The following is a 137,688-nucleotide window of genomic DNA, read 5'->3' as shown; positions in this document are numbered from 1 at the left end:
CCCTTTCTTCTGTAAAGCTCACTGTGCTGCTTAGCATACCATGGCAAGGTCGAGATGCCTTCCCTGGGGTGATAGGTGATGGGGCCGCTGTCTGGACCCGGCCTCGGTTCGAAGGACTCATTCCCCAGCTGCTAGGGGTACTCTGGTCAACAACCTCAGACCTTGGAGGTCACTGGCTCGGGTGCTCTGACTCGAGGTCATGATTTAGCTCGGAGCAGGGGTGTCTGATGACTAGTTGCTATGGTGATGTGGAAGCCCACCCTCCCCCGCCCCTGCATGGCTCCGAAGAGTATCATGATGTTCAGAACTCCCCTCGGGCTGCCTGGGACTCCCGCTGAGGTCTCAGCTCACCTCCTCTCTCCTACGGATCCTGCTTCCCTCCCTCTACAGGTGTGAAGCCCCAGAGCAAGTCCTCCCTAGCAGAGCACCCTGCAGGAGCTGCCTGCCCGCTAGGGCTGGAGAGGCCCGCTGTCGCTCCTGAACACTGCTGCGCCCCTTCAGTGCCTCTAGCCACACTGCCGGCTGCCGTCTTTTTAGGGGCCTTCACTGGGCTCCTTTCCACCTGGACCTCCCTTCTGTTCAGTCTGTTTGAGTCCTTGTACTCAGTTCTCATCCTTCCCGAGTTATTTTCATGTAACTCTTATTGATCCTGAATGCATTCTTGTTCATTTGTTTTCATTCGGCTGTCTGCCCACATTTAAATTCTGTGGTGTGTTCCTGGCCAGTAGAACATGCCTGGATCTAGCAGTGCTCAGCAAACACTTAATGAATGAATGGCACCAGCCGGGGTTGTGATGTGAGCGCCGGCGTGTGCAAAGGAGCAAGGACACTGGAGCTGGGTCCCAGGAGCGTGCGGGCCGAGGCGGGGCAGGCGGGGCCTCTGTGTACGTGTCCAGGCCTGGACTTCACTTGGTGGCAAGGACACAGAAAGCCTTTCCTAGCAGGAGACCTGCTCTGGGTTCAAGGCAGGTGTTCACGGGAAGACTGGGAGGTGGGAGAGGTCAGACCCGGAGTCTGCTCAGAGTTGCAAAGAGAAATCAATGGCCTGAACTAAGGAGAACAGTAGTAGCACCAGCGCCCAGGAGGGAGATTCTAGAAGATCTGAACTCACTGGGCTTGGGGTTTGGGAACAAAGGGGGGAGCCCATGGTGTCGCTTAGTTTCAGGCTTGGGAGCCTGGCCCTGAGATAGTGACTCTTGCCCTCTGCTTCCCTCTGCATGTCTGTGTGCAGAGGGCAAGGGCTCCTTAGAATACTGCACTGCAAGCTGGGTGTGGTGGCGCACGCTTGTGATCCTAGCATTCAGGACGCAGAGACTGGAGGATTTCAGTTCGTAGACGGCCTCGGCTACTTGGTGAGGCCCTTAGTGAGTAGCCTCAGTTCGGCTACTTAGCAAGGCCCTTAGTGAGTAGCCTCAGTTCGGCTACTTAGGCCCTTCACAACTCAGTGAGACTCTGTTTCAAAAATAAAAAGACTAAAAAACAGGGCTGGGGTGTAGCTCAGAGGTACAACACCCCTGGGTTCCATCCCCAGTACTCATAAATAAATAAATAAATAAATAAATAAATAAATATATTATTGCCTTGCAGCCCAGCCACTTCTGCATGGCAAACCCCCCACCCTGGCCATAAACAATCCCTAGTGTTATCTGGAAAACTGAAATCAAAATACTGAAGAGACATCTATGGTCACCTAGAACCTATATGTCCATCAACACACAGACAAGCAACGAAAATCTGGAGACATAGTTGTACAGTGGCGGTACTGTTGCTGTTTGTCTGTTTGTTTATTCATTCATTCGTTTCTTTGTGATTTGGAGAGTAAGCTCAAGGGCTACACCATCATCCTCTTTTGATCTTTTTGTTTTTGAAACAGGGTCTTACTAGGTTGCTAAATTGCTTAGGCTGGTCTCAAACCTGCGATCCTCCTGGCTCAGCTTCCCAAGTACTGGGATTACAGGCATGTGCCACCACGTCCTGCTTATATTCTTTTCTAAGGCTAACAATATCCTAGTTTTACAATGCGGGCAATGTGCATGGACCCTGACGGTGTAGTGCAAGTGACCTAGGCCAGTCAAGAAGGACGAATACTGCATGGTTACACTCACTACAGGTAACTCAAGTAGCCAAATCTGCAGGATGAAGGAGTAGCGTGGTGATTTGGTGGTTGCCAGGACCCACGGAGGGGTTGGGGGAGGACAGGGAGGTGCTAGAGAGAAGGCACAAGGTGGCCACTGGGCGTGGTGACGCAAGCCCGTCACCCTAGTACTCAGGAGGCTGGGGCAGGAGCACTGAAGGTTCATGGCCAACCTGAGTAACTTAATGGGACCTTGCTTCAAAATAAAAAGTAAAAAGGGCTGGGGGGGGATGTAACTCAGTGGTAAAGTGCCCTGGGTTTCATCCCCAGTAACACACACACACACACACACACACACACACACACACACACACACTTCTAGCTAAGCAAAACAAGAGGCCTGCTGTACAAGATCCTGCCTGTGGCCAACAGCACTGTACACGTAAAAGTCTTATGAAGGTAGACCTCATCTTTCTATCATGGGATTCAGTCTGCTTTTCCATCACTGCTCAAAACACCTGCCATGAAGGTTTATTTGGCTCATGGTTTCAGGGGTACAGCTCACAGTCAGCCTCCTCCAAGGCAGACATCATGGTGACACAGTGTGTGGCAGAGGACACAGCTCATCTCATGGCAGCCAGAAAGCAAAAGAGGGAGGAAGAGAGATTGATTGATTGATTAAGCGACCAGGGACATATATAGCCCAAGGTCACACGCTCAGTGGATTGCCTCCTCCACCCACTCCTACCTGTCCAAGCTACCGTCCAGTAAATCCGTTCAGTTATTAATCTTTCAGTGAGGTGGAAGGGGAAGTGGGCTGAGGTCCCCATCAGGCCTCTATAAGGACACCAGGTCCCACTCATGAGGGAGGGGCCCTCATCACCTAATCACCTCCCACAGGTCCTGCCTCTTGATACCGACACACGGGCCGCGTCTGGATTCTGGAGGGGACCTACTCGCACACAGTGGGGCGCTGGCTGGTCCTGCAGTGTGGGATGGAGCCCAGCAGTGCTCCAGCCTCGACCCACTGGATGCTCATGGCACCCCCCCCCCCTTGCCCTCATCACAATATAAACTGCCTCCAGATGCTGCCAGCATCCCCCGAGGGTGGCAGTGTCAACCCAGCTGAGAGGCACTGGCCCAGAGTGTCTGACAGAGCCAGGGGCCAGGCTGTGGAGGAGCTGGGGTTGGAGGTGGGGATGTCACGCAATCTCTGCACAGAGAAGCCCGTGAGCTTGGCAGAGGGAGGTAGATGGCTGAGACCTGCTAGATCTGGTCCCCTGTGGGCCAGCAGCAGGGGGCTGTAGGTTCTGGGTGTAGCTGTTTGGTACTCAGCTTTCTCCCCACTCAGGGAGGCCTGCAGGTGTACAGCCAGGAGTGCTGCACCCATCCTGCCAACTGCAACCATGAATTCACCTTTACATGCCTCAGGGCGCCATCTGAATGAGATCCACGCTCAGGAGGTCCTCATAGCATGGGTGTCACCCAGCTGTGTCCTACGGAGCCTCAGGGGTCCTCTGGGGCATTGCTAGGGACCATGTGAAGGGCAGTGGTTACAACAGACATGCCAAGACGTCTCCCACGCATCCATTCACAGGTGGTAAAAGAATGCACTTTAAAGATGGGCTGGACAGATGCATTAACAGACAAGATACAGGAAAGGTGCCTGGCATCCTTGAGGACATGCAATTAAAACAGTAATAGATACCACCGCACATCTATTGAAATGGTTCAAATTCAAAATATAACTCTAAATGTGGGCAAGGATGGGGAGCAGCTGGCGCTGGTGGGAAGGTCACATGGCACGGTCACTTTGGAAGACCGGTGGACATGCTGCATAAGGACCTGCCAGGGCCTGGCAATTTCACTCCCAGGAATCCAACCCCCACTGGAAACAGTCCAGAAGTGCCTCAGCTGTGCTTGGATAAAGAAGCAGGGCACCTCCACCCAGAGGACTGCTGCTCGGCAAGTTAATAGCTGACTTGAGAACGTGGATGACGCCAACAGTGTCATGCTAAACTAAAGCCAGACACCCAACACAGCATAACATACAGCTCTGTTTACGTGCCTTCTCTGGAATGTCATTTGGTATTCTTCCACACAGATGTTGATGGAAATGTGTTGTTACAGGAATTCCGAGATCTTCAAGTGGAGGGGGCACTTTCCTTGCAGGCTGCTGCTGCTTTCTTCTGCTGCCTGGGATGTGGATGCCACAGCTGGAGCTCTAGTTGCCATTTTGTTCCATGAGTTGACTTTGTCAAGAGAAGCAGTTTCACTCAGCACTCTCACTGCTGTGACCCCCCAGAAAACCTGATGGCACAATTTAGAGGAAGGAGATTTATTTGCTCATAGTTTCTGAGATTCGAGGGGTTCAGTCCGTGTTAGGCCAGGGCATGTCTGTGGAGCTCGGGGCATGGCACCAGGAGGAGAAAGGAGAAAGAGGAGAGAGGAAACAGAAGAGAGAGAGAAGAGAGGAGAGAGCCAGCTCAAGGGCTCTGTTCTTACATCATGGAACCTCATGCAAGAGAGCAAGCAGGGAAACTCCAGGATACACGTATAACCCAAGCACAGTGTCCCACCTCCTCCAGCCACAGCCGCCTGCCTCGGTTACCATCCAGTAAGTCCATCACGATGGCTTCATCCACTGACGAGATGAGAACCCTCCTGACTTCATCTTGTCACCTCCGAAGATCAGTACATGAGCTCTTTCAAGGGACACCCCATAGACACATACGGCAGGACAGAAAAACAGGAAGCAGGGGCAGAGATGGCTGCTGACTTCACAGAGCTGCCACACTGGCCCGGAAGCGCCAGCCTGTAGAGCTGTTGTGCTTAAGAATTAAGCCTCCCTGTGTTTAAGCTCGTCATATCTGTTGTAGTCACCTGAACAAACATAGCATATTCCATGGCTCATGATGGGATGAAGGCATTTTACTCCAAACAGGTTACTGGGGAAAAGTACCTGAGCATAGATTTGGTGCCCAGAACTCCCCCTCCTTTCCAGCCTTGCAGGTTCTGATGAGCTCAGATAACTGGAGCATCCAGATTAATGGCTCTACTTCCCCTAGTCTGTGATAAATAAAAAAGCCCCAAGTACCACCCCCCACACACACACTAGCACCTCTGAACCCCCAGCCAGGCAGGCAAGTGCTCTCAGCCCAGGCAGCCACAGACCTCCACGAGGAGGAAGGAGTTGCCAGCGGTGGATGCAGTGACCAGCTTTTTCCCTTTCTTTGTGTTTCTGGTTCTGGGCTTGATCTGGGACTCAGTCCACGTTAGCTTTTCCATGAGTTTTTCTATAAAACAAATGACTTTGGAAGTCAGTTGGAGCTTTGTGGGTTGGAAAAATAGGTGGGGTGGGAAAAGCAGAGGATTCGGGGAGACAAGACAGGGTGGAGGGGTCCAGGGCCTCTGTCCCACAGGCCCAGGGTGGGGCCAGGCAGGTTGAGGGACCCCAGAGTCACCCTAAAAAACCTGTTCCCTGCAGCCAGGGGGCATGGGCTTCGGGCAGATGTGGGGACCTGGCTGGCTACAACAGTACCCTTGGGCATGCACGAGGGCGAAGCCAGGGCGTGGGGGCATCACCGGAGTGCTTGGTTGGCTGATGTGTTTGTGTCTTAGCTGGTGGACTTCCTTCAAAATAGCAGTCTAACGGGCACTGTGGGGCTTGGCACCTGTAAGCCACTCTCCTATTTTCTGTCATAGGGATTAAGATTTGTTACATGGACTTAGGTGGGTTATCCAGGGGCTGAGCCACTTTAGCCAACAAAAGAGGTGCCATCCCAAGAGGAACCCCCAGGCCCAGCCTCTCCTCTGGGGGTCCCTGCCCTGGCTGAGGCTTAGCCCTAGTAGAGGGATGACCCCATCTCTGGCCACCCCAGAGCTCCTTTCAGAGCAGTCCATAACACCATAGCAGCCATGGCTTGGCCCCTGCGGGTCTATGGGGGAACTTGGAGTGGCTCTGATGGAGCCTGCCTTTGGCTCAAAGCAGGGAGGCCTATGGGGGCCCCTCACCCCAGGCCCTGCCTTGCTCCTGGGTTTTTTAGCCACTCTGGCTTTAAGCTGAAAACTCATCCTAAAACAGAGTTCCAAGTTGGATGTAGTGGCCCATGCCTTTAATCTTAGTACTTGGAAGGCTGAGACAGGAGGACCGCAGGTTCAAGGACAGCCTCAGCAAGTAGTGAGACTCTCACCAACCTAGTGAGACCCTGTTTCAAAATAAAAATAAAAAATAGGGCTGGAGGCGCAGCTTGGAGGTAGAATGCCCCTAGGTTCAATCCCTAGCTCCCCTACCCCTCACATACAAGAATTAAAAATAAAAAAAAGAGAGTTCCATGAATGGTTAGGTGCCCCTGGTTTGTAGGGATTAATTTTTTTATAATTTATGCATGGCTTATTATATGTTGCTGTGCATGCTCCAGAACAAGGATGGAGACCCAGAACCTCCTCTGCCCTGCAGAAGAGACTGCTCTGGCCGCAGTTCCAACTGTATCTTGTTGGCAGATCAGGGTCTCCTGTGCCCTCCCCACAAGCCTGCTTCAGGGCTGGGCCCACTGAGAAGGGCTCCAGGGAGGAGCTAGGGCCCAGCCACACAGTGTGCACAGGCCGAGCCCTGCGGGACAGCGACACAGGGTGTTGGAGCCAGATCCCTGCTGCCAGCTTATGAAGGCCACCCAGGCTGGCTGAAGGCACCTGTGCTTAGGCCTCTGGCCCTCCAGGTGCCCTGGTCCCGGCCTGCAGCCAGGATGCCTGGGCAGATGCTACAGCCTGCCATGAGTGAGCAGCAAGCCTCTCCTCTGCCTTCTTGTTTCTGGCAGGCTCCCTTGCGCCTCCTCTGCTGGGCTTGCTCTGAAAGGCTCCCTGCCTGGAGGCTGTGGCTGTGAACTCTGAACTGGGTCTTCACTGTAGCTTGGTGAGTCCCCGCAGGAGGCTCCCATGGCGACCTCAGCTTCTTCCTCTGCTTTCCCCTTCTGAAAATGCTCCCGTTTCCTGAGCTCGGGGAGGGGGACCTGCTTCTTTTCAGGGCTTCCCTTCCGCTTGTCTAGGTGAGGTTGCTGGTGCATTGCAATCCCCTCTGGTACAGCCGTTTCCTGCCCAGGGCCCTCCTGTCGCCGCCGCCTCCTCCAAGCTCCCTGCTCCCAAGGCTCTGGGGAATTCCACCCTGGATTTCTCCCTGCTGGTTTGTCTGTGGCACTAACTGCCCTCCGCATGGCTGTTCTCTGCTCAGTGAAATGCTCCAGTGTCCTCAGGACCTTTGCCAACGTCCCCTCCTTTCCCCAAAGCCCCAGGGGCCTCTGGTGGCCCAGGAGGATGAGCCAGTGCCACAAGAGTGCATGTGTGTGTGAGTGTGTGTGCGTGTCATGGTCTGTGATTTACACACAGCCAGGAGCATGAGCCAGTGTCACAAGAGTGCACGTGAGTGTGTGTGTGTGAGCGTGTCGGTCTCTGTGATTTATACAGTGAGTCACGTCTGCCTGTCAACACTTCATTCATTCTCTTGAGCCTAATTTTAGCCAATCATTGGGTAGGATTCCCCCCAGGATCCCAGTAAGGAGAGTAGGAGAAGTAGTAAATTGTTCTATTAGTGCTTTCATTGCTATGGCGAAAAACTCAGGCAAGAACAACTTAGAGGAGGAAGGCTTTATTTTGTTTTGGCTCAGCATATTGGAGGTTTGGTCCACGGTTGGTTGTCTCCACTGTCAGGGCAGCACGGTGTCGGGGAGGAGAGCTGTTTAACTCATGGCCGCCAGGAAGCAGAGAATCCAAGAGGAAGGGGCCAGGGACAGATCTAGTCCCCATGCCACACCCCTCCAGCTGTGCCCCACCCGCCTAGTTATCACCAGGTCGCCCACGCACACCCTTAGGCCTTGGTGAGTTTGTCCACTGGTGAAGTTGGAGCCCTGATGAATGGTCTCACCTCTGAAGGTCTCTGTGTTGCCAACACGCGAGCTTTCCTGGGAGACGTTCTGTGTCCAAACCATAGCAGGGTCTCAGTGGGCTTTGCTGTGGGCGAAGAACGCACAGCAAGAACTTGAGATTGCCACCACCCCTGGCAGCAGCCTCTTCTCACCCTTCGGACTCTAACCTCTGCTTTGGTTATGGCATCTCCTTCCCTGTCCCGCCTCTCATGGGGACCCTGGGAAGATGCTTTAAGGGCTATGGCGGATAGAGTAAGTCCCTACCCAAGATATCCACGACCGCATCTTCAGACCTGTGAATGGCGACTTTACGTGGCCAAAGGGACTTCGTGGGTGTGAAGGACTTCGAGATGGGCAGATGATCCTGATTATCTAAGTGGGCTCCGGTGCATACCTGTAATCCCAGTACTTGGGAGGTGGAGACAGAGGATCACGGGCCAGCTTCAGCACATTAGTGAGACTCTCAACAACTTAGTAAGACTCTGTTTCAAAATAAAAAAAGGACTGGGGGTGTAGTTTAGGGGCAGAATGCCTCTGGTTTCAATCCCCATACCCCCCAAATGCTGCTGCTGACCTTGAAGACAGAGCGGGTGGGCAGGGAGCCAAGGTTGCAGGCGGCCTATGGACCCTGGAAAAGGCCCAGAAACAATTCTTTCCTGGAGCCTCCAAGAGGAACCGGCCCTGCCCACTCGATTTTAGACATCTGGCCTCTGGAACTATCAGTTTAACATGCCAGTCGTTTCGGGCTGCTGTAAGAGAAAACCCTGGAGTGGGTGGCTTTTAAAGAACATACATTGATGTCTCATTGGTCTGGCACCTGGAAGCCCCAGGTCTAAAAGGGCCTGGCAGCCTCGGCGTCTGGTTCATAGACAGTGCCCTCTGGCCCTGTCCTCATGTGGCAAAGGGCAAGGTGGCTCCCTGGGTGTTTTTTTGTAAGGGCATTGATCCATCCTGAGGGCCACACCCATGTGATCTCATCCCCTTCCCAAGCCTACCTCCTAATACCACCACATTGAGAGCTATGTATCTGCATATGAACTGTGTGTGTGTGTGGGGGGGGTAACGAGTCCATGCTGTTTGAAGCCACCGGGTTTGTGGAAATTTGCACAGCAGTGGTGGGGAACTAGCACCTGGACTGTCCTTGGGAAGGGAGGACACAGGCATTTAACCGAGTGGGGATCCATGAGAACTCCTGAGTCCCCGGCTCTACTGACATTGCCTTCCCCTGGCCTCAACAGGCCAAGTCTATTTTTCCATAGCGGCTCTCTTTGTTGAAGTCTGTCCAGGGGATTTCCTCATTCTTGTGGAGGGTGTCTTGCCACACGCCTGGCCAGGTGACCTGGCCTTGTTGCCATGAGCTGTGCTTCGGTGGCTCAACCACGGATTCTGATGGGCTCTCAGCCTCTTGAGCTGGACCCTCCCACCACACCCCGAGTCTGTGAATTCCCCAAGCCTCCTTTCTGTACTCCTCTAGAATGTCAGAGTCCTGGGCTATGGTGGGGGGGCTCTGTGCCCCATCCCAGATTCGTGGGGACCCTGTATAGCTTTTCAAGCCATCTTCCCTATGCCTGGGGGCCACATGGAAGAGCCTGGAGGTCTGCCTGGCCCCCGAAGCTTCCTGGGTGTCCCTCAAGCCTCTTATTTGGGTTTTAGGGCCCCCTGATGCCCCCTGTGGCCCTGGCTCCTGAGAGAGCCCCTCCCTTGGGGCGTCAGTTGCTTGGAACAAGCTCATCAGCGGGATGAGGAGGCCGGCTGATTCCCTACCAAGGCCCGGCTTCACTGTCTGGGCTCTGAGTCACTGTCTTGGCAAAATCTCGCTGCTTGGCAGTGGGCGTCAGCAGGATCTGGGCTTTCTGTGCTGGTAGCCTGGTGCTCCAGCCGGGCCCAGGAGACGCCTGCCTCTGCATGGTCAAAGCTGGCATGTCCGAGGCCTTGGCTGCTACTTGGAGTTGCTTTGAGTTCCTTGCTTGTTCGAACACCTGGTCTGTAGGTGCTATCCTAAGCCCTGTGGAGCCACCTGGGTTCACCTCAGATCCCCTGGGCTCCTTCTGGTACCACTTCCCAGGGGTGCTTGACACCAGGGCCGGAGATTCTGTGTCATCCTGGCCTTTAGGGAGCCTACCATTTTGGGGGAGAACATGGCTGATTACCACATGCAAAATTACACATATGTCCAATCCTGCGGGACTGAGGAGGGTCGTGAGGGCGTTAGGGCCGGGCTGCGAGGGAGGCGCCTGGTGTTGCAGCAGCATGTGCAGTGTGGGGCTGGATGTGGACATGGGTGTGACTGGCAGGCAAAGCCAGGGAGTGGGGAGAGTGATGGAGAAGGATGAGAGAGGCCAAGTGCCCGGATGCGGGCTGGTGGAACCAGGGCCTGGGGCGGGGGGCTGCTGACAGGCTCCATCTCTGGCATGGGCAGCTGGATGATTGTGAGGTTCCCTAGGAGCCAGGCAGGAGGGGAGAAGAGAGCAGTGGGGTGGGGATCGTGTGCTCCTCCTGCAGCACACCCACGCTTGGGGGTGGTGGTGAGAACGGGGAGGAACACGGTGCAGAGAAGAGCCTTTCTAGGGAACCCAGATGTGACTGTTTGGCAGCATCCAGATCTTGTTATGCCCAAACACCAATGGAAGCCTTGCTGTGTGCAGGGGATGATCCCAAGTACTGACCACCTGTCGGAGCTGTCAGCACCCAGCTCCACCCGCTGGGCTCGCCTCCCCCCAGAAGCCCTTGTAGGCACCCCGGTGGGGTTCTGTCCCGCTCTCTGAGGACATCCCTTCCCACTGCTTGCAGGCAGCCCAGAGGCCTCGGGCGGAGTCCTGGGAGTGATGGGAGCCCATGTATAAGTGCCTCAGCCTTTCTCCCTCCTTGGGCCAGTTCTGGGGTGTGTCCTGCCAGCCCCCAAGGAGTTGGTCACAGGTCCCCACAGTGGGGACCCTCAGGTAAGGTGCTTCTCCCCTCACACCTCTGCTTCTTAGGATCATCCCAAATCAACCATTTCCACTCAGATCCTCATCTTAGGCCTTTCCAGAGAAGAAATGAAACAATGCTCTGATGAATTTTTTTATAAGTTTCTTTTATAAATGGGTCAGTTATGCCTGTTTAACTGAAAAATTGATAAGGACATATTCTATTTAACTGAATTAATTAACTTATTTTTGGTGCTAGGGATTGAACCCAGGGCCCTTCCACCTCTGAGCTACATACACCCCCAGCCCTATTATTTTTCACTTTGAAACAGGGTCTTGATAAGTTGCTGAGGGTCTTGCTAAATTGCTGAGCCTGACCTTGAACCTGCGACCCTCCTATCTCAGCCTCCCAAGTAGTGATAATACAGGTGTGCTCCCCCCTGCCCAGCTTGCATTGAGTTTTTAAAGTTTATTGGTGTGTTGTAACCATACATCTTAATGAAGAACAGGATGGTGGAGACATACATGCACACATCACTCATTTAGTCCTCACTCAGTCTCCAGCCCATTCCCTCCACCCCCTCTCATGTTTGGCTAGTGATTGACTTGGATATAGAATTATTATTATTATTTTTTGCAGTACTGGGAATGGAACCCGGGGGCATTCTGCCTTGGAGCTACACCCCCTGCCCTATTTTTTATTCTTTATTTTGAAACAGGGTCTCACTGAGTTGCAGAGAGCCTCACTAAGTAGCTGAGGCTGTCTGTGAACCGCAATCCTCCAGTCTCAGCCTCCCAAATGCTGGGATTACCAGTGTGCACCACCACGCCCAGTTAGAATTTTTTTAAATTTATTTTTATTGGTGTATTGTAATCATCACATTGGAATACAAGATTTGAGAGGATATACAAGCACACATCATCCAATTAGCCCTTATCCACTCCCCATCCCATTCCATGCTTGTTTGGTGATTAACTTTGATACATTTGTTTATGTACCTCCTGAGTTTTAAAAAGGCTCCATCCTCCCCTATCCCATACCCTCTGATTGGTCACCTTAATTGCTTCGCTATAGGGCCCTTCCTATACCTCGACCTCTTCCTGTTACCTCTTTTCTTCTAGTTATTGCTGATTAGGGGAAGCATCTGGTTTTTATTTTCTGTGATATTTCTCTGTGCATGCCGCGTTGCAAGTACCGATCCCATGCTTAACAGCCCCAGTAGTGGCCTGGCTACCCAGTGGACTTATCCAGACCTCGCTGGCTCAGGCAGCAGCCTTGCCTCATGGGAGGCCCCAATTCTGGTCTCGCTGGCCCCCACACTGGCCTAACCCCTCGGCTGTCTCTGATCCCGGCCTTGGTGTCCCCAGCACCTGCCTTGCCTCAAGGCAGGCTCCGTCCCAGCCTCGCTGACCCTGGCACCGGCCTAACCCATCGACAGACTCCTCTCCTGGCCTTGGAGACCCCAGCACCGGCCTTGCCTCATGGCAGGTTCCAATCCCGGCCTCGCTGGCTCTGGCACTGGCCTAACCCCTCGGCAGGCTCCAATCCCGGCTTCGGAGGCCTCAGTAGCAGCCTTGCCTCACGGAAGGCTCCGATATCAGCTGCTGGCCCCGGCACTGGCCTAACCCCTTGGCAGGCTCCGATCCCGGCCTCGGAGCCCCAGCACTGGCCTTGCCTCACGGCAGGCTCCGATCCTGGCCTCACTAGTCCCAGTACCGGCCTTACCCCTCGGCAGGCTCCGATCCCAGCCTCGGAGGCCCCAGCACCGACCTTGCCTCATGGCAGGCTCCGATCCTGGCCTCAGTGGCCCTGGCATCAGCCTAACCCCTCGGCAGGCTCCGATCCCGGCCTCGCTGGTCCCGGCAACGCCCTAACCCCTCGGCAGGCTCCGATCCCGGCCTCGGAGGCCCCAGCATTGGCCTAGCCTAAAGGCAGGCTCTGATACCGGCCTCGGAGGCCTCAGTAGCAGCCTTGCCTCACAGAAGGCTCCAATGTTGGACGCTGGCCCCGGCACCGGCCTAATCCCTTCAAGGCAGGCTCCGATGCTGACCACTGGCTCCAGCACCGGCCCACCCCTTGGAAGGCTCCGATCCCGGCCTTGCCTCACAGCAGGCTCCAATCCCAACCTTGCTGACCCCGGCACCAGCCTAATTCTTTGACAGACTCCAATCCCGCCACAGAGGCCCCAGCACTGGCCTTGCCTCATGGCAGGCTCTGGTGCCAGCTGCTGGCCCCGGCAACCGGCCTACCCCTCAGCAGGCTCCGATCCCGGCCACAGAGGCCCCAGCACCAGCCTTGCCTCATGGCAGGCTCTGCTCCCGGACTCGCTGGCCCCGGCAACCGGCCTACCCCTCAGCAGGCTCCGATCCCGGACACAGAGGCCCCAGCACCAGCCTTGCCTCATGGCAGGCTCTGCTCCCAGACTCGCTGGCCCCGGCACTGGCCTACCCTCTCAGCAGGCTCCGATCTTGGCCTCGGAGGCCTTAGTAGCAGCCGTGCCTCACGGTAGGCTCTGATCCCAGCCTCACTGGCCCCGGCACCAGCCTTACCCCTCGGCAGGCTCCAATCCAGGCCTTGGAGGCCTCAGTAGCAGCCTTGCTTCATGGCAGGCTCCGATCCCAGCCTCACTGGCCCCGGCACCAGCCTAACCCCTCGGCAGGTTCTGATCCTGGCCTCGGAGGCCTCAGTAGCGGCCTTGCCTCACGACAGGCTCCGGTGCCGGCCGCTGGCCCCGGCACGGCCTAACCCCTCGGTAGGCTCCGATCCCAGCCTCGGAGGCTCCAGCACCAGCCTTGCCTCATGGCAGGCTCCAGTCCCAGCTTTGCTGTGTCCGTCGCCGGCCTCACCCCTCGGCAGGCTCTAATCCGAGCACCCTCTTCGCCCAACCATTTGTCCCACGTTCTCGAGGGTGCATGGTGGTAGCATTCTGCCTCTGGGGTCATTCCTTCAAAGGTTCCAGGTGTAATGCATCAGATCTCTGCCTCCCCTGAGTACTGGCCACTGCCATTGCCACTGTCTCCACCATTTCAAATCTTTCCCAAGCTCTTTTTCCACTCTGAATGTTGTCCAGTGTTCCTAAGCATGCGCGACAGTAGCATTCGACATTTGGTATAATTTCTCCAAAAAATAAGGTTGGTAGATCATATTTCGGCCTCTCCTGGATACAAGTCTCCACCGCCATCGCGGAGACTGCTTCCAACACCGCCTTCCTCTTAGGTCTCCGCTAAACTCTCTCCTTACAGGTGAAGTCCAGGATTCTTAAGAATGTAGAGAAGAAGCAGTCGTCCTTCGCGGGGAATTTTTCCAAAAGTTCCAGATCATTTGGATAAGTTTTGTCTGCATCTCTAGTATCCTGACATCCGCCACAGCCTTCTTGACCCCTCTCCGATATTTTTCTTCTTTCTTTTTCTTTTCCTTTTTTTTTTTTTTTAAATAAGAGAAGACAGTATGTGTGGTTTGAGGAGGTTGTGGGATCAGGCACTCAGTAGCACTGCGACCTGGGCCCGGTTTCTCTGGGGGTCCAGCGTGCTCTGCACGACTCTGCCTGGGGCCCAGAGTCCTGCGACCTGGGCCCCGGCTCTTCCGGGGGTCCAGCGTGCCCCGCCTGACCCCTGCCCGGGGCCCAGGGCCTTGCAACAGGCCCTGGTTTCTCCAGGGGTCTGGTGTGCTTTGCGCGATCCCGCCCGGGGCCCAGGGTCCTGCAACCTGGCCCCGGCTCTTCCAGGGGTCCAGCGTGCCCCACCTGACCCCCGCCTGCGGCCCAGGACCTTGTGACCGGGCCCCGGTTTCTCCGGGGATCTGGCATGCTCCGCACGATTCCTCCCGGGGCTCAGAGTCCTGCGACCCGGCCCTGGCTCTTCTGGGGGCCTGGCATGCCCCGCCTGACCCCCGCCCGGGGCCCAGGGCCTTGCGACCGGGCCCCGGTTTCTCCGGGGGTCTGGCGTGCTCTGCGCGATCCTACCCGGGGCCCAGGGTCCTGCAACCCGGCCCTGGTTTTTAGAATTTTTTTTTAATGAGAAAATTTTATCCTAGGAGTAATGCTATGTTTCATTCAGTGCAGACAGTCCAATGCACTTATAGTGATCTTTGGATAATGGAACATTTGGAGGTAGCTTTTTTCAAGCATTTTAAAGCTCAGGTCTAAATTAACTTGCCCTTTGCCATCAACATACTGCTATTCCACTCTGAGCCTGAGTCGAGCTGGGGATAGGCCTGGTGGGCTCTGTGTTGGCTGGGGTGAACATCCCCAAGCATATCAGGTCATGCTTGCATCTGAGTTTGATCCTTAACACCCGCCAGGAAGCTCTTCAGTCACACCCAGCTAGTTTCCCTGCAGGTGAGATCTGAAAAGAACAGAAGCACATTGGAGTTGGGGAGCCGAAAGCAGATGCCTACAGATGTCCTGTGTTCTTGGTTCAAGGTCAGGCAGAGACTGCTCAGGTCAGCCTCCTTCCGGCGCTCCGGGCTTCTGACATAACTACAGCCCCGTGCAGAATCAGTCATAAATTGCCCAACAAGGTGTAATTAAGTCTAGTTGGGCAGTAACCATCACTGACTGAAGCAGGCTAGTCCAGCCAGCTCTGGTGAGTGACAGGTCATTCTATACCTATTCCTGGGAAGGAGGCAGGAGATTGGCACTAGCAGGCCCTGGCAGCCTGGGTGGGGTGGCAGGGGAGGTCAGGGAGAGGGCTCCAGGATCTAAAATGGCAGTGTCTCAGCCTCTCTCTATCTCTGTCATGAAGCCACTGTGCCATCCCCTGTCCCTCCAAGACAGACCCTCCCTCAGGGGCTCTGACCTTATGGGGCCCAAGGACTTGAAGCAGAGAGTAGCGATGACCCAGAGCTGACACTGGCCATCCAGTGTGGCTCGAGGGCTGGTGGTCTCTACCTGAGCTGGGGAGAGGAGGGACACCTCGCGTCAAGGGTTGCAATGTGGGGAAGTCGAGTCTGCTGGCTGCGGCCTTCATTACAGCAGCTAATATTGATGCTACTGATCAGTATTTCCAACAGTATTGACCACAGTAGAAGAAACTCAAAGCACCGTAGGTTTGGCAGAGTACTTTCACACCCTTGTTTACTTTGTTCCCGATGACTGGTGAGCCAGGTGTTCTTCTCTATCTAAGAAATAGGCTCAGGGAGTCATCTGTAGCCAACAGCTCATGAATGAAGAGGGCTTGGGCCTATTGAGGCTCATGGCCAGGCTCTGCATAGGGTTACAACAGGGGATCTTCTCTGGATGGTGGGGTGCTCAGCAGGGCAGACTGGCTGTACACCAGCCACCTGGAGGTCTTATCCAGTCCCTAAGGGCCAAGAGCATCATTGTCAGACTGACCAGGGGCCATGTGACCTTGGGCTCCACAGCTGTGACCCTAACAGCTTGAGAGAATCTCACATAACTCCTCCCTTTGGCAGGCCCTCTGGCTCTGCTGTGTGTCCTGTGACTGGTGTCTCTCCCCAGTGGCTCTGCATGTGGGCCCTGTCTGACTAAGGCTAATTTGGCCCACTGTCCTCCCCAGAGGACCCCTGGGAGGTGTGTGTGTCAGGGGAGGGAGGTTGTTGCTCGGCCAAAAACAAGGAGGAACAGGGTGCAGGTGTTATGGACCAGGTCTAGGATGTCCCCCAGAAGGCTCACGTGTTGAAGGCACGTCCCCAGTGCAATACTCTTCAGAGGTGAAAAGATTAAATCAGGGTTCTAATCTCACCAGTAGGTGTAGTGATTTGAATGGAGTTCCTAGGTGGTAACCTAGGCAGGTGGAAGTGACTGGAGGAGTTAGGTTGCTGGGGGGGGTGGCCTTGAGAATTCTGTCTGTCCCTTGTCATGTTCTGTCCTTCTTCCTGCCTTCTGGAGGCCAGAAGATGAGCTGCTGTTCTCTGCCACACGCTGTGCAGCCATGACGTTTGCCCCGGAGTTGGCTGACTGTGGTTCGCACCCCTGGAGCCACGAGCCTAAATAACCCTTCCCTCCTCTGTGTTGTTCCTGGCAGACATTTTGGTCACAGTGATGGAAAAGGAGACCAGGACAGAACTGTAAGCTTATTTGGAAGTAGAGAGGAGTTACCTCCCATGGCTGTTCCTGCGGCTCAGAGAGGCCCTTCCACGAGGGGAACAGAGACGTTAATTGCTATGGTTTGGATCTTGAATGTCACCCCAAAGGCGTTAAGGTCTTAGACCCCAGCTCGGGGCTATTGGGAGGTGGTGGAAAGTTTAGGGGGCGGTGCCTAGGAGGAGGTCTCAGGTCATGTGGGGCCCCTTCTATTTCCCTTTCTTCTCACCTGGCCATGAGGCAAACCGACCTCCTTTGCTACAGGCTCCAAGCCACAGTGTTCTGTGCTGTCACAGGCCCAGAAGCAACAGAGGCAAGTAACCATGGACTGAAACCTCCAAAACCATGAGTCAAAAATAAGCCTTTCTTTTTTTCTAAGTTGACTTATCTTGGGTGTGTTATTCTTTATAGCAGCAGAACACTGACTAACACACTGATTGATGGGTGAGCTGATGAAAAATACCAGGTAGAATTAGAGGGGCTTGCCTTCTATGCAGAACTTCATCTTGTGAGGTGATATCCCCCATCCCTGCCCCGGTTTCCTGAAGGATGGAGAGGAGACTCCAAGATCACCATCAGTGGGCCTGGCAGGTGACTTTGGGTAGCCGTGGGAGCCCTTTAACAAATATCCCACTGCAATCTCCCTGCCCACCTTTGCTTAAGTCCTGCTGCCCGCAAGCCTGAGGTGATGCTTAGCACAGCAGTCAAGGTACTTACATAGCACCTCTGCTCAGCCTCTGCCCACCAGCCCTGCAGAGAGGACACAGCCGGCTCAGGGTCTCGCACCTGCCAACACGGTGTCCTCATCTCTCACACGCATCCTTCTCTGTCTCTAAGTGCAGAGAAAAGAGGTGGGTTCTTTCAGTAGATTTGGGCCAAGATGGGGTGGGGGTCATGATCTTTAAAATTTGTTTTTAAAACACTAAGTCAGGATTTATTTTTAATTATTATTAATTATTATTATTATTATTATTTTTTTTTTTTTTTGGTGGTACTGGGGTTCCTGGAAGCCCTTCTACCTTAGGGCTACACTCCCAGACCTATTTTATATTTTTATTTGGAAACAGGGTCTCTTAATGGCAGCGCGGCTGGCTTCGAACCTGCGCGATCCTCCTGTCTCTGCCTCCCAAGCGCGGGGATTACAAGTGTGCGCCACCACGCCCGGCTAAGTCAGGATTTAGACACCAGCAACTGTTCATCTATGTTTATTTGACATACAGAGAATCTTGAATGGCAGTGTTTATTCAAAGCCCGTCTCTGGGAAACCAATATTTGGTTTCCTAGAGGCTGTGTTGGCATGGGAAGAATTCTGGGAAACCAAAATTGGGGTTAAGAGTCTCTATTCCCAAGAGCGGAGGAGCCTTTGGTTTTTTGCATCAGTCGGAGACATTTGACTTCCCTGGGCCACATCCAGCGGGGGCGGGGAGCAGGATGGTTTGCATTTGAAGGGAGGGAGGGATTGTCACATTTCATACCTGTGGGAGGGAGAGAGACCCACTGTGTATGTGTGGATTTGCAGGCTCGCTAAAGCAGATCGCGCTCTGAGGTTAGGCCTTGAGTTGGCTGTTTTGGCTAAACAGAATTCATTTGAAGATTCTGAAGTCATCGCCATGGGCGCCTGTTCCTGAGTGATGTGCCTGTCTTGGAGACGCAGGAGGAAATGCTTCTCCAGTTTGATTTAGGTTCTTACCACAGAGCCCAGACGAGACCAAGGCCAGGCATGAGGTCACGGGCTGGCTCCTCCAAGGGCAAGTTTATAACCAAGTAGGGGGACTCTTACATGCAGATTCACCACCCTGGCTGGATGACTGCACTTGGTCAGCTCCGTGCTGATACTGCAGAGCCTGCCAGCTACTGGACTGTCAGGGGCTGTGGTGTGGTGGAGCTGGGTCATTGCTTGGGGCTGGGGTAGGCAGGGATGCTGTGCTCCACTGCACTGTTTCCCGAGTGGGCTCAGGAAGGCAATCAGTTACTTTCTGCTTTTCAGAGTAACAGTGGGATCACTGGTCTGATTACTTGTCTGGTCATCTAGCCGACCTCTTCTGTGACAGGCATGCAAGTCTCCTGTCACAGGTCAGAGTCAGATGGAGTGGAAAGTACGAGGAGTTCGCATTAAGAATCTGTGGCTGCTGGGGTTGGGGGTGGTGGTGGTGCATGCTTGCAATCCCAGCATTTGGGAGGCTGACACAGGAGGATTGAGGTTCATGGCCAGTCTCAGCTACTTAGTGAGGCCCATTGCAACTCAGTGAGACCTTGTTTCAAAATAAAGAATAAGACCTAGGGATGGGGGTGTAGCTGGGAGGTAGAATGCCCCTGGGTTCCATCCCCAGTACTGCAGAGAGAGAGAGAGAGAGAGAGAGAGAGAGAGAGAGAGAGAGAGAGAGAGAGAATGAGAGAGGAGAGAGAGAGGGAGAGAGAGAGAGAGAAAACGAGAGGAGAGAGAGAGAGAGAGGAGAGAGAGAGAGAAAACAAGAGAGGAGAGAGAGAGAGAGAGAGAGAGAGAGAGAGAGAGAGAGAGAGAGAGAGAGAGAGAGATATGAATCTGTGGCTGACCTTTTAGTAATTGCTCCCTGGGCTTAGAGTCCTTGAGGACGATGTTTGCCTCTTCGTTTCCTTTTCTTTTCCCTTTCCCCCATAGCAATCAGGCCCTACATCACTTTTCCTCAGACATCAGTGGGCATAGGAACCATCTGGAGGTCTCCTAAGATTGTGACTTCTGACTTGTCAGCACAGCACAGCCCCTGGTGATGCTCATGTTGTGGTTCGTGTGGAAGATCCTGCACCAGCCTCCTCAGCTCCAGGAGGCCACTGGCTTGCTGACAGTGTGTGCTCTTCAGTATGATGCTGTGCGCTCATCTCTGCCATCATTACAGGTCAGCAGAGAGACGTGACCTCCAGCAGCCACATGAAAGTGCTTGCACCATAAGTTCATGTTTAGCTGGGCGTGGTGGTACACACCTATCATCCCAGTACTTGGGAGGCTGAGACTGGAGGATCTGAGGTAGAATGCCCTGGGTTCAATGCCAGGTAACACACACACACACACGCATACACACACGTTCATATGCCAAGTTACACATGCACACACACACATACACACACGTTCATGTTTGTCCAAAGCTAAGGAAAGAATGACTTACCCATTATCTATGAAGGTGTGTCTAGGAGGACGTCAAATCTGGGGAGAGGCATGAGCCTGGGAGAGGACTGAGACTCAGGGAGTGGGCTGCAGGGCTGCATACACAGCTGGAGGGTGTTGGGGTTCGACTCAAAAGGGAAGAGCCAAGACAGGGCTCAGCGGGGCATAGAGTTGGCAGAGGCCGTGCAGGTCCCTGTGTGTGGGCTGCTCATCTGTTGACTCTGCTTCCTGGAGACACAGGAGTCCCAGGTGAATTGCTGCTGCTGGACTCTTGGGTTTAGGATGGTGGCATCAATGTGGCAGGTCCTGAGCAGCCCTTCTGGAATGAGTGGGATGGTGAAATTTGAGGCCCGATCAGTGTGTGAGGTCCTGTGGTGCGAGGTGGGCCTGCGGCCTGGCCTTCTCCCTGGTGGCCCTGCTTACCAGCTGGGTAGCACAGGCCTCCTGATGGGGAGAAGGTGAGCAGAAGGTGCGGGGCTCACAGTCAGGGCATCTGGAGCAGAAACTGCAGGGCTTGGGGCCTGCCCTGGGGCAGCCGGCTGTGCAACCCAGGGGAAGAGACAGTGGTCTTGGAGACCCATTGCTCTGGGCCAGAGGTGAGGCAGGACATCATGGCAGAAGGAAGGGTGTGGTGGGCAAAGCACAACTCATGGTGCTTGGAAAGTACGTATGTATATGGAGAGAGAGAGAGAGCGAGAGTGTGAGAGAGAGAGAGAGGACGTGGCTGGGAAGCACATATATATATATATATGATATATATGATAAAGTGAAAGAGAAAGTGAAAGAGAAAGTGAAAGAGAAAGAGGTGTCTAGGAAGCACATATATATGATACACACACACACACACACACACACACACACACACACACAGAAAGAGAAGATGTGGCTTGGAAGCATATATATGAAAAAAGATAGAAAAAGAGAAAAAGTGACTGGGGGAAATCATATATATATATACATTATATATATATATATATACACACACACACACACACACATTATATATGGAGAGAGACAGAAGAGGCAGGAAAGAGAGAGAGAGAAGTAAAGAGAGAGGAGGAGGGAGAGAGAGAGAGAAATAATAATGCTGTCAGTTTGAGCCCATCGACGGGCGATTCTCCAGGAGACACTGGAGCCCTCGAGGTCCCATCCCTCCCCCAGAGGCACCTCAGCAACTTGCTGCCCTGGGGACCAGGCCTTTGGCACGTGAGCCTTTGGGGGACATTTTAGATTTAAACCACAGTGCCCCTAAATTCTTTGGTGTGTGTTTCTAGAACACCGCCACTGTCACACCTCACTAACATGGCCATGTCCTAGTCTCTGATCTGCCTGGATTCAAATCCAACACCCATTACAAGTCTTTAATTCTACCCAGAACCTTATCCTGGCTCAGGCATTGCATTTACTGTTCTTGATCATAATGATATCGAGGGGAAGGATTATTTTCACTTTCCTTAAGAAAGAAAAATATAAAACTAGAGCCAGTGCCATAAAAGTCACTTCTCTTTAAAGCTTTAGAATCCACAACTCCTCCCATTCATCACTGAAGAAATTAACAACAACAACAAAACAACCCCCCCAACCTACAACCCTCTTGACACAGCTGCCTCTGAGAGCAGGTGGCTGTGGCAACCTGTCTTCAGGTGTGCAGGCATAAGGTAACACCAGTGGACACGCTGGGCCTGAATCTGTCTGTGTTCCTGAGAAGGCTCAAACCTCGTTTAGAGGCTGCTTTTTTTAATTAAAAGGAAGATTTCTGGTGGGCGTGGTGGTGCATGCCTATAGTTCCAGCACTTGAAAGGCTGAGACAGGAGGATTGAAGGTTTTTGTGTGTGTTACTAGGGAGTGAAATCCAGGGGCTTTCTGTGAACCTCCGGGCTATACTCCCAGACCTGTTTTATACTTTATTTGGAAACAGGGTCTCACTAAGTTGCTGAGAGCCTCACTCGTAGCCGAGGTTGGCTTCGAACTACTGTGATCCTCCTGTCTCAGCCTCTTCCTGGTGTGGGGATTACAAGCGTGCGCCACCACGCCTGGCGTAGGATTGAAGTTTTGAGGGCAGTGTGTGGTAATTTAGTGAGATCGTGTTTCAAAATAAAAAATGAAATGGGCCAGGGCTGTACTGCAAAGGTAGAATACCATTGAGTTCATTCCCCAGTACTACACACACACTCACACGCGTGCGCACACACACACACACACACACACACATACACACACACACACACACATAAACACACACAGGTTTCAGGCCATGCTTTTTGATCAGAAATTTAATTAGAAAAAAATTCCCCCTAACTCTGATGGAATGAAAACTTGCTGGCTAACTTAAAGCTGCCAGTTAAAAGGTTTCCACTTGATCAGCCTGTCTTTCCATAACTGAATAATCATTCCTTGTCTGGTGTGATGTCAGTCACCCCCCTCAACGTTTTTTTGTGGCGTGGCTTTATCTCCCTGAGGGCCTGTGTGGCGCAGATAAGGCCAGCGAGAGACGATATGATCGCTCTTGGCCACGCTCTTGGGCTGTGGGCCAGGGCAGGGTCTGGACTGCAGTATCTTGACCCTGCTCTAGGGCTAAGCTCTCCCGCGTGCCTGGCATCAGCAGGTGAGCTGAGGACCGTGAACCAAGGAGAGTTATGTTTTTAGCCTTCCTTTCATCTAAAAACATTATTAAATGTTTATTATACCTTTTTCTTAACAGCAAAGTGTCCAGGATGCTTTAGGAATACGCAGGAGACATGCAAACATGAACTACACCTGGCTCTTAGGCTGTGCGTCACCGGCAAGGCCGAAGCCTGGTGTTGGACGCACAGGTGAAGGCGGTGGGCTCTGGGAGGGCCAGAGTGGACGTGTGGGAGCATGGTCCTGGCCTCCAGGTACTAACCCCCGTTCTTCTATTGCACCTTCTTCCTCCCTCTTTCTACCTTTATTGTCTTCTTTCTTCTTTCTTTCCCCTATTTCTTTATAGAAAGGGTATTGTAGTCCCAAGAGGATAAACTGGATCACCAAAGGCCATTTTATTTTTATAAAATTGAAAAAAAAGGAGAATTAAAATCATTTCACATCTTGTATCATTAGGTTTCCATTCTGGAAGGCTCCAGGGAGCGCACCTGGACCCCTCCCTTGACAGGGTGATGTGGAGGTTGCCATGGTTACAGCCTGCACAGGCCTGGAGTGGGAGGCAGGAGTGGCCAGCATCTCTGTGTCTGCACTTTCTGATGAGATGCTCACTGAGGGACCCAGTGAAGGAGAGGCGGAGAAAGCCTCTGTGCTGGGAAGATAGGGCAGGCTCTCAGAGGCCTGGGCTCTGGCTCCGGCTCCCCCCCTGCTTGCCCATCCAGCTCCCCCCTTATGTTCTCAGAATAGTCCGGGGACCTTGTGGACACATCCCTTGACACGTTTGTGCCAGCCCTGCATCCTGAGACGCCCTCTCCCAAGGGCAGGTCTCCTTTTCTGCATGGGCACAGTGCCTTTCTCATTGTTGCAGACAGTCCTCATAGACTCCTTCCTGTGTCTCCTGGCCACTGGCAGTCCTTGGCTCATAGCTGCGTCACCAGCTCTTTGCCTGCCTCTTGTCAGGATGCTCATTGGATGTAGGACCCACCCTGGTCCAGATGATCTCATCTCCATCCTTACCTTAATCCCCTCTGTGAAAGTCCTCTTTTTAAATAAGGTCACCGCATCCTGAGATTCGGGGTAGCCATAAATTTCAAAGGGACAGCTCAGATTAGGACTACTGGCCTTGACGGGCGTCTCTTCCTTCTCAGGTGTCTCCATTTGTCCTTTTTCTTCCCTCTTTCCTTCACCTGCAGAGGCAGATTCCCGTGTGGTTCCTCCTGAGGGAATTCAGCAGCCTTCCGCACGGGACACGGCTCTTTTTCCTTCTGGGATGGAAAGTGATCGCGTGGCTCCACCAGCAAGGGACCTTGCAGGCTGGGCTCTCCAGTCGGCCCCTCTCCTCTGACAGACTCTGTTTACACCAGCCCCAAGCCACAGAGCGCTCTGGGTAAGCCCTCACCCACTCGCTCTGCACATACCAGCACTGGGCCCTGAGCCCTCTTCTCCCCAGACAGGCCGCCCTGGACGTGGTTCACATACTTTGTGGCTTTTGGAAAGCGTAGGTTTTTCCTAACATCACCTCAAATGCATTTCTTTAGGAAAACCTCCTAACCTTTGGAAAAATGGAAAAGAAGTTGCTCATCTGGAAGGCAATGCCAAGTTTCAAGAACCTGTAACCAAATCCTTCCGTGTGATGTGGCCATCAGCTTGCTAGCCCCGTGGAGCGCAGCCCTTGTGTCTGGGCTACGTTTCCAGTGGAGATTTCTGAGACTTGTTATGTTGGTGGTGTCTGTTTAAAATCCCAGTCAGGATTTTCCCAGTGGGTCTTCTTACCCTCCAGGAGAAGCCCCTTGAGTAGTGCTAGCCCTGAACCCCCGTTCTCTCCATGCCTGAACACCCTGCCTGCCTGGAGGGCCTGAGCCAGCGGACAGAGCTGTGGGAGGAGCTGGCTCTTGAGTGACTCATCCTTCTTCATGGAGCAATGTCGAGTCCTTTCTTGGCCAGGGAGTTGTAAAGTGGTCAACTCTAGAGGGAACCGTCTCCCCTTAGGAATTATATAATAACACAGCATTCAGAGGTGTTTCCAAGGCCCAGGGCTCTATGGGGCATGAGTTTCTTAGCTGGGAATCACTTCCTATCACACTTGGATTCCCTGCTCAGAAAGTATGTGAAGGAAGCCGCTGAGAGACTTGGTTTCCCCACTCGTTACCCCCATGGGACCAGTGTGAGCCTTTAGCACCAGAAGAAAGCATCATCCTGATGGCTGCCTTCTCCTGGGCAGCCTGGCTGTGGCTTCGATGGACGTCTGCTCCCCAGGATAAGATGCACACCACAGAAGAGGAGGGGGAGCTGGCTGGGGACCCTCTTCTACGTGCTTACCCCTGGGGATCTATTGGGCCCTGTCCACAGGCTGAGCCCAGGCCATTCATTCAACAATCACTTACTGAGTGCCAGGGTGTGCGAGACCAGGCTGGGCACCAGGAGAGAGTGTCAGGTGGTGACTCCCCGTTCTGTGTTGCCATTGGCTGTCAAGGCCAGGAGACTTTTGCCCACATTGTTACCAAGGATGAAGAAGATGATTGGCAAGGTGAGAAGCACTGTCCTTGGGGTATGGGGAGCATTGTGTGTGGGGTGTGGGGAGCACTGTGGATGGCATGTGGGAACATAGGAAGCAGCAAGCAGCAGGAGGGGTCGGCTGAAACTGAGGCCAATTGAATCAGCGTTGGCTCCCTGTGGGTCTGGCTCTGACTTGATGGCCTGGGGTCTTTCCTGAGTGCAGCCCCCACTGTAGTTCCTAAACTTGGCCCTTGCCTCTAAGTGGCCGTGGATCTGGACAGCTCTGTGGCTCAGCTCTCCCTTTGTCTGTTTCTGGGATCTGCACAGTGTCGCCCCCAGCCCTGGATGTTTCTTACTGCTGAACCTTCCAGGTTCAGAAGTTCCTACCTTGGTTGTGGTGGTGCACACTTATAAACCCAGTATTTGGGAGGTGGAGACAGGAGGATCGCGGTTCGAGGACAGCCTCAGCAACTTGCCAAGGCCCTCAGCAACTTAGCAAGGCCTCTGCAACTTAGCGAGGCCTCTGCAACTCAGTGAGACCCTGTTTCCTTTCTAGGGAAGATATTCTTTCTTTTCTTTCCAAATTAGAAATAACATCAAATCTCAAATAAAATCGGATTTCATTTCTTTCCAAGTAAGAAATAAAATCAGATTGGGCATATAGCTCAGAGGTAGAATGCCTCTGGGTTTCACTCCCAGTCCAAAAAACTAAAAAAAGAAGTTTCTGCCCAGCCACCCCATGTCAGCGTCCCAAGGCCAGCCTCCTCACCTGGCCCTGCTCTCCTGTCTGCAGCGTCTGTGCGCTGTGGTCCAGTCTGCCGTCATGTCGCCTGCTTGCCCTAATCCCTGCCATACACTGCTCAGCCCCTTGGAAGCGCCCACCCAGCTCAGACTGCATCCCTGCCTGTGCCACTCATGGAGAAGATTCTTCAGCCCCTGCCCACTCCCCTCTGGGCCCAGTGTCTGTTCATCTTTAGCCCAGGCCCTCCCTGCCCCTGAGCCTCCCTGTAGATAACCAATGGCAAGGTGCCTGTGGCTGGCAGGTCCGTGCTTGGCTAGGGCCCACAGTCGGTATTGCACAGGACAGGAGGTCAGCACACAGGCCATCTGTGGTCGCCGGAGCACTTGATCATGTACTCAGGAAGGAGGAGCTGACTAGGGAGCACCATTTGCTCTAGGGTCTTTTTATTTTTTTTGCAGTACTGGAGATGAAACATACCCCCAGCCCTGTTTTGTAGTCCTTTTTTATTTTTGAAACAGGGTCTCACTGAGTTGCGAAGGGCCTCGCTAAGTAGCTGAGGCTGTCTGAGAACCGCGATCCTCTGGTCTCAGCCTCCCCAATGCTGGGATTATAAGCATGTGCCACCACACCTGGCCTTGTCCTAGGGTCTTTGAGCGAGCTGGCTTAGAGGGCCGGCTGTGTGTGAGCCTTACTGGCCCTTGTCTGTAGAGAAGGACCCAAACCACACCTTTCTAAAGACCACAGGAAAGTAAATGGTGATCTAGCTTAGACCTGTGCGCTCAGGGTCTGCAGGGCCTTGACCCCTCTGCACCCTGAGGGCTGGACCTTGCTCCACAGGCATGTCCACCTGCAGCTGAGGTCACCTGCTTGAGGAGGGGCTCCCCTTGCTCTGAAGCTGTTGTCCCAGGGGCAGAGGCCGGGGGGACCTCGGAGGGGCCGGAGGGGCGGCGGGTTGCTGCTCCTGCAGGCTTGCCCTGCTGTGGCGTTTCCTCCTCGCGGCTCTTTGCACCAGGCATTCCCCGGGCTTAACAGCCCTCATTATCTGACCTGAATTCCTCCCACTGAAATCCAAGTCGACCTGCTCTGACTTGGCCCTGAGTAACACGGGGGCCTCTGTCCCTGTCCCCCAGGAGGGCCGGCATCTTGGGCACAGATGCTGAATGAAGGTGACTGGCTCGCTTTGGCTGGCTCTCTTCCTTGATGCCCTTTGCAAGGGAGATGCAGCTTACAGGTGCCTCATTGCCTCAGGGGCCAGGCGGGGAGGGCTGATGTGGCCCCGAAGGATGCGGGGATGTGATTGGGGTGTATCTTAGGTCCTGGGCTCCAGCGCCCATCAGGTCCTGGGTGGACCAGACTTACAGCCCCAGAGCCTTTGCAGGCGGTCTCTTGGGACGGGCCCACTGCCCCGCTGTCTTCAGGTCCCGTATTTCCACATGGACCGTGTCGTGGCCTGTGACTTGTTAAGTTCTGCCCACTGCGGGTCTCCTCCCTTGGGTTCTCGTGTTCCTTTTCTGGGGTGCCCATAGCAAAGTGCCCATGCTGGGGACCTGACATCAGAAAGCTATCCTCTCACAGTTGTGGAGGCTGGAAGTCCAAGGTCAAGGTGTTGACAGTGCCGTGTTCCCTCTGCGGATGCTGGGGAGGGCCTCCTGCCTCTTCCAGCTTGTCTGATTGTGGGCAAGCCCTGCAGTTCTTGGGTTCTGCCGCCCACTCCAGTCACTTGCTCCATCGTTCTGTGGCCATCTTGCTTCTGTGTGCCCGTCTCCATGTGTCCCTCTTCTCACAGGATGCTGGTGATACTGGACGGAGGGCCTCTCTGCTCCCGTGTGACCTCATCTTAAACTCGATCACATCTACAAAGGCCTTTCCTTCAAAGAAGGCCACAGCCAGCTATGGAGGGCTGGTCACAGGCGTGCTGTGGGGCCACTGCTTAACCACAGAAGGCTTATTGAAGGCTCTGCAGGAACAGGTGAGACTGCCCTCGGGCGAGTCCCCAGCCCCAGCGGGGGCCCAGGAAGGTGTGCTCAGTGAGTGTGTGCAAGGAACAGGTCAAAGACAGACCGTTGACTCCACAGACAGGGTGGAAATAGAAAGAACCCATCATCCAAGAAAGTGCAACTCGTGCTGGCAACGTCTCTCCTTCCCCCTTTCCTCTGGCGCACGTGGTGCTTCTTGGAGGTGGATTTCCTGCATCATCCTGCCCCTGCTCTCACCCACCCCTCCCCAGCTCTCGCTTCCTGTTCTCTGCCTGTCCTCTGAGCTGTTTCAGAAGTTGAAACCTCCAGGGCTGGGCGAGACATGAGAAAAACCATGCTTTCTTCTCCAAGCGAGAGCCAGCCACAGATCGCAGGCTCTGCTCCTACATGGGTTCCCAGTGAGCCCTGTGGGGGCGGGCGAGGGGGCACCTTCTCCTGCCCTCTTTTCTCTCCACTTGTCTTAGGATTAAGCCCACTCTGGTATTTGGCGAGGCTGGCTCAGCTCTGACCCTGTGAGCTTTCTCCCGTACCCAAGAGGTTCTGAGTTCATCCCTACTGTCTCAGCAAACTGGCAGGACCGATGGCCCTCATCATCACTAAGGGCCTGTCAGCTCCTTGAATGATGGTTTTTCAGCATAAACTGCCTCTACTCACATGGTGGGGCATGCAGGGCTGTGTCTGTCTCTGGATTTCCCACAGTGCTGGGCTTCTGGTATTTTCCCTGCTAAGCCTATGGTGCTGCCCCAAGCCCTGGGCTCATCCATCCAACAGGGATAAAGACCTCAGAACAACTCGCCATCGATGTTACAAGAAACAGACTGTGAGAGAATTTTCAAATGAAAGTGGAGGAAGGTTTGCGAGGAAGGGAGGTGGATCAGGAATCCTGAGCGGCTGCTGGGACTAAGACAAGGAGGATAACGTGGCTGAGATAATGCGCTAATCACAACCCTGCCCTCGCCTGCCAGGGGAGGGGACTGATGCACTTTGAACCCATTACATCAGAGGGAGGGACTTCATAGAGCAGCTGGCTGAGAAAGAACAGGCTGGGCTGCCACGCTGCTTCAGAGCCCCATGATCCTGCCGCACCTGTCAGCCCACAGATGACACATGAGCTGAGCACGTCTCGTTGGTTACCCCAAATAACTGCACTGGAGCTGGGGGCCGAGGGGTGGGGAAGAGGCTGCTTGTGCCTCTGACCAATGGGCGCGTGTCCTGGGAAGCTGTAAGAGGACCACAAGCCAGGTTTAGACAACAGTCCTGGAGGCTGCAGGTCTGTAATCGAGGTGTCAGAAGGGCAGGTTCCCTCTGGAAGCTCAGGGGTCATTCCTGGCCTCCTCCAGCTCTGCTGTTCTATGGACTAGACCAATCTCTTGGTCTCCTTGGGGCCTTTCCCTCGGCATGTCTCAGATGCCTCTAATTTCTCTTTTGAGGACACCAGTCATGGGATTTAGGGTCCACCTAAACCTGGGATGATTTCACCCAAGATTCTTAGAGAGACCCTATTTCTAGATAAGTGTGTCTTTAGAGATGCCGGGGGCACCACTGTTCAGCACCTGGAATACCTTGGCCAAGGGCACCTCTCTTCCACTTCCCCATTGGAAAAATGCCCTGGGTTGGGCCTACGTGAGGGCTGTCAACCTTGTAAGTCCTTGGAGACCCCTCCCCAAGATCCTAGGCTGCTCTTCCTGGGGCCGGAGCCAGGCACTGGGCTATCCTAAAGAGCTCAGGAGTGCTGGACCTGCCTTGGTTTTCGTGGGGATTTCTGGCTTTGGTGGTGAAGGTCCTTCATGCTTAGACATGCCTCCATCCTGAGCAATCTGGGATGGTTGATCATCAGACCCCTACAGCAGGTAGATAGAAGCTTCCAAACTCAATACTTCCCCACCTCTGGGAATACCTATTTCTCAGACTCCAGGTTAGGGGCATGTCTAGTTTGTTTTTTGCTACTATAACAAAACGCAAGAGGCTGGGAACTTTATTTAAAAATATGTTTATTTAGCCCCCAGTTTGGAGGCTGAAAAGCCAAGATCAGGTGGTCCGGATGTATGGCTTCTGGGGAGGGCCTTCTGGCTGTGTCACCACATGGTGGATGGCACCCCCTGGGAGACCTCGCAGAGGGGTCACATGAAGAGACAGAAAGCGGGAGACTGGGGATGGGGCAGGCTCACTTTGATAAAAACCTCCTCTGACCCACTTCCTGGAGACCCACATCAATCCCTTGGGGAGCACAGTGCTCCCATGACTCAGTCGCCACCCACTGGGCCCCATCTCTTAAAAACCCAACACCTAGCTGGGTGTGGTGGTGCACACTTGTAATCCCAGCATTTGGGAGGCTGAGACAGGAGGATCACAGTTCGCTGGCAGCCTCAGCTACTTAGTGAGGCCCTTTGCAATTCAGTGAGACTGTTTAAAAAAATAAAAAATAATAAAAAATAGGGCTGGGAGTGTAGCTCAGAGGTAGAATGCCCCTGGTTTCCATCCCCAGTACTGCAACAAACAAACAAACAAACAAACAAACAACCCCCAAACCAAAAAACAAAACAAAACAACCCCAACACCTCTCAGCACTTCCACACTGGGCCCCCAGTTCCCAGCACACGGCTCTGGGTACTACAGCAGCACACAACAACCCCAGTGAGCAGTCCCCGACCTGGCTTGCCCAGAGTGGAGGCGTGCATGATCTGTGTCTCCATATAAGCCAGGCAGGAAGTCTTTGAGAAGCCGCCCAGTGCTTCTGAAACACCCTATGGGGAGTCCCTGGCCTGGCTCGCGGGCCCCTGGACCACTGCTCCCTAGGTTACCCTGTCCCTAGCACCCTGCCCCCTGCTGTCCAGGCCTCTGGACCCTCTGTGTCATGCACCAAGGATGTGGACTGCTCCCCCTGAGCATCTGGAGGCTGGGCCAAGGACAGCACTGCGGCCTGTCGTGTTGGGGACCGCTGGTGTCTGGCCTCCATTCCCTGGGGAGGGACCAGCAGCCCTGGCTGGGGAGGGCAAGAAAGGGAGGCAGGCTTTCTTGGGTGGCACAGAAGGAGAACCCTGCATGGGAAGGACGGTCACCCAAGAAGAGTTTCTGTGATCGCCTAGCAGAGGACCTGGAGGCTGTGCCCTCCTAGGTGGTGGGGCAGCTATGGGGCCCTGCCCTCCTCTGCTCTGGATGTCCCCATTCTTCCTCTGCCCCCCTTTCTCTGTGCCACCTCAAATGCTCTCCCTGCCCCAGGCCACTTTCTCCTGGGCCCCTCAGCCCTGCCCTTCCTTGCCCCTCCAGCTGAGAGAGCTACAAGAGCGGCCTTGTTCCCTGGGAGGATGGGACCTTGGCTGGCCAGGAGGGCTGGCTTGGCTCAGGCTGATGGACAAGACCTGGACATTTATTTATTTATTTATTCATTTATTTTTTATTTGTTTGCAGTACTAGGAATGGAACCCAGGGTCATTCTACCCCCGAGCTACACTCCCAGCCCTATTTTTTAGTCTTTTTATTTTTTGAAACAGAGTTTCACTGAGTTGCAAAGGGCCTTCCTAAGTAGCTGAGGCTGTCTACAAACAGTGCTCCTCTGGTCTCCGCCTCCCGAATGCTGGGATGACAAGCGTGTGCCACCACGCCCAGCTAGGACCTGGGTTTTGAGGTCACATTTCGTCCTCTTCCAAGGGTGAAAGGTGATGTGGTGGCCCCCTCCCCCTTTCTTCTTTTCTGAGGTGTGCGTGTGTGTGTGTGTGTGCGTGTGTGTGTGTGTGTGTGTACAGATAGGCACTCTCTTCTTCACGCATAGTCCCAGAATAGCTCACTGTGTTCCAAGCCAGCCAACTCTAACAAAACTTCTCAGACTTAGAGTTGGTTGGAAATTCTCTTTGTGGGGTGGGGCAGAGGGATGTACTCCTGGAATCCTGACTCTTGGGAGGCGGAGACCAGAGGATTGCAGGTTTAGGACACCTCAGCAATGGAGGGGGACCCTAAGCAACTTAGTGAGACCCGTTTCCAAAGTAAAAAAGAGTGAAAAAGGGCTGGGCATGCAGCTCAGTGGTAGAACACCTTGGGTTCAATCCCCATTCCAAAACAAACAAACAAACAAACAAACAAACAAACAAACAGTCTGTTTGTGGCTGTATCTATGAAAAGAACATTGCCCATTCTCCAATCCCAGGCCTTGGCTCAGCAATAACATTGAGTCTGTTGGAAAATCAGACCTGAATCATAGACGGTGCTCATGGTCCTTCTCCTGGCCTAGCCGAGGATGTCCGGCGAGGACAGGCAGGTGGCTGGGGGAGGGCGTGGCCACATGGCGTGGTTTCAACACCTGCTTTCTATTGTCCTTCTCAGTATATCTGCATTTCTCAATTCTGCTGGAACCATCTTGGGTTCAGAAAAGAACCATGGTGCAGAGCTCATCTTGACCTCCATTCCAGTAGCTCTCAGCATGTCATCTGAAAGCTTCCACAGACGCCCGGCTGTGGTTTGGCTGTGGTGTGCCTCCCAAGCTCATGATGGATCTGGTTCCTGGCGTGGCAGTGTAGAGGTGCTGCGCGCGCGGAGGGATCAGGGCCTCTCCTGCAGGACTGGGCTGATGCTCACCATGGTGAGCCAGTCTTTCCTCTTGTGGGGCTGGATTCCCGACAGAGAGACCAGGTTGTTAGGAAGCCAGGCAGCCCCTGGGGCTTTGCCTCTTCTGCATGCATGCATTTCCCAGTCCACTTTCCCGTGAAAACTGATGTGGCACGGGGCCCTCTCTTAAGCTGAGCAGGTACAGACACCATGCTTGTGGGCTCCTGACCTCCAGAACCATTGGCAGAAATAAACCCTTGTTCTTTATAAATCCTCCAAGCTCAGGTATTCTGTTATAGCAACAGAAAGCAGACTATGATACCCACAGGGCCTGAAATGGAAGACAGGTAGGTTCAGGGGGTGGTTAGTTTTATGTGTTGACCTGACTGGACTATGGAGTGTCTAGGTATCAGCCAAACACGAACCTGGGCTCCAGCTGCTGTCTAACCCTGCAGCTCTTGGGACCCTCTCAGCCTCCATAATTGCATGAACCAATTTCTTATGATAGATTTCTTGTGTTCTAAGTTCTCTGCTTCTCTGGAGAGTCCTGATGGATACGGGGCATATCTAGGAATCATGTATGGTGTTTATTGAGTCAGTTTGTTCCTGTTGTTGATTTCTAGAATCCTTGAGTGTTTGGCTGGGCAAATGCTCTTTTCTTCTCCTAAAAATAAGAGCCCAACTCAAGGTAGTTGTAGCTGAGTTTTGCAGTTTGCTTTTAACCATACCTCCCCATGTGCAGTGGGGCTCCTGCTTTGGAATTTCCAGGTGTTTGTGGATACAGAACCCGTGGTGCAGGTGAGGAATGGTGGGGCCATCCCCTGTGCTTTAGACACAACTTACTTGGAATTCTTGAAATAGAATGGGCTCCACAATGTCACACTATAAACTCTTTCTTGCAATTATTTACTTTACTTCAGGCTATATTGATCTTACTTTATTCTTTGATAGCCACACAATCATATCTATTGTTGTGTGCAGAAAGTCCTGAGGGTTCTAGGAGCACTGTGTGTCAACCTGTCCTGAGAAAGATGATCCGGTCATAAAATTATCCTGGAATCAGGACTCAGAAGCCCCGATGGCCAAGGGCTGCCCTGGCTCATACGGACATGTCAGGTCCTATCCAGAAGTTAGGGCACCCAGTTGTAGCCAGCATCCTCTACCCCAAGTCCTGGGACCTTTCTTTGCAGAAGTTTTTGTTTCAACACTTGCATTAGCACCTACACGAGTCCTTCTAATTCTTTATTATAACATTATTCATTAGAATCAATATCATTCTTGGTCCTTGTAATTATGCTCTTGGGAATAGATTCTAAAGCTTGTCTCTGGTGCTCAGAATCTCAGAGTTGGGAGAGGCCCTCGAAGACCACTGTCCAGTTCCATAGGCACGCTGTACCAAGCCCTCTTCAGATGCTGTGAGGACAGAGACAAATTGAAAACAGGAGTTCAATTCTCTCCTTTGAATAAAAGGGAAGTGCTTCTCTTTCCTCATTTCTCTTTGAGCAATTACTTTAGAAAACTTAACATTCACATTTTCTCCTCTCTTTGAAATATGTATATCCTTTTGAAGACTAGAGGGGCCCTTGGTTGGCTCTGTGATCTCAGAATGTCTCTGGAGGACCTGGAAACCATCCTCCTGACAGGCAAAGATCAAGGGAGTAGGACCTCCTAGCAATGCAGGAGGGTAGAGCATGAAAGATCTTATTCCTAAAGATAGAAGAGATGCATTTTTCCTCTGGATGAAATCAACTAAGTAACATGATGGTCACCTAGTTACCGGATACATCTAAGAGGACACAAGTGACATGTGGTGCTGTCACCCCGTCCCCGGGGGCTGGCTCTCCATTGTCATGCACATGCTGGTCAGCTGAGGGAAGGGTCAGCTTCCCCACCTCACAACTGCCCCTGATACACTTGGAACTCAGCTTTAAAACTTATTTAACAAAACCATTTTCTTTCTCATCTCCCTTTGTCGAGAGGTTTTCTGGTCTGGACACAGATTTTTCTTTATATTTCCCCAACAGCTCTGTTATGGTTTGGGCTCATGTATTCATGTTCAGAGGAGATACAGTTGGGTCACGAGGGGTCTGATCTCATCAGGGGAGGAATCAGTTATAATGGATTTACTGGGTGGCAACTTAGGCAGGTGGAGTGTGGCTGGAGGAGGAAGGCCACTGAGGTTGTGGCCTTGGGAGCATATGCTCATGGGCCCCCTTCTCTTGCTCTCTCTGCTTTAGGTCTCTGTGATGTAAGAGCAGAGCCCCTCCACTCATGTTCTCTGTCCCTGCTTCTCGCTGCCATGCCCCGCGCTCTGGCCTAAAGTGACTGCAACCTCTGAAATCTCCCGAACTGTGAGCAAATAGATCTTCTTTCCTCTAAATTGTGGTCATGAGATATTTAGGTTCACAGCAGTGAAAATGCCAACAGAAACACCTTCTAGGTAACTTAAAGACACATGGTACTTTGAGAAGCCTCTTTTTGTCCATGCTTTGATATGATTTTCACAGAACCAGGAGGCACTAAACCACTTCAAATTAGAAGACAAATGAGATGCCACCTCCATAGCTTCTTATTCAGGACACTGGGGCGCAGGGAAGGAGGTGCTATGGAATAGAGAGTTTGGGTTTCTGAGACTGGTCTTGAACCACGTGGTTATGTGCTGCTCCAAAACTTTTCACTAGTAATATAATAATGTGCTTACTTATGTGATGCTGCTCCAAAACCATAGATTAGACCGACAACTTCAGGTGCAGCCTTATCAGCTCATAAACCATAGACGAGGCGTAGGAAAGGGAACACTCAGGACCAGATTCAACCAGCAAGGAGGAGGGCAGGGGAGGGGAACGAGACAAAGGAGACAGAAAGAGGATTCAAGCCCCTGGACCTGTCACCTCTGGCAATCCTCTTTTTTGGGTCTCCTCCCTGCTGTGTGAGAGCTTTCCTATCTCTATTTATCTAGACTTAAAATTTTTATATACTCTTACACTTGCCATTCTGTTATTAGTAACCAGAGAAAAACGCCTCATTGTGGATGTACTAATTGCACACACATACACTCACAGATGTGCACATACACACACACTCACATGTACATATGGGTGCACGTGCACACACACACATCTCATTGTGCCTTATGAAAAGGAGATTGACTGAGAGCCCAAGCTAGGAACTGTTAACTTTAGGGTATTTCTTTAATTAAAAGAGAAGGCGTCTGGACAATTCCAAATTCCTGTGAAATCCTGGGCCGGCAAAATGTCTCTCCATTGAGTCCTCCCCTGGGGTCATGGTGAATGCTCTCTACAGTGGAGGCCAGGCAGACGGTGGGGTAGAGTGGGAGCAGCGTGGGCTCAGGGTGGAGAGGCCAGAGTTCACAGAGAGCTGTGCACCTTCCTAGACCTCAGCGTTTCTCCTGGGGAGTCGGCAAAGGACCTGTCATCATACCGCTGCCTCAGACTGCACACGGACAATTTGGAGTTTTAATTGTAGTATCATCACCGATTTTGCCTTCATATTTTATGTATGAAACATTCCTGTATTTTAGTAACAAATGTTATGAGATGGTAAATGCAGTATTATAAAATAGATTCATCTTGCACTTTAATTTTTATTTGTGTATGTATGTGTGTTACTGTGGATTGAACCCAGGAGTATTCTACCACTGAACTGCACCTTTTTATTTTTCATTTTGAAACAGGGTCTCATTAAGTTACCATAAAAGGGTCTTGAACCTGTGATCTGCCTGTCTCAGTCTCCCAAGTCCTGGGATTATAGGCCTGTGCCACAACACCCAGCTTATTTTGCATTTATAAATGTCTGGATTTACTAAAATTATAAGTAATCACTTTTTATTTATACTTTTAGTGCTAAACAAATTTATTTTCTGGCATATTTGTTTTTGTGTGGAACTAGGGATTGAACTCGGGAGGATTCTACCTCTGAGCTACACCCCAAGCTCTATTTTATTTTTTATTTTGTAACAGGGTCTCACTAAATTGCTGAAGGTCAAGCTCATTGCCAAGGCTGGCCTCAAGCTTGTAATCCTCCTGTCTCAGCCTCCCAAGTACTAAGAATACTTGAGCATTATATTATAGTTTTAAAATCTATTCTTAGGCTGGGCATGGTGGCGCACACTTGTAATCCCCGTGCTTGGGAGGCGGAGACAGGAGGATCACGCTGGTTCGAAGCCAGCTGCGCTGGCTTAAGAGACCCTGTTTCAAAAAAATATAAAATAGGTCTGGGAGTGTAGCCCGGAGGTAGAAGGGCTTCCAGGAACCCCAGTACCACCAAAAATATAAATAAATAAATAAAAATAAAATCTATTCTTAGCCAGACATCGTTGCATACGCTTGTAATTCCGGTACTTAGGAGGCTGAGAGAGGAGGGTCACAGGTTCAAGGATAGTTTCAGCAAGAAGTGAGACTTTCACCAACCTAATGAGACCCTGTTTCCAAATAAAATAGGGCTGGGAGTGTAGCTCAGAGGTAGAATGCCTCTGGATTCAATCCCCAGTGACACACACACACACACACACACACACACACACACACCGAAATAAAAATAAGCAAATACATATAAATTAAGTCTGTTTTCTCATCTTGGATGATAGAGCAGCTGGAGCTGATCCTCACAGAGCTTGGGCTCTCTCTCGAGGAGGGTCTTCCAGGAAAGCCCGCTGTGCGGGCCCCTTAGCCATGTGGTTTCCAGTCTCTGTTTTATGTACCTGCCAGACATCTGTCATTGGGTTGTTACCTGTGCGCACCCAGCAGTTAATCATCTAGGAGATTAGCCCCCAGAGAACACAAGTTGTAGCAACGTTGACATGGGCGTCAGGTAGAAGGTCCCTGGGAAAGAACACTTTTGTGTTTAGGACACGAGGGAATTATTATTCCACGTAGCCAGGCAGCCGAGTGGATCGCTATTATCACCTCAAAGTTGTCTCAGTGAAGCTAACGAGACCTTCTTCATCTAACAGTAATTGGCTTTCAGCTTTCAACACCAAGCAACGGAAGTCAAAGTACAGAGGCTTCGCGCACTGGAAAGGATTGGATATGAAATTGAAAAATCTATTTCGCACGTCACATGACAGGTACTGAAATAAAAAAGACCGTCTCTTCCACTCCTGCGGCCTCGCTAACATTTCCCCTGCCGCCCTTGTCTTGTCCAGGGCTATCTCCATGCTCATAGAACCTCACAGAGTTGGCATCTTTAGGCGATGGGAACTGTACACGTTTTTGTTTTGACTTCACATGGCTAAGTTTTTTCTTAATGCCGCGAAAACACCTTTCACCGACTGGGATCCTACATCCAGATGCTCTGTGATAACTCACGGTCTCACTTCCCTGGGGTTGTCCCGTGATATAAATTTCCACGTTGAATCCTGGTTAGTCGTGAGCCCCTCCGTGAATGAGGCTTCTGGCAATCCCCAGGAGGAGGGCGGCAGGCCCAGGCTGGGGACAACGTTTATGACTTTTGAACTGTATTGTTGAACCGTGTGAAGGGCGCTTTTCTGAATCTGATGTACCACTTTGATTTGACCCTGTTTTCTCTTGCCAGTTTGGAATGATAGGGTAAGAGAATACTTTGTATTTGATGGGGGGAGCCAGATCTGGATCTGAATTGCATTTTCTGCATAACAACGAGATGGGATTCAGTGATGCAGCTGAGGCCTTGGGTACTAACCTTTCCTAAAAGATGCCATCTGCTCCCAGCAAGAATAGGCTGTGCCACGCAGGTGCCCCGGGGGAAAGGGCCACAGCACTGAGCAGGCATAAGGGACTCCTCCCAGCGGGGCTCCCTCTGAAGCTGTCGCCACCCGCAGCAGCCGCTGGGACAGAGGGGCCCTTTCTCTGGGCCCACACAGCTCAGGCCCCTGCCTCTGCAGAGGACTCGGCTGCTGCTGCTGTGGAGGTCCGGATTCTGTGCTGCCACTGCCTCCTACGGATGATGCCCAGGCCCCTGGGGCTGGCCCTGCTGGCTTTGGCCAGTGCCATGGGCCTGACCTGGGCCAGCAGCTTCACAGGTGAGAGATATGAGCTCAGTTGGACAATTCTTGAGGAAGGGGCTCCCTGGGAGGGGGCTTATGATGATGGCACCTGCTGGACCCCACAGAGAAGCATGCCTCTGCTTTAAATGGGGTACCTGTTCCTGGCCAAAGCTATCCCATAGCCATATTCAACAGTGAGCTGCAAGAGGTGGGGGTGGGCACCATGTAGCTTCCCGAAAGAGGGCTCTGCCACCATCTAGAATAAAGGTCTGGGCCTCTTGAAGTCCTTGCCTATGGCTGAGGTCAGGGGGACCAGAGTGAGTGCTGAGGGCCCTCGTGTCCTGGGCTCCGTCCAGCACCCCTTGGGTTTCCGACTCTCCCCCAGATTTTAAAGAACTGAGATTGCAAGTCCTTTAAATAATTTCATCTTAAAGTCTGTATTATTCAGTATGGAATTTAAAGAGACCCGTTTCTAAAATGAACTTCACTTTAAAGACTCTTTTAAAGCTTTTTTCCCCCAGCAAAGTAGGATTATACTCTCTTCTCTTCTCTTCTCTTCTCTTCTCTTCTCTTCTCTTCTCTTCTCTTCTCTTCTCTTCTCTTCTCCTCTCCTCTCCTCTCCTCTCCTCTCCTCTCCTCTCTTCTTCTCCTTCTCCTCCTCCTCCTCCTCCTCTTCTTCTTCTTCTTCTTCCTTCTCTCTCTCTCTCTCTCTCTCTCTCTCTCTCTCTCTCTCTCTCTCTCTCTCTGTGTGTGTGTGTTTGAACTCGACATTTCCATTGGGAGGGGGATTGTGTGACCCATGCATCTCAGTGGCAGCAGGCGTGGGGACCTCAGGGGCTCATGGAGACCTTGGGAGGGGTTTGAGGCCCAGGGTGCAGGGAGGACCTGGGACAGGGCACAGTGGTCCTCGGGCTGTAGTCAGGTGGGGTTGTCAGCGTGTATCCATCGCTGCTGCCCGCGTGGACAGGGTTTGGCTCAGTCCTTCTAGAGCTGCAGGACACAGCGACCACTTTACAAAGAACACAGCTGGGCACCGAGAGGCGAGCCAGGGCCAGGGTGACTGTTGCCCACGGGGAGGTTCCTGTCAGCTCGGGGGGAGCAGGAGCAGAAGCCCATGGCACGGGCATTCGGGAAGCTGGAGTGTAGGGGGGCCGCACCCAGGACCCTGGCTCATGCGGGTGCAGAGCACGAAGCTTCCCTACCCAAAGAGCATAACCCGGGGTCTCGCCCCTATGATGGCTCCTGCAAGGACTTGTGGATGGCAGGATCTGCTAAGTGGTTTCTACCCTGTGCTTTGCCATGAAGCCAGACTTGGGGACCATGCGGCAGGCAAAGTAGGAGGTAAAAAAACAGAAGGAGACAAACATCTCCCTGGCTTCCCTGGAGACGGCAAGCGTGGGTGTGAGCACCAGGGTTCAGCTGGCACCTGTGATGATTGGCTGAGCCGGGTGGCTCTCTGGAGACCGGGCACTGTGGCCTTCAGTAATGTGGCTGGCATTCATCCGAGCTAAAGCTGAAAACTTCACTGCATTTTACCTCGCCCAACTCCTCCTCCTCCTCCTCCTCCTCCTCCTCCTCCTCCTCCTCCTCCTCCTCTTCTTCTTCTTCTTCTTCTTCTTCTTCTTCTTCTTCTTCTTTTTCTTCTTCTTTGAGGTACTAGGGTTCCTGGAAGCCCTTCTACCTCCAGGCTACACTCCCAGACCTATTTATACTTTTTATTTGGAAGCAGGGTCTCTTAAGCCAGCATGGCTGGCTTTGAACCTGCACGATCCTCCTGTCTCCGCCTCCCAAGTGCGGGGATTACGAGAGTGCACCACCATGCCCAGTGTACTTGCCCAGTTCTCGATGCAGGACGCCTTGGGCTTTGTCTTGGTGGCTGAGTGAGTGCCATGTTCGTTCTGCCATGTTCTGCAGGACCCTCTGAGTCACATCTAAGCTCTTGGCTGGCTACCCTGGCCCCAGACCCTGATTTCCCCTGCCTTCCCTACATCAAGGGCCTCCCTGCCTCTCCAAGAGCGTACTGTGCTGCCTGAAAAACAAAATCAGTGAACTCACAGTGGCGAGGCGACTGGGATGCCGCAGGCCCCAGGAGCTGGCTCCTTAGGACACTGTGGCTGACGAGGGGCTCGCTCTCAGCACTGGTACTCCTCCCAGAATGAGGCTGCAGCCCTCCTGCTAGCCTGCCACAGGGCTGGCTCTGCCCCGTCCCTTCCTGGGCCCTGTCATCTGCCCCATCCCTTCCTAGGCCCTGTCATTCAGGTCACTGTGAGGCCCACAGGGGACCTTTGCTGTTCTGGTGCAGGGGACAAGGACAGCCGCTGCCCTTAGGATTATTTCTGCTTTCATCTTTGAGTTCCTTCCCTGAAATCAACCCACCTGCTCATTGGAGGAGAGGGGCCTTGACACTGAGCCCAACCTGTGGGCTGTACGAGCTAGAAGGCATCGAGCTCTGGGCTGATTATCTCAAGGAGCAGGAATGTTTGCTAAGTAAGGTTGCTGAGAGGGCTCGCTCCATGATCCCTGTATGAGAGACCTAGGACCCTGCCCTAGCAAAGAAACGCTGACTGAGACTCAGACAACAGGCATCTCTTCTCAAACAGAAGACATTCGTTCTTTTGAGGCTGCGAGAGCAGGATGCCCAGGGCCCCAGCGTCTGGTGTCTTTTAGCAATCGCTGGCATTTCTTGGTCTATAGAAGCTTCACACCGCTCTCTGCCTTCGTCCTCACACGGTAGTCTTGTCTAGCTCCACATTGTCCTTTCCCACGGACACAGTCATTGTATTCGGGCCCACCCGAATGACCTCACTTTAACTTGAGCTCTGCAGAGATGGCCTCCAGCCAGGGCAACGTTCAGAGATATTGGAGGTGAGGACTTGGGCATATTTTGGAGGAACACAGTTTGACCCCTAGAAGTCTGTGATGTGAGGTGGCAGAGGGTCCCCGAGGGAGTGGGAGGGCCAAAGATCCAAGTGCAAGAGGAAGGCCAGCCACGCAGAGGCGAAGGGCTCACGGAGTCAGGGCCTCGGCTCGGAACTGAGTGGCCGTGCTGGCGGAGGGCGAGGGGCCCGGGCTCCAGGGGAGAGAGCCGGACGCTCCGCCTACAGCAGGGAGGCAGGGCCCCTCCTCCCGTGGCATCGGTGACAGCCAAAGTGACCTTTACCGTCGATGTACTTCTCACACGTGGTCTAAATATGTATCTTCCACTTTCTCCCCAAACAACTGCCATTTTCATCCACCTGTCCCAAAGCGGGCCTGCAGAATGAATTTGCTGAAGAAACTCGGCACATTGGTCTGCCACGTGGCAGCCCGAGGCTCACATCGGCACATTGGTCTGCCACGTGGCAGCCCGAGGCTCACATCGGCACATTGGTCTGCCATGTGGCAGCCCGAGGCTCACAGAGACAGATGTGAGGTCCATGGCCACAGAGTTAGTACCGTGGCGTGCAAAGCGGGGGACGAGCTCCTATTTTTCAACCCAATTCTGTGCCCTTTCTTTTAGAATTGTTATAAAGCACACATCAGGCCCAGCAAGGCGGGTCCCTCACTCTAGGAAGGAGGGTCTCTTAGCAGGCAGGTTGATGTTAGGCTTTTTCCCTTCGAGTTTACGTGATCACAATGACTTCTTCTGTGTACTTAGAAACACAGACCTGTGGCTGGGCCAGGGATGGGTGGGGGGCAGATTCCAAGAGTCCCCCGCCGGACGCTGAGATGTTCCGCTGGCTCTTGCAGAGGCTGGCCTTCCAGTAATTCACATTGACTTGAACCTGGTGTTTCCTTTGGTTACCCATCCCCCCACCCACCTTGCAGAAAAAGGCCTCTCCTTGTTGAGCTATCAGCTGTGCAGCTACCAAGTGACCCGAAGTGTCCAGAGGGTGGAGGTGGCCCAGACGTCCCATCTGACCCACACTCCCTGCGGCGGCTGGATCCCGTGGAGGCGGTGCCCCAAGACGGTGTACAGGACCCAGTACCTGGTGGTGGAGGTCCCCGAGTCCAGGAATGTGACCGACTGCTGCGAGGGCTATGAGCAGCTGGGCTTCTACTGCGTCCTGTGTGAGACTGGGGCGTGGGACGTGGGACGTGGGGTGTGGGGTGTGGGGCGGAGGGAGGGCGCTCTCCTTAGGAGTGAGCCCTGAATTTACTAGATCTTTCTAGAATATCTGTCTTCAACTGTAATCATTCATCAGGATCTTCTGAAGCAGGGATGAGTCAGGGATGAAGCAGGATAACTAGCCCTGGGTGATGCTGATGCGGCTGGCTGGGGCCCCACTTTGAGAACGTCTGTGGTCCTCCTCATGGACTGTACACCAGAGGGCCCTGGGCATGCGGCAGCCTGGCCCCACCCTCTGAGGTTGTGATGGGGTTGGTCTGAGGGGTAGCTTGGGTGACAGTGGTTTCCAGAAGCTCCTCCAGGGCTCTGGCTGCAGCTGCGTTTGGGAGTCAGCATTGCCATCTCTCAGGCCTGCCTTTCTCGTGAAGGGCGGAAGTGAAATGCGCCTTGCAGCTGGAATCTTAACGTGAACTGTGATGTGGAAAGGCGGCGGAGGGCCTGACCTCCTGCCCACCCTCGCTGCCCAGGCCCCAGTCCTGCCTCCCCAGTGCAGAGCCGGGCGGCCAGGCGGTCACCAAGGCGACCGGCGGGGCTGCCCAGAGCCTCGCCTTGGAGGAGGCTGCCGCACAAGACCAGTCCTGGGGAAGGGGCGTGTGTGCGAGGGAGTGTGCGTGGGTGCTGCCTGCTCATTCTGAGTCAATACCAGCCGAGCCGAGTACAGTCAGAAAGGCCTGCCTGCCACCTCACAGGGAGGGGAAGTGGGAAGGGATTCCAGTTAGATGTAGCTGAGCCGCCTGAGATGTGAGGGCTGCCACCCCAGAGCGCACCGGCTCTGGGTGCCCAGGGGGATCCTGTGGGACCCCTCCCTGTGGTCCAGGGCCAAAGCCCGCAGAACTAGGTCAGCACAACCCACGGAAGGCCCCCTCGGCTTGGCTTGCTGAGCCCCCAAGGATGCTCTCCCCTGGGCCCCTAGCGCTTGCTAGCATGGAGGGGATGCTGACGTGTTTTCTTTGCCGCCTTCAGAAGGCCAGGCACAGGGAGGGCTGGGCAGTTTAACAGGTGTATTGGTACCATCGCCAGGACCACTTCTGCCAGTAGAAACCAGATGGGCCAGCTGAGCTTGGTGCCTTTTTTTTGTGTGTGTGTGTGTGTGATACTGGGGTGGAATCCAGGGGCTTTCTACCTCTGGGCTACACTCCCAGACCTATTTTTTATATTTTATTTGGAAACAGGGTCTCACTAAGTTGCTGAGAGTCTCACTAAATAGCTGAGGCTGGCTTCGAACCTGTCTCAGTTTCCCAAGCAAGGGGGATTACAAGTGTGCACCACCATGCTCAGCGTCCTTGGTGCCTTTTGCCTCCCCATCGACTCCCTCTTGGGCACTGGCAAGGGCCCCTTTCTACCTTCCCCGTGACCAGGGCTGTGGGGGGCACTGTTAGGCCAAAGCCCACTGCTGTGGGGGTGGGCCCCTGGCACACGGGACATGTGGGCTTTGCAGTCAGAATCTGGCCACAGAAGGCTGGCACTGGCCTGCCCAATCGTGCTCCACGGTGACAGCCATATTCCTTCTACCTGACCCCTGGTAGAAGGAGTACCAGGGGGTCAGGACTAGGGAAGTCACCTGGTCGTGGCTAAGGAGGCTGGCCTGGGTCCTTCCTACCTCCAGGTCTGCAGTCAGCCATGCCTGCTCATGCCACCTCTAACACCTGCCCTGTGGCTTTGATCCCCAGGAGGATGGAGGATTCTCCCTGCAGAGGAGACTGGCAGCTGGTGACACCTGCCGTCTTCCCCACCCCTCTTCCCCTCCACAAGCCAGCCACCAGAAAGTGCCTCTCCTGGGACCTCAGCTCATTTTTAGGGTGCTGATACCTTTGATCAGGAGCTCAGCAGGGCAAGGAGAGGGCGAGAGTGTTCTAGTTGGAGTCTGGGGCGGGTTGAGGCCTGTTCTGGGGAGCTGTAGGCACAGTAGGGCAGGTGTAGGCAGGGTGGGGCTGGGTGAGGGAGAGCCGCCCTGTGGGGCAGGACAGTCATGGCACCCTGAGATCTTAGAAGGGCCACCTTAGCAGCAGGGGAGGTGGGGGCAGACAGCTTCTGGGAGAGAAAGAAGGACTAGGAGGAAAGGGGAGGAGATGCAGGGGCCGCCGCTGGGGTGGATTGTGAGCACTGTCTCTTCCTAGTTTGTGTTTAAAGCCAGGTGTTAGTAGCTGGAACTGGCCAGGGCTCAGGGTTCACACCAGGGACAGGAGCAGCACAGCCTTACCTATACCTTCTTGATCACACACCGGATGACCGACCGGATGACAGGTTGGCTGCTTGGAGCTGGAACTGAGGTAGTGGCACGCGATGCAGCTCTGATTTGTACAGAAGGAGGCAGGGCCAGAGCTGCTCCTGGCAGATGCCGGAGGGACAGGGAGAAGGCCAGAGGCCATTACTCTGATCTATGGCCAGGCCTCCGGGTTGCCTGCTGTCTGAGCCCCAGTGTCCTGTCCGCAGGCGGCGGCAACACACCAGGTCTCTTCCTTCTCCCCTCTCCTCTCCCACTCCACATGAAGTCATTCCCAGAGATTCTTCCAATCTGGGGAGCCTAGGGCTTAGAACTCAGTGATAAAGCATGTTATTCCACCTGAACTTTAAATACAATTACGAAAATGAACTCACAAGCCCCACAGACAATTCGAAAGTATACCAAATAATAAAGGGAAATTGCCCCACAGCCTGCCTCCCAAGAATGACCCCGCTAATGGGGTCATCTGCTAACATTTTATTCCAGTCTGTCCAGGGAAGACATGGGAGGATGAGAGGATGGCTGCCCCATCAGGACTTTTTGTAGCACGTTCTCAACACTTAGCAAATCTTCCCAGAACATCTCCCATATCCATGAATATTGTCCTGCTGCGTGATTTAACGGCCTCAGGATATCACCTCCTACGCAGGCATCAGGGCTTCGTACGCAATCTCTCGCCACTAAACATCTAGTTGTTTCTGATTTTTTTTACTATTATGAATGATGCTGTGTGTGATAAACGTCAGAAGGTAGCAGCACTGCTATGCATGCATTAAGTTACACAGCCAGGAAACACTCCAAAAAGTGCAACCCGGTGTCTCACTGCCAGTCTCCATGCTCGCACGGTCCACTCCACGGCTCAGCATCTTCGCAAACTCTCCCTCCTTTGGGAAGCCCAGGACGCCATTGGTCCTCTGGAACTTTCCGTCCCTCATGCTGATGACCAGGGATCTTCAGCGGGAACCTGCCGTGCTGACCAGCCCGAGATGTGGAGGCAGAAGGAGGCAGGAGGGGTGCATCCCACAGGCCACTGGATTCCTCGGCCCTGGGGAGCCTTGGACACAGTTACCCCAACAGAGCTCTGGGCGTTCATCTCACTGAACCATGACTAACTGGGTTGCCAGGTGCTGGGTGGTGCCTTGAGTTAGGGAAGGAGAGGGAGATTTTTGACCCCTACCACACAGGGATCATCGACTGCCCCTCAGTGTTAGTGGTGAGCTGCCAGCCCCGAGGGAGGGAGGGAGGAGGGGGTTCCCAGCAGTGTTAGAATCAAAATGAAGAACTTGGGCTCAAACCCTGCTGTCGTGCTTAGGTGGCTATTAATGGGGGGGTGGCCTGTGTTTTTCCTTTTATTTACATAAACTTGTTGATGGAGACAGTTTTAGATTTACAGAAAAGGGGCTAAGACAATGCAGATATTTTGCTGCACCGAGCTTCCTCTCATGGTGACATCCGACATCACTGGGGTGGTTTGTCCCAGTCACAGGACTGCTCACTGTCTGGGCAGCGCCGTCTTCCCCCACCTCACACAGTTCTCACACCTGCGGGGCCATGAGGCCTTGGTGCCACAGTGGGAGTTGAGCAGTATCCTTCCTGCCCCTCTGGCCTGTGGGGGTGGCCATTCTGCAAGCCCCAGAGTCATTCCAGCCAGCTGTTTCTTGGGGACTTGGCGATACTGGTATAGATTTTGGTGCCACAGAAATGAAGGGCCAGCTTAGAATAACCAGAAAAGGAGGGCATTCCTGAGCATGAGCTGTGAGTCTGACAGCGAGGCCAGGCCCCAGCTGCCCCTGAGCAGGTTCCCCATGCAGCAGGCGGCTCGGGCTTCCTCTCTACCTCAGCTACATGGCTGCCTCAGTGATGTGATTGGCCACCATTTTCTCTTCTGGCTGAAGAACATTCTGTGGAGACCTGAGAGGGCATCCTTGGGACAGTGGTCTCTCCAGGCTCCCTTGTCCGGGTCCTTGGCCACTCCTACACATGCTCTGTGCTTGGATAGCCTCCTCTGCTGTTGTGGAGGAGTCTCCAGAGCTTGGGGACCATCCAGCTGGCTGAGTTGCCTGGCACTTGAGGGGCCTGCCCCAGCTTCCCTGGGCCCAGACGCTGCCCCTCTCCAGGGCCACCTTCCCTGAGCCCCAGCCTGACCCTGCAGATCCCCAAGGCTCTGATTCCTCCTGACCTGTAGACTTTTCTCTACTGGAATCCCATCCCAAAGGCAGGACTTGGTCATTGGCCCAGGCATTGAGCACCTTGCCTGGCACATATAAGCACTCAATAAATATTGAGTAAATGAATGAGAAAATGAGTTATCAGGATGGGGACTCTGGAGGCTGAGAGGAAAAGAAGGCACCAGGAGCTTTGTGGAAGCTTCTCGGCAGCCAAAGATGGCTGAGCAATACCGGAGCCAAATCAACGACTGTCACACAGATCAGGGGCTGGTAGGCCTGGAGATAGCGCCTAGGCAACAGTTACCTGGTGACTCTGGGGCCGCAGGACGGATCCAGCTTCCTTCCTTCTTACCTTCCTTTCCGCCTTCTTCTTTTTATTTTTTATTATTTTATGCCAGTATGATTAATTGTCATATTTTCCCCTCAGCTCTGAATTGGTCCGAGGAATTTGCATCCAGACCTGGGGTCTGTCCGGCGGCGGGGCCAGAGCCACCCCCCTGGCAGTGCAGCTTGGACCCTGACTGCCCTGGATTTCAGAAATGCTGCCCCTGGGCAGGGGGCCGTCGCTGTGTGGCCCCAACACCCCTAGGTAGGGCGGCTGCAGGGTGTGTGTGGGGAGGTTCCGCAGAGCAGGTGCAGAGGGAGGGAGGGGCCTAGAGCAGCCAGATGGCAGGGCAGCCCGCAGCCGGCCAGGTCGGTCTTCCTCGGGCCTTGCTACTGGATCCTCTGGAGAGCTAACACCTCACTCATTGTCCTAGAGAGGGGACACTCCTTCTGGGCAGAGATCCAGGCCCTGGTGTTCCCAGGGAAGCCCTGGGAGCTGCTTAGAAGCTGTGTCCACCAAGGAAGGCCAGCCAGCTGCTCTGCCGACATCTCAGGGGACTGATGTCTTCGCAGCGTCCATGGCAGGCTCTGGCCAGCCTGGCACATGCCTGCAGGTCGGGGAAGCTTTCTCCTGACCCAGGCTGCACCCAGGAGCATGACTGGGCCAGTGTCCGGAGCTAGGAACATATAAAACTAATACGTGCATCATATATAGCATTGTAGCACATTTGATAATACCGTCATACCAGTACGGTGTGTGGCCATGAAGGAATCATGTGAGTAATATAAAAAATCATTAACAAGCCAGGCATGGTGGCGCACGCTTGTAATCCCAGCGCTTGGGAGGCTGAGACAGAAGGATCACACAGGTTCAAAGCCAGCCTCAGCTACTTAGTGAGGCTCTCAGCAATTTAGTGAGACCCTGTTTCCAAATAAAGTACAAAAAATAGGTCTGAGAGTATAGCCCAGAGGTAGAAAGCCTCTGGGTTCCACCCCCAGTAACATACACACACACACACACACACACACACACACACACACATCATTAACACACTGTGCATTAAATATACTTTCAAACTATACATTATAGTGTTTATATATTATATATATAATATTTGTGTTTTTATATAGCATATATTATAAACCATATCTCTGTGTGGTACTGGTGCTCGAACCCAGGGGCATTATACCTCTGAGCAATACCCCATCCCTATTTTAGTTTTATTTTGGAGTAGCATCTCACTAAGTTGTGGGAGGCCTACGTTGCTGAGGACGCCCACAAATCTGCAGTTCTCCTGTCTCAGCCTCCAGGTACTGGGATAATAGATGTGCACTGCCGTGCCTGGCTTCAGTAGTATATATTTTATTATATATACTATATTATACTATTTTATGCTAATAGTATAAAACAAGAGAATTAATCATGATGCATAAAATAATATATTAATAGTAGTACTATTTACTACTAATAGTATAAATAGTTTAAATAAAATAGTGGCATAGTGGAATAATAATTTTGTATACAATGTAATATTATACTGTACAGAGGCTCCCAAGGTATACTTATGTTCTCAGTATGGCTTTTCTTTTTTTTGTGGAACTGTGGATTTAACTCAGGCATTCTACCTCCAAGCGACACCCCAGCTTTATTTTTTATTCTTTATTTTGAAACAGGGTCTCACTGAGTTGCAAAGGGCCTCACTAAGTAGCTGAGGCTGTCCGTGAACCATGATCCCCGAGTCTCAGCCTCCCAATTGCTGGGATTACTTTTCAAGAGAAGGCCACTGGCTGGCTTTTAGGCCTTTCTATACTGTTGGCCCCTCCCTGGCCGGGCCAGTGAGCTTCACGGCTCTCAGGAGGGCGAGGAGCGAGGGCTGGCAGCAGGTGTTTATGGAGAGAGACATATGTAGAGAGTAAGCCCTCTGCCGCCCAGGCCTCCTGTCCATCCCCAGCCTGCCCACTGAGGCCTCTGGGCCCTGCCCTGTCCTGGTGGTAACCAGCCGCTCTGCCCTCCTGGTGCAGGTGCAGCTCCAGAGAGGAGCCTGGTGAGCTGGTACAACGTGACGGTGCTGGTGAAAATGGACTTCAAGGAGCTGCAGCGTGTGGACCCGGGGCTCCGGAACCACACGCGTCTTCTGTATTCCTTGGTGGGTGAGAGGCAGAGGAGCCCAGGCCTCCCGTGGAGGCTGGGGGGAGGCTGGGAAGGGGTCGTTCCATGAGTGGTCTCCAAATGGCTGGTTCTGAACAAACTTCAGTTTTCAATTTGAAGAAAATGGATGGGCTTCGAGGCCATGCGGCTCACCCGCGGTCAAGTGCTGAATCCCAGGGTGGCATTTGGTGCCCTCTGGTGCCCGCACCTGCAAGCCGCACACTGCGTAGTGTGCAACATGAGAGTAGACTTGGGATGGCGTGTTGATCACATAGGCGTCCCAAGCCGGGCGTGGTGGCGCATGCTCCCAGCATTTGGGAGGCCGAGATAGGAGGATCACAGTTTGTGGACAGCCTCAGCTACTTAGTGAGGCCCTCCGCAACTTAGTGAGACCCTGTTTCAAAATAAAGAATAATAAATAGGTCTGAGGGTGTAGTTGGAGGTAGGTTCCATCTCCAGTATGCAAAAAGAAAAAAAGAAAAAAAAAAAAAAAGGAAGTGTCCCAGTGGAACACTTTGGCCCCTGCCTCCCAGTTCCCTGAAGTCTCAGCTCCCACTGTATGGGGATTTCTGCTCCATCTCGAGAGTGCTCTGACGGGCACCCCTAGACCAGGCTTTCTCTGGCAGTGTGTCTGCTCTCTGAGGGAACTCCTAGCACGGCCAGCAGCATCCCTGCCTGCATTCACAAGAGGCTGGGAACAGCACCCAGCTCTGACAGCCAATGTGTCTCTACCTGCTGCCCCCGGGAGCAAAACCACCTGGCTAAGAACCCCGGACAGTATAGCCCACACTTCCTGACACATTCATTCCAGAGATTTCCAACCAGGACGTTCTCCCATGCCATGATCACCCTCGGGCTTGGAATTCCAGGGTGAACAGGGCATCATATCTGCCTCATCTGGCCTCCCTTGGGCCTCCCCTGGGTGGCAGGCTGTGCTGGGCCCAGGAATCTGTGCTCAGAGGGGTCTGAGCTCGGTCTAATCTCTATTGCTGGGTTAGCTTTTGGCAAGGGGCCCCACACTTCTGCCTGGCACCTTTAGACCCCACGGTGTGTCCCAGGGGAGCTCAGATGGGTTCCTCCCCTTTGGACCAGCGGGCGGGGGGCAGGCATAGAACAGTTGGCACAGGCTCAGCTTGTCCAACTTCTGCCCACCAGTCTGTCCCTCAGGCCTTGCCCCGAAGCCTCCTAAGCTCCTACCGCTGGGAATGACTTCTGCTTCCTCTTGGCTTGCTAAGGGCCCACCTAAGTGCTCAGCAGGCACACAGCTCTGGAACCTGACCACCTGGGTTTTAATCCGGCGTTGCCTCTCATCCACTGTGCAGCTTTGGGCAAGTTTCTTACCCTCTCTGTGCTTTGGATGCCTCTTCCTTTAAGTAGAAATAATCATAATCCTGCCCGAGACTGTGCCCGTGAGGTGTAAATGGTGCCTGTGAGGAGCTTAAAACAGTTCTGAGATGTTGCGGTTGCTGGACTTTTAAATAATGCCGGCGGCCTGAAGTCTCCTCGTGCACGTTCATCTCTCCAGACAGGCTGCCATGTCCCGTTGGGAGTGAACTTGCTTGTGTCTGCTGATGGCGAAGGGGTCCAATGAGGTGGGGGTTGGCTCCCTATCCCGCCTTCTTCCCCACCAGCGGCATCTCTCCAGGATGGCTTTAAGTGAGCCGCGGAGGGCGACTCCAGCTCCCCCTGGTCCTCCTTTCAGTCCCCAGCAGAGGCTTGGACTTGTGTACAAGGTCTGCTTTGGTGATGCCAGTCTGTTTGAAGGTGCTGGTTTGCCTGGGTTGGGACGGCCTGACATTAGGCTGCAATGAAAAGCATTATGGGAAACGGGACAAGGGATTATTAAATCCCAAGAAGATTCAGATGTGAGGCCACGGGGCTGCTGCTCTAATCTCTAACTCAGAATCTAGTTCCCATCCTCTCCCATCAGCTGCAAGGGGCCCAGGGTCTGGGTGTGAATGGGGATGTCAGGGTGTCAGGGTCTGAGGTGCCCTGGGGCTGCTGTAGGGAGGAGCCCCAGACTGGGGGTTGTGACAGACACTGATTCTGCTCAGTTCCCGGGGCTGGAAGGCCAAGGTCAGGGCGGCAGGGGCTGGCTCCTTGTGGGGACTGTAAGGCTCCAGAATTCTCTCCCGGGCTTGCATGGCTGTCTTCTGGTGTCATTCAACAATGTCTCCTCTCTGTGGGTCTCTGTTCTCCAAGCTTCCTTCTTTTTTCTTTCCTTCCCTCCCTCCATTCTTTTCTTTCTCCTTCCCTTTCCTTCCTTCCTTCCTTTCTCCTTTCTTTCTTTCTTTCTTTCTTTCTTTCTTTCTTTCTTTCTTTCTTTCTTTCTTTCTTCTTGTGGCATTGGGGATTGAACCCAGGGGCATTCTACCTCCAAGCTACACCCACACCCCTGTTTTACATTATTTTGGAAAGGGGACTCACTAAGTTGCAGAGGGCCTAAATAGCTGAGGCTGGCTGTAAACCTGCAATCTTCCTGTCTCAGCCTTCCAAGTACTGGGGTTATAAGCATGCACCACCACACCTGGCCCCAAGTTTCCCCTTCTAATAGGGACAGCCAATACCGTGGACTAGGGCCCACCCCACTGAGCTCATTCTAACTAATTACATCTACATAAAACCTCTTTCCAAACAAGGGCATGTGCTGTGGTGTGGGAGGTTGAGACTGAAGGTGGATTTGGGAGAGTAGCCCAGTCCACCCCATAACAACGGGTGCCACAGAGGTTTATGAAATTCTGGTTTGCAGGACTCTTACTTGGAGAATCACAGGCATAAAGTATTGCCGTGGTTCTTTTCTGTGGCGCAGGATGGGGTATGCGTGCGTGCGTGTATCTATGTGTTTGCATGCATATATGTGTTATGTGTGTGTGTGTACAGCTCATCTGGGTCTCTCCTGACCCCAGGTTCCTTGTCTGTTGAGGGGACAGCCCTTTTCTCCATTCGACGCACTAATTTCCCTTCTGCAGGTCACCAGTGCCTTGCAGCCGCTGAACTCCACTGTCCACTACCTGAGCTCCGCTAGCAGGGGCACATCCACCACGGTGTCGTGGCTGCTGCTGGGCCTGCAGCGGCTGCTGCCTATAGGCGAGGTCTCCGCCCTGCTGGACGACATTGTGAAGCGCATCTACGAGGTGGTCAGCGTCCAAGTGCAAGGTTGGTCCTCCGGCGGTGGAGGGCAGTGCGTGGTGGACTCGGGAGCCCGGTCTGGGGTGGGGAGCCCTGGTTCCAGCATGCTCCCCTGTAGGTGGAAGAAGGCAATGGTTCCAGCCTGAACTCCTTCTACCCAAACCAAGCTTATGCTCCAAGTCCCCAGGAATTCATTTTGCTCCAACCGCGCTGGCCCTCCCCCTGCCTGTCCTGCTCTTCTACCCCCTGGCAGGCCTGACCTTCAGTCCCGGTGGTCCTGCAGGGCACACGCTTGCAGTGTATACAGCTTGCTTCTCTATGTCTCCAGGCTTCTAGGTTTCCTTTCTGCCTCCTTCCCGCCTTTGCCAGGCCATAATACCTGTAAGCCTTCTTCAGCAGAGTCTGTGTACAGTTGGATTCATATTGCTGAAGCACATAGATGTGGCCTTGTTTCTGGAACAAATTACAGGTGTTGTTGCTCTGTGTCAGGTTGGCAAGCTTTTTCTGCAAAGGGCCACATAGTTCATATTTTCGACCTCATGGTCTCAGCTATGTAGCTCTGCCAATGTAGCACTGGTGGTCACCCACGGCATCTTAGCACATGGCTAGGTGCCGTGAAGGCCCTTTCCCAGAGCAGGGGCAGAGGGTAGAGCATGCTGCCCCTCTTGGCCTATAGCCCTGAAGATCGGTCTAATAACTCAAAGTTTGGAGCCCAGGGAAGCCCTGGGGATTACATTTACCTTCCTTCAAAATCCACAAAAGACCTAGGCATGGTGGTGCATGCTTGTACTCTCAGTACTTGGGAGGCTGAGATAGGAGGATTGCAAGTTCAAATCCAGCCTCAGCAACTTAGTGAGGGTGTCTGTAACTTAGTGAGACCTTGTTTCCAAATAATAAAATAAAAAAAGGGCTAAGGATTCAGTTTGGAGGTGAAATGCCTTTGAGTTCAATCCTCAGTACCACAAAAAACAAAAAAGAAAAAAAAGAAAAAATCCACAAAAGTTCTTGAAAACCAAGCTCGGCTGTCCTAGGGCCAATACACAAGGCACACATCTGTCTGTTCTGAGCCTGCCTTCGGCCAGGGGGCACACCTGGCGACATTAGGCGACCTCACCCCTGAGGCTGTGAGCCTGCTACAGGATGTGGGTTTCAACTGGGCATTGGTGGGGGGGGGGCTAAGGAAGCAAGACGTGTTCTGATTGGATGCTGTCATAAATTGAGGCAAACCCTACAATTGAGTATCTCAATGATCTTATTAAAGATCAGCTGTAATTGGTAAAGAACTAATAATCGCTTATCCTGTCTAAGAGAGGGGACTGGTATGTTGTGGGTGGCCTGTGAGCTTACTCCTGCCTGGGTGTGAAGCGGCCCAGCTTTGCCTCACTTTGCCCTGGGCACAGCATAGCTCTGTCCGATCTTAGTGTCCTGGGGGATGATGGAGCCACCTGTGGGGCCAGGCCCTCTTGGGACATCAAGGGCGGCTCCAGTTTTCTTCCTCACTTTGGAAAACTGCTGGGTCATGTGGTTCATGCTGGGCCCATCATTTTACAGTACTCAGACTCAGTCTAGCCCCAGAGCGAGGTCTCAGGCCACAGTGGCCTCCGGAGGCAGTGAGTGGCTGTGAGGATTTGGGGGCTCTGCCCGAGCAGGGTAGGGGGACATGTGTGAGCAGAATGGGAGGGAGGAGGTGGAGTGACGGGCTCATACCTGTTCTCCTTTCCACAGACGTAGATGAGTGCTCCTTTGAGCACCTCCATGCCTGCTCCAGAAGGGAGCTATGTCTGAACGTGGAAGGCTCCTACCAGTGCATCTCTCCCCAGGGACTGTCGACTCCATCTCCCCAGATGCTGAACTACACCGCTGAAGGTAGCACGGGGGCGTCCGAATGGGGTGGGGATGTGTAGGGGTCTTTGTAAAGCCAGACAGCCCGAGACTCTGGTCCCCTTCCACTGCCCTGGCAGGGCATCCTTGCCAATCTTTCCCACCTGCCCTGGATCTCCTGGGGCCGTTCTTGTCTTTGTTCTTGGGTTCAGCAGGTGCCACAAGCTGTGCTGGACGCAGGTAACAGGAACCCACAGGCCAGGCCACGCCTTTGCTCCGAGCCCCTCCCCGGAGAGCGGCCGGTGTTGTGCACGATTTCTTGAGATATTGGAGAGTCAAACAGCAGGGGCTTCAGGGAGGAGCTGGGGCTAGGCACCCAAAGGTGATGTGTGGGTGTCAGCAGAGATACCTGGCCCTGTTCTGGTTAGGAGCAGGAAGGGGGTTGGGGTGTCCCAGGTGCTCAGTATACGCGATCGGCTGCTGCCATCCGCCCAGGGCATGTAGTAAGAAATGACTACACACAGTGGCTCCCCTTGTCCTCAGTTTCACTTTCCAAGGCGTATAGTTACCCATGATCGACCTATCTGTAAATACGAAATAGAAAGTTCTAGAAATAAAAAATTTCTAGGTTGCAAATTCTGAAATGCTCTGAGCAGCATGATGGAATCTCCCACCGTCCCACTCCAGCCCACCCAGGGTGTGAGGCGTGTCCACCCTCTATACACTATCCACCTGTTAGCTACCTTGCAACCACTGCAGTTGTCAGATTGGCTGTCATAGGATCGCGGTGCTGTGTTCGCAGTGTGAAGCCACATCATGGCACCGGTGTCTCGCACCTCACTTCCTCTCAGCCCCTGGCGTCGTGCCTCCTCAGGTCATCGTGAGACTGCACCATGTTACAGTACAAACGGATAACTGGAGGGAGGGAGAGGCCATGGGCACATGACTTTTATTACAGCATACTGCTATAGTTGTTCAACTTTACTGTAAACAACAGCCATTGACCTTGTACTATATCACCTTTACAAATTAAACTTTATCATGGGTGTGTATGTACAGGACAAGATACAGTATATACAGGGCTGGCGTTAGCCACGTTCTCAGGCACTTGCAGGGTCTGGGGGTGCTGTCCCTGAGGATGAGGGGCTCCTGAGATGTGGGGCCAGGGAGAGCACTGTGAGATGAGCCGTGGAATGCGGCCTCTCTGTTGGGGGTGGTGCCGGGAGGTGGGTTCCAGGAAACGTCAGAGGCAGAACGTGCTAGACTTTGGCAAATTCAGTGCCTCCGCTGCGCTGCGAGGAGGGAACGAGGCAGAATCCAGTCGTCTGGCTGAAGAGCTGACTAGATGGGGCTCCGCTGGGCGAGATGGGCGGCCAGGCTTGCTGGTGTCATTTTTGACAATATCAGTAAGATTGAGATGGAGTGGACGCTGTGTAGAGACGGCGGCTGGGCCATGTGTGTGAGTCCAGGGTCATCAGCACCAGGTGGCATTTCCCAGGGGCATGGTGAGGGAGGGAAGGGCTATAGCCTGGGGCTGGGGAGCCCCAGTAGTGGGGGGCTGGCCCAGGGGAGGCAGCTTGCAGAAGGGTGAGTGGCTGAGGCAGGGGTGAGGGGACCAGGAGACGTCCAGGAGCCAAGACAAGAGGCTTGGGAGGCCTGAGTCCTCAGCTGTACACTTTGGGGGGGGCAGGCACTAGAGATGGGAGCAAACAAAAGTGATGTCTGGGGGCCAGGCAGCTTTGGGGAGAGCGGTGGGGGAGGCCCATGCAGCAGGGCACCGAGGCCACACCTGGAGGGGGCGGAGCCTGCATCCTGACATGGGATGTGGACAGGCACCCAGCTCCAGGGCCAGGAGAGGAGGCCCAGGGGGCTTCCCGCCCAACCAGCTTCCTTGCCACAGAGGTCCCCTGGCAGCTGCTCTGAAGCCTCCAGATACTGCTCAAGGATTCATGTTGAGGCCTTGGAGGCAGACCTGTGTGACCAAGACCAGGAGGCAGAGGCTGGAGCCTGGAGGAGTAGATGGAGACAAGGGGATGGCTAGGGGGTCGCAAGTGCAGGGAGAGCCAGGAGGCTGTGTCGAGTAACAGGACTGTCCCCGGGGCAGCTGCGCTCTGCATCCCTTTCCTCCCCTCCCACATCCCATGCCATCGTGAAATCCCCTTCATTTCACTTCACTGTCTCTAAGAAATAACAAAACCCCAAATCCCACAGCACTGTTATCACCCCCAAATAACCAAACAATGAGCCCCAATATCATCAAACAGCCAGTCTGCTCAAACACCGAGCGCCTGCCCCGTAGTTTTCTGGATTTGAACTGGAATGTAGATTGTGTCCGTGTAGGTATGGCAGCTCTTCGGTGACTCGCCCTCTGAAGGTTTCTTTCCATTCTTCCTTTTGCCTCTTGTCGGTGCCGGGGACCCTGGCCCCTCTTGGCCTGGGGAGCTCCTATGAGCTGGAGTTTGCTGATTGCATTCTGGAGTATTCTTTGCACTTTCTCTAACAGGAGTCTGGCTCTGGATGAAGTCCCCTTTTATTGTGTCTGTACCCCTTAGCACCTGGTGATGTCATTCTTCAGAGAATGGCCCCAGTGCATAAATAGGTGGGCAACAGAGCAAAACACACACCTCCCAGAACCTCACAACCCAAGCAGACAGCGCTCTGCAGTCACTGTGTTCCCGCCCTGCACCGGGGCTCTGTCTCCCAGCTCCTGGCGCTGCAGGCGACCGTGTGGTGTGGGCTCCCAGCTCCTGGCGCTGCAGGCGGCCGTGTGGTGTGGGCTCCCAGCACCCTGAGAGTCGACTCTGGTGGTTGCTTTGTTCATCTTGGCCACAGTCCCCTCTGGCTAGCATGCCCACCTTTGTCAGCCCCGTGTTCCAGATCCTCCAGATCTATTGACTGGCACTTAAACTCTCATCTCAGTAGAGACTTGGACAGACCTGGCTCCATCGGCTTCCTCCTTAGACACAGACACTTGGTGACCAGAGAAGGAGGAGAGAGAGATCATCTCAGGATCCTGGGCCTGAGATGGAGCCCAGGGCTGCCAGCCTTAGAGGGCCTCCAGGCAAGAGGCACACCCAGAAAGTAAATTGCCTGTCACTTGGGGTTTTCTGTCTGATGCAGCAGCAGACTCCCCAGCACAAAGGACAAGGTGCAAAGCAGGCAGCAGGGAGACAGCAATGCGGACGGGTCCTTTGAGTGGGGGCTGGTGGTGGCACAGTGGGCGTGGTCGGCAGGTGCATGCACTGGATACAGAGGAGGCCCCGCCCCCGGCAAGGGCTGCAGGTGCATGCAGGCAGCCACTGAGGCTCAGCACGCATGCGTAGGACCTGCAGATAGCGCTGGGCAGAGGAAGGGGCTGCAGGGTCCAGATCAGACCCACAAAGCTGACAGTTTCCCTGACAACCAGCAAGGAATGGACAGCGTCTTTGTGGCTCCTTGTCTTGTAGGAAGAGGCTCCCAGGTCGGTACCGCCTCACAGATACTCATCCTGAAGGACAGACACAGCCTGTCGTATCTGGCCACTGAGCCCTCCTCTTTGGTCACTGTAGAATTTGATTTACCACATTAGCAGCCTTCTAACAACTGGGAAGGCTAAGTCACCACTAGTCTCTGCCCAGCACGCCCTCGCTGTTTCCCCCACATCCTCCTGGCTTCCTACCTTTCTTCCAGCAGGCTTTTACCTTAGTTGAATCCTGCAGTAGGTGTAAGTTTGTAGCCTGCCTTCGTCACTACAAGTCACTAAGTGTCCAGGAAGCAATGTGGTCCTCATTCCTAATCTTTGGTGTTTGAGTATCAGTGGTGTTCTATAGCGGTGATAGAATGTCTCAGCTGTTCCCGTGGGGGCCGTTTAGGTTGCTTCTAACATTCTGGTATGAAAGGGAGGACCTTCCCATGGTGAAAAGTTTCTGGAGAATGTGTTATACTCAGGTTGAATTCGCCAATATTTAAACTCGCATGTTCTTTTCCCTTTAAATGGACTTATTAGGAGGACCCTCCCTTTGCTCGAAACAGCCTGCCAAGGCTTGCTTGGCCCTTGACATGCACCGTGCTTCATGCTTCATTGTGAGCATGATGAACATGACCTCATTAAATTCTTAGAACAGCCCCAGGAGGCAACAATTCTTTCTTTCTTTCTTTCTTTCTTTCTTTCTTTCTTTCTTTTTTTTTTTTAGTACTGGGTATTGAACCCAGGAACATTCTACCTCTGAGATATACCTCCAGTCCCTTTATTATTATTGGTATTATTATTTTGAAAGAGGATCTCGCTAAGTTGCTGAGGCTGACCTCAAATCTGTAGGTCTTCCTGTCACAGCCTCCCAAGTACTGGGATTATAGACATGCACGGCCATGCCTGGTTAGGAAGCAACTATTCTTATGCCTGTGTTTCAGAAGAGGAAATCCAGGCAATGAAGGTCACTCTCTTGTACAAGGTCCCAAAGTGGTTTTCTGAAGATGTCCCTAGTCTAGGCTGCTAATAGCTCCCTGGCCAGCACCCTGAGGCCACTGTCCGTAAGTCACAGAATTTCTTTGGCCAGAAGACACTTCTGAGATTGTGGGTCCTTTGTTCCTGTCCAGAGCCAGTGTGCTACAGTCCTGTAGGGGCCGCAGTCTCATGGAGTGCCCCGGGGAGCAGCGCACTGTCCCTCATTGGCCAGGTCCTTTCCCCCTTCCATCATGTGTTTGTTGGAGGGCTGAGTAGGGCATGTGGATAGTGGAATTGTTTTCTTTGGAATTCCAAAACCTGGCCCAGATGATGAGTCTCGGGCTCTTAAATGTTAGATTTTAGCTGGGCGTGGTGGCATATGCTTGTCATCCCAGCATTTGGGAGGCTGAACAGGAGGATCGCAGTACTTGGACAGCCTCAGCTACTACTTAGTGAGGCCCTTTGCAACTCAGTGAGACCCTGTTTCAAAATAAAGAATAAAAAATAGGGCTGTGGGTATAGCTTGGAGGTAGAGTGCTCCTGGGTTCCATCCCCAGTACCAAAACAACAACAACAACAACAACAACAAACACCTGGATTTTATTGTCCTGAGGTTGAGGATGGAAGCTGTGGGCTGGTACTGGAGAGTGGGCTGGCTCCTGGAGCCTCTTGTGGCGGTGAATGGGGTCTTGGGTCAGTCCCCCTCCCACTGGACTCTTCTGTCTCCTTCCAGAATGACACTTAGGGAGGAAGGGCTTTGTTTTCTGCTCCCTGCCAAGTGAGTCCCTTGTGCTGGGCCAGCACGTAGCAAATCAGTCACGTGCTATTTACGTCCTGAGAACTGCATCAGGCGATTTCATTATCCTGCAAACAAGGTCGGGTGCACCTGCAGGAAGCCAGTGAGACAGCGACCATGCCCAAGCTTCATGCACAGCCACTGGAGCACAGGCGGTCTGTCACTGAGCGGAAGGTCATGCAAAGCATAGCTGTGTTCATTGGCTCAACAAATGAAAAAGAACATCTGAGTGGTAAGCTATTCCTAGAGTCTCCAGGTGTTAGAAAAAGACAAAGCAGGCATGCCAGCTCAGCTCTGGCATCAAGCACTCCTCTGCAAGACAGCACGTGACCTTGCAGATCTGACGGGAGCCACGTGCCTCCCTCCACATAGAGGTACCACGGGGCTTCTCAAGGAACCCTGCAGACCATGTGTAGACCTGGCCTGTGGACTCCAGGCTGAGAATCTTCACCCATTAGTGAAAACACAGGTTGGGATACAGTTATTTTTATTCTGTGCAGTCATTAGAAAAATATTGGGTTCTACGTACAATTAGCAATACTGCCAGCCAAAGTTGCTACCCCGACCCTGGCAAGATGGCTTCAAGATAAAGGGTGCTGGGTGCACAGCTGATCGGGATTGTAGGGTGGCACTGCCCAGCCCCCCCCAATAGCAGACAGACCCTGTGTGTCCGGATCCAAGTCACAGTGAATTCCAGTTGCATATTGCTATGGGAAACAGCATGTGTTTTAAATTTAGAAACTAATATAAATGAGCAATCTGCTGGAATAACTCAGAGGTACAAGTTCTTGGAAAATACAGCATGAAATTCAGATATTTTTCTTGTGAAATTAGTCACCCAATTAATGACAGCCAGGGCAGCTGGATTCTTGCATAAACCCCAAGCCATAAGGAATACTGCATGGTTCACATTCAGTATTCCCGGAGCGCGGGCTGCTCAGAGGCTGGCACGGATCCCTCTGCCAGGATCGCCATCGAGGCTAGAATCTGCTGTCTTTTCAGCACCAAGGAGATGTCTCCTGAGCTTGGGGTTTAGTGGGCTGGGGTGCCAGCCGCGGAGCCAACCTGGGGCTAGTGAGAGGCAGCTGCCCAAGTTTGCTTGAGCCCTTGTCTCCAGCTGGATTTCCATGTGAATGTTCAGGACCTTGGCTCTGATCCAGCCTCGGTGTTTCTGTGTAAGGCTCAGGTGCCAATCTGGCAGGCTTGAGGGAAAAGAAGAAGAGAGACTGACACAGATCATGGGAAAGATGGTGTTCCCAGCACCCTTTCCTGCTCAGTGGGCCAGAGCTGCCTGGGCTCAATGACAAGTAGTTTGATGTTCTTCCCTGAGAGAAACGTCAGGTCCTGAGTCCACGTTCCCAACTGTGGGATGGGGACCGCCAAAGAGCAAGGGCCCTGGCGCCTGGTTTTAGATGACTCATATTGTCACTGTCCTCAGATCTTGCACAGAGCCAAGAACCCAGCGCTATATTTTAGAGCCACACTTTTAGAGGGACACTGAACAGCTAACGAGGAACCAGAGGGAAGTATCCTGGCTAACGAGAGACCCCCACGTCCAAGTTATAAGGCTTAACCTAGAAGAGAGAGGGAAAGGGATGGAAGGACTGATTCTAGTTTTAAGATATCCCCCAGAAGTGGATTCGCCTTAGGATGTGAGAGGTTGGTCAAACTTACAGCAACACAAATAAGAACTATTGCGCAATTTGTGCTACCCAGTCTTGGAGCAGCTGCCTCAAAAGGTAGAATTAGATTGCGCACACTTGTAATCCCAGTATTTGGGAAGCTGAGACAGGAGGATCATGGTTCACAGCCAGCCTCAGCTACCTAGAGAGGCCCTTTGCAACTCAGTGAGACCCTGTTTCCAAATATAGAATAAGAAAAATAGGGCTGGGGGTGTAATGGAGGTAAAATGTCCCTGGAGGTAAATGTAATGGAGGTAAAATGTCCCAGCACCGTGTTAAAAAAAAAAGTAGATTTAGGAGATGTATAAGTGTCCTGCAGCTGCTGTAACAAAATACCACAAACCATGTGTCTTAAACAACAGAAACATTTTCCCTCACAGTTCTGGAGGCAAGTTGAATCAAGGGTTGGGCCGGGCTGCACTCCCTGGGGGATCCGGGGGGAATCTCACCCTGCCTCTCCCACCCTCTGGTGGCTGCCAGCATTCCTTGTGGCTGTGTCTCCAGTCTTTAAGGCCAATGTTTTCAGTCCTTTCTCCGCTCTGTGTTCACATGGCCCTGCTTCTGTGTGTGTCAGACAGATATTTTTTTTTTTTCTCTACTTGTGGGCATTTGTGGTTGTATTTAGGGCCACTCTGGATAATCCAGGACAATCTTCCCATCTCAAGATCTTTAACATAATTATATCTGCGAAGACTCCTTTTCCAAATAGAAGTTTCAGGCCGGCCTGCCTGTCTTTCTCTCTCTCTCTCTCTTTCTTTCTTTCTTTCTTTCTTTCTTTCTTTCTTTCTCTCTTTCTTTCTTTCGTGTTGGGGATTGAACCCAGGGACATTTTACTTCTGGGCTATACCTCTATCCATTTTTTTTAAATTTTGAAACAGGGTCTTGCCAAAATGCTGAGGCTGGCCTCAAACCTTCAGTCTTCCTTAACTCATCCTTCCAAGTACTGGGATGACAGGTGCACACCACCACGACTAGGGCCTGATAGCTTTTGCAGTCATTATCCAACCTAGTACTGGTGGGTAGGGTAGCCTGAATAAAGTGAGCCAAATTTGCCCTTTACTCCCTGACTTTGATGGGCCTCAGTTTCATCTCCTATAAAATGGGACTTGTAGAAGCTGGCGACAGTCACTGCAGTTGTCACTGATGTGGGCTGGAGCGTGCCAGGCCTGTTGTAGGGAATCTCCCGGCTCCCTGGCAGTGTCCCCGGGGCCTCCCCGCTGCTGCTGTGACACAGCCCGTGCTGGTTTGGATCCTTCTGAGCACCTGTTGCTGGCTGTGATATCAAAACATTCTTCCTTCAGTGTCTGTGGTTGTGCTGGGCGCATAGTTGCTCAACAAACCTCAAGCTACGAAACTGCCCCCATTGCTGGTCAAAAGTGGTTGAATGTGGACAACTGAAAATTCCCCCAGGGAGTAAGTTGGACCAGGAGCCACCCAAAAGAATCCAGAAGAAGCATTGTCTGTGTGTGTATGTGCACACACGTGTGTGCGTTTCTTAGGGTAGGAAGGGAGCCTCTTTCTCCAAGTGCTCAGTCTGAGCTGCAGGGATGTGAAGAGCAGCTTCTGAAGCCGGGCGTGGTGCACACGCTTGGAATCCCAGCATTTGGGAGGCTGAGACAGGAGGCTCATGGCTCACGTCCAGTTTCAGCTACTTAGTGAGGCCCTCTGCAACTCAGTGAGACCCTGTCTCAAAATAAAGAATAAAAAATAGGGTTGGGGGTATGACTCAGAGGTAGAATGCTCCTGGGTTCCATCCCCAAGACTGCAAAAATTAAAAAATAAGAAATAGTAGCTTCTGCAGATACCTCATAATCTCACAGCATTCAGACCACCAGGTTTACAGCCTTCAGTCCAGTGACCCATTGGTATCTTACTTTAAAAAGTGAGTGCGTGTTATTAAAAGAGGCACCATGCACATTGACAACCCCGACATCTTCTTGAACCCTTTCCTAACTTGGTCTTCTGTGGTTTTTCAAATGCACACTTTATTTTCACCCCATCCTGCTTAGAGCTACTCTTAGAATGTACTTTTCAGGGCCTGTAACATGGGCTGCCATCTGCTGTCACACGCCAAGTAAGATTTCCACACGGCATCGAGGAGCCGGGGTCCCAGCCCCACAGCGCAATGCTGCTGCTGCTGGAGCTTACAGACTGCCTCTCAGCCCCAACTTTCTTTTTTGCTGGGGATTTTGCTATCACACCAATCTCCACAAATGCTTGGTTTTGCCTGTTTTGGCTGGATTAAAAAAAAAAAAAAAAGGACAGTCAGCATTTTTTTTTTTTTTTTGTACTGGGGTTCCTGGAAGCCCTTCTACCTCTGGGCTACACTACCAGACCTATTTTTACATTTTTATTTGGAAACAGGGTCTCCTAAGCCAGCGCGCGTGGCTGGCTTCGAACCTGCGCGATCCTCCTGTCTCTGCCTCCCAAGCGCGGGGATTACAAGCGTGCGCCACCACGCCCGGCCGACAGTCAGCATTTTTAACAGATTTTTTAAAAAATTGTAGAGCCGGGCATGGTGGTGCCCTCTTGTAACCCCAGTACTTGGGAGGCTGAGACAGGAGGATCATGGTTCGCAGCCAGCCTCAGCTGCGAACCCTGTTTCAAAATAAAGAACAAAAAAATAGGGCTGGGGGTGTCGCTCGGTGGTAGAATGTTCCTGGGTTCCATCCCCAGTACTGCAAAAGAAAAAAGAAAAGAAAAGAAATTGTAGCTGTTTCTTCCCTTTTGAGAGATGTGTGCTCCTCGGGCACAGGAGAGGTCGCTGCGGTTGGTAGAGGCCTGGGGCTCCCACTGACAGCAGTGGGGGTGCGGGTCACAGTGGCAGCTGCCGCTCAGTGGAAGCGTGTTGTGCTTTTGTTGCTACAAAGGAAAATGTCATGAATAGTAGACGACCGCACTCATGTCTATTTATATGACCAATATGCAGAAAAATACTGGGTGATTCAGTAAAAGAGTATAATTGAGTTTTAAAAATATATACACTTTATAGCCTCATCCCAGGAATATTATAAGAAAGAAGTGAGACTCTGGGTGGTGCCATTGATCTTCAGACTGCCTCAGCCCGCAGTGGGAGAGGGCTTCCATGCCACCGCCTGGGTGAGTGGGCTGTGAGGTAGAGACACCTGTACGCAGGGAGCCAGGACTCACGGAAGGCGGCTCGCGGCTCGCTTGGAAGGAGGAGGCAACGGGACGTTGAGGACTGTCTGGACAGTAACCTGGATTCTGAGCCTCTTGGCAGCCAAGGCAAACACGGAAATGGATTATATTGGTTTTTGCTTTTTATTGAGAAAACACATACACATATGTTTGGAAAGACAGAATTTTTTCATCACACTGGAAAGCACATATCCTGTGAGTCCTTACATAAAGGGCTTTGAGAAAGCACACTGCTCGAAATTATATTTTCTTTACTATGATTTTGCAAAAGATTTTTTTAAAGTTCCTCACTGCTTGTTTTTTTTTTTTTTCCTGTAGAACTAAAATTCTGATCCAAAAATTGTGCCTTGCCTGAGGGCCACCTATTTTTTATGTAATTCCCGTTCCCAGATGCCTGCTGGAGAACCAGAATATTTTTTTCCCACCCAAAATAGAGCTTTAATTCTATCTAAGTACCAGAATAGCTGATGCTTGGTACATTGGAGTGTGGCTCCTGAAACTGGGATTTCAATAGGAAAGCACAACCGGGCTGTGAAGGAGGGAGACCCGGCCTGCCGCGGCCGCATCCTGAGGGGCTGCCAGTTCAGCACGGGTGCAGAATCCCCTGGAAGCAGAAGTCTGGGTGTGACTGACGGAGCAGCCGTGAGTCAGAGTGGCCTGTGCCCTGAGTGTGTGTCCTGGCAGTATTTATAGACATGATCCAGCAACACCACGCTGCGGGGGCCAACACCGCAGACTTTTTTTGTATGATGACTGTGGACAGTTTCTATAAAGAGTGTTTTGATTGGTAACCCCCCCTTTTTTGCTGTATCACATGAAAAGCCACAGTAGTGCCCTTCACTGTGTAAAAGTAACACACTTGGATTAGTGGCCTCTCTAGCTCTGCTCTGTGATGGAGAAACCAGGGTGTGTGTGTGTGTGTGTGTGTGTGTGTGTGTGTGTGTGTGCTGGCGATTGAACCCAGGGTGTTCTGTCTCTGAGCGCCACCCCCAGCCCTATTTTTTATTTTGAAATAAGGTCTCACTAAGTTGCTGGGGCCTCGCTTGGTGACACAGGCCTGTTATTCTAATACTTGGGAACCTGAAGTGCAAGGGGCCAGAATATTAACCTCAAACTTCTTTTTGCTTTCTCTTTATTTCTAATACCCTGTCACTTTGATGCAATCCCGAGGGTTTCCAGGAGAGTGCTGATACCTCTTTTTTGAACTGATGGGTTTTGGTCATACATGTGAAATAGCAAGCGTCGCCCTGCGTCGGTAACGTGAGTGATAGACAGGCAGGCGAGGAGGTTGAACAAAATAGCTGCCATGTCGCCTACTTCAGAGGGTGCGCGACCCTCTCTGAGTCTGCATCTGTCCCTCCTGTGATTCCGTAGATTGCCCTCCGGTCCGTGACTACATGGCCCTCAACGTCACCAGCAACAGTTTCCAGTTGTCCTGGACTTTCAATTCCACCCGGAATCGCACTTTCCACGTGCAGGTGTTCAGGGGCGAGGAGCTGCTCCGGAGCGCCTGGACTGAGGGCCTGGGCCTGGCTGTGTCTGGGCTGGAGGCCGGAGCACTGTACAGGGTGCAGACCAGCTACCAGGGCTGCGGGGCCAACGTCTCCGCCCCGCTGACCGTCAAGACTGGTAAGATATGGGGGCGGAATCCATGTGACCTCGTGAGCTGGTCTTACTGTGCCGGTTCTCGATGCCCAGAGCATCGTACTGTTGTAATCAGGGCAGGAGAGATCACTGTCTGGGCCGCACACTCCCTCCGGCTCCTCCAAGCTGCCCATGGCATGGCGGGCCCTGCTTCGGCTCCCTTGCTCCGGTGTGTCTCATCCGGGGCTCACTCTGAAGTCTGGGGTGGCGACCACGGGCTCTGCAGAGACCCATCTTTGTGTTGTGTGAAGCATGTAGGAGGCCAGCAGATTGAGGGGGGCAGAAGGTTCTGAGAGCAGAAGACGGCAGCCATCGGTGTACACGGGAGTCCTTTTATATTGGTCCACGGCTTCCCACCACTGGGGCCGAGCGGCAGGTTCAAGTCTTCGTGACAGAGGTACAGGCCATTTCCCATATGGCAGAGGTGCGAGCTAATGCAATGCCACCCTCTGTTCCAGGAGGAGATATTTTATCCCCAAACCACACAATGCACACACAACTTGGGACTCTGGTGTTGGGAGGTGGCTGGGTTAGCCACTCCATCTCTACCAGGTGGCCCATGACCCATCCTCACCTTCTCTGGTCACAGTAGTGCACAGGCCTGGGTCTGACCATGGCGGGCGGTGGGAGCTCTTCCCTGGCTGGCCTTTGTGGCTGTGAGGTGTGAAGGGGTCCCCCCGTGAGGGAACAGCGGTCCCCAGTGTGTGTCTGTGAGCTAGAACAGATGGGGATCCTCGGCTGGGGGCTCAGAGGTGAGTCTAATACTTTGCTAAGTCCTTGGAGTACCCAGGATGGGCACGCGGAGGGCCTCAGGACCCCAGACTCACAGAATACAAGCCCTTGGCTTGGCCTGAGGCTTCCAGCTTCCGCGGAGGGCCTCAGGACCCCAGACTCACAGAATACAAGCCCTTGGCTTGGCCTGAGGCTTCCAGCTTCTGAAGGCCCCGCCCCATCTCTCCAAGGACAAGGGGAGGGGCTGTTCTTTTCCCCTAGAGGAAACTGAGGCCTGAGAGGGTGTCACTTACTGGGGAGTCATTCTGTGTTTGGGGATGGATCCCCAGTGGGCACAGCTCCCACCCCGTGAGTGGGATGCACTCCTTTCCAGTGCATGGGACCCTCATCCATAGCTGCCCTCCTGGTGCCAAAGCTCTTTCTATGGGACAGAAATGGGAAACTTGCAGCCTCCCTTCTAAACCCCCAGGGGGAAAAATTCTGTGTTGAATTACCCAAGACTGTGTGATTCAGAAGAGCCTAGGAGAGCCCCGAATGACCAGCCTACTCTACTCTCTAGCCTCTGTTTCTTTCCCTCTTGGTATTGCAAAGTTTCTTGCCAGTGGAACCCTTCCAGGGCTTCTCTTTACTTTGAGGTCCTAGATGCCAGTCTGCGTGCTGGGCAGCAGGGGGCGTTACAGTAACAACCCCAGGCTCCCAGGGCTCTGGCGGACGTTGAGCAGCCAGCAGTGACTGTGACCATACCCTGCAGCACAGGCGGCAGGGGCCAACATGGAGGCCTGAGATCTAGGGCTACGAGTGTGCTGGTCTCTTGCCAGGATGGGGGATTTAGAGGTGCCGACCTGAAAGTGTGCGCTAGACAGTTGTCCCCCTTTATCTGGGGTTTCAGTTTCTGGGACTCAGTTACCTGTGGCCAATGGTAGGCTAAAAACACTACATGGAAAAGTTCTGGAGAGTGCATCAGTGCTGAGTAACTCTCATTGTAGCATGTTGTTATGATTGTTCTATTTTATTGTTATTTATTAATGCTTATCTCTTCCTCTGCCTTGGGTGTGGGCTGAACTCTATCATGGGTGTATGTGTGCAGGAAAAGCAGAGCATCTATAAGTTTGATTATCCACAGTTTTGGGTATCCCCGGTCATCTTGGAATGGCACCTGGAATGTCGAAGGGGTCTACTTACAACCTCGGGACCTTTCTGTGCCCTTAAGCATGTTGTGATAACTTCTGGGTCCGCTGGTGCAGAGCCTGCTAGCCAGCCCGTGCAGAGCTAGCATGGGTCAAGCTGAGTGGTTGTCAGTGATCAGAGAAACACATGGGGTTACAGTGGCACCTGTTTGCAACACCTGCTGACTGGTTAGCTGTGCATTTTGATTGTTACTCTCATAATGAAAGTGACATATGTCCCCCTGTCCCACCTGGAGTCTCTTTTCCCACCATTCAGAGAAAAGGTAACCTCCCTGGCAGGTGACCAACCCCAAGAGTTTGCATGGGCCAGAGAGGCGGGACTTACAGTGCTTGAACCTGGACAGTGTCCCACGCTGGGCCAGTATTGGCCCTGATGTTGAGGACCTGGGTGGGGACCCAGCATGAGGCCCGGCTGGGCCTTTTGGTTGTTAATAGGGTAAAGGGGAGTAGCAGCTCCCATGAAAGAGTACTTGGAGGGCTTTTGTGCTCCACACGTGCCAGCTGAACCCTTCCTGCTGGTGTGGACTGTGTGGTGTTCATCCCTTGCACCTAGTGTCCCTTCCTGACCACAAACATGTTGCGTGTATTGAACAATTCTTTCACTCCAGTTCAGATGTAAATATTGTAGTTTGAGTCACCCAGTTTGGCTGCTCCAATCTGAGATTCATGCCTTAATCTGTTTTCAATTTTTTTCTTCACCACAAAATAGATTTTATGGAAAACGTCGATAGGAAAACATGTGACTGCTAACCTCAGGTTTTAGCTAACGTGCACTATTGTCTGTCTTAGATGCCCGGGTGTTTCAAGTCACAATAAGGATCATGAATCGCAACCTGACGGAGCAGCTACTCAACTGCAGCAGTGCAGAACACCGGAACTTCTCCCAGCAGCTGCTGCGTGAGGTGAAGCCAGGGTCGCCCCAGGGAACTCTCCTTGGGTCTTCTGAGTGAGAGCACCATGCCCAAACCAGAAAAATGCCCAGCTCTATGGTTGTGGCAAAGTCACATGTCACTACAGCCTCAGAGAGGCTACCCCCAAACCACACGGTAATGACTCCACCCCTCTCATGGAGTAGTTAATTTAGATTGCAATCATTTGGGATGTCACCATGGGTTCTTGTTCTTAACTAGTTTAGAAAAAAATGGCTGGAACTACACTGTTGCAAGTTTAAACAAAATTTTATTATCACAAAGGTAGAAAGAGGGGAAACAATCAGAGCACCGCATCAGAAGGACGCGGTGGAGGGCCTTGAAAGTAAGACACTGAGGTCTCCAAACACATAACATTTTTATAAGAACTTATTATCTCCTTCCTCCCATCCGGCTTAGCCAATAGTCCTCTTTTTCTACCCAAAGCAGGCACAGGCCCGCCAGCTATCTCTGCTTGTGAGCCTTTTCTGTAGCCTTTTTGTTCATCCTCACAGGGACAGACAGGTCTGACCTCACTGACCAAAATGTGTTACGTGGTTAACTCAGTCAGGGGCTGCATGGTAGAAGCCTGCTTTGTTTTTGTCGTCGTCGTCTTCTTCTTCTTCTTCTTCTTCTTCTTCTTCTTCTTCTTCTTCTTCTTCTTCTTCTTCTTCTTCCTCTTCCTCTTCCTCTTCCTCTTCTTCCTCCTCCTCCTCTTCTTTTTTTCTTCTTCTTCTTCTTCTTCTTCTTCTTCTTCTTCTTCTTCTTCTTCTTCTTCTTCTTCTTCTCCTCCTCCTCCTCCTCCTCCTCCTCCTCTTCTTCCTCCTCCTCCTCCTTCTTCTTCTTCTCCTCCTCCTCCTTCTCCTCCTCCTCCTCCTTCTTCTTCTCCTCCTCCTCCTCCTCCTCCTCCTCCTCCTCCTTCTTCTTCTTCTCCTCCTCCTCCTCCTCCTTTCTTCTTCCCCTTCTCCTTCTTCTTCTCCTTCTTCTCCTCCTCCTTCTTCTTCTTCTTCTTCTTCCTCCTCCTCCTCCTCCTCCTCCTCCTCCTCCTCCTCCTCCTCCTCCTCCTCCTCTTCTTCTTCTTCTTCTTCTTCTTCTTCTTCTTCTTCTTCTTCTTCTTCTTCTTCTTCTTCTTCTTCTTCTTCTTTGCATTACTAGGGATGGAAGCCAGGGGCATTCTACCTCTGAGTGACACCCCCAGCCATATTTTTTTATTCTTTATTTTGAAGCAGGGTCTAAGTAGCTGAGTCTGTCCTCGAACTACGATCCTCCAGTCTCAGCCTCCTGAATGCTGGGATTACAAGTGTAAACCACCACTGCCAGTTATTTATATTCTTAATAGCATGTATTGTCTACCTGTGTCCTTGGTGAGTTCTCAGCTTCTCCTTATCTCTATCTGCTATAAGTTATTACTATGTTGAAAACTTGTTTTATAGTAAAGAAAAGAAAGACACAGGCATATGGTCTTTTGAAGCATGGAGGTTTGGGAAGCCATAGCTATTTTGTGTTATTCATAATTAAATTAGATTAATATGCTTGCTTTTTATCTTTTGCCCTTAGTCTAAACTGTTTTGAGAGTCTCTATAAATTTTCTTTTAAGTATAGGTGTCTGTGTTTTAACATTCAGTATTCAGCTGGGCTAATAAGCCAACTTTTAGCTGACCAAGGTCAACCTTGGCTGCAACTCATAGCTGACAGCTTAGAGACAGAGAAAAGGATTTTATTGTTCTAAGTATGAAGGCTTGTTCTTATTAGCAATGAATACTGCCCTTACTAGCAATCAATACAGACTCAATCCCTATCGTAGATATTGGGTCAACACATCTTCAAATTCTGTGCTTTGTCCAAATGGTCCACACCACTTGACCACACAGCTGGATCTGCTGTTGAAGCCTTGGCCTGAGGAATGTGTCTTTCTGCACTGGTGTAGTTTCACTAGGGAAGCAGTTACCAACCACCTCAGCATCTCTTCCTCCCTGGCCAATGGGAGACTGAGAAACACAGCCTGGGGGAACCAAGCCAGTGTTCAATGTTATCTTTCCCCAGTGCTGAGTTGGAGAAAAAAGTGACTTCCTAAGCCCCCAAGATTATGAAAGGCTGAGATGCAAACCCTTCTTGTAAAATAGTAAGTTGGCCTGCCACAATGTGACGGATGCTGTTAGAAGACACAGGTTCCTGGGTTGGCGTCCGAGGACTCAGTTGGATTCAGTTCTCCCTGGATGGCCGCAGCCTGACACACGTGGACTGCTCCCTTTCTCGCTCACTTTGTTGTGCAGGTGGACGGTGCCCATGAAGAGGGTCCGTGCCATGCCGAGGAGCCAAACCCAGGGAACCGGAATCTTTTATTATGGGCTACAAGAAAATATGCCTGAACTCTGCTCCAGAAGGAGGTGTTATCTTTGCTATACTAGTCAGGAAATGGGACTGCCCTTTTCTTTGGAAGGAATCACCATCCCCATCTTTGTATGCAGATGCATTAGACAAACATCCTTGCAGAGAGGGCTTGGAGCAAAAGGGCAATTAGTACTTTTACTTGCAGGGTGTGCAGAAATGTGAGACCCACAGAGGGCTGTCCCAACCTCTGCCTCCAGGGGGAGTCAGCTTTTAAAGGTTCTTAGAGAATTCCAACTTTCCCAATGTTAATCCCCTTGTGCTCCCAGGGACTGCGTCACAGGAAAGGAGGGGGCAAGGCTGATGGCCTCCTAGGCCTGGGCAGCACTGAGCCCTGGTTCTGTCTGCGTGTTTTCCAGGGAGTACAGCCCAGTAAGGAGAGGAACATCTGCCAGTATCCCTGTCTCTCAATCACACGTACAAATGAACCTCATGCCAAATTTCAGGAAATCCACAGTGGACTGTTCATCTGTTGCCACATGGTGGTCCTGTGGGTTCTTTAGGAGACCAGGCCAGGCTGACTATCTCAGGGAAAGATCAACTGGGTTCCCGGGAGCTGGGAAGGCGTCTCTGCTGTCCCATCTGAGAACTGTGTCCTCTTCTCCGGCAGGTGGAGAACTCCTTCCCGCCGGCGGTCTCTGACCTGTACAGAAATGGGAAGCTGAGGATGCAGGTGGTGTCTCTGCAGGCCGGGAGCTTGGTGGTGAAGCTTCGGCTCACTGTGCAAGACCCCGAGTTTCCAGTGGGTGTCTCCACATTGTCGCCCATGCTCCAGCGTCTGTCTGCAAGCACAGTGTTCCAGATCGACCAGCAGGGGACGCTAGTGCAAGGTATGTGCCCTCCCCAGGACCAGGCGCCATGAGGTCACTCCAGCTTAGGAGACTTTATGGTCAGTCAGTCTTTCCTTTATCCAAAAGGTTGGGGGGGCAAAGGAAACAAGCCCTTATTCTGTGTTCCTCCACAAAAACCAGGAGCCAGGGCCGGTCCTCTGTATCCCATCCCTCATTCATCTAGGCAGGAGAAGGGCCCCATGGAAGGCACTCTGTGTGTGCCTATTTTATTAGTAGTTGCAGGCGTAGAATACTAGGCAAAATGGGACTGGGTTCCACATGGGAGAAGGGATGTGGCTCCCTGGGTCTTGTGGGCAGGGCTCCAGCAGTGTGGGGTGTCTGCTCACCTGTGGCTCTATTTGATTAGCCTAACTGGCATTTCATTTCACTTGCTTTTGCCTAAAACAGGAGGTCACAGGAGCAAGGGAAAGGAGAGGAGAGGAGAGGGAGAGAAGCAGATGGAGGTAGAGATAGGGGCATAGAGCCAGAGAATGTCATTAAGAGATGGAGATAGAATGAAACAGAAGCATATTCATAGTTTCACAGAGAGATGGAGAGATAGACAGACATTGAGAGAGACGGAAAGAGAGAGAGGCAATGTCAGAGATACAGAGATACGGAGGGAGAGAGAGGGAGGGAGAGAGAGAGAGAGAGAGGAGAGGAGAGGAGGGGAGGGGAGGGGAGGGGAGGGGAGGGGAGGAAAGGAGAGGAGAGGAGAGGAGAGGAGAGGAGAGATACAGAGATACAGAGGGAGAGAGAGAGAGAGAGAGAGAGAGAGAGAGAGAGAGAGAAGAGAAGAGGAGAGGAGAGGAGAGGGGAGGGGAGGGGAGGGGAGGGGAGGAGAGGAGAGAAGAAGAAAGGAGAGGAGAGGAGAGGAGAGGAGAGGAGAGGAGAGGAGAGAGAGAGCAGGGATGGGGGAGTACTGACTTGGAGGCTGGCCACCTGCTCTTCCAGGGCAGGGCACAGTCCCCTCCCAGTACGGGGCCTCTCAGCCTCTGCACTGAGCCTCAGTTGGCTCCCCCAGGAAGGGCCTGCCAGGCAATCCCACAGCTGCACTGGGTCCCAGAAGGAGCAGCATCTCTCCCTGCGCTCAGTGGTATGCTGGCTGCTCATGGCCACCCCTCCTGGAAGCCCCATCTGCTCAGCCTGGGTGGGCGCTCTGTACGCTTGGTGCCCTTAGGCACCTGGAGGACCCTGACCAGCTGGGCTGAGGGGCAGAAGACAGCAGGTACTGGGGCCTTGTGTTGGTCCTTGGCACAGGCCCTGTACCCATTCGAGACCAAAACTTAGGTGGCCTGCCTTCCTTTCCTTAGGACTAGGGCCTAGGCTCTTCTAGATCTTGGTCAAGTGGACCTTGGGTATGAGGGATGTGGTGGTTTGAACATCCCCCTCAAATATATGTCCACTTGAAGCCCCAGCATATGACCTCATTTATAACGAGGGTTTTCAAGCCAGTAGTAGTGGTGCACACCTATAATCCCAGTACTTGGGAGGTTGAGACAGGAGGATCGCAGGTTTGAGGAAAGCCTCAGCAAACAGACTCTCATCAACCTGGTGAGATCCTATTTTAAAAAGAATTGGACTGGGGGTATAGCTTGGAGGTAGAATGCCCCTGGGCTCGATCACCAGCACCACAAAAAGAAGGAGGAGGAGGAAGAGGAGGAGGAAGAGGAGGAGGAGAGTTTGCAGACATAATTAAGATCTCGAAATAAGAGCACCCTCTGGATGAGTGTCTTTGTAAGAGACAGAAAAGCAGAAGACGCACAGGGACAGGAAGGAGGCCACTTGCAGAGGGAGAGCGGAGTGACTCGGCCAGGAGCCCAGGACCCCTGCACAGGAGACAGAAGGGCAGAGAGGTTCCTCCCTAGAGCCGCCCTGTGAGCTCAGCCTGGCCCACACCTTGGCGGGGGACTCCCTGCCTCCAGGACCCTGATAGAATGGGTCTCTGGGGATCCAAGCCACCCACCACTTTGTGGTCACTTGCTATGGCAGCCGCAGCAAACACCTGCAAAAGATGACCTGCCCCGCATTTCTGGTATTCCATGAGTCAGTTGAAAGGATCCCCGCCACCGCACTTCCCAGAACTTCCAGAACCCCAGGCGTTGCTAAGTATCCTGACGAGTGCCCAGCGGCAGCTCAACCTTTCCAGCTGTAGCGCAGCTGAAGGAAGCAACTCTCTGCTGGGAGCGGGCACATCTGTCCAACAATGAGGAGCTCTCCACTGGCTTTGGCAGGGTGGTGGCCCCGCCCTGTGCAGTCTGACTCAGTGCTGGTGGTGGCTCTGGACCTCTGTGAGTTCCACCTCAGGGCAGGACCCAGCAGGAGAGGCACATGCAGTGTGTGCTGCAGAGACCCAACAGACTGAGACAGAGACACCCTGGGAGAAGCAAAGGCCTTTGCTCTGCGGCTCAGAGAGAAACGGCACTGGGGGGCTGGAGCATTCCTGGTCATCGCGGAGCCTGCGCTGCTGCAGACCAGCAGTCCCTGACACTGGAGGCTGACCGGAGCCCCGTGGGGGAGTGGCTTCATCATTGCCCGCAGTGTGTCCAGCCTGGAGCCTGCAGTTTCCTGGGCTGGGCAGTGGGTAGGAGCAGAGTCAGACCCCTGATTGGGCTCCGGCCCATCCTCATCTGGCTGGTCCACCTGGCACCTCTTGTTATACACACACCTGCCTTCCCTCTGAGCCACGAGCTGGCTGGCCTGGGCTTTAGAGCAAGACTGAGCAGAACTGCCCACGCCTTGCTCTGAGCCTGCTTGCGAGCTGTTGGCCACATGCTAGGTGAGTCACCACATACTAAAAATGGACACAGGTGCCGGCGGTTTGGGCTGCTGTCTCAACTGGGACTTATGTTCCCTTCATGGCCTGCGGTCAGCCAGCCTGGGCCTCTAACCAGCTTCAGCCACCAAGATAGTAGCCTCGGGAAGGTGTGTGCCCGGCACCTGTTCTGCTGTGAAGACAAAGCTGCCCCGGGACCACACAGAGGCGGCATGCAGCTGCTATGGCAGGTGATCAGCTTGCAGGCCTTCAGACAGACTGCATCAGCAAAGGCAGAACTGGGAAGCCTCGGTGTGCGCCTCAGAACCAAGCCAACCTCAGAACCAAGCCAACCTCGTCCTGGCTTGAAGACAGCCACACCAGAGCACTCCGGCATGCAGGGCTGAGCCACTATATTCCTGGGCAGCTATACCTGCAGCTACGTGTGCACAGAGGAGCTGGGCATGGCTGATAGCGGATACTCGTGGCCTCACTCAGCACCCTCCATGGCCCTGTGGGAACCGTGTGCCTCCCGGCCGGCTGGCTGCCTTCTCTAACAGACGACTCTGCTCCGAGCCCTCCCCACCCACAGGCCCCATCTCCAGGGGTCAGCTCAGCCTGGCTGCTTCCTGTGGCCAGTGGCCCAGAAAGACGAGTCAGGGCTAAAGGAGGGAATTATTGGGTTTTGGGAAAATAGCCCTCAACCAACCCTGTCTCTTTCCGGACAGAAATACAGCTGGTGCTATAGGCTGTTTCGGGTCTTATGCTGCTCATTTAGTCACCTATCAAATTGCACAGGACTGACCATCAAATTCTTTCTTGGAGCAGGTGGAGGATGGGTGGTGGTCACCAGGGAGACCATCAGGGGCAGAAAGGGAGGGGTGGGAGAAGGAGAAGGGACTAGTGGTCCCAAATGGCTTTCTGTTTGGAAGGCTGGCTAGTGCTAGTCCTGGCTGACCACTGGTCAGTACGTGAGTGTACCTGGGCTCAGGTGGGGGTATGGCATGACCGGGTAAGCAGACCCAAGGACGGGGGCTGTGGGGGCTTCAGGAGAAGAGCCAGGCTGCAGCGATGCTGTGCTCCACAGGGGACTTCAAAACACAGGCAGGAGGTGCTAGACCTGCCAGACACCTGGGCGCTCTACAGTTGTGTAGCAAGCGCATGTCCTACCTAGTGGGACCCCTTCTGGCTCAGTTGTTTTTCTAATTCTTGGTTGATATGCTGAATATTAGGGAGCATTGGCATATCACAGGGAGGAGAGGGTTTCTCACCACTTTGGGTGTGAAACAAAGGATAAACAAGAGAAGTATAGTTAACTGTGGGACTAACAGGGCTCAGAGAACCAACATTTCCTAGTCTCTGCATGCAAGTGAGCCAGTCTGTGGTGAGGGTCAGCAAGGCCGGACATTAGCTTGTCACCTTAGATGGAGGTGTGGGGGGATCTCTGATGCAGGGCCTCGCTCCCAGCCTCTGGACACTGGGTATTTGACAGTCTCTGCCTCTCCCCTAGAAGGCTGTCTGGTATAGGGACAGCCAGGAAGTCTCTGGTCCAGTGCCCCTCTGTCTTCTGGCCAGTCCCTGGCCGTCTTCTCATGACTCTGTCTTGTCTTTCTGCAGACTGGGACGAGTGCGCAGACAGCTCAGAGCACGACTGCTCTGCAGCGGCCCGCTGCATCAACCTGGAAGGCTCCTACACCTGCCAGTGCCGCACCGCCAGGGACGCCAACCCCTCCCGGGCTGGCCGGGCCTGCGAGGGTTTGTGCCCTGCCCAGCTGGGGCCTGGGGCGGGGAGGCCACCTGCTCTTCTCTCCCCACCAGGCATGGTGCCAGGGGCCTGCAATACTGCAAGGACCCACGGGAATGATTTTATATTTTTAAAAACTCAGAAGAAAAATTAATATGATGGCAAATACAGATAACAATAAATCTGGCCTGGATTCGATTCATCTTTATTCCAATGCAGTTGTAAAGTATAATAGTAACAGATTTTTTTTTTTTTTTGGTGTTACTGGGGATGGAACCCTTCTCCAGGCTACGCTTCCAGACCTATTATTTTTATATTTCTATTTGGAAACAGGGTCTCAAGCCAGTGAGGCTGGCTTCGAACCTGCGCCATCCTCCTGTCTCTGCCTCCCAAGCGAGGGGATTACAAGAAGCATGTGCCACCACGCCTGGCGTAACAGGGTTTTTATTTTTTAATGGAGGAGGACAGAGGTCCATGAAATTAAGTACCTTGGGCTGACTGAAGTCATGAGGAGCCCCTCTTTCCCAGGTGGCCTTAAACCTGAGAGGGTGTAGAACCTCAGGGGACCAGAGAAGGGCTCTTTGGGGGTTCCTGAGCCTCAGTCTCTGCCACATCTCTGTCCTCAAGTCTTGATCTGCGGATGGGGCCACTGGAGTACTGAGTAGAGAGCGGGAAGACGCCCCCGTGGACTGCAGATAGCCCCACTGCTCCTGCCTTGGCTGCCCTGGAGGAGCAAGGCGCTCATGCTGCTGGGTTCCCGGCCGCAGCCGCCTTGCAGGAGGGAGCATAGCAACTATTCCCTGGGGAGAGCTCCTTCCTAAACACGCTGTGGTGGCCGCCGTCTAATGTCCCAAGCGCGTCTCTCGCTTGCCTTATTCACCCAATGTCCAGATAAGAGCAGCTGGCACTATGCCCCACAAATTTGGGGGAATCGTCCCATTTCTCCAAGCCCCCGAGGTATGGGCCGGAAGCCTGGGAGGACCGAGGCCGGCCTCCCAGCCCTGGGTCTGCAGCACCCTGCAGCTTCCTGTTCTCAGGGTCTTGGCTTCCTTCCTCCTTACAGAGGGAGAGGCTGGCCCTGCCTTCTGAGAGCAGGGAGGCTGCAGGAGCGCCCACTCAACACCCAGGAGGCTGCCCATGTCCCGCTTAGGTCCCGAGTCACGGGTAGTCCTCCCTCCAGGATGGTGGTGCCTCCCTCCACGGAGGACTCTTGTTTGTGGGAGGAACTGGCTGGGGAGGGGGGCTTTGCTCAGCTGATTCTGGGTTTGACAATGGTGTATCTTGCAGGTGACCTGGTGAGCCCCACGGGAGGTGGGCTGTCCCTGGCAACAGCAGTGACGGACCCAGCTCCCAGCATGAGGACAACAGCACTTGTCACAGAGGCCCTGACCTGGTCATTCAGCCCAGGCAGCACGCCAGGAGCAGGCCAGACCCAAACCCCAGGACCCACCACCAGGAGAGGTGCTGGTGCCACAGTCGGCCATGACAGGAATGGCACTGAGTGGGGGATACCCAGTGCGGCCCCAGAGCCCCACAGCACCAGCTCTTCCTCCAGGGCTCCAGTGCCAACCCACAGCTCCCCTCCCAGAGCCTCAGATGGCCCACTGGACTTCCCTGGGCAGCTGCTGGGGAACCTCACCTCCGAGCCACCCTCGGGGCCTGCCCCTGCTGAGGGCCCCACGCCCACCGTGGTGTGGCACGCCAGCCCCCCCACTCAGGGGACGCCGCTGAACCCCACCAGGCTGCAGGGCGAGGGCACTGCACCTTCCTCCTTCCCGGGTCCCCCACTGGACCTCACCGTTACATCTCAGAAGCCCCCTACCTGTGGTGAGTCAGGGACCCCACGGGAACCTCGCCTGGAGGTTTCTCCCACTCTGACGTCTGGTCTGAATAGGAAGAAAAATGGCTTTCTTGTCCTCTCCCCTCCTTCTTGCTTCCAGGGGTCCCCCACGTGCTCAGCTGGAGCACAAGCTAAGGGGGAGGAGTCGTTGGGGAGTGTGTCCCTTCAGGCACTGGAGTGTCCCCAGGTACTGGGTACCACCAGCACGTGACCCCAGCAGTGCTGTGGCCCTGCCTGCCAGAGCTTTCTGCAGTGTGAGAGCACCCCACAGCCCTGCACCCCAGCTTCCTGTGTCCCCAGCTGCTCTGCTGGGGCCCACTGAGCCCCAGAGGCTCTTCATTCCAGTAGTTGTACACTCTCAGCGCTTCCTTACTCCAGCACGATGAGCCCCAAAGTTATATACTCCCACTTGTCCCATATAACAGCTGTGTACACCCCAACTGCTCTGCATGTCAGCCGTCAGTGCCCCCTAGCTGTCTTGCCCCAGCTGTCCTGCCCCCTAGTGTGTAACCCCAGCTGTCCTGTACCCCCTGGCTGTCCATGCCCAAGGACAGCAGCCCCAGCTGTCCCATATGCAAAGCTGTCTATATCCCAGCTGCTCTTCCCCCAGCTGTCTACATCCAAGGTCCCACACCTCCCAGCTGTCTGTGCCCCCAGCTGTTCTGCCCACCTCTCTGCATCCCCAGCTGTCTAAACCTCCAGCTGTCTGCACACCCAGCTGTCCTGCCCCACAGTTGTTCTGCTCCCATCCATAGCCACGATGCATCCCCAGAAATTCTGCACCCTCCTAGGTGGCATAACGCCCAAAGCCATGCTGCAGTCCCCAGCAGTCCACACTGTAGAGAGGGTTCAGCCATCACCAAGCCCCTTGGGGGACACCCCTGGAGCTGAGCAGACACTCGTGCAGCAGACGGGCATGTGTGGTGACGGCCCCGTGGGGGCCAGGCTGGCATCTGTGCTGTCAGCTTGCAGAGCTGGACCACCCTGGTCCCACCCACCCGGGACTAGCTGTTGAGCATGAGCTCCACCAGCCCATTTCCGCTGCCACACAGCACCGGTTCCAGGGGTCCAGCACTGCCCTGTGCGGAGCGGGCCTCCTGCCAAAGCGAGCCAGCAGTGACTCTGGCCTGTCCACCGAGGGCTAGGGTCGACAGAGTCACTGAGGAGCTATCTAGGATGTGCGGAGGCCCCGCGGTAGGCATTCGGGGCTCAGGGCTGTGTTTGCTCCTTCCTCTGAAACGGAACAGAGCCAAGAGCTGTTTTCGCAGTCTCAAAGGCAGGGATGCTAGCAGGCCCTACAAGGATCCATCCACAGGTGCCGCAGCGTGAGACCTCCCGGGACATCCTCTGCTGTGGGGTGTTTGGTGTTAAGCGGTGATGGGGTTTCTGGCTTCCTTTCCTTCAGAGCAGCTGGAATGATCTGCCTTCGGCCCTTATCTTCCACTTCCAGGCCCTGTCTCCATTGGGAGGGTCGCAGTCTCCAACGTGACCAGCACCAGTTTCCACCTGGCGTGGGTGGCGGGGCTCGCCTCGCACCCCACTTTCCACGTCACCCTGGTCTCTCCGCTGAGCCCCGCCGTGAGCCTAGAGACCCAGGACACGAGTGTGACACTGTCGGGGCTGGAGCCTGGCGTCTTGCACCTGGTGGAGATCGTGCCCAGAGCGTGCGGGGAAGAAGGTGCCCGGACACGCGTGAAAGCGAGGACCGGTGAGGGGCTCCAGAGACGGGCGCCGCCATCCACTCTAAAAGGGAGGGCAAGAAAAGTTTGTAGGCAGTTTAGGTTGAGGAGAGCTGGGTCTACTGTGGCCTGCTGGGTTTCCATTTCCTTCTCAGCCCAGGAATGTCTGGCTCACCAGGCCAGGAGGTGGCTCATTCCCGGAAAAGGACTTGGGAATCCAGAAAGGTGGCCTTGCAGAGTGCCCCGCCCATCCGTGTCCTCCAGGGCATGCAACACAGAAAACATGTGTGGTGCTGGTCTGCTGAGCTGTGACCATCCCTCCAGCCCTCTATTCTTGGTGGACCTGGCTTTCAGGATGTATAAGTATCAGACTCCTGCAGGTGGCCCTCCCAAGCCTGGGGCCACCAAGAGAAGGGATGGTGACAGAACTGAGCGGTGGTACATGCGTGGACTCTGACACGCTGGAGCTGGTTTATCACTAATTCTACGGAAGCCCGCATGGTGGTGCACACCCATCAACTTGTGCTTGGGAGGCTGAGACAGGAGCATCGCAAGTTTGAAGCCAGCCTTAGCGATGGAGTGAGAACTCAGCAGCTTAGCAAGAGCTTGTTTCAAAGTAGAAATGAAATAGGGACGGGGGTGTAGTGCAGAGATAGAACACCCCAGGGGCCAATCTCCATTTCTGTACACACACAAATTATACGGTGTCAGGTGAAATCCCTCTTCAGTCCTCGTTAGCACCTGGCATCGGGACGTCTGAGTGTACAGCTCACCTGTGTGTGTAGGTAGTAGCCCTTGCGTCTCAGGGAGCTTCCCAAGAAGTGATAGCAGTGGTCTCCAAGGTGGGGGCACAGCGTTTGGGGGATGCCGAGGGTGACCTACCGGGGTGTTCAGCACTTTTGTTTCTGTACTTTCAAGTATAAGTAGCTTCTGCCTGGGAAGTGAGGGCGAGGTAGTGAGAGATGGGGCTAATTGTGCAAGTTCATGGCTGGCCGGAGCAGAGGGCAGTGGTGTTGGCTGGACGGTCTGGCAGGGAGGCCTCAGTCTGAGAGCAGAAGCCAGCCTTGGAAGGTCTCTGCTGCTCTGGAAGCCACAAACTGCCTGTGCCTGAGGCGGTCTCCGCCTGCTCTCACCCGGGTGCCTGCCTGGCCTGCCTCTGACGGCTTTAGATCAGACTGTGCCTGCCCCTTGTCACAGCTCTGGGCTCAGGGCCCTCAGATGTGGTGACAGTGACGTCCCCAAGGGCATGGGGCTTGGGGGTTCATCCCAGAATGTTTCGCAGGGCAGTTTTGTGGTTGTATTAGGACTGAGAAGGTCTCGGGACAAACGTTAAGCCTCCCAGAGGACAGCCTCACCTTTCTCCCTGGCTGCCCAACACCTCTGTCTTAACCTCATGAGGGATTGAATGAGAACAGAGACAGCTGCCGTGCCCAAACATGGGTATGGTCAGGATAGACCATGCAGGGCTCATGTATTTCTGAATGCATGAAGCCCCATGAAGGACAAAGATTGCGATGGCAGCAAAGCAGGGCTGCTCTGGACCGCAGAGAAGTGGGGGAGAGCAGAGGAAGGCGAACTGAGAGAGACCCTGGGCACCCCGTCATGGAGAGGGCTCTGAGCAGGGGCCTGGCTGAGGCCGTGTCCTGCAGGGCTTACAGTGTGTCCCTGGCTTAAGCATTTGATAGCAAGTCTGGACACTTCTTCCCCTGTGCCCAGTTTATCGTCTGTCCTCTGGAGTTCAGGGTCCTGTATCTGTGGGAGCCAGGCACTATTCTATCTTTCTCAAGCATGGGTTGGCATTGGCTGGATGCTCTGGCCAACATGGTCATGAAGACTGAATGATAGTCAGCCTCACGTGTTGCTGTTCCAAACACATTTATTCTCCATCCTGCAGCGGCCCAGAAACTCAGTGGCAAAGTGAGAATAACAAACATCGCATACTCAGAATCATTCCGCAACGCTAGCAGCGCAGAGACCCAGGATTTCCTAGAGCTCTTCTTCAGGACGGTGAGCTGGGCAGGCGCCCTTACTTCCTTTCCAGAGGTAAAGGATGGAGAGTGGGCAGAGCTCTGGATTCATCCAGCCGGGTTTAGACTGCGGGTCCCGCGGGCTCCTTTTTGAAGGAGGCTGGGGCTGTAAGGCCTGGCTCAGCCCGGGTATACCCGGAGACAGGAGGCACGCCCTCCCCTGCACACCCTCCCTTGACACTGTAGAGCTCTGTGGAGCTGAAAGACCCTCCCCTGCATGAAACCAAAAACTTTAGCCGGGTGTGGTGGCGCACACGCTTGTAATCCCCGCGCTTGGGAGGCTGAGACAGGAGGATCGCACGGGTTCGAAGCCAGCCTCAGCTACTTAGTGAGGCTCTAAGCAACTTAGTGAGACTCTGTTTCCAAATAAAAAAAAAAAAGGTCTAGGAGTATAGCCGGAGGTAGAAAGCCCCTGGGTCCCACCCCCAGTACCACCAACAAAACAAAACAAAACAAAAAAACAAAACAAAAAAACTTAAAAAAATTGAGATCTATTTCAAGATACTGTAAAATTCCCATTTTTAAAGTGTACAAGTCCATGGCTCACACCGCAAAGACAACAAGCATCACCGCTGTTTAATTTCTCTCATCCCTAGAGGAGCACTGTGCCTAGTTCACGCCCCCTCCTGCCCCACCCCTGCACACAGCTCGCTTGCTTTCTGCCTCTCTGGGTCTGCCGATTCTGAACACTCGTGGAGATGGAGTCGCAGTCTGTGACTTTCGTGTGTGGCTCTCACTTTTTAAAAATTTTTATTGGTGCGCTGTAGTCATACATCTTAACGGAGTACAAGACGGTAGAGGCATACATGCACACATCACCCAATTAGCCCTTCCCCCATTCCTGAAATGCCTTCAGGGTCTGTTCTAATACAGGAGCATCGTAGCTTCACTCCCGCCCATCGCCGGGACAGGCCACATTTGGCTTGTGTGTTCACTTGTTGGTCGATATTAGGGTTGTTTCCACATTTAGTCTTTTATGAATAATATGGCTGTGGCCATTTGCCTTTAAAATCATTCTTTTCCCTATTCTTTCTTATGTTTTTTTCTACATCATCCCCTTAGCAGTATTTGGGATGGTTTATTGTTACAATTTAGTAAGGATAGCAATATCAATATTGTCTTATCTTTGTAGTGAACTTGACCCCCCAACAGAGAGGGCTTGAGAGCACCACCTGGTGGTGGGTGTGATAAGATAATGGTGCAGTGTTGGTTCCATCCCGTCAGCGTCGACCCCAGTGAAGGGGACTGTGCAGCCCCCAGGAGCCAGCCCAGTGGAGATGCTTGGGGTCCAGCATCCTGGCTTATTTATTCAGGGATTCCTGGTTCCTGCCAATGGATTCGGGAGTTGGTAGTGGTTATATTGATAATGCACATTACCACCCCCTTTGGTTAATTGGTAATGACATGTAATATCAATTAACAAACGCCCAGACCCTTCCACATGGCTCTGAAGGTGGAGCAGGGCAGTCCCTTTCCATCAGGGTGTTTTGATTAATCTCCTTTGTATAAGCCATTCCCCTCTTTGCGCATTCTGTTTGTCTAAATCTCAGGAGAGCAAATATCGGTGTACTTAATGCACGGGTAGAAGGTTAAGGCAGAGCTGGGCGTGGTGGCACACACTTGTAATCCCCGCACTTGGGAGGCAGAGACAGGAGGATTGCACAGGTTCGAAGCCAGCTGCGTGCGCTGGCTTAAGAGACTTTGTTTCCAAAGAAGAAAGTATAAAAATAGGTCTGGGAGTATAGCCCAGAGGTAGAAGGGTACCACCAAACAAACAAACAAACAAACAAAAAACCAACAACAACAAAAACCAAAGAAGGTTAAGGCAGGTCAGCGAGGTGGTGGGCGGATGGGGATCCTGACTCACCCTCCCTTCCTGGCAGGGCCCAGAGCTTTGCCTGGAGACCAGTTTGAACTGGTGCTGTTAATCCAAGACTATGACAGATGTCTCCATGGACATCAAAGAGGGAGGGATGGAAGGAGGGGAGAGGCAGGTTGTGAGTACAAGGGCAGCAGCGCTCTGAGCCAAGTAAAGGCAGTGCTGGGGTCAGGGGCAGGGCCCAGCCTCCGATGGGTGACCTCGGGTGGCCCAGGGGTGGGATGTGAACCCTGATCCCGAGTCTCGAGCTTTTACACCTCAAGGTTCTTGTGAGGAGGCCCTGGGGGTGTGCTTTTCCAGAGATTATCTTCTGTGCAAGCTTATAGCTCATTGCATGCTCATCTGTCTCTCTGGGCATTTTGACTTTGATGGGCTAGAAGAGAGTAACAGTGTGTGACGTGGGATTCTGTCCCAATGCTAGACTACGAAATCAAACCCTTCAGAGGCAGAAACTGCCTGTCCAACTAGGGACACTGGAGATGCTCGTGTGCCTGCAGCTCGGGCCGGCAGGGAGGAGAAGGAAGAAAGGGGGATAACTGCAGTCTCAGGAGCAAAGGGCTGTTCCCGAAAAGTGAAGGTGGGAGGAGGTCTCCCCCCCACGACCACTGGCTCGACCCCAGCCCTCTGCAACTCTGAGCTCTGAGCAGCTGCGGTGAGTCCCCATATAATAGGCTGGCGAGGGTAGGGTCCCACCTACGAACCTGCACTTGCTTGACCTACAAATGTCTCTCTCTCTGCCAGTATGGTTGGGCACTGGGCAGCGAGACCCCTCTCAGTGCCAAGACACTCTGGGCAATTGTGCTGAGCCTGGGGACTCCACAGGCAGGAAGAGGCCCAGGGCAGACCTGCACTTGGGGCAATTTTGCTCTAAGCTGTGCTGTTTGGCAGGATCCCAGGAGGAGGTGCCCTGAGGACAAATGACCCGTGTCCTCAACAGGCTGCTCTTCTCACATTGGCTTCTTCTCTAAAGGTGCGGGACTCCTTGCCAGCCACGCTGCGGCAGCACATGGACACCGGCGGGATCAGGGTGGCCGTCACAAGTATCAGCAACGGCAGCGTCGTGGTAGAGTTCAATCTGCTGATAATCGTGGACGTGGATGTCGCGGAGGTGTCTGCAGCATTCCTCACTGCCCTACAGAACACATCTCTGCTGGAGGTGGTCAGAGGCGATACCTTCCTGTGGGGTACGTGGAGGCTGGAACTGAAGGTGACCCCCCGCCCCGCCCCGAGTTCTAGAGTCAAAAGCAGCAAAAGCCCAGTTGCTGCTCTTGGTTCTCGAGGAGAGTGCCCAGGAGCCTCCCTGATGGGCTTTCCCCAGAATTAGCTGAAAATGGGGATTAGATGGGACCTTCCGGCTCCTCCTCTTCCCCCTCCTTCTCTTCCTCCTCCTCCTCCTCCTCCTCCTCCTCCTCCTCCTCCTCCTCCTCCTCCTCCTCCTCCTCCTCCTCCTCTTCTTCTTCTTCTTCTTCTTCTTCTTCTTCTTCTTCTTCTTCTTCTTCTTCTTCTCTATCTCTCTCTTTCTTTGGCACCAGGGATTGAGCCCTGTTTTTCTGTTTTGTTTGGAAACAGGATCTCACTAGGTTGCTGAGAGTCTTGTAATGTTGCTGACCGTCTTGTTATGTTGCTGACCCTGACTTTGAACCTGTGATCCTCCTCTCCCAACCTCCCGTGTACTGGAATTAAAGGCATGTGTCACCATGCCAGCCTTCTTGTCTCTTTTAATGCCACTAAGATTTATGAGTTTCTAAGATTTACGAGTTGAAAACATCGTTCGGTGAAGCTGCTAAGATCTCCAGGGATGCTGCTACTTTTCTGGGCTGCCGCTCTCCCGCTGCCTGTAGCGATGGTCAAGGGCAAGTGCATCCCTCTGTCCTCCATGCAGCCAGACCTCCGGACATGGTTTCCATGGAGATGTAGCAAAAGTAGGAGGAGAGAAAAGCAGGCAGAAAAAGGCAGCTTAGATAATTTTCTCATATCACACTTAAAAGAAATGATAACTGCTAATAGTTAAATATGCCAAAAAATGAAGGCTTGAGAAACAAGCCCAGGATCTGCTCAATCATTTGCTGAAGAATCGAAACCCCAATATATAGAGAGATCATACAGGTAGATGAGGAATGCGAGGACCCTGACAGTTAAGTACACAAGAAACCCGAAGAGTGTACACAAGATAAAGCAGATTACTAACAAAAATGTGTTCATCAAAGACACTCCCATGGAAAAAGTGCTCTTTCTGCCCATTACATTGCCAATAAAAAGCTTTGGTAACATTCCATCCTAATCCCGATGCAGGTGCCATGCAGCAGACGCTCTTGAAGTTTGCTGGTGGAGATGGGGTGTGCACATGCTTCCTGGAGACGAGTTGACAGTAGATGCCGGGAGCTTTGCACATGTCCATGGACTTTGGCTTTCGAATGTCACTTCTAGGACTCCATCCTGAGGAAATAGACCCCAGTGTGGACCGTAGTTTATATACACAAAAACATTCATCCTCAGGACTACTTTAAAAGCCAAATAACAGCCGGGTGTGGTGGCGCCCACTTGAAATTTCAGCATTGGGGAGGCTGAGATCAGAGGATCGTGGTTCACGGACAGCCTCAGCTATTTAGCGAGGCCCTTCGCAACTCAGTGAGACCCTGTTTAAAAATAAAAAAGGGACTAGAGCCGGGTGTGGTGGTGCACACTTGTAATCTCAGCATTTGGGAGGCTGAGACTGGAGGATTGCGGTTTGTGGACAGCCTCAGTTACTTAGTGAGGCCCTCTGCAACTCAGTGAGACCCTGTTTCAAAATAAAGAATAAAAAAAATTGGGCAGGGGGTGGAGCTCGAAGTCAAATGCCTCTGGGTTCCATCCCCATACCCGCAAAATAAATAAATAAATAAATAAAACGAAAGAAAGGGACTAAAAAATAGACCTGAGGGTGTGTAGCTCAGAGGTACAATGCCCCTGGGTTCCATCCCCAGTACTGAAAAAATATTTTCTTTTTGCCAAAAAATAGATGGAGCCAATAATAGTAATGAAAATAATAATGATAGTTCCAGGATAGGAAATGTATTAAATTATATCCATGCCATGGGCTGTTGGCAACTAAGAAAAATGAGGCATGTTGGGAGGTGAGACAGAGGAAGGAAAGAAGCAGAATGTGTTAGGTGGAGTCCCAAGCCAGGGCCTCCTACGTGCCAGGCAAGTGCCCCACCACCAGGTGCACCCTGGGCCTGGACTCTGTACTTTAAAAGACCAGAGGGAACTCTGTTAACATGCAACCCCAGAGAAGTTAATGGGTTTTGCTAGGTTATTTTTTTTATCCATTTTCTACATGGGCCTGCATTATTGTTCAGCAGTTAAATAACCAAGCAGAAAGAAGAAAGGCAGCCGGCGTCAGGGCCTGGGTTGCGCCTCCCCTGGCCTCTGCAGGGGCGCAGGGGAAGCTCTGCCCACCTCTCCTGCCAGCCCCAGCCCCACAGATACCCCTGCAGCAGCCCCAGCAGGGTCTCTGGAGCCCTCCAGAGCTGCCACGCTGGCTCTGCTTGCCCTTGCTGGCCTGCTCGAGCTGGGTCGTTGGCAGCTTCACCCTGAGATGCATTTTCCCCGATGGCCAGCACGGCCATGCCGCTCCCGGGGCCCTCACGGCGTCTGGGACATTGCTGTTCTGTTTTCCAAATGCCTTGTAGATTACGATGAGTGTGAAAGAAAAGAGGATGACTGTGTGCCGGGGACGTCCTGCAGAAACACCCTGGGGTCCTTCACTTGTATCTGCGAGGGAGGAGCCCCGGGCTGGCACGTGGAATATTCTGGAAGATCCTGTGAAGGTCAGAGTCTCATAATTCTTCTTCTGGAAAACTGTCCCATAATGTATTGTTCTTTTCTTTTTTTCTTTTCCTTTTTTTCCCCCTTGCGGTACTGGGGATGAAACCCAGGGGCATTCTACCTCTGAGCTACACCCCAGCCCCATTTTTGTTTCTTTATTTTGAAACAGGGTCTCACTGAGTTGCAAAGGGCTTCACTAAGTAGCTGAGGCTGGCCGCGAACTGTGATCCTCCTGTCTCAGCCTCCCAATGCTGGGATTGCAAACGTGCGCCACCACGCCTGGCTGTGTTGTTCTTTAAGTGCACTCATTCAGAGGGTGTTTTATGTACTGGGTAGGCTTCTGGTGTGTATATACATGTGTGTGCACCTGAAATCGTGTGTGAGTCCCTTCCTCACCTTTCATGTCAAGTGAAGGGCCGGCCACTTATGTGAGTCAGTGCAGGATCGAGATATGTGAGCATTCTCTGCTTGCAGAAGGCACATGGGAGACGACCTGCTTCCAATGCAGTGAGTGTGGTCAGGTGGGCTTCCTGGAGTAGGCGTCCTGAAGCTGGTCTTAAAGGTTAGCTAAGGTGGCACCTGGCAGGAAGAGCAGGTGGCAGGAGTGGAACAAGATCATTGAAAGTGGGCAGGGTCCAAGCACACAGCCTGGGCTGGTTGAAATTGGGAAGCCTGCAGAAAAAAAGGTGGCAGAGAGGGAGAACAGGCTGTCCAGGGTGTGGGTGCTGGAGGAGCTGCGAGGCCAGAAAGCAGCCAGAGGCGGGGAGGGAGGTGGAGTTGCAGAGAGCGGGGAAACCCCACCCTGAGATGAAGGAAGGCCAGTCCCAGGCCAGCAGGGGGCCCTGGCCAGGAAGGAGGGTGCAGGGCGGCAAGCCTGGGGTCTGCATCTGTGCGTCAGGTGGAGGGGCCCTGAGAGCCGGCTGATGTTGTTGGAGGCTTTGCTGAGCCTCCGGCTTCTTCTGCACATTGAAACCAAGTTGCCAGCAGTGTGAGGGAGGGCTGGAGGGTGCCTGATGGCCTCTCCTTAGCCATCAGGGTCTCTGAGGGCAGGTGGCTTCCCCCACCGGTGTGGCCCCCCAGCCCCTCAGTTCCCTAGCTCCTAGGACCCTGTAGCAAGCCTAGCAGCCTGTCCATCCCAGCCCAGTGTGGATATGACTGTGGCTCCAGCAAGCAGTCCACAGGTGTGGCTGCTGCTGGGCATGGAGTGGCCTGGGGCTGCCCTTCCTTGCCCCTCCCTAAGGCCGGCCCCACACAGAGACCCTCTGAGCCTTTGTCTCCTTCTGCCCTGCAGGTGGCTCTCCCGGCAACCTGACCCAGGCTCCCCACCCAGCATGGCCCCCAACCCCATCAGGGACCAGGGCTGCACTCCTGCCAAGTACCAACCTGGTCTCCCCAGGCCCGTCCCCGCGGCTGAGCCTCACCGGAGCTGTCAGGGTGCTCTGCGAGATTGAGAAGGTGGCCATCGCCATCCAGAAGCGCTTCCTGCGGCAGGAGGCCATCCCTGAGTCCTCCCTGTACCTGGGGCAGCCCGCCTGCAACGTGAGCGACAGCAACAGCACCCACGTGCTCCTGGCGGCTGGATGGGGCGAGTGCGGGACCCTCGTGCAGAGTGTAAGGCCTGGCCAGGGACGCGGACAGGGCCCAGGGGCTGAGAGCCACAGACCATGATGGCTTTGCACCTGGCCTGGGGAGCAGGCAGGACCCTGCATGCCAAGGCCTCTGTCTCCCAACAGAGGAACCCGGCAAAGCAGGCCAGGATGAGCCCAAGTTCTTAAACTGGGGGGAGACCAGCTGACACCCCCGAGTTGGGAGGCCATGTAAGCCCCATCCTGCAGGGTTGTGGTGCAAAGGTCCTGGAGTCAGACCAAATCAGGGTTTAAAGGCAGGATGGAGAAGCAGGAAAGCCAGGAGTCATGTGAAAATGTGTGTGTGCATGTGTGTGCATGTGTATGAATATGCCTGTGAATATACATGCCTATGTAGGTATGTGTTAGTCAGATTTCTGGCACTGACCAAATGCCGGAGATAAATCAACTTAAAGGAGGAAAAGTTTATTTTGGCTCATAGTTTTAGAGATTTCAGTCCGTGGTTGGCCCAGTTGTTTTTGAGTCCACGGTAAGGCAGGACACTGTAGTCAGAATGCCAGGGAAAGCAGAACTGCTCACCTCATCATACCTGGGAAGCAGAGAGAGAGGGAGCGAGGAAGGAGCTGGGACCCAGTATTTCTTCCAAAGACACACACCCAATCACCTTTCTCCCACTAGGCCCCGCCTCCAAAGGCTCTACCACCTTCCAGTGGCACCATCAGCTGGGGACAACCACACCTCCAACACATGGGCCTTTGGGGGACATGTGTATGGATGTGTGCATGTGTATGCATGTGTCTGAATACATCTCTGTGTGAGTGTGTGAATGCCAGTGAGTATCTGTGCACACAAATTTGTGTACGAAGGCAAGGGTGTGTTTTATATGTGTGTGTGCATGTGCATGTGTGTAAATATGAATGAGTGTAGATATGTGTGGTTTGTGGCTATATGTATGCCAGCATGCATGTATGAATATATATGTAAATGTGGTCATGTGTGCATGTGGTCATGTGTGTGAATGTGTGTGTGTGAGTTGTGCATGAGTGAATGCGTGTGCTAATGGGTATAAATGGTAGGACTCCTGGCAGCTCAGCGATGAGGTAGCATTTAGTGTGGACTGGAGGCTGGGTGCAGGGCTGCGATGGGGCTCCTGGCCTCTGAGTGTGCCCATGTTATATTGGCTGTGGGTGAGAAAGGGGCACTTTGGTTGGTGGGTGCTCCACCACTGAACACCAGTATGAGCAAAGGGAGCCTTTGGGAGGGGGTCTCATCCTACAAAGAGGACCACAGTGGTCCCAGGGGCCAAGGGGGCTGGCAGTGGTGGCACAGAGGAGACCAGGAAGTACAGGGAGCTATGACGGCACTGCTGAGCCTCGAGTCCAGCACTGTGTGGAAGGTAGGCTTGCTCTGCAGGCATGGCCCTGGGATCTGGTGTTTGAGGTGGGGCCGGGGGAGGGCCTCATCAGGGAGCTGAGGCCAGAGGGATGCCCCCATCAGAGAAACTGGAGGAGAAGTGGGAGCTCCTGGCTGCCAGACCAGAACTCAGGGGCCCAGGTCTTTGTCCTGGGGGGCCTTGTGAGCAATCAAGGCCTCATTTTCTAGAGAAAGGGGTGGGGAGGGGGTAGCATGGCCTGAGCCCCCATGGCCCTATGGGTTGGGTGCTCCGTGTGCAGAGTGAGTGTGAGTTCCTGACCCTGGGCCAGGTGTCACTGGCCACACTTAGGGCCACGGCTTGGAGGCTCCAAAAGGTCCATGGTTTGGGGTCCTCAGGGTCAAGGTGCAGTGCCCTCACACTCTGCCTCTCGATGGCAGGAGGTGGATGGGATCTGTACCCTAAGGACTCCTGGTTGGAGCCTGGGCATGCATGCTCAGAGGGATGGGGAGGCTGTGGAAGAAACCAGGAGGCTGGGAGGCAAATCTGGAGGCTGACAGTGTGAGCATCCTGAGGTGGGCTCCAGATAAGGACCTTGGGGTGAGCAAGGAGCCCAGCTCTGGGGAGAGGGGAGGCTGCAGAGGTCCCGGAGGGGTAACGGTGGGAGATGTAAGCACAAAAGGGAACTTGGTGGTATTTGGGGGCCCTGTTGGAAAAGGAAGCTGGGTCCACAGGTGGCCAAGAATCAGGGTCAGCATGGAATATGCACCACTGTAGAGCATGCTCTGGCGTGCCAGGCAGGTGTCTGTCTGGTTCCTGGGAAGCCCCTTGGTTGAAAGAGCAGCTCACATTTTCAGGGACCCCCAAGTCTTCCTCATCCCACCCCTCAAACTCAAAATCCCTAAAAGCACTTACATCTGAGTTTTGCTCACTCCTGGAAATCCTCAGGATGCTGGGCCGGAGATGACCTGCCACTTTAGCCCGAGGGCTCTTGCTGGGCGTGAGCACCCTCTGAGGCGTCCTGGCAGCCCAGTCGTGGCCTGCGTCAGAGGGTGGCTGCGCAGCTGTGCTGGGCTCAGGTTTGTAGAGCGGACGCTCAGATGTTGACAGAGGCTGCATCTTCAGGGCATTCTGCACACGGGCTGTTTCCTCCCAGGTGGAGGCTGTACCCGAGCCCCTCCCTTTGTGTCCAGAGCCAGATGAGCCCCTAGTTTGACAAGGACATGGAGCAGGGTCAGGGGATGTTGAGAGAAAAGGGCGCCATCCGGCCCCGGGAGTGCACAGGAGCTCCTGATGTCCTTGACATTTGTCCCAACCTCCAGATTCCTGCAAAGGCTTATTTATACCAATGCCGTGGACTGTCCAGTTAGCAGGTGCCGCCATGTCTCTGGGGTATATAGGACCCAGGCAGGAAACAGAGCCGCACTTGGTACCCGCCCTGCTCTACGCTCGCTTTGGCGTTTGTACCAGGGAGCCAAGGCCAGGCTTTCGCACTTTGGGGGATAGTCGAGGAGGAAGCCCAGGAGGGGCGAGGCTGCCTGTACCTTGGTCTGGGGCCTGCCAGGGCCTCACTCACATCCCTGTTTGTGCCCAGAACGTGACGAGCACAGTCGTGAGAACCACTCTGAGGAATGACCTGTCCCCGGAGGGTGTCATCCACCACCTGAAGATCCTGAGCCCCATCCACTGCGCCTTCCAGAATGATCTCTTGACATCCTCCGGCTTCGCGCCTGAGTGGGGGTGAGTGAGGGGGCCACAGCGCCCTCCTAAAGCCGCGGCTCCTCCTAGCGCCTTTTGTAAGCCCTTTAAGGTTTTGACTTCTCGAGACCCTTCTTGGAGTCTGACAACATGAACAGACAATGGCCAGGATTTAATAACCTCCAGCTCCACTGATTTTATCTCAGTCTGTTTAGAATTAAACAGAAAGGGCCAAAGTACATGCCCAGACTAACCCACAAGAAGCCCCAGCTTCTAGTGAGCAGCCTCCAGCTACCCCTCCAGCCTCCCCCAGGTACAGCTGGGCCTCCCTTCCTCCCCTGCCTGCCTGGGAGTCTCTGCCCCCATGGGAGGGGCCGCCCCTGCGCAGCCAGCTCTGCAGTCTCCACCCTTTCTCATGGGGGGGTCCTCAGTGAGCCCAGGCTGCTTCTTAACAGCCACCTGTTGGGAGGGACAGGGACAGGGTGCGGCAGGTCCTCCCCCTGAGAGCTGCTTCTGTCCCCACAGTGTTTACACCATCATCGAGGACCTCCACGGCGCTGGGAATTTTGTCACAGAAATGCAACTGTTCATTGGGGATTCTCCCATACCTCAAAACTACAGCGTGTCTGCCAGCGACGATGTCAAGATAGAAGTGGGGCTCTACAGACAGAACAGCAAGCTCAAAGTGGTCCTGACCGAGTGCTGGGCGACCCCCTCCAGCAACGCCAGGGACCCCGTCACCTTCGGCTTCATCAACAACAGGTATGGCTCCGGTGGACGCTGGGTCTGCCACCTGCCAGGCCCTATGGCCTGCTGTGGGCTCCTCAGAATTCCCAGGCAAACGCTAACATGGACCTGGGTTTTGGGGGCCTGGTGGGACAGTGGGTCCTCCATCTCCCATGGAGCCACAGGTGCACCATGACCACGTCTAGAAGGCAGACTTGGTCATGAGTAGGTGCTCCAAGACGTGGCCAGCAAGGCAGTGACACTGAGCAGTCATGTCCCCCTTCAGCTGCCCCGTGCCCAACACCTACACCAGCGTGATCGAGAACGGCAACTCCAGCAAGGCCCAGTTCAAGCTGCGGATCTTCTCCTTCATCAACAACTCCATCGTCTACCTGCACTGCCGGCTCCGCGTCTGCATGGAGTCCCCCAGAACCACCTGCAAAATAGTGAGTGTGTTGTTTTCCCATCTGCAGGCAGATGCACATTATTAAAAGCCAGGGCACAGGGACTTCTGGGTAGAGGTCCAGGGCCTGTGGATTAGCTTTGGAGGTGAGGTTGGAAGGAGGCTGTTTAGTCAGATTTTTCATCACTGTGACCAAAATACTTGAGAAGAACTTAGACGAGGAAAAGTTTGTCTTCGTTTCAGAGGTTCAGTCCATGGTCGGCCAACTTCAGGACAGAGATGTCATGGTAACAAGGTGTGCTGGAGGAAAACTTCTCAGGATAGGTGGGAAGAAGAGGGAGAGAGAGAGAGAGAGAGAGAGAGAAGAGAAGAGAAGAGAAGAGAAGAGAAGAGAAGAGAAGAGAAGAGAAGAGAGAGAGACGAGGAATAGATCTAGTCCCCAAGGCCAGCCCCCAGTAACCTGCTTCTTCCAGCTATACCATACCCATTTACATTGACTACCCAGTCAATTTATTTAAATTATTACGCCATCAGTGGCTTTACCTATTGGTGAGATCAGAACTCTCATGATTCAGTTGTGTCACCTCTGAATATTTTTATGTTATCCACACATGAGCTTCTCCAGGGAACATTCTGTACCCAAATTCTGACAGAGGCAGCCTGGTGGAGGCCTGCGAGGACTAGCGGGCGTCTCGGACATGCCCGTGGTGGCGGAGGCCTGCGAGGGCTGGCGGGCGTCTCGGATGTGTCCGTGGCTCAGCAAGTCCTTCTTGAGGTTGTGCAGCTAGACCTGCCTTGTTCTGTTGTTGCCCCCACAAAGCAACTAATTGCATATTTAGGTGAAAAAGTGTCATAATGTATTCTCTGTGGCAACAGCAATGGGACATTACCCAATACCAGCCTTGGTGACAGAGTGCTCCTCCCCGGCTCGGCACTCACCCAGGGATTCTGAACAACTTCACTTCTCATGTCCTCAGACCTTTGCTCTTGAGTGCTCTGGAGTCTGTCTGAAAGCTGTCTTCTAGACTGGAGACAAGTGTGGCATTCCCCCTGTGTGGTCTCGTGCCATCAGAGGCAGGGGTCGCTCAGGGAGCCCCTTGCCTCTTGTTCAGCAGTGCACGTGTGTCTCTCCTCCAGAGGACGTGCTTGCTCCTGTGTCCCCCTGCTGGGGTGACACCACTGTCCCAGGTGAACAACCCCTGAGTGACACAGAACGTGACTAAGAGAAGAAATTCAAAGCAGTCAATGTAGCTGATGTCTGTGTGTGTGTGTGTGTTACTGGGGTTGAACCCAGGGACATTCCACCTCCAAGCTACACTCCCAGCCCATTTTATTTACTCGTTTAAATTTTGAAATAGGGCCTCACTAAGTTGCTGAGACTGGCTTTGAACCTGCGTGAGCCTCCTATCTCTGTCTCCCAAGTACTGGGATTACAGGTGTTCACCACCATGCCCGGCTGATATCACCTCTTCTTAAAGAGTAGCTCTTCCTGCAGGAGCAGATGACCCCTGTAACAGTCTGTCAAGGAGTGTTCTCTGGTGCACCTGAAGTCACATTTTTTTTTTTTTTTTTTTGGAATAGGAGGTTTATCAGCTAGAGCCAGGATCCCTCTGAGGGAGCAAAGTCCTTGAACTTTTTCTGATTGGACGTTGACCTAGGTCTCACCAAATTCCTCTAGAACAGGCTTTGTCTTCATCTCTAGGAATACTATACCCAGGTGCCTCAGTCCGGGTGATTGAAGCCGCAGAAGCTCACTGGCCCACAGCTCTGTGGACCAGAGTCCAGGACCACGGTGTCTGCAGCACCTTCCTCTCCTGAGGCCCTGAGGGAGAACCTGGCCAGGCCTCTCCCAGCTTATGGCCTCAGGTGGCCCTTGGTCTGCAGAGGTCATTTTCCCTGTGTCATCCCATCACGTCCCCCCGAGCTTGTCTCCCTAGCCTTTATAAGGACACTGGCCACACTGGTGAGCTCATATGAGCTTGACCATCTTTCCAAGTAAGGTCAAAATGACAGTGCTTGGGTAGGACTCTGATACTTTTTGGAAGACATAGTGCAACCCCTCCCAGGTGTATAAGGAGGAGACTGCATGAGGCCACAGGGCCAGGGAGCCCTTTGGAAGGCAAAGGCTTCCAAAGGCAAAGGTCGACGGGTAGATGGTTGTGGGAGAACACACAGGGAGCTCTGGGAGCCGCGCTGAGCTCAGTGTGGCTGGAGGAAGGGATCAAGGTGCCGCCATCTCACCAGGAGCCTCACCCCTCTTTCCTGTCCCTAAGGCACCATTCCATCCTAATAGGGTGGCTGTCCAGGCTCCCCTACACTCTTATGACCCATCCAGGGACTTGATACCCCTGAATTATCTCAATCACATGACAACTGTTCCTGATGGGAAACTAATTCCCCATAAATGTTATGCAACTAACTTGACATCTGTCTCCTTTAAAACAACAGGACTGCAATGACTTTCGGTTGCTGAGAAACGGCGAAGGTTCAGAAATCTACCAGATGACCTGGGGACCCCTCATCCGGTCCAGTGGTGAGTCAGTGACTGGCTTAGATAACCAGGAAAAGATTTCATTCACTGGCAGGAAAACCAAAAGGTAGCTGCTGTAAAAACTGGAAGCTGTAAGACTGGGCAGAGTAGTCATAGCTGTGGCTAAAATGTTCCCAGGACCCCCACATACCAGCAAGCTGCTGGGATCCGTACAGGTGGGATATAATTGGTTCCTCCTGGTGACCCTGGGAGGTGGGATCTACTGTCATCCTGCTCCTGCTGGGGAGCTTCGAGGTCAGACTTGAGGTCCAACACTGCCGTGTTCTGAGCAATATCTCAGGAAGCCAGCTAAGGTTTCTGACTCTGGGTAACTGCGTCAAGTGAGTAGGAAGAGGAAGAAACTCAGGGTGTAAACAGCCAGTGTCAAATGTGCACTGTGCATATGTGTGCACATGCACATGAAAAGGCTGTTTTATTCAAAAGATGAAAAGAAAAAAAAGTTTCTTTTCTCTCTCAGTATAGAAAGTCCATCCATCGGTTGCATTGCCTGTATTTTGGAGAATCCATTTTTCAGGAAACAAGTTCATTGTGATGTGAGCAATCTGATGGTTTGGATAAAGAAGTGGTTTGGAGAATTTGGATGCTTTGGGTGGTAAGAGAAATGGCTAGGTGTCATCCAGTTTCTGTTCTCCTCTCCTTCCATGGCAGGAGAGCCCAGGGTTGCAGTTGTCAGGCATGAAATGTGCTCCCAGCCTCCCTGCCAGCCAAGCGTGGCCACAGAGCAAGCCCTGGCAGGGGAAGTGGCCGCAGCCACCAGAGCCATTTTTGCCCCTTCCTTCTACTTTCTCCCGTCTTGCTGCCTGGTGCACGAATGAGCTGGCCTGCAGTCATCTGGGCCGGGGGCCCCTAGGGCACCAGAGCTAGAAGGAGCCTGGGTCTTGGGGTAGTGTGGAGCAGCTGCCCAGCCAGGCCTGGGCTCTGACCTCCATTTCTATGCCAGAAAAAAATAAACTTTCATGCTGGGCATGGTGGCGCACGCTTGTAATCCCAGTACTTGGGAGGCTGAAACAGGAGGATCGCAGTTCGCAGCCAGCCTCAGCTACTTAGTGAGGCCCTCTGCAACTTGGTGAGACTGTGTTTCAAAATAAAGAATAAAAAAATAGGGTTGGGGTGTAGCTCAGGGGTAGAATGCTCCAGGGTTCAATCTCCAGTACCAAAAAGAAAGAAAGGAAGGAAGGAAGGAGAAAGGGGAAAGAAAGAAAAGAAGGGAGGAACTTCCATTTTTTTAACTACTATTTTTTTCCTGGCTTGCTGCTCATCCTAATCTTGGCTGCTTTTCTTTTCCTGTTGTTTCTTCCTAACCTTGAGGATTTTCCATGCCTCTCTATGTTTTCCTGGACAAGCACTCGGGTTTCAGAGGCAGAGTGTGAGCTGGGGTCCAAGTGTTAGTCGGGAGTCCACAGAGGAGCTGAGGGAAGCAGGAGAGAGGTCTTGGCTGATGTTTTCACCTGCTGGCCTCATCCACAGCATTTGGGAAACAGAAAATAAACACAAGTACTAAGCCACACCCAGGCCCACTAACTCAGAATCTCTGGAGTTGGGGCCAAGGCCATGCGGAGGTCCTCAGATGACTGCTGGTCTAGGTTGGGACAGCACGCTTTTTCTGTGTCTTCATTTTCTTAAATTGCTTGATAGAACTGGTCAGCCTGTTACATAGCATATGTATGCAGTGTCTTCTCACTAATAGAAATCAAGCCATTCATTCATTCACTCATACATATTATGGGGAACGTCATGTCTCCAGTGTGAAAGTCATTGGACTTAGAGTTCGGAGACCTGGGTTCTATTTTAGGTTATAACACATGTGCTGTGTAGTCTTGGGAAAATGATGGAATATTTTAAATTCCATCCATCCATCCATCCAGCCAGCCAGCCACCCAGCCATCTATCCATTAATTCACCTATGCATCCACCATCTCATTTATCTATCCATCTATCCATTTATCCAAGCATTCATCTGTTCATCTATCTATACTCTAGCCAGCTATCTATCCATCTACACATCCATCTGTCATCTCTCCATGTATCCATGCATCCATGCATCCATGTATCCATGCATCCATGCATCCATCCATCCATCCATCCATCCACATATTCATTATTTCATCCATCTACTAGGTGTCAGGTACTCTGCTTTTTCCTGTAGGATGGGAGTTATAGCAAAATTCCCTGCCTACATCATAAGGTTGTTTTTAATGTCCAGTGCGGTTACAGTAAATACAGAACTTTTGTGATACTGACTTGCAAGGCTTCCTTAATTCAAACCTGATTGTGACACTTAATACTTTTGTGATTTTGGGTGTGCTAGATTGCCGAAGACTAGCTCTAGCCAATTCAGGGATTCTCAAAGGCGAGCAAGGAGTCAGCAACTTGAGGGAATGAGAGACGCCTGCTTTCAGAGGCATGACTCTGCCATTCGGAGCCAATGCTTTATTTTTATATGGTTTTACACAGAAGTACTTGGTATTAACAACTTTTTGCAAAACATGTCCTCAATTCACCTGAGAACAAACAACTTTTGGCAAAGTATATTTTTACACAAATCTCTCAGTGCATACCTGCCCCAATGAGCTCATATATCATGGTTGGAAAAATACCCCAAACCATCCAAATTAATGTTATACAATTCATTCTGGTTGCCTAGCCACAAAAATAAATTCTGTTTAATATTAACCTAAATAACAATGTAATTCTGCATAGCTACGTTCACACCCAGAGCTAAACCAAAAGTACAGAAAACAAGGGGATTTTCCATCAGAAAGGACACAAAGATTATAAATGATCTTTAAAGGGCACATATTTTAAAATACAAAGGATACAATTTATTTTCTTGAGTTCTTTTGATCTTTGGTCAGAAAACACCAAAAGGGGGCTTATCTCTCATCACTCATAATAAACTTTAACTAAACTTATCCTTAACAACATAAAGTTATACTTACTATTTTTACTTCTAAAATTAACTGCTAATATTATCTGCTATTTTGACCACTAGGTATTCTATTAACTTATTCTGACCCAACCACCAAACCCACACTGAACTTATTTTATTTCTAACATACAATGTCTATACCTAGTTTTTTTTTTTATAATACCTATTATATTGTTTACTAAGAAAATTCTTTTGTGTTTTAGTAAGCAGTCATCAAGGAGGTCCCTGCCTACCCAACCTCTCCAGAAGTCTATTTTCATGCCAAAACCCATTTCCTTTAACCTTTACTATTCATTCTCCATCCTCTATCATTCCTATATGGGGTGGGGGGTTATGCATTGATTTTCCCCTGGCTCCCTGAAGTGACAACCATGGATGCTCTTTAATCATATAAACTAGACGGGCGTGGTGGCGCACGCTTGTAATCCCGGCATTCGAGAGGCTGAGACAGGAGGATCATGGTTCATGGTCAGCCTCAGCTACTATTTAGGCCCTTTGCAACTCAGTGAGACCCTGTTTCAAAATAAAGAATAAACAATAGGGCTGAAGGGGGTAGCTCAGAGGTAGAATGCCCCTGGGTCCATCCCCAGTACAGCAAAAAATAAATAAATAAATAAATAAATAAATAAATATAAGCTGACCCAATTAATTTTGTAGGTATCACGTCAGACTTTTCCTCAAAAGACTCAGCATCTATAAACAACTGTAATTGTTTCAATTTCTACTGGTTTTCTACTAATTTTCTACTAGTTTTCAATTTTACTATTTGAGACTTATGAATTTCTGAGCAATTCCCAGGTTTCTTAATACCTTTATCCTGTGACATCTTCATATACAAAGAACAGCACGTGTCACTGAGACCACCCAGCTTGTCTGGCTTGATTAATAATCCAGTTAGGACACAATACAAAACGGGGTCAATGTGAGCAGTCATCGCCCCCTGCCCTACAGGAGTCCTCCTCTTGCTGGGACCTTGTCAAGCAGCTGGAGGGACTCAGGCCTCGCCTCTAGATAATACATTGTGCCTCATTTTCTGCATCTGGGAAATAGGAATAATAATAATTCCTACTTCATGCAGAGCCTGGCCCATGGAAGCGACTGGGTGAGCCATAGTGCCATTGGTAACTGGCAGAGACCACGTGCCTAACCAGCACATGCAACACCTAACGTAAAGAGGGTGGAAGGGGCAGGCTCGAAGACGAGGGCTGTATTCAGTAGGCTCATCACTCTTCTTTATTGTGTTATTAGATTTTGTTTAATCAAAAACAGTCACACAAATATACAGAGAATGCTTTAGACACAGGGATCCTGCAGTGGGTAGGTGGGGGCGTTTTACGTTACCATAGTGTTTATTGCAGAAGTTCCTTGAGGGTCTGTCCTACCATCACCATCTTCTTGCTTCAGGGAGGGAGTGAGAGCGGCTCGGAGACCTTGGGCCTCTGTGCGTTCACGCCCTTAGCTCCGAGATAGGCTGGCCTCTGCAGGCAGACCTGGCCCTTTCAAGTCTATCCTCTCTGCCATTCCTCTCTGACCCTCCCTGGGTATGAGTGTCGTGGGGTGCTGTAACAAGATGCCGCACACCAGGTGGCTTAAACAACACAATGTGTTCTCTCCCACTTCCAGGGCCAGGGTGGGAGGTGCAGTACTCCTTTGAGACTGGGGTGTGCAGCTCCTGGCCTTGCCAGCTTCCGGCTACACCCACCTCTGGCATTGCCTGGCATGCTGCTGCATTGCACCAGTCTGCTGGCCTCTCATGAGGCCTTCTCCCTGCATATATGTGTGGCCACCTTCCTTTCAGAACACAAGCTGGATTAGATCCAGAGCCGCCCTGCCCAGCATGGCCTCATCTCCACTAATCATATCCACAGTGGTCTTAATTCCAGATGAGGCTACACTCAACAGAGCTGGGAGTTATGACTTCCATGTGTATTTTTGTGATAGGCATGAATCACATCATGGCTCATATACATACACATATATACATACACATACATATACATGTGTATGTATGTATGTTTTCTTTTATTTTCTTTTGGTATTAGAGGTCAAACCCAGAGGCATTCTACTGCTAAGCTATACCCCCAGCCCTATTTTTTTTTTAAATTTAAAAAATTTTTTAATTTTTTTTGTGGTACTGGGGATGGAACCCAGGACCATTCTACTTCCAAGCCACACCCCTATACCTATTTTTTATTCTTTATTTTGAAACAGAGTCTCAATGAGTTGCAAAGGGCCTCACTAAGTAGCTTAGGCTGTTGCGAACTATTTATTTATTTATTTATTATTTAGCGAGTCTGGGCCTAAGTTGCTAACACTGGCCTCGAGCCTGCAGTCCTCCTGTCTCAGCCTCCTGTGTACTGGGATTATAGGCATGTGTGTTGCTACTCCGGGCTCATCATGGCGTATGAATAATTCAAGGGAGAACCACTTGAACACAGAACCCTGCCTGTGGGCTACCTATAAATAGTACACCAGCATTAGGGTTTTCAATTCAGCTGTGGCAAATCTTCCCCGGCCATCACCCTTCAAGATGCCCACTTACTTCACACGTGCTAGAGCATCACCGTGCAAAGAGGTGGGACAGTGTGAGGCTGATGTCCGTGGGATGCAGCTGGGAGGCTCTGGGTGGTGACTGAGGCCGCGCTGAAGTGGGCAGCTGGACATCTCCAGGCAGCAGCCAGGCTCGGACTCAGAGCTCTGGGAGGGGCTGGAGGACAAGCATACCAGGAGGGTCTTCATCACGTCCCCTATGTCTGTCTCCTTTGCAAAAGCCAGGGTGGCTCAGGGTCTTTGCAGTTATTCAAATTTTCCCTGCATCGTGGACTGGCACATCGCAGCTCTCAAGGTGGGGTGGGGTGAAGAGGGGACATGCCCACCGATGGCCTGTGTCAAACTGCAGTGCTCATTTGCAAGGGCTAGCTCAGCACTTCTAATTCACCTTGCTGTAGACCCAGAACCCTTCCTGGGCTGTGCGACCAACTGAGGCAGCCTGGTCTTTGGGCCCCACTCTGAGTTAGCGAGCCAGCCGGGAGTGTTCTGCTGCAGGAAAGAGAGCCCAGCCGCAGAGGCGGCAGCACCGCAGGCTTCTTGTCCTGGGCCAGCAGCAGCAGAACCATCACTTCCTGCCTCAGCGTTCCAGCATCTGCAATGCAGGTCTCCTTGTGCAAGAGGCCTCGCTCTGGGCCCAGAGGGGGGGCGAGGCCTGCAGGCAGCTTATCCGTTCATGCATTCATGCGCCGATGGAGGGTCAACTGTGTTCACCTTTTGGCTGTCAATGCTGCTGCTGTGAAGTTGGGCATATAAACAAATCTTTGAGTACTTGTCTTCTGCTCTTGGGAAAGTGGCAGGGTGTGTGTGCACGGGTCACCCACAAAGGTCATTCTCTGTAGCTGTAATGTAAACTATCTCCTGCGTTCGGTGGTTCCTCTGGGGTGGACCATGTGTAGGCCTGGCTTGGGATTCCTCGTGAGGAATCTGACAGGTGTCCCTGGCCATTGGCTCCCGTGCAGCCGCGCCTTCTCGGCCCAGGCTCATCCTGGACGCTGGGTCAGCCTCACCACCACGGGCTCAGACGCTGAATCACTGTATTCAGTAATGCGCGGGCACATGTGCAGGGCCTCTCCTCCACAGGCGTCAGGTCCACTGAGTCAAGCTCACACTGCTGAGGAGAGCATGCGCAGAGCTCGCTCTGCTCTGGGGCCTGTTCCAAACGCTGCCTTTTACCTCCTAAGCGTGGCCACGAGACTGAGGGCCACGGACAGTGCCCTCCGGGCTTGTCTCTCACCATGTCTGTCCCCCCCGCAGGTACATCTCCATGTGCAAAGCCAGGCCTGGGGACCGGCTACCTTGTCCTCATCGTGGTGTCTGCCTGCACCGTGCTGGCGGGGGCGGCAGCCCTTCTGATTGTGCGCTACCAGAAAATGACCGGAAAATACAACTTCCGAATCCAGTCGGACAACTTCAGCTACCGGGTGTTCTCTGCCTAGGAGGCCTGGCTGCCCTGGAGGTGGTGAGGAGTGAGAGGGTCCGACACCCATGTCCTCCCCAGCACCCATGGTGACGCGGAGGGGCGCGCCGAAGTGTAGATCTGTGTGCTGCGTTTTCTGTCCCCTAGCTGGAGGTGGTCCTCCCCTCCTGCAGAAGCAATCATAAGTGGCCAGAGAGGAGACCGATGGCCACAGGTCAGCGATAGCTCTGCTGGCTACACAGCACTGTCCCTAGGGGGCAGCAAAAGTGAAGTGGGGCAAGAGTGCACCGTGCCCACTCCAAGCCCTGGCACTGCCACCCACTCGTGGCGCAGCTGAGCCAGCCCCTCAGCCTCCCAGTTGTTTGTAAAGAGAGTGTGTTGTGAGTCTAACCTCAGAGAGGACACATACACCAAGGCCCTTCCCAGCTTCTGGCACGCCCGAGAGCTGAGTAATCCCAGTGGCTGGTCTCAGTCACGCCCCTGAAAGTCACACTCAGGACGACCGTCCTTCACGCCGTGAGGGGTCCACTGAGTCACGCCCTCCCAGCCAACGTGCTCGCTGGCACTGACGGCACAGACACTCAGCCCTTTGAGTGCAAAGATGCCTTTCTGAGGGTCACATGGAGCTTGAAGATAGGGGTATATTTTAACACTACAGAGAACAGTATTTGCGTGTCACCCACCTGTGTCCTGCTCTGTAATTCAAGTCAGCCCTGGGGGACTTAGGACACCCAATGTGATGCAGATTACAGGCAAATGGCCCTTAGTCTGTATTGTTTAGGGAACAATAACCAAAAAAGTTACAAAAAAGTTACAAAAGACACACGTTTCAAAGGAATAATTTGATCCTCGGCGAGTCCGGTCTATGTATGTGGGGTTGTGGACACGGAGGGTGGATTTTATCAACGTCTTTCCTGCGTGTGATGCTGACCAGGTGACCTTCCTCATGCAGGCCGCCGTGAGTCAAGCTCGGTTCTTCCTTCACGAAACATTAACAGGAGTCTATTCTGTGCGGTGCCCCCCCCCCCAGAAGATGACAGCTGCCCCTGCCTGCCCCCACGAGGCTGCCCCGAGTGTCCCAGGCAGCAGTGCCCACCTGTTGAAGATGTGAGCAGAGTGCTGGGGATTCTGGACGCTCCATGCAGCCCAAACACCACCCTCCCCAGCCACCTGCTCAGCCCCAGCCCCCCAAAATGGTCCCCAGGACCCGTGCTCACGTACGCCATCCCCAACACACCCCTCAGCTACGGAGCCTTCACATTTTCAAAGACGCTTGACAAGCTCCTTTACAGATCGGTTCATCTTAGACGTTCATTGCTCATGTTAATTTTAGTAGCTGAGGATGTTCTTTAGCTCCTCTCCTGTGTTGTCAACAGGCCATTTTTATCTACACAACAGCATTCAATTAATGCTGTTTAAAATTTTCTAATAAGTAAAACTAATCTGTCTCTCTGTCTGTCTCTCTGTCTCTTCTCTCTCCTCTCTCTCCCTCTCTCTCTCTCTCTCTCTCTCTCTCACACACACACACACACAGACACACACAGACACACACACACACACACACACATCACACACTAAGAAACTGCAGAAGGGGTAGATGAGTTGCAGACTTAAGGTCACACCACGCAGTAACAGAGAGATGGCTCTAGGATGCAAGTATCTCAGCCGAGGATTTTTCGCCTTCACACCATACTGGGAGGTACTGTTTTTTTACTTTCTTTGAAACCAATTAGAATTGACTAGAAAGCAAACACCTACAATAGTAGTGTTGTCCCTTGATAAACTTAGAATTGTAACAGGGTCTTGGTTTCCAATTCCTAAGATTAATCCTGTTGAATGTAATTAATTGTTACTCATACAGACTTTTTGGGAAAACAAGTGTTTCTGTTTATTGGATGTTCTAGGGGCAAGAATAAGAATGAGTGTTGTGTGTGCAGAACTGATTTTGAGCAAACAACATCCATTGCTCACGAGCTGGAACGTGATGGGTGCACTGGCTTCTCCATTGGCTGAGTTCACTCTGCAGGCTCCTTGCGCGTTGCTGAGGGCTGGTGCTGGGCCAGCCACAGGGGAGACCAGGAGTGGGTCTTGGGACCTTGCTGAGTCACACCTGTCCATTCCAACATCAGCTCAGTATGCATTGCTCACTTTTCTTGAAAGAGAGCATGGAAATTCAATAAACCTAGGTGGTGAGTTCCATGCCTGGGTGGCTTTCTGGGTCTCAGATAAAATAGTTGACACGTCTTTTAAAACCCCATCTTTCAAACTTTATCTAAAATGATTTTGCAATCTCAATAAATATGCTACTGTGGTCCATTTGTGGTCTATAATAAAGATGGGGTCTCCCCTCTTGTTACCTCCCTCACCCTAGTCTCCTCTTTGACAAACATTTCCTGAGCAGTCACTGTGCACCGGGCTGAGTTCAGTGCTCCAGACAAAACGGTGAGTGTGTATGTATGAGTGTGTGTGTGTGTGTGTTAGGGCTGGTGACACTCAGATCAGTAGCTAATGGGAGCCATGCTAAGTGCTGAGAGGGACAGTATATCAGGCTATGAGGTGTCCCTGATCTGGTCTGTCTATTCATCTATCCATCCATGGTCCATCCATCCTTTTAATCATCCTCCTATCTATGTATCCATCCATCCATCCATCCATCCATCCATCCATCCATCCATCCATCCATCTATCCATCTATCCACTCATCCATCTATCCATGCATCCATCTATCCATGCATCCATCCATCCATCCATCCATCCATCCATCCATCCATCCAGGAAATATTGAGTCCCAGTTTCTAATGCTGACATTAGAAAGACAAGAAGGCTGAGAGGGAGTCCTTGCTCTCAGCTCTCTCAACCCATCCGAAGAAAACCCTCATGAGAACAGCAGGCAGTAGGCCAGGGAGGCCTCAGGAGGGAGGGAAGCAGAGACGAGAGAAGCACATTGCTCGTGCCCTGCAGAGTGGGAGGGCTCGGGTGCCGCCACGTTGCAGCTGCTCTGGAGGACGGTTCTCAGTCTGGGTGTTGCTTATAGCGAAAGCCCTCCAGTCCCTGACTCTTTGCTGGCCTGGCTAAAGGGAGTCAACACACAGTGTTCAAACAGAAGGAGGAAGGGATGGCTCTGGGCAGTCTGCGATGCAGATGTCACTTCCCAGTCATGCAGTGAAGAACCTGTTTGGCAAGGCCAGGTTTTAGGTCTGTGGTGACTCCCCAGAAGATCCCTTCCCAGAAGGAGCAGCCCTCGGGCCTCTTGACCCAGAGAAGAGGCTGTGTGAGAGGCATGCACGCTGCAGATATTTTCCTATCTGACCTCCATGATAGTTTCACTTTATGTTAAGAACACAGAGAAGGTATGTGACTTTTCCAAGGTCACATAGCTGTACATGGAGGAGCTGGAATGTAAAGTCCATGATAATCCTCTGCCCCTGCAGGAAATGGGGAGGAAGGCCTTCCTTTGCTGACTCTAGAATGCAGAGTACCTCTGAGGTGAGGAGGAGCCTGGGGCTCCCCAAGGCTGGTGGGTCTTTGTATGTGGGGTTCTGGGTCTCTGGAGATCCTGGGGCCCAGGATCTCAGGATGATCATGCCGCAGTGGAGGGCCCAACAGAAGTGGAGGGTCTAATGGAGGGGAGGGTCTGGCAGAGTAGAGGGTCTGCTGGAGGTGGAGGGTCTGATGTAGATGCAAGTCTCATGTAGGTGGGGGTCTCATGGAGATGGAGGGTCCCATGGAGATGTAGGGCCTCATGGAAGCGAGGATCTCATGGAGGGGGAGTCTCATGGAGGGGGTCTCATGGAGGTGAGAGTCTGATGCAAATGAAGGGGTTCTGGAGGTAGGGGTCTCATGGAGGGGTCTGTTGGAGATGGAGGGGCTCATGCAGACAGTCTCATGGAAGTAGGGGATCTCATGAAGGATTGGTGGAGATGGAGGGTCTGGCTAAAGGTCTGATGGAGGAGGTCCTGGTGCGGGTGAGGGTTTGATGGAGATGAAGGGTCTGATCAAGGGTCAGTTGGAGGTTAATAATCAGTTCAGCTGGCTTCTGACCCAGGCTGCATCTCTCCACAATGACCACTAGATGACGCCCTAATCCAGGGCCTGTGTCCAGGCTGCCTAGTCTTTTGCGGGTCTGGGGATGGAATCCAGCGGCATTCGACCTCTGAGCTACACCCACTGCCCTACTTTTTATTCTTTATTTTGAAATCGGGTCTCACTGAGTTGCAGAGGGCCTCACTAAGTAGCTGAGGCAGTCCGCGAACCGCGATCCTCTAGTCTCAGCTTCAGTGCTGGGATTACAAGCGTGCGCTGCCACGCCCAGCGTGGGCTGCCTTGTCTCTTGTTTCTGCCCTGGCTTCTCAGTTATTCTTCTTGGTGGATTTGAGCCTCTTGTCTGTAAGCAAAGGCGGATCTGAAATTGCTCCTTAGCTGGGTGCTGAGGCAGGTCTGTGCTGGGTGCCATCTTGGGTGCCCTGTCAACAGCTCAGAAATGGTGGTTCCCTCAGAGGGCAGCTGAGTTCCTAGAAGTGGGGGAGGAGAGGGGTGCATGGACAGCGCCAGTGTGGACGTTTGCTTTCCTGCCTGGATTTCTTCCCCTTTCCCATTTCTAGGAGGAAAGAGCTGCTGGATGGGGGATTAGATTTCCTGGCCCCTCCCTATGTAAAAGCCTGGGGCCTGTGTCCCAGACCCGGCCACGCTGTACCCTCACCCTCCCTCTCTAGCTCTGTACAGAAGTCTGGAATACCCAGGGCATTACAGACACAACATGTGGAGAAGCAGCAGGCCTGGCCTCCAGGTGGGCAGGTGCAGCTGCGCCCAGAACCTGCGCTAGTTCCAGGATCTTCTTCCCCAGTGCAGCCAGGGTGGGGTGGGGTGCCACCACCCACCCATCAGGGCCTGAGACAGGCAGATGGAGTCCTCCCCTCTCCTCCCCTCCCCAGACCCCAGGTGTCTCTGGGTAGGCTTCCAGAGCAGCATCAGGCCCCTGGCTGCATTGGGAGCCCCAGGTGGGGCCCGGGCAGAAGCCCGCGTTGGAGCCCTGGCTGGATTTGTCACCTGGTAGCTGGCATGGCCTCTGTCTCATGATGTCTCCACACTGAGCTCTGGAGCTACCTGTGGGAAGGAATCAGCCTCCTGCCACGATATCAAAACAACTGGCTTTTATCCGGGCCAGGCAGGCTCGTCCCAAGGGCAGGCTGCTCTCCTGAGTCCCCTTTCATTTTATTAGGGTCCCAGGAATCCAATTTCCTCCTCTCCATCCTACCCACCCCGGCAGCCCCTGGATACAGCCTTTCCTGGAACTGAATCTGATTTCTTTCTTCTCTTCCTTCCTTCCTTTGTGCAGTTCTAGGGATTGAACCCAGGGACATTCTACCTCTGAACTACACCTATTTATTTTTCTTCTTACTTTGGAACAGGGTGTCACAAAGTTACTGTGCGCTGGTCTCAGATCTGTGGTCCTCCTATGTCAGCTGCCCAAGCACTGGGATCGTAAGCTGTACCTCCAGGCCCCGTAGCATCTGATTTCTGACACAAGCCCGCCATCCTTGTCAGATCCATGGCCATCTAGCTCTGCTCCCTCCTGGGAGTCGCCTTTAGTCTTCACAGGGCAGCCGGGGCTCCCTCGAGACAGGCAGTCAGGACCTGCTTTACCCCATGTGCCCCTCCGCGGCATGCTTACTACGTGGAACCTTCTGGATCCTCCCAGGAACAGCTGGACCACGGTGACTTCTGGGCCATCACAAAGCCCCCACACTGCAGAGAAGGAAGCAGGTGCCAGGCAGTGCGTGGGTCTAGAAACCACAGAGATGCCCTCCATGCTGGCAGGCCCTTTCTGCCAAGTGCCCCTCACTGGTGCCTGTGGCCAGGCTGGGAGGTGGGGAGGAGGTCAAGGTTGCCATGCATGACACCTTCCCGGCTCCTCTGAGCTTTGAATCCTTGGCTTCCTGGCTCCGGCCGCCCGCTTTTTGCTGACGGGGGCCCCACCCAGGCTCCGTTGTCCCAGGAGGCTACGATGCACAGAAAACACCTTCCATTTACTTGAAAACCCAGTGCAGAATTCATGGAGGTTAATTTCTAAAGACAATCAGGCTTCCTGGAGTAAGTTCAACTTCCAAATAGTTTTATTTTGCATACACCTGAGAATTTTAGCAACCATGATGAATCCTTATGTGACTTCAGGAATGAACCCCTCAGAAACAGTCCTGCTAATTGAATCCCCTCTGATACTTTAAACTGGATTTACAGATTCAATTGACTCAATTTTTTTTGGGAGGCACTTACTTGCCTGGCAGGAAAGCTGGGTGATTCACGCTTGTAATCCCAATACTTGGGAGGCTGAGACAGGAGGATCACAGGTTCACGGCCAGCCTCAGCTACTTAGTGAGGCCCTCTGCAACTTAGTGAGACCCTGTTTCAAAATAAAGAATAAAAAATAGGGCTGGGAGTGTAGCTCACACAGGTAGATGCTCCTGGGCTCAATCCCAGTATTGCAAAATAGAAAGAAAGAAAGAAAGAAAGAAAGAAAGAAAGAAAGAAAGAAAGAAAGAAAGAGAAAGAAAGAAAGGAAAGAAAGAAACCAGGTGGTTCCTTAGTGTTTGCTGTGTTTTGTGGTTTTGTGTTGCTTTGGCCTGTGTTCCATGGTGCTTGGGACACACCCCAGCCTGGCGCAGCAAGGCCAGGGCTCTACCTCCAAGCACGAGCACCCCCAGCTGGTGGTTCCTCTGTGTGCAGGTGGCTCCCAGCCCTGGCAGACACCCTGGTGGCTGCCAGGAGGTCTGTGAGTGGTCGTGGGCCGGGCTTCTGACGCAGCACACTGACCAAAGGGCAGGCGGTGTGGCAACCTGTGGGAGCAAGGGCCAGCTCAGCACCCGCCCCGGGCACCAGGCTGCTCAGGACACAAGCTGAGAGGGTTGATGACATCTCTAGTCCTGGGACCTGAGATGAGTGAGCCGTGTCTGCCTGGACTTGGACTCTCAGATGCAGGGCAGGAAGGCATGGAGATCAGGACCCTGCTGGTCCCTCTTCTCCCCAGCACCCAGCTGCCAGCCCACTCCCTGCTATGTATGAATGACAAGAGGAAGGTTGGAAGGCGCGGCCCTTTTTCCCACAAAGGACAGGAATCAGCTCCATCCTGTCCCAGCAGAAACTCAGCCAGGGCCACAGCAAGGGAGAGATGGGCATGCCCAGGGTCCCCAAGGCCATCCTGACAGTCTGTGATTCTCTAGAAAGACTCACAGGACACAGATACAATTTCCTGCAACCCCTCTCCCAGTGGGTCCTCCGGGGCACCTGATCCTCGCAGGTAGCAATGTGTGACAACCAGGTAGCCCACCTGAGCCTCGGTGTCAGGGTGATCACTGGGGCTCAGTTGTGGGTGTGGCATGCCTAAGCGGCCGTCCTCAGCTTCTCAGACCTCAGACCTAAAGATCAACCTGATACAGCCTGGCCCAGGGCCTCAGCACACAAAACCATCAACCACCATGATCCCAGGGTCAGGGTGAACCACTTGGCAGCGCCCCAGGTGTACAGACACACTCGGATCAGGCCGGAGCTTCAAAGGACTTGGAGGTCAAGTCCCAGGAGCCTGCAAGAACCAGTGCTTTGGAAGGCACAGGGTCTGATCTCTTGACCTCTTGGAGTTAACCCTTCTCTGCACAAGAGACATAGGAAGGGAAGGGGCGAGGGTGCCCATGCCAGCAGTGTCTCTCTAAGCACTAAATGCACATGAAGCCTGTCCTGGCTGCAGAAGGCCAGTCTCTCCCTGTCTCCAGCCCTGGCTTTCTTTCAGGGCAGGAAAATCACTCCAACTTAGACACCCCGACAGAGCTGGACTCAGGGCTGTGTGTGATGGCGTGGAACGTCCCCCTGAAAACACGCGTGTTGGCGATGCAGAAGTGTTCAGAGGTGAAATAATTGAGCCAGGGTCCTACCTCATCAGTGGACAAATCTATCGAGGGATTCATAATTTGAATGGATTTACAGTATGGACTTGTAACTATACCTAGCGCTAGTATCTCTCTCTTCTCTTTTCCTCTCTTCTTCTTCCTCCCCTCTCCTCCTCCTTCTCCTCTCTCTCTTCTCTCCCTCTCTCTCCTATCCCCTCCCCTCTCCTCCCCTCCTCTCCTCTCTCCCTCTCTCTCCTATCCCCTCTCCTCCTCTCCTCTCCTCTCTTCTCTCTCTCCCTCTCTCCCTCTCTCTCTCCTATCTTCTCCCCTCCCCTCCCCTCCTCTCCTCTCTTCTCTCTCTCCCTCCCTCTCTCTCCCCCCTCTCTCCCTCTCTCCTATCTTCTCTTCTCCTCTCTTCCTCTCCTCTCCTCTCTTCCTTCCCTCCCTCCCTCCCTCCCTCCCTCCCTCTCCTATCCCCTCCACTCCTCTCCTCTCTTCTCTCTCTCTCTCCCCCCCTCTCTGACCTCCCTGAGCAGATTTTCCTCATTCCGCACTCCTGCCGTGCTGTCTCAGCCTTGGAGCTGGCTGACCGCGCACTGGACTTCTGAAGCCACGAGCCAAATACACCTCTCCCTCTCTAACTTGTTCTTGGCAAGTACTTTGTCTACACCAATGCTAAATCTAACTAAAACAGAGTGCATACATTGCCATAGGCCCAACGAAAACAAACATGACGGTAACCATGGTGACTTGGCCCTGGGCTGAGACCACCTCAGGTGGATGCGGGGCATCCGTCAGCTATCTAGGGGCTTGATTAATGTTAGAATCGATCAGACTTCAGTCTCTGACAGCTGGAATTCCTGGCCTCCCTCCAAGGAAGTGTGTGCTCCCACTCCACAACCTCTGAAGGCCTAACAACAATCCATGCTAGCTGCTGGTGTCTGGACGTCTCAAGGCAGAGGCTTCAGCTGGGGAGGGCCCAGCAAGAGACCTAGGAACGGTGCAGCCAAAGCTTCCTTCCCCAAGGCTGGGCCCTGTGGTCTGCAAAGGTGGCGCCATGTGCTTCAAAACTCACCTGCTAACTCCAGTCTTCTCTCTGTGGATTTTGCAATGAGAGGGAGGAAGGGAGGGAAGGAGGGAGGGAGGGGGAGAGAGAGAGAGAGAGAGAGAGAGAGAGAGAGAGAGAGAGAGAGAACTCAAGGGGAGAGAAAATATAATTACTATACAGAATTGTTAATGGAAAATGAACCCACATTGCTGACAACACACATCTCCACACACTTGGTACCTACATTTGCAGTGTTCCGCAGATACAAGTTGGTTTCACACATCATGTCCTATTCACCCACGTACCAGAGAGTGTGGGTAGGTGCAGGCAGTGGGACTCTCCAGAGAGCCCATGGGCTGGGCGCAGGGGAGAGGCTGAGTCTGACCCTTCTTAGGTTTGCAACAGGAGGCCTGAGGAGGGCTTTAATAAGAGCCAAGAAACCAAAGGACATGGATATTCCAGAGAAGATGGTGGGGGAGACTGGAGCCTCTCAGGAGAGAGTCATCAAGGCTCACCCTGGAGTCTGTGCTTGTTTACAAGTCTCTGTAGTCTTAGCTGAACGTCCCTAATGTGAAAATCCCAAATCAAAAGTGCTCAAGATCCAATTTTTTATTTTGTGTGTGTGGTACTAGGGATGGAACCCAGGGGCACTTTACCTCTGAGCTACACCCCCAGCCCTATTTTTATTCTTTATTTTGAAACACAGCCTCACTGAGTTGCAAAGGGCCTCACCAAGTAGCTGAGGTGGGTCTCTAGCCACGATGCTCTGGTCTCAGCCTCCTAAGTACTGGGATTACAAGCGTGCGCCACCATGCTCAGCTTTCAAGATCCCGTACTTTGTGAGTGCTGAGATAATATGCCTACCTCATGTGACAATTTGCCGTGGAGATGTGGGCATGATAAAATATAACATGACCTTCAGCCTGTGTGTACCAGGCATACGTGAAACGTAGATGAACTCTGTTTAAAATTTGGGGTTCATTCCCAACATGTCTTACTATGCATATGCAAATACCCCAAAATCTAAAAAAATCCCCAATCCAAAAATTTCCCCTGGTCCCAAGCATTTCCGATAACCCTGTAGCATTAGAAGCACCAGCATCCAGGGATTTGTAGTGTGTGTGGGGGAGGGTCATTCTGGGACCACCCACTGCATTTCTGACTCAATAAACCAGACACCACCCTTTGTTGATCCAAGCAAGGTTCTTACAAATGGGGAATTACACAATGGGCACCTCCCTCCAAACTCACCCCATGGTTCTCTGAGCAGGTCTGGAGTCCTCTTTGCAGATTTAGAACTTCAGGTAGGTCCCCCGTATTCTAAGCGGTCAGAGGTGGCGGACCGCAGTCTTGGTCCCAGGGGCCGCCTCTAGAGGGCGCTGTGGAAGGGATTTCCCAGGCTGTTGGAAGCAAGATGGATTTGCTAGTGTCCATCGTAACAAACACCAAAGAACCCTGGGAGATATAAAGCATTTTTATGCATGATTTCCTGATAGTGACCATTACAAAAAACTACCAGAGAAAGTGGGCAGTCAGGGCTCAGGGACTCGGGAGGTGACCAGAGGTGACCAGAGGCCAGGTGTTCCTGCAGCACAGCCAGAGGAGCCCAAGCCTGCCCGATGTCAGTAGGCAAGAATGGCGTGTTCTGGGCCTGGCAGAGTGGACCAGCAGCCCCTTGCTGAATTCTGACCAGGACCCTCTGAGCCCCAGAGCCTGCTCTCCCGCCACGCACCACGGGCTTCCGGGGCAGTTCAGGGTGGCTCCATGAGGCTGCGCCCCTGGCTGGCTGGCCGTCAGGACTCCGAGACATGCTGAGACCACAGAACAGGGAGGCATTGCTGGTCCTTTTGCAGCAAGCCTTTGCGACCAATGTGGGTTCCTCTGCAATTGTGAATGGCAGCAGCACACTGCTCAGGCGTGTGAAAACATCCACACCTCATCCCAGCCTCGGGCCCAGCAGCTGCACCTGCTCTGCCTTCCCACCTTGGCTTCGTGAGAAGGCGGGCGGGGCTGCAGGCAGGCCCCCAGGGCTCCTCTAGAATCCACGTCCCCTGGCGGCTCCTGGCATGGACACCTGCAGTCTGGCTGTGTCTGAGAAAGGGGGATCCTCTGCTCGCTCGGTGGCAGTTTGTGGGGAACCATGCCTGAGTGGCTTTCTCCAAGTCACGGAGGACAGAGGCTGACCCAGGAGCTCCTGGCCGGGCCCACTGCAGGCGGCGGGATTCAGCAGCTCTCTCCTGGCTGCATGTGTCAGAGACAATGCACGGTGTCCGCATCCTGGATTGCAGCTGCTGTAGTCAGGGTTGTTTCTGGGAAAAGAGACCCCAGTCTTCCCAGAGGGCCCGGGTAACAGGGGCTCAGCCCTCCCACCCCTGCCTGGCCACACCCAGTGGGAACAATTTGCCTTTACAATCATCTAGTCTTTGTAATAGTCTGAGGGGACAAGTCTGCTGTCATTCCCCAGGTGCTGGGGGAGATGAGTGTGGGGCGGGTGGACCAGGCCCCGGGGCTAACCTGGAGTCCCTGTATAGCAGGAAGAGCTGGGGTGTTGAATACGGAAGGCTGGGAACTGGCCTCTAGCCTCTGGGATCAGCAGTTCCCCGCGGGCCTCACTGGTTGGAGCTACGGTACCGGGGCTGTGCTCCTCATGGGGGCTGAGGGCATGTCTCCTGACCATTCCTGGCTGCTCCAGGCTGCCAGGCCCCTCCCCCACCTCCAGAGGCAGCAGGCCGGTGGGGGTTCTCTCCCATCTTGTCTGTGGTGCCTCTGTGCCTCTCCTCTGCCTCCGGGTCCACAGTGAGGGGTCCTGTGATGACTTTGGGATAAACCAGATGATTCCAATTTCCAAGCCAGCAGATCAACAATTCATGTTCTCTCTGTTGAACCTTCTGACGAGGCAGATGACCTGCGCGCGGGCTCCAGGGTTAGGACGGGAAAGGGTTTCCACAGGCGGCAGGTCTGGATCTTGGTCTACTGTGGCCTTTCAAGTGGTCACAGTCCCCAGAGCCAAGCCCTGCGGCAAGGTGTGCTGGGTTGTGAGAGCCGGGGGCTAGACAGCTGTTACTAAAAGTAGAGAAATGTGCGATTAATGAATTATATTAAAACAAAGGGGGGGAATAAACCAGCAGCCTCGGATAACCCAGTTCATGCTTCTACCTCCTCCTAAACTTGCATAAGGTTTTCAAGGTTTATCTGTCAGAATTTCATTCCTCTTAAAACCTGAATAATAGACTTCCGGGAAGATGGCGACCGAGAAAAGCGGGGCTTAAGAGCCTCGCTAACAACCAATCTCCATTACCACAAAATCAGCGCCTTTCATAGCCAGAAAACACCATCACCAGAGAAACAAAAGAATCACCAGGCTCCAGAGAGAAAGCGGACTGAGAACAGAGCTCAGAGCCACAGAGGAGATACACCGGCCTCATGCCTGAGGATGCGGCAGCAGCGCCATACTGCCGGCGGCAGCGGTGAATTCACCAGACGGCTACAGCAAGCCAAGGTGAGCCGCTGCGGAACAGCCAGGCGGGATTTCTTGGCACAGGGAGCATCTAAAGCTCCCAGTGGCTGAGCTCAGCACACGCTTCAGGGATTCAGAGTGGAACTCAAAATCAAGAAGAAATATGCCAGCCTCAGGCCGAGGGCGTAGCAGCGGCGCCATATTGCCACCGTCGGCAGCAGCAGCGAATTCACTGAGTCCAGTACAGCTACATCTGCGTACTCAAGAACAGTGAGTCAAATTGCGGGCCACAGAGGAGAAATCCCAGTACTGTACTCCCTGGGACTTGACCCAGTGGGGGAGTGGCGGTGGCAGAGATATCACACCATAGGAGAACGCCCAACCTGGCACTCTCCACAGTCTAAAGCAGCCTCTATTGACTCTCTGGGTCGGAGACTCTGTGATACAACCCAGTAAAAGAGTAGTGGGGTCTGAGATAATACAGACTCGAGATCCAGAGCACCTTAAGTGAAGCCATAGTGACCCAAGGGAAGAACCCAGAGAAGGCACAAACTTCCGAAATCATGGGAAAGAGGAATAATACTGGAGCAATGAATGCCCACAACCCTACAACATCAGAACCCGATAAAACTGAAAATCAGAGATTTCTAGAAGATCAAATCAGGAAAATAACTGTAGAAATAATAGAGGTGCTTCGAAAAGAACTCAGAGAGAGCCAAAAAGAGATAAAGGATGCAATTAATGAAGTAAAGGCCTCAATTCAAAACACAAACAACCGATTAGACCACATGGAGAACAGAATCTCGCTCTTAGAAGATGATCATTCTAAAAATGAACGCATACTTTCTAATCTAGGAAAAAATATCCAACAGCAGGAATCTGACATTGAAAAAAATATGGCCCCATTTTAAGAGAGCTAACCTAAGAATAATTGGAATAGAGGAGGGAAAAGAAAGTGAAACCAAAGGGATCAACAATCTCTTCAAGGAAGTAATAGCAGAAAATTTTCCAAACATAGAGCAAGAGGTTGATACACAGGTCCAGGAAACGTATAGAACTCCCTTTAGACAGGATCGGAGAAGAGGATCCCCACGCCATATAATTGTCAAAATGACCAATGTGGAAGCCAAGCATAGAATCTTAAAGGCAACAAAAACAAAGGGCCAAGTGACATTCAGAGGCAAACCAATTAGAATCACTCCAGACTTCCCAAACCAAGTCATGAGAGCCAGAAGGGCTTGGAGTAACATATTCCAAACTCTGAAAGAAAACAACTTCTAGCCAAAAATTTCCTACCCAGCAAAACTTTCTATCAAATTAGATGGGGAAATAAGAAGCTTCCATGACAAACAGAAACTCAAGGAATTTATGTCTTCAAAACCAGCACTAGAGAAAATACTCAAAGAGATTAACTACAAAGAAGAAATAGGTAACACACACCAGAACCAGAGAAACAAGATTTTCCATCCAACATACAACTAAGATTGGTTATCTGTGGAGATTCATTATTTATGTTAGTCTTTTACCTATCTCTAAATTGTATTGTTTGCCTTTATTGTTGTTAATTTTTAGGATTTCTAGTTGGAATATTAATATACCTTCAGATATAGCATTTGGAAATATTTTATCCCATTCTATTAGTAACTTTTAACTCTGTTTACCTTGTCTTTGGATATACAATATTTTTTTTATTTTTTAGGGAGTTTGTATACTCTTCTGTTGCCTGTGCCATTGAAATCATATCCAAGAAATCACTGCCAATTTCAGTGTTGTGAGGTTTTATGACCCAGATTTTCTCCTAAAAATTTATAGTCTTAAGATTTATATTTAGGTCTTTTATCTATTTTTAGTTAATATTTGTATATGGGATTAGGTAAGGGTCCAATTTTATTCTTTTCCATGTAATTATTATTTTTCAACAATATTTAGTTAAAAGATTATTATTTCCACCACCAAATGTTCATGGAAACCTTGTCAAAAATAACTTGACAATATAGGGAAGAATTTAGCTCTAGGCTTTTATTTAACTCCAATGGTTTATATATCTGCCTTTAGAATAGTACTATACTGTTTCAATTATTGTAGCTTTATATGGTTTGAAATCAGAAAATATATATCTTTTAGCTTTGTTCTTTTTCAAGATCGTTTTGGGTATCTAGAGTCCATATTCCATATTAGGATAGATTTTTTTCCTGAAAAATAAATATATAAATATATAATAGTTTCACCTAAAAAAATAGAAAAAAATATTCTCTGGTAAGAAAGTAAAAAGAAATATTGAAATGTTATCTTTAAGTCATCAAAAGCTTGGTATTAGACAAATGAAACTGTTATGTGAGATTATCATTTTTAATTTTAGATAAATTGCTATAATACTAGATGTCAACCACTAAGCCAACCATGGGAGGGAGGGATGGGGAGGGAATGGGGTGGGGATCGAGTGGGGGCTGACTGGGCGATGTGTGCATGTATGTCTACAAAAGTTTGTATCCAACTATCATGTATGAATACAGTGCACAAAAAAAAAAAAAAAACAAAGGGAAATGAATGCCCAAACTAGTCACTTTCTAATTCTGTTCCTATCATCTGTCTGAAGTCCTACCCGACCTTTGGCCACGAGGAGCCGCACCTCAAGTCTGCCTTCAGCTATGCCATGCTGGTGGCTCCAAACCAGCCCTCCACCGAGGGGCGTTAACACCCCAGGAATGGCATGTGCCTGGTGATTGTTTTACGGAGCATCAGGACTTAAGAGGGCGAGGGTGAGAATGCCAGGTTGGGGCAGATCGACCCGTCAGGGCGCGGCGCCGGCAACAGTGCGACCACGGGCAGCACAAGACCCCGTCCTGGTGGGGCTGCAGCTGCAGCCCGGATGAAATACAAGAGCGTGGCAAAAAGAAGTTGATAAAGGCATTCTCCAGGAATCAGTTGGCTATGAGTTTGCCATAACAAGCAGCTCATACTGTATTATTACTTGCAAGTGGCACGCTTCCGTTCTGTCAATAAGAGGAAGATGCCAGGTGTGCGTCGTACGCACACACACGTCTTCTCTGCGGGAGCTGGCAGCCGAATGTGATCCGGCCACACCCTCTCCCTCCTGCCTCCTGTGCTTGCCCTGGAAGCTCTGACCTTCTCAGTCACCGCAGGTCCCAGCATCCCCTCTGCCCTATCCACCTGGGCCACATCTGGCCAGCACTCAGCCTTCAGGGCCAGGGCCGCCTGAGTCCTGGGCCCGCCGCAGACCTCGGGGGTGCCGTGTCTGGTTTACCTCTGGCCATGGCGGCCTCCTCACTGGGCATTTTTATTTCTGTTGCCCCAGAATCTAGGTCAGTACCACACAGTAGCTGCATAATAAATGCCTTCCTCCATGGGGTGCGGAGAATACTCCTGGAAGGAGCAGGACAAAGCCTGGGGGTTTCTCCTGGGACCCAGAAGGCAAGAGAACAGGGCAGAGAGGTTCTGATGTCTAGGAGACATCTGGGCAGTGGGTGGGCAGGACAGAGGGAGGGCAGGGAGGGACCCTCCCTCACCTGCTTCAGGGCAGCAGCTGCCGGGCACAGGCCAGGAGTTTCTGCATGTCCGAGGGGTGTGGCACCCAGGGCCTAAGGATCAGATTCTCCCCAGGGGACCCTGGAAGCTGAGCTCCTGCTGCCTGCTCTGCAGGGAAAATTAGCAAGAGGAGTGACTAACCGGGAGGCACCCCCAGGGGAGTCCCTGGCAGCCCAGATGTGGGGCGTCTGTGTGGGCTGCCCTCCCCATAACCAGGGCACCTGGCAGGAGGCGCCTACACAGGGTCAATATGGCGTCTCCTGGTAAGATGGAGGGCTGGAGGGGAAGCCGCGAAGGCCCAGGGTCACTCACCTCTAAGGGTGACTTTGGCCATGCTGGGTGCTGGGGAGCACTTCCTCCTGCACAGGGCGCTCGCAGGGGGCGTGTCAGGTGCTATCAGGAGCACGCTCATTTTGCATACTTGGCAAGTGTTAGTCCCAGACCCAAAAACCCCACAAAAGCTCCCTGATCATGACCTGAACCATTTGGGGCCTTTGCAAGTCCCTGGTCTGGCTTCGCTGCAGTTCCCAGAGGGCACAGGCTCCTGCGGTCCCTCTTCCTCTGGGCCTGGGGGCTGCGAGGCGGGGCTCCTCTCCTGCTCAGCCTGTCCTGAGTGGAGGCACCCTCCTCACCTGCTCCCCTCCCACCCGCAGTCCAGGGCAGCAAGAAGGCTGGAGGACAGAGAGCAGCGGGTGTCCTGAGCTGTTCCCCAGGGGCAGGGAGCGGGGTGGGGGCGGGGCATTGGGCGTCCTGGGCCCTCCTCCAGCTGCCCTGCCCTCCAGGAGCAGGCAGCTCAGGTTGTGGTGGACCAGCGCCTGTCCCAGCAGCAGGAGTTCCAGTACCAGTGCAGCCCTGGGAGATGACAGCGATTTGTGCAGGACTCGCTTGACGTGGCTCTGATGGCTCCAGCTTGTCCGTGAATCTGAGCCACTGAATGCACTCCAGGAAAGTGCGGGGCACCATGGGCAGGCGAGGAGGACAGACGGAGGACCAGGATGTCTGTCCCCAAGATGGCCGTGGCACCTCAGCCTCCAGCCCCGGCACTGCCTGTTCTCTTCTGGAACTCGCCAGTACCCCTTGCTCGGCTCTCCTGGGTGCACAGGATCACATGATCATAGAGACCCACATTTCCCATCAGCTGGAGAAGTTCAGAACAGTGACTTCCGGGCAGATGCCGGCCAGGCCTAGCTGCAGGTGCGAGCATCGGACTAGGCTATGAGCTTGTGAGTTAATTAAAACGGCTTCCAGGTGAGAGGTAATGGGGTCGGGGGACACCATGACTCTTGGGGAGGGGAACCAGAGTGTTTGCTTGCTTTACCTCAGCTGGTTACATGTTCACAACACACACATGCACACACACACACACACACACACACACACACACACACACACACCAGGCCCAGCATCTGTATTGCTGCTATCTTCTGCAGGCAGCTCCTGCTCCCACAAGACACTGCAAAAGTCACCTATTTATTAGTTCCTCAAGTTTCCAAAATACTTGAGTTAATAAGATTCTAACTCTAAAGTCGGGCGTGGTGGCGCACGCTTGTCATCCCAGCATTCGGGAGGCTGAGACCAGGGGATCGTGGTTCACACACAGCCTCAGCTACTTGGTGAGGCCCTCTGCAACTCAGTGAGACTCTGTTTCAAAATAAAGAATAAAAAATAGGGCTCTGGGTGTAGCTCGGAGGTAGAATGACCTGGGTTCCAACCCCAGTACAGAAAAAATTAAAAAAGAATAAAAAGTAGGGCTGGGGTGTACCTCGGAGGTTTAATGCCCTCAAGTTTAATCCCCAGTACTGCAAAGAAAAAAAAAAATACAGCACAGATTGCCAAGTAGAATTTAAATGCTAGACTAGATTGGAAGTAGGATGCCCCTGGGTTCCATCCCTAGTACTGCAAAAGAAAATAATAAAAGATCCTCCCTGTAACCATCTCTAGGGGTGGGGCAAAGGGATGATCTCAATGAGGAGCTACACAGAGCTCAGGAGGCCCCACCCCAGGGCGGCAGGAGGCGGCCGGGCAGGACCTCTGTGCTGAGGGGAGAGCTTGACCTGGAGGAAGGCGAAGCCGGCTGCTGCCGGGTTAGTGACACTTGGTCCCTGCTTTAGTGCTGAGCAGCTCCGTGGGAAGGAGCTACAGACAGCATGGACCAGGGGAGGTAGAGGAGCTGCCGCGAGCGGGCCAACAGGATGGTGCAGGGGCCAGGGCGCAGGGCCCAGGCAGCTCTGGAGGAGCAGACATGGTTCCACTGGGAGGCTAGGAATGGCGGCGATGCAGGTGCCCAGTCTCAGCTTCCCAGGACCAGCGAGAAGGCTGTGAGTTCAGAGCCCGGCCCTGGGCAGTGAGAAGGCTGTGAGTTCAGAGTCCAGCCCTGGGCAGTGTGGTGGGGAGCCCGGAGACTGCTGCCACCAAAACCCTTTTGTTTTAAGCTGATGAAGATTCCCACAGAGTGATAGGCGGCTGCATATGCCCATCACCTGGGTCCCTAGAGGCAGCATCTCACCCAATTCTGGGCTCCCAGCGGGCTCCCCGGCCCCTCTCCTGCCTCTCCTCCTGGTGGCCTCCCTACCTTCTTGCCCTCAACCTCTGAGCCCCTTTTGCCCACATTAGAAAACCTGGCCCACCGACCTGCAGACGGTCTGGGAGAATCTTCCAAGCTGTGCTGTCCCGTGGGCAGAACTGTGTGGAGCTAGGGTGGAGCTAGTGATCACCTGAGCCTCTCAGGGGTCTCTGGTTGCAAAAGAAGATGCAACTGGCCAAGAATTCAAGAGGGCTGGATCCTGGGATCTCAGAATCGGGCGTAGCTGAAGAACTGGGCCCCTGAGGGGGCAGTTTTCAGGCAGCTGGGTCTCTGCAAACTGGTTCCAGCTCCCTCATCCCTACACCACCTTGATCAAGAGCCCATGGGTCACGCTTGCTGCTAGCTCAGAGCCCCACCCGCAGCCAGGGGCGGAGCTTCTTGATGGATGGGGAAGAGGCCCGCAGCAGAGGTCAAAGGTAGCACTGGCCGTCAGGAGAGGAAGGAGAGAGGTTTGCAGCTCCCAAGACCTGGGCTCCTGTTTGGCTAATGATAAAAGCCACAGCTGGAAGCAGAGCCGAGGATGCAAGGGCACGCGCCTGAGAACCTGCGGGCTCCAGGTGGCGGCCACACAGCTTTGGAGCGCAGGCCCTAGGGTGGACCTCGCGACTGCCCCCATGAGCAGAGCACTGTGCCAGGTGCCGGTCAGGTGTGGAGAACGAAGAGGACTTAGTGACCTGGGGATCACACTGAAAATGGAACCCACTTGGAATTTGTTTCTTGCTGTTAGAAAACGGTGTCACTCGCGAGCAAGGATTTTACTTGGGAGAATCCACTTGAACCAAGATGCTGTATTTTACGTAACTCCTCACCTGGGGACGATGGTGTTTGTTCTACTTACTGGTGCTGAGAAATTCTTTTTGTTCACCGCAGGAACTTGGATTTACGTACCCGACTACCTTCAGCCTATGGGCTGCCTGCTTTGATAACCCAAACGGCAGGAGAAAAGAAACGTTTGAGGTTTTCCTCCAAGAGGGAAACATCTGCTCTTCTTGTTCAGTAGAAAAAGTTGCAGTAAAAATAAAAATGGTGATTAGAACCGACTTGAAATGCACCGAAAGACTTCTGGTTTAAAAATAATGGTCTAGACCCACAAACAATAAGAGGAATAACACCAGAAATGTCTACCAAGAGGCTGGCCTGAGGCCTGGAACCAGAGAAGGGAAAGGGCGTCAGATGCCGAGGCCGCCGGGCAAGGCGTGGGGAGAATGAACACAGACCCTGCAGCTCGGACCTCAGCCACGAGGACACTCACCAGGGCAAAGCCTGCTGCGCCAGGGGAGAGGAGGTGGGGCGCCCCTGGGCCAGCCATCTTTCCATCCCGGTGACACACACGTGAGATACTCTCAGAGAGAAAAGGCTATCTTGGCTCGGGATTTTAGAGGTTCCAGTCCACAATCAGGCCATTGCTTTCAGGCCTCTGGGGTGCAGGAGGGCCATGGCCAGAAGTGTGGGAGGGAAGACTCTGCACTTCATGGCCAGCAAGCGAGAAAGGAAGAAGGGGCCACGCGCCCACAATCCCCTTGAGGGCACGCCCACAATGACCTAAGGACATCCCGCTAGGCTCCGCCTATTTAGAAAGACTCCACCTTCTAAGAGCCCCAAGCTGGGGGACCAAGCCTTTAATAGATATGCCTTTGGGGGGCACTGAAGATGCAAATTCAGCAGCCCCCAAGCCTGTTTGGGTTGTGAGGCGTGGAGGGTATGAGGCCTCATGTGTCATTACCCAGCAGACCCTCCTACCAGGAAGCTGTGTTGACGTATGTTTCTATTAGGAAAAGACAAAACATAGCACACAGATACAAAAGAACAAAGATCGCTCATGTCGGTCACTTAGTGCACAGAAGAGAAACTGAATGATTGTAAACCCGACCCTGCCACTCCAGGGGAGCCTCGGCCCCGACTGAGCAGGTCAGAGCAGGAAGGATGGGCGGAGGGTACCTCCAAGCAGGAGGGAGTTGTTTCCGCTGCTGGTGTCCAGCGAGGCGGAGCCTGCGGGAAAGCGTCCAGCAGGGCCAAGATGGCTTCTTTAGAGTAGTAAGTAACGTGGTTCACCGCGAGCGTGTCCAGCCGTGAATAAGTAACTCTCAAAACGCGCTTCAACACGTGGAGGGCAAGAAGGATAGGAGACAGAAAGAGACCTCCATAGGGTCTCAAAGGTAGGTATTAGAATTGATGTAACTTTTTTAAAATTTACCATGAAAAAAGTTTAAAGACACAGAAAAGTTGAAAGAATTATACAGTGAACACCCACAGACCCACTGCTTAGGGACAGGCTCAGCAAACTATGGCCCTGGGCTCAGCCTCATCCAGTCCCCCATTTTGGTATGGCCCGTCAGCTAAGAACGCCTTGCTTGCTTATTTATTTATTTATTCATTTATTTTTATTTTTATGGCACTAGAAATTGAACCCAGGAGCATTCTACCTCTGAGCTACACCCCAGCTCTACTTTATTTTTATTTTGAAACAGGGCCTCACTCTTGCTGAGGTTATCCTTGAACCTGTGATCACCCTGTCTCAGCCTCCCAAGCTCTGGGATTGCAGGTGTGCACCACCATACCTGGCTTGTTTCTGTTTTTAAATGATTGAAAAGTGACCAAAAAAAAAAAAAAAGAAAGAAAGAAAGAAAGAAAGAAAGAAAGAAAGAAAAAGAAAGAAAGAAAAGAAAAGAAAGTACAGTGTAACTTATGAAAATGTACGGGATTCATACCCCAGTGTCCACCGGTGACATTGTCTTGAACATAGGCATAGGTGTCTATTTAGATATTGCCGGTGGCTTACTTCTCACACCAGTGAAATGGTGGAGTGCTTACAACAAGCCTGTGGCTCCAGAGTCTGGAAGCCGGAGGTGGGTGAGAGCCTGCAGCTCCAGCGAGGCAGGTGACCGTGCTTGACACCCGCTGCTAAGGAAGGGAAAGAGTTACTAACGTTCTACTCCATCGTTGCCGAGAGAAAAACATTTGAATCGAACTTTTTCTTCAAAATGCTTCTTTTTTCTTCTTTCCTAGTGGGATGCCGAGTGATGATTCAGTACAGGAATACACTGTATCCTGTTTAAATCAGGCGGGCAGTCTCGCTCTTGAAACATTGAATCTCCAGCTGCTGTTGCATCTGTTTCTCCTTTTATCTACCAGCTCTTCCTTGATCTATGTCAAAGCTCTGTGATTGGGCACACACTCATTTGGGATTGTGATAGCCTCATGATAAAGTTATTCCTTTACCACTCTGAGGTATTCCTCTCTGCCTGCGTCGTGATGTTCAAAGTGGATTTTTTGGAGGCAGTATAAATAAGGATCCCTGGTTTTTGCCCATTGGCTCTCCCCTGCCTTTTACTTGGAGGGCTCAGCCCATTCACTTATATGTGAGATGATTTGGGGTGTGGCTGGGTTTAAATGTACCATCTCGCAACTGGTTTCACATCTCCCGTCATTTATCCACTCCTTTTCTACTTTTCCTCTCTTATTTGAGCAGTTGAGTATTTTTTTTTCATTGTAGTAAAATACGCATACCTACAATTTAAATGGAATGGTTTTAGTGGCATTCATTTTCTCTCCACTCTCGTCTTATGGTTGTACTTCTTTGTTTTGTTATTTCGTAGTTGCTCTACCGTGTGTTTTTTCTTTAATATTGTGCTCTAGGGCATCTTTAACTTGTCAGAGTCTAACTGCACATCAGGCTCCACCTCTTTATCTCAGCAGTGTAAAAACATCTTACAACTGGGCCTGTATTCTCTATTGTCCTCGCCCCTTCTTTACACTATTGTCTGCAGCACATTTCATTTCTATACCTTAAGAATCCGGAACACACAGTCATCGTTTTTCTCAAGCAGGTCTTTTGAAATCACAATTTAATGGAAAATTATTTTTAATTACACATATCATTGCCATCAAATGCCGAAAGACATCCACGGCAAAGGCATGTGCTGCTGCTGCTCCCGAGTGTACTATTTGTACTTGGATGGCAGCATGTTTAATGATGTGTTTATTTATTTGTCTTTCTTCTGCATTAGACAATAAGGTCCTTGAGAGTAGAAACAATATCTATTCATCTTGTAACCTTAGCCCAATGCCTGGCACTCAGCAGGAGGTCAACAAATCTGGACCATCACTAGCTCCCAACTCCCCAGCTGACCAGCCGCCTGGATGAGAAAAGAAGGGATGGGGAAATCACAGATACTAAACCACATCATAGGGACAGAACCAGGTACTGACCCAGGAGCACCTCCTCCCCAATCACCATCAACCTCCTATTCAAACTTTGGCAAGAGGAAAGAGGAAATTATCAGCTATCCAAGGATGCTTCCAAGAGACCTGGCTTTAGAAAGTCAGATGAGGGTGTGGCTTGGGATGGATGAGGACTTGGCTGCTTCCATGAGCTTGGGCCTCATTCGGTTGTCAACATATTTGGAGGCCCTGGATGTATTTGTGTTGAAATGAATGTGAGTTTGTGGGGGGCCCGGGCAGGGCGATTGGTTCGCATCTGGATGTGGGCTCTAGCTACCCCGGGAGGTGGCCCAGAGCCCCATGCTTGCTCCCGATTCACTAGGGAAACTGAGGCTGATTAGCAGCTTCGTTTAAAGAATTGTCTCCAGCTAGACTAGAGTACCGCGCGCCTCAGGGAGTGCGGGGTGTTCATTACTGGGGATGTGGAAGTATCTTGCCTTTAGCATTAGAGTTCTGGATGGATGCTTCCCAGAGTAGCCCGGTGGCGCAGGACCGGGCGCGCAGGCTCACAATGGAGACACTGTTCCCAGTGCTTCAGAAAAGGAGGATGTGGAAGTGTTTCTCTGCTAGCATTTTGAATTCAGCACAATATCGGCATTATGGTTTTTACCATGCTTTGCTGACCTTTCTCTAATTTTCTAAGCCTTGAGATGTTGGGGCTAGCTAGGGAAACTGTTTACAATGTGCTTTGTAGTGGAAGTTTCTACAAAGAAAAAGTACTCTTTCCCCCTTCCTTTCTGTGAGTTTTAACCTGTAATAGAACTTATCTTAAGAGGATCTTTAAGGAATGCATAAAGCTCCTGCTACAGGTTTTGTGTATTGAGCATGTATTTGCTGGTGGTGGGTGGGGTGGGCACACCACCCGTGCCATAGGAGGAGCCCAGTGCAGTCCCATGCCCAGGAGAGGGAGGGTGCCACCCCAAGGAATCATCAGGTCACCCAGATTCCACCAATCTCTGCCACGCCCCGTGCCTGTTCCTACATCACAGAATCAGAAGGGCTTGGAAGGCTGTGCGCTGCGGCGTTTCCGCTCTCACATGCAGGCAGCTTCCACGCACAGTGCGAGTGGCCGAGGCGCTGTGGTTGCTGGGGAGGGGACCACTCTGCCAAGGCCACCAGACCACAGACCTCATGGCTTCCTTTAGGCGTGGGGAGACTGTGGCCCAGACAGGCTCAGCCCTGGCCCAGTGTTGCACAGCCCTGCGGCAGAGCTGGCATCCTGAGGTCTTTGGATGCCTGGCCTGCCTTGTCTCCTGTGGTGTGCGGTCTCAGAGCATCCGCCCTCTGTGACCCCCTGGGGCAGAACCCGGGTGACCCGTGATGGGGTAGGAGGAAAGGGAGCTCCCTGGAAAGGGACCAGCCTCTCTGGGCATCGGGAGAGAGCCCGACACGCTGCAGCCGCGGTGACTGGATGAGTTTGTGGCAGGGACTCCCAGCATCCAGGGACCCAGGGGACCGTGGAGCCTTTCTAACCCTGAGGCAGAGGCCAGACTCTGACAAGTCCATTCCGGGCCGGTCTCAGCCCTGCCAGTGTGGAGGGCTGCTGTGGGTGCTGGCAGGGGCCAGGGGCCTCTACTTGGAGGTTACCCAGGGAGGGTGGGTCTAGGAGGCCCTCAGGGGGAGTCAGCAGGGATTTCCCCTCAGGACATACTCCCTGTGGCTCCCTGGGGAGGAGAGTCAGCATAGCTGTTCCAGAACATTCCAAGTCCAGATCTCATCTATTCCAGAACATTCCAGATCACAGAGATTCTAGAACATTCCAGACCACAGCTGCTCCAGAACACTCCAGATCACCAGCTAAGACCCACGAGGACACTGCTATGGGAAGGTTGTCTAGTCCTGAGGGGCGTGGCAAAGATGGAAGGAAACCGGGGTGACCTGATGATTCTTTGGGGTGACGTCCTCCTCTCCCTGGGCATGGGACTGCACTGGGCTTCTCCTATCGCACATAGGGTGATGTGCCCACCCCACCCCATCACCAGCACATACCTACTCAATACATAAAACAGAGGGTGCTGTCACCCCCAGAGCTCAGTGCTCTGGAAGTGTCCGCCTGACTTAACCAATTCAGAAGTGACTCGGAAACAAAGCCAGCCAGGTACTGTTTCAGAAGCTTCAGAAGCTCTTCCAAAATGATCAGGTGCCATTTACTAACCTACCCCTTTGGAGTCGTCAGTGGCCATCCTAGCACCTGGGAGAACTGATTCATCTCATAACACCCTCTGAAGAGTGTGTGTGTGTGTGTGTGTGTGTGTGTGTGTGTGTGTGTGTTGATAGAGAGAGAGAATGGAAAGAGAGACGGGAAAAATGACACAGCAATGTAGCAATGTGAAGGTTTACCTGCACCTCTAAAACATAGACCATTCCTATTAGTGGTCTGAATTAACAGCTAGCTCTATTCTGTTTGCGGGGTGATTGCTGTGACTTCTTCAAACGCCCGTGAAACCCTGTCCTGACAGAAGCCTCCTTAGCTTGGCTCCAAGCTGCTACCTCCTCAAACCAGCCTCAGAGGAAGGGAATCCCCTGGCCCGAGGTGCTGGGGCTCAGGGGCCCTGGCAGGCTCCTCCCTCCCCTCTTCCTGGCCTGTCTCACAAGGCTGCACGCAAGGAGACTGGAGAGGAGGCCGAGACCCCCAGTAACCCACATCACAGGAGAGGGCAGCTTCTTTCACTGCCCAGGAGGGGCTCTGATTGGCCCATCCCAGGTCACATGACCACGCCCAAGCCCATGCTGTAACCAGCAGGTAGGGTACTCTGATTGGTCAGGATTGGACCACACCTTGGCCAGAGGTCAGCTCTGCTAGGCCATGTGCAGAGGATTTCTCCAGGGAAGGGGTGCTGGGGCTGCAGACCCCTCCAGAGCGGATCCTGGTGCGTCTCACCCTCCCTTCATCTCTTAAATTACTTTGATGCTCGTAGGTCCGTGAATAGCACAGTAATCCTTTCTGGGGCAAGGCTGGGACTCCGTGCATAAATGTATAGTTATATTCCAGGTTCTATTTTCAGCCACGCTGCCTGCAGGCCTCGGTGTTCCGTCTGTCTGCATGCAGAGCTCATGTGTTCTAGCAATACCCTTAGAACTTGATCTCAAACCTTCCAAGAGAGTTGGCCCAGCCATTCCTCAGGCCGCTAAGTAGTGAGCTTAGAGCTCCGGAAAGCTTTGCAATGTGTACTTTTCTACCTGCAATCTTGGCTATTCTAATTCTCCAGCACACTAACCCCCAACCCGCCAGCCGGGCCTTCTGCAGGGAGCTCCGTGGAGATTCTGGCTTTTCCTGGCAGTTCTCTCAACACTGTGCGTTGTTTCACCTAACAGCCCTTAGAGGCTTGTTTACACACCATCCCCAGCCCCTGCCTGCCTGTCTCCCATCTCCCCCCGTCACAGCTCCTCAGCTCCTTAGGTCGCCATGGCTCCTCTTGGCTGCCACATGCACAGTTTAACTCAACAATTTCTTTTCCTATAACAAATGACTTCAAATCAGTTGTGCAGGTGGCTTTATGAAGCAGGAGCACAGTGCTTAACTCTTTAAACTCAGGGGAAACCTGTGCATGGGCTATGAGCCATGCCACCCAGGATGCTTTCCCTGCAAACGATGGGCACGGAATGTGTGAGTTTAGCCCCGAAACTCTGCCCTGTTCCTTCTAGAAGCTGTCCTGCCTCTCCATCTCCCAGAAGTCTCCTCCTTCAAGCTTCTGCAAAACATCAACACCCAATCAAACGTCGCTTTCATATCTGTTATACTGTGTGTGTGTGTGTGTGTGTGTGTGTGTGTGTGTGTGTGTGTGTGGTGCTGGGGATTGAATCCAGTGGCATTCTACCTCTGGGCTACACCCCCAGCCCAATTTTTTTTATTCTTTATTTTGAAACAGGGTCTCGTTTAGTTGTGGAGGGCCTCGCTAAGTAGCCGAGGCTGGCTGTGAACCCGGATCTTCCTGTCTTGGCCTCCCAAGTACTGGGATGACACGTGTGCGCCACCACGCCCAGCTTCTGTTATGCTTTGAATGTGTGTGCAGCTGCGTATGCATGTTCTGGTGTGCACGGCAGGTGCGTAGGCTGAGCCCTGTGTGAGACTCCAGGCTGGGGACCAAGCTTCCCACAGCTCTGGGTTTCTCTCAGTACCTGTATCCCACCAGGTACTTAATAACTGTTTTAAAGTGGACGCAGGAGCCTTTTCAACATTTACTAGTGTGTTTTCCTTCTGTGTTCAACTCCCTGGTCTGCACACCACCCTCATAGATCATAAGCCCATAGTCCCCACATCAGCCTGCTTTTCCAGCCCAGAGACTCTGTCAGAGCAGGGGACATTGGGCTGCTTCTCTGTCTCTTTCTGGAGCCACAAAATGGTAAAGAGTTGAAGCTGCAAATCTAAATATACAAAACCCAGAATTGAGCCAGGCGTGGTGGTGCACACTAGTAATCCCAGCATTCAGGAGGCTGAGACCTGAGTATTGAGGTTCATGGACAGCCTCAGCTACTTAGTGAGGCCCTCCGCAACTCAGTGAGACCCGGTTTCAAAATAAAGAAGAAAAATATAGGGCAGGGGGTGTAGCTTGGAGGTCGAATGCCCCTCCATCAAAGATGGAATGGGTTCCATCTTTGGACCCACAACAAACAAACAAACAAACAAACAAACAAACACACACACACCATAACTGGAGGATCTACTCATCCTCTGCAAGGGCGCATTGCTCGCGCCTCCATACCAGGGAACAAATGCTTCCCCAAAGCTAAGGAGTGTTCCAGGGAAGCTGGGAGACCCTATCCTGGAGGCTTAGCTCTCACAGTGAAGTACAAATGCCAGGTGATTTTTCAAGAGGCCAGGTGTGATGATCCGCAAGTCCCTTCCGGCCCCAAACCCTGACTTCTGGGAGCCCAGCACACAACACACATGTGTGTGAGGAATCCAATAGCAGCCTCTTATGTGCCGGGAAAATCCAGTTCAACTTTTTAGAAACATGGCTTTCCTCCAGCAAAACACGCCCGGCTTCTTTTAGAAAATGGGCCATCTCTAAGTGGCTAAAGCATAATCTTGGGAGCATCTCACATGATGGCGCCGAATGCTTCATGCGAACATGACAGCTAAAAATACACCCGCCGGGTTGTTCTCTGCTGACGGTTTTGAGTCCCGTACATTGAAATGCTCAAGGAGCTGGCATCTGATGGTGAGATTTTCTATTTAGGTTAAACGCCTTGGGAGGATTTTTTTTTTTTTTTGGTCCACATTATGAGAAAATCATTCAAGTAAAACCAACTTGGGCTTTTAAAAATGTTCAGATGCCATTAGAGATCGATGAAGTCACACGGCTAATCTCGTTTTGAGAGGCAGGTGGTCTCCTGGTCACTGCTGCGTGCCGGCCTTGGAACCGTGGCCACTGCGCGCTGACCGAGAGCCTCTTTTCCTTTACCTTTGAATCAGGGTACAGAAGAGGCCCAGCCTCGACTTTACCAGATGCTGCCGACGTGGCCCTCAAGGAGGCTGCTCCGAGGTGGTTGCTCCCTGACTGGAATGTGCACACCAGGGGACACTTGTTACTGGCAGAATTGCAATGCATATGCCTGGGCCATGGTTTGGACCTGAACATGCTCTCCAAAGGCCCATGGATTAAATAGAGGCTTGGGCCCTAGATTGGCCCTACTGGGGGTAGAGCAGCCATTAGGACCTGTCGGTGGGAGGTCCTAGACACTGGGGCCCTCGGAAGGAAAGGGAACCCTCCTGGCGCCCTCTTGGGTAGTGTCCCATGAGGAGAAGGGCTCCGCCATGACGTACTGTCTCTTCACAGGCCCCAAGCCATGGGGCCAATCCATCTGAACTGAAAGCTCTGAAGCCACGGGCCAAGGTAAACCTTTCTTCTTTTTAAGCAAATGATCTCTGGTATTTTGCAACAACAACAACAACAACAACAACAACAACAACAGAAAACTAATATAGTGGAGCGAGTGTAAGATGGTATACCATTGTTCTAATTCCTGGCTCCAAGTTACTGGCAAAGTTGAACATTTCTTCATGTGTCCACTGGGTGTTTGCACTGCTATGAATTTCTTGTTTATATACTGAAGTCTTAGATAATGTAGACGTTAAGCCTTTGCGAGTGAGTTGCACAGATACGAATGCAGTCTGTTTTTATCGATCTAAACCTTATGCTAGCATTTTAAAATATTGCTTCTGTGTTTGTACTCATGATTGAGCCCATAGGTGTTCTACCTCTGAACTAGACCCCCAGCTATTTACTAATTTACTATTTTATCCCTATCTATTTATTTACGAAACCGGGTCTGGCTAAGTTGCCAAGGCTGGCCTCAAACCTGCAATCCTCCTGTCTCAGCCTCCTATCCCAAGTATTGAAATTACAAGTGTGTACCACCATGCCCAGCTAAAATATGATAAAATTCATATGAATTTGTCTGGGGTCCCTAGGAAGATGGAGGAATTTCACCCACTAATAGGTTTATTCAGGTGTTTGGTTTTTCTTGACTCGAAAGTGGTGATTGTTACTTTTCTAAAGATTACTTATTCAATGCTGAGAATGTTGCTGGGTGGTCCTCGGGATACTGGATTTCTTCATGTGTTTTAGAATTGTGGTTTGCGGGCTCATTTTGGGGGAGAACGTTGCCCCTTAGTGGCCGTGGCTCCCCACCTCCCTGATTGGCGGCTCCACCGTGGCTTCCTAGCTTCCTCCCACCCCCATGTCTACCTCCACTCCCCTCCTTCCCCAGCTACCAGGGCTGCTGTTTGTGACATCACTTCCCCCACATCACAGCACCCGCAGGTTCTGGTCCCAGAAGCCTGACCCAGAGAGGAAGCGAGCCGCCTCTGCGTCCCTCCCTGCCCTGCACGTTCCGTTTCTGGTTGTTATGTTCAGGGCAGCATGGTAGTCCAGCGCTATCTTGTTTGAAAATCCCTGTCCCCGTTTAAATGAAGAGAGGAAGGAAGTTAAAGCATAGGCCAGAGATCACAGGCCGGAACCCAGGGTGTGCACTGGCTGAGGGAGCTGTCTTCACTGTGGCCCCAGGGCCCAGAAATAGCCTTAAAACAACCCCAAGTCCAACAAATGTAGGTAAACTTGAGTGAGCCATAGGAGGATGCCTGGCAAGTGGGCTTCTAGCCAGCGGCATATTAGCGAAGGTCACAGCTGGGGGTGTGTGTGTGCTTAGTGTTATGGTTTAAATGGTGGGGGCTCTTTTTCTTATTCAACTAGTTTTTTTTAATAGAAAAATGAAAACTAATAGGCAACTCAGTGCAGCTTTAACAAGTCTTTATTACAAAATCAGTAGGAAATAGAGAAGAAAAGGAAAAGCAACATGGTGGCACGCACGCTGGAGAGCCTGAAAGTGGAGCTCTGGGCCCTTTGGGGACCCCAATATTTAAGTAGATTTAGTATTGGTATCTTATCAGCATTACGAAGGCAGTAGGCTAGTAACTTATTCCTTAGGCAGGTGGCGCCTCTTTGTCTCCAGACAGTGCACTTACTAAGTGCAGGGTCAAGGATCTACCTGGCCTTCGCCTCTATTGTATTGGGCAGCATTGGCTGCTCATCAACTGTGGGTGCTTCGAAGCAGCACAGGGAGTTGACCTTCCTACACCCAGGCCGGGTCACAGAGGAGAGCAGGTAAACAGAGGCACTGATGGCCTCTATATAGTTTTAGGGCTAAAGGCTTCAACTGATTCTAAGGCTTTTACTGTAGGTTAATCATTAGAACAAAGGCAAAGGAAGAAAGAGGGGAGCTCTGCCTTGTAACAGCTGCCACCCCTCCCTGCCCGAGTGCCTGCGCAGCACCCAGGCCCTGACTATGTTTTACATTTTGGAAATTAATACTAAAGTAATTTTCCAATACCGGCACCTTAGTGCTTGCGTTTTGTGTACATGGTAGGTGTGGGGTATGCATATGTGTGGTGTGTCTGTCTGCGTGTGTAGTATGTGGTACATGTGTAACGTTGAAATTGAGCAGGGGTTGTGAAGAAGGTAAACACCAGCCTAGTTATCAAAAACTGCTTTAATCAACCAGGGCCTTCGGGCGGGTCTGCAGACCATGGGGGAAGGGACCGAGGAGCCATGCGGTCAGCAGTTCGCGCAGGGGAGCGGAAGTACCCTGATATTTAAAGCGGGGGCGGTGGGGTGGTGTAGGAATGCTGATTCTCTCGCGGCATCTGGAGTCTCACGACGCCTGGAGTCTGTCTCGTGATGTTTGGAGTCTCGTGACACCTGGAGTCTTGTGATATCTCCGCTTCTGGGTTCTGCCTCCTGTTCCCACTGCGGGGTCCCAGGAGGGAGAACCCGACCTATCAACATGTTGTGGGTCGTATGTACTGGTTGTTTTCCTGTGATCATTCCATACTGATTCAAATGAGACAGACCCCCGTGCATAACAATGCACTCACACGTACAATTACTTCTGTTTCGTGACTACAAAGAAAGGTATGAAGGAGCTTGTCTTGGTCTACTCCAGCTCCTATAACAAAGCACCACAGACACTGCGACTTAACAACAGAAAGGCGCTCCTTGCGCTGAGGCCATGCCCAGAGTGCCCTCTTTCACACCTGCTAGGTCTGGGGTTTTGCAATGTGGATGGGCTGAGAAGTTCCCAGACCTGCAGGCTCCGGTATTTTGTGCTTATCACTTGTTTCTTCACTCGAGGGTTCTTGTCTCACACTTTGCCTTAAGCGGTTGGGGCGGTCAAGCGTGGAGAGGTCCTCAGCCACATGTCTCTTGCTCCTGGGACTCCCCTTCCAAGAAACACTAGCACAGGCGCACAGGTCAGCCACGTCCTTTGCTACTCTGCAAAAACCACCTCCTCTCCACTGCCCGACACGATCCCCTTTCAGCCGACATCTCGCCAAGAGCCTTGAGCATTCATAGTTCTGCCCACATTGGGCTGTCGGCTCCAAGGAGACTCTTCTAAGAAGAGGAAGTGATGTCCCAAGCTCCTCTCTCCCTGCGAGCTGTCTCCAGCATGCCTTTAGGCTCAACCTTTTTGAGCAGGAACCTCAAAACTCGTCCAGCCTCTTCCCATCACCCAGTCCAAAGCTGCCCCCTTGTTTTTAGGTGGCTGTGGCAGCAGGCAGTCTGTCCCCAGCATCAGTGTCTGTTTGAGCCAAGCTGGAAGCCATGGACTGGTGGTGTGCAGAGGACAGACACTCAATCGTCATGCATCTGGGGGCTGGAGCTCAGGCGCAGCGGGGCCGCACCCTGGCTGGGCCTTTCCTGGCGTGGGGACAGTGCCCCCTTGCTACTTGCTACTGGGTGGAAAGCAAATCATACTCAGCTGTCTCTTCCTGTCCTCGTAAAGACACCAGTCCACCATGAGTCGCCAGGCGTGAGCACTTCCCAAGGCCCACTCCAAACACCACGCTGGGATTAGGGCTTCAATGCAAGGGTTTGTGGGCCACGGTTGTACACTCAACTGTCAACACTGCCTTCTCGTGTGTATGTGAAGAGTAAAGTTACAGGTAGAAGGTAAACACAGGTGTTCCACCGTGTAGCAGGTGACTAGGATTCACAGTAATGCAGCGCACACCTCCAAAGAGCTGGAAGGCAGGGTTCTACTGTTCTCACTACGAACAAATGATAAATGTTTAAGGTGACAGCTATGCTAATCACGCAGATGTGTGTGTGTGTGTGTGTGTGTGTGTGTGTGCGTGTGTGTGTGCGCGTGTGTTCTGGGGATCAAACCTCAGACTTGGTACATGATAAGCACACATTCTACCGACGGAGCTGCACCCCAGTAATCTTCTTTGCTCTTTACACAAGGTAGACATGTATCAGAACTTCGTGTTGGGTTGGGCACATGCCTGTAGTCACAGTAGTTGGGACGTTGAGACAGGAGGATGGCAGATTTAAGGCCAGCCTCAGAAACATAGTGAGACTCAGCAACCTAGCTAGATCCTGTTTAAAAAAAATTAAAAGGGCTGTGGGCATATCTCTGAGGTAGAATGCCTCTGGGCTCAATCTCCAGCACCACTCACATGCAGACATTGTATTGTACCCCATAAATACTTGCAATTGTTTTCAATAAAAAATTTAAAAAGAACTAGGAAAAGGCTATTTGCCTTCGTATATATGTATCTTTTCATTATAGTAAGCACATACAATTTATCTTAATTTTTTTTTTTTTGCAGTCCTGGGGGTGGAACCCAGGGTCATTCTACCTCCAAGTTATATCCCCAGCCCTATTATCTATTCTTTATTTATTTTTTCACTTTTATTATTTTTATTAATTATTATTTTTGGTGGTACTGGGGATGGAACCTTTCTTGGTGGTACTAGGGATGGAACCCTTCTACCTCCAGGCTACACTCCCAGACCTATTTTATATTTTATTTAGAAAAGGGTCTCTTAAGCCAGAAAGGCTGGCTTTGAACCTGCACAATTCTTCACTTTTATTTTTTAATTAAAAATTTTTTTATGGGTGCATTATATTCATACATCATAATGTGGTAAAAATTTGTGTGGACATACATGTACACATCACCCATTTAGCCCCTACCTAATTACCACCCCATTCCCTCCCCGTCCCTCCTTCCCATGCTTGGCTTAGTGGTTGACTTCGATATGTTTAAGTACATTGTGTGCTTTAGAGAATTTCCTTCTTCCCCCTCCCATCCCCTCATTTAGGATGTCTTATTTGCTCCTCTATAGGATCTCCTTTTTTATCTAGAGTTCCTCCTATGACCCATTTCTCCTTAGCTTTCACATATTAGGGAAAGTCCAATTTCTTATTTTTTGTTACTGACTAATCTTGCTTAGAATAATGTCCTCCAGTTCCATCCATTTCCCTAAAAATGATGTAATTGTGTTTATTTTTTATGGCTGAGTAAAATTCCATTGTATACATATCCTACAGTTTCATAACCAACTCATCTGTTGATGGACTTCTTGGCTGGTTCCATAGTTTGGCTATGGTGAATTGTGCAGCTATGAACATAGATACACATGCATTAGTTTGGTAGTTTGGTTTACTTTCTTTTGGGTAGATACCCAGAAGTGGTATTGCTGGATCAAATGGTAGATTTGTTCCTATTCTTCTGAGAGTTCTCCATACTGTTTTCCAAAGTGGTTGCACTAATTTGCAATCCCACCAACAATGTTTTAGAGTTCCCACTTCTCCACATCCTCGCCAGCATTTGTAGTTGTTCGTGTTTTGAATGGTTGCCATTCTACTTGGAGTTAGGTGAAATCTCAGGGTAGTTTTGATTTGCATCTCTCTGATTGCCAAAGATGTTGAGCATTTTTTCATGCATTTATTGGCCATTTGAATTTCTTCTTTCATGAAATGTCTAGTTCACGTGCCAATTTTTTATTGTATTATTTGTTTTTATAATGTTGAGTTTTGTGAGTTCTCTATATATTCTAGATATTAGTCCTCATCAGAGGGGTAGGTGGCAAAAATCTTCTCCCATTCTGTTGGCTCTCGATTGAGTTTCTTGACAGTTTCCTTTGCTGAACAGAAGCTCTTCAGTTTCATGCAATCCCATGTATTGATTCGCCTTTTAATTTGTTGTGCCTTTGGGGTCTTGTTGAGAAAGTCTTTATCTGTGCCTATGTGTTGCAGTGTTGGACCTCGGCCCTCTTCAAGGAGCTTCAAGGTCTCTGGTTTAATTTCCAAGTCTTTGATCTATCTTGAATTGACTCTTGTGCAGGGTGAGAAGGTGGAATTAATTTCCAATTTTCTGCATATGGTTAACCAGTTTTGCCAGCACCATTTGTTGAATGGGCTATCTTTTTTCCAGTGTATGTTTTGGCCCCTTTGTGAAATGTCAATTGGCTGAAAGTGTGTGAACTTCTTTCTGGGTCTTCTATTCTGCCCCATTGGTCTATGTATCTGTTTTTGTGCCAGTACCGTGCTGTTTTTATTACAATGGCTTTGTAGAATAGTTTAAAGTCAGGTA

At 52.3% G+C, this 137,688-nt stretch overlaps 1 protein-coding gene across 1 annotated transcript; it reads left to right on the top strand.

The window, feature by feature from the left end:
• Positions 1-38,396: 38,396 nt before the first annotated feature.
• Positions 38,397-118,148, top strand: UMODL1 (uromodulin like 1; the record flags this gene model as incomplete). Its single annotated transcript, XM_080696077.1, has 29 exons — positions 38,397-38,472; positions 42,244-42,486; positions 47,364-47,525; positions 49,289-49,407; positions 52,379-52,565; positions 54,264-54,404; positions 65,794-66,048; positions 68,772-68,884; positions 71,889-72,108; positions 76,481-76,618; positions 77,895-78,434; positions 79,182-79,370; positions 79,420-79,563; positions 79,898-80,155; positions 82,021-82,133; positions 85,003-85,216; positions 87,704-87,841; positions 89,131-89,450; positions 92,392-92,537; positions 93,021-93,257; positions 93,508-93,667; positions 96,073-96,157; positions 102,909-103,075; positions 103,219-103,285; positions 104,102-104,288; positions 107,673-107,857; positions 108,024-108,120; positions 113,267-113,300; positions 118,050-118,148. 29 exons carry the CDS (start codon positions 38,397-38,399, stop codon positions 118,146-118,148), a joined length of 5,034 nt encoding a protein of 1,677 aa, XP_080552203.1.
• Between the last annotated feature and the right edge of the window lie 19,540 nt (positions 118,149-137,688).

The sequence above is a fragment of the Muscardinus avellanarius genome, assembly GCF_963383645.1.
Source record: "Muscardinus avellanarius genome assembly, chromosome: 5".
NCBI classification, from domain to species: Eukaryota; Metazoa; Chordata; class Mammalia; order Rodentia; family Gliridae; genus Muscardinus; species Muscardinus avellanarius.
Note: the sequence above shows the minus strand (reverse complement) of the source record. Positions and strands in the feature narration are given on the sequence as shown.